The sequence below is a fragment of the Haliotis rubra genome, unplaced genomic scaffold, assembly GCF_003918875.1.
Source record: "Haliotis rubra isolate DU_JTF1 unplaced genomic scaffold, ASM391887v1 Scf171, whole genome shotgun sequence".
Lineage (NCBI taxonomy): Eukaryota > Metazoa > Mollusca > Gastropoda > Lepetellida > Haliotidae > Haliotis > Haliotis rubra.
In genome coordinates, this window is record NW_025765681.1 from 1,507,385 (window position 1) to 1,651,563 (window position 144,179).

Genomic DNA, 144,179 nt, shown 5'->3' on the forward strand with positions numbered 1-144,179 from the left:
TGCAGAGAAGATAAAACGAAAGCATGGGTATTCTATTCAAACTGTATCTGGACCAGATGAATATTTTTTGTCTTTGTTGCTTAAAGCCACCATCAGTATTCCAGTAAACGATCGACCGCGATTGATATCGTGAGCAACGAGTCATCCGTGTACCATGATACGCTGTCGACAAAAGTCGCCGAGCCTCATTATCAAATACATTTGACTGCCTCACACCACTACCATACGGTGCTGCATGTTGACCAGTTCAACGCGGATGCACACTGAGGAGATACTCCAGTCAAATACCGTTGTGTCGAACTTCCGGTTATGGTTGATATCAGAATATTCATTATGCATTTGTGTCCATAGCACGAGTGAGTGAGTGAGTGTAGTTTTACGCCGCACTCAGCAATATTCCAGCTATATGGCGGTGGTCTGTAGATAATCGAGTCTGGACCAGACAATCCAATGATCAACAGCATGAGTATCGATCTGCGCAATTGGGATACGATAACATGTGTCAAGCAAGTCAGCGTACCTGACCACCCGACCCCGTCGATAGCTCGCTAATGATCAATCTGTATGGTGTGTGAGTGAGTTAGTTTAGTTTTATGCCGCTATTAGCAATATTCCAGCAATATCACGGCAGGGAACACCAGAAATGGGCTTCACACATTGTGTGCATGTGAGAAATCAAACCCTAGCCTAATGTTTCAAACTTTCGTTCATCACGACAAAAAAACAGATTCGATTCCTCACACGGGTACCATGTGTGAGACCCAGATAGTGATATTGCTGTAATGTTGCCAAAGCAGCGTAAAACACTATACACTCGTTCACTCTTTTCGATGTACCTGGTTGAACACAGAAACAATGTCTATGATGATTCATCTAATGCAGTGAATCACAACAGGTCAGACCCATTCTATTATTGATGCACGATGCAGGATCTACCAAGCCACATGTGACTCACTGAAAAACAATGTCATATATATTTCCAGTTTGTGAGTCATCTGCCTTCCTCATAAAATATTTTGGCTGCAGTACTTTCAATGTGGTTTCTCTTCCTTGTTCCTAAAATCCGATACGTGAAATCTGTTTCCTTTTCTGATTTGATGCCTTGTTTCGACAGATTATGTTCCAAAGATAATGTTTTCCTACAACTGATAACAAAGTGCTTTAAAATTAAAGGGAACTAAAAGAAAACACAAAATTTCAAGAATGTGGGTCTTTTCATACCTGATGACACATATGTCAGTCACGTGTCAAAACTGCAGTCGAGATTATACAGATATGTTCCATATTAAACTGGGGGTGACAGATGCTTGCCCTGGATGCATGTTGTGTTAAGATGTTTTAGTTATGTTGAGACTTGTGACGTACTAGTGTAAGTTAATTGACAGGTTATGCATGGGGAAGATCAAGAGACGCTCTTGAGGCTCTAGGGCACAATATAGATTGTGACTGAGTGAGTATGGTTTTACGCCGCTTTTAGCAATATTCCAGCAATATCACGGCGGGGGACACCAGAAATGGTCATCGCACACTGTAGCTATGTGGGTATCGAACCCGGGTCTAAGACGTGAGGCGCAAACAGCCCAATTGTTAAAGCGTTTGCTCGTCAATATATACTCTCCCAAAAAAGAAACGCATCATGAAAATAGCAATTTCATGTAGCAATGAATTAAAACGTGATTCATTTTACAAAAGGTTTTGCTCTGTTTATGAGTCCTATGGTGTTTATGTTTGAAACATCACAACAAAACGCACCATCCGTAAAATACCCGTATGTAACAGCATGATTTTCAATTTCGGCGTGTAGTGTCACAGAATACACAATTCACATGCAATGCACGTGAAAGTTGGAAATCAGATAGTCTCAATGATGGGTATAAAAGGTTGATCGCTGTCTGTCGAGTATTCACTGTATTTGGAATATTGTTGACGAACGCAAAATGCCACGTCTAAGTGAAGCCAACCGTCATATCGCCACTGGTTTGCTTGAAGCTGGCCAGTCTCAACGTGCAGTTGCCCGACGCATGAATGTTCACCAAAGCACCATTTCACGGCTCTGGGAGAGATATCGCCGGCAGAATGCGGTAGCAGATGCCCCTCGTAGTGGGCGACCTCGAACGACCACTGCGGCGCAGGATCGCTACATCCGGGTACATCACCTGCGTCATCGAACAGCTACGGCGACCAGTACCGCTCGACAAATACCCGGATTGAGGAGGCTTTCTGCACAGACCGTCAGGAACAGGTTGAGAGAGGCTGGTTTACGTGCCAGAAGACCTTATTTTGGCCCTGTGCTTCGACAACAACACCGTCGACATCGAGTTCAGTGGTGCACCAACGTTCAGGCCTCAAACCTACCGAATTGGCGTAGAATCTGGTTCAGTGATGAATCACGATTTCTATTGGAACGACGCGATGGAAGAATGCGGGTGTACAGACGTCGACGTGAACATTTCGCCGACGCTTGCGTTCCCCAGGTGGGCAGATTCTGCTGGGGAAGTGTTAGGATGTGGGGAGCGATCACCTGCCGTAGGAGAAGTGATTTGGTGATGATCCAGGGCAATCTGACAGCTCAACGGTACTGTGACGAAATCCTACGCCCACACCTCCTTCCAATCATTGATCGCCAGAGGGAGTTGTTTCAACAGGACAATGCCAGGCCCCACACAGCACGTCACACTAGAGACATCCTCCAGAACAACAACATCAATGTGCTCCCCTGGCCCTCAAGATCACCGGATTTTAACCCGATCGAACATCTGTGGGGTGCCCTGGACAGACGGGTGCGACGCTGTAACCCTCAGCCCCAGACATTTCAGCAACTCGCACAGGCACTACAGGCAGTGGGCTGCGATTGGGCAACACGAGATTCTGAGACTTATTCGTTCGATGCCGAGACGATGCCGTGCAGTTCTGGATGCCCACCGTGGTCACACGAGGTATTGACTTCAGCGCCACCACACGTCTCCATGTGACACTCAAACTGACTTTCCTCGAGTTGGTGCCAAATACGGATAAGTCTGCATTCCCAGTGTGCAATTTCGCTATATTTCATTGACTCATAAAGCCTACAAGATGTCTCAAAATAAACATAAAAATACAGTTGAAATTCCTATCTGCGTTTCTTTTTTGGAGAGTATATATTGTGAGGGTAAGACACTAAATACTAATTCAACAGACGTAGACAAAATTGTGGATTTTCTCGTCAACATTTTTCTTTATCTCACCACTTGACCTAAGTGGCGTTGAGTGAGTGGATGTATAGGGAGTATTTGGTGACTGAGTGAGCAAAATAATATTTTTGAGAGCAATCTATATATTCCTTTCACAGCTGTAACCAACCAATATATTTGAACAATATCAAACAATCTATTCATCTTTACCTTCATTATTTAATTATATTTACGTTTGTGTATTGTCCATAAACCAAATTCTTCATTTCTTTTTAAACCACTGCCGTCAAACTATTCGTTTGGGGCATATCTCGAACAAAATATTCTCCAACCCTCAACCCGAGAAATCAAGATGGAAACACTCCAAACATGCTTAAGGATAACCATTGCAGTTCCCCGTGTCTCTACTGTATGAACATCTGCTAAAGGAGATAGTCTAGTAATGCATTATCCTTCAGAAGCCGTCAGGTTGTGTTGAATAATTAGTTATACACGCCAATCAGCCATGTTATTCTCGTAAAATATACCAAAGACCCTGTGTAATGCCGATATCCGGTAATTCCAGCCGTTTTGAATTGGTGGAAAAGCACCTAAGCACATCGATCGCAACACGGCAACTAACGTCTCTTATTTTTTGTGGTTTACGTGACTAAACATGCTGGTATGCATCATATTTACCTAGAAATATAAGTTTCATTGACGACTATAAGATTCTAACGTTGCATTATGCCATACGGTTGACCTTACCGGCGTTCTGACGACTTCGCTTGTTGTCCGGTAATTCTGCGCAGCAACTGATGCGCATAACATCCAGCTGGAGATCCGAAGTATGGAAGCGTATTAGGGCCAGATTATTTTCAAAAATCACTTCATCAATGTAAGGAAGAGTGTTTCATATTAAATCCAATTATGAATAATGAAGAAAAAGGTTTAAAAGTCTGAAGAAAACGAATTTTCATAAAACTGTCAATTTATCTGTCAGTTACTGTTACATTGTATTTACTTACCTTTAGTGATTAAAAGCCAGTCCCTTGTAGAAATGTCCCGATTTCAAGCGTAAATGTGGTAGCAGACAATTTTACCTTCGATACGGAAGTACGCTATTGCAGCTGCGCAGAATTACCGGAACCTGATATCGCTGGATGATAGTGATTAAGTTTCTTTTGCAATATTTATCTTCAAGGTGCACAACCGAGTAAAACACAGTGTTCAGTATCTTAAAATCGTTATGATTGTTTTGATAGTTGAAACATTGACCTCTTGCGTTTTTCTTCATATTCCGGAGGGTTCCGATTGACAAGTGCGACGCCATGTGTTTGTTTGTTAACAGGGAGGCATAATACACTGTACTGTAATAGACTCTGTTTATATTGCTATACATGTACCAGTAGTTGAAGATGAATACCATTTAAATTGTCAATGTTTAAAAAATGCATCAGATAGAATGTTTTCCACCTAACCTATATATTGGTAACCCGTGTAAAGATAGTCTCGTTAGTCTTGTGTCATCTAAGGATGATGTTTTGATAAGTGTTGCTACTTTTTCCTTAGTAGGGTATATTATGGCTGTACATTGTACACAAATGTTTTCACAGCTTTCAGAGGCAATAATGTATGACCATTACTGGTTTTACCAGCATCAAACCAAAATGTAAAAATATTCTGTAATGTGGGCCATGGCCTTGTATACTGAAAATAAATCTGTCTGTCTGTCTGTCTGTCTGTTTGTTTGTAAACACTGAAAAAGTACCTACCTGTCCTTTCACATTTGCATTCTTATGTGACCACAACAAGTACCGTTCTATTTTTTGACGATATTCTGCCGAGAATTCCCATTATATGATAGCATGTATTTTAATCTAAAGATTTATTGTGTATATCAATAAAACCGTATTTTGTCCTAGTTACATTGAGTCATTGACACAATGTTTCAGTTCAGCACTAACTACAAAAACTAAACAAAGGCTGTGAATGTTGTCTAGTCCTCGTAGCTTCCCTTTAAGTATCATCCGGAACATCAATAACGCCAATCACCGTTTCTTGACACGGTGAGTCACTGTTGCTGGTAGTGCTATACACATTTAAAGTACACCTTGGAATGTCTCCTGACTCTTCCCGAAGAGGTTAATTTGTTTAGAATGCAGGATCGACTTACCTGAAATCACCGCTACTCTGGTGCGGTATCGTCCTGCGTAGTGTTCCTTGGCCAGGACATAGGACACTGTGAGGCCTGAATAAACAGGCACTCCAATATGACTTCCTTTTGCTGAAAGTGAATATTATTTTACGTGGCTTAAGCAATGGTCCAGCAACATCACGGCCGGTGACGCCAGAAATGGCTTCAAACATTCACACTGCCAAAATGTGTTTTGAATATGTATATACATACAAGACATGTTTAGATATACACGTGTTTAGGAATGTGCTTAAGTCTCAACGGAAAACACATTTGGTGTGTTCACGTAAACACGATTTGGGTCAAAACACATGGAATGGGCTGCCGTCTCACAGCATAAAACACCACCTAAACACATCACCGTTATCTAGGTTAACATTACCCGAAAACACAATCATAAGCATGCTTAGACCTCTAAACGTGTTCAAATTATGAGACAAGTAACGTGCTTAAGTTTGTGTGTAGGATGTAAACACATTTTAACATTGTACCCATGTGTGAATCGAACCTATGTTCGGTGTGGTGTGCGAACGCCTGTAACAATTAGGGTACACGACCACCAACTTGTTTAAGACCTGCATGTTCCAGCAAACAGCAAAGAATAGAAATATATAAATGTAACTTTCTTAGATATGACCTGGGTGTTTACAAGGGATTTATTCTACTGGTTTTATGGGGGCGGTGGGGTAGCCTAGTGTTTGCTCGTAATACTGAGGGCCCGGGTTCCATTCCCCACATGGGTACAATGTGTAAAACCCATTTCTGGTGTCCCCCGCCGTGATATGGCTGGAATATTGCTCAAAGCGGTGTAAAATCATACTCACTCACTACTGGTCCTGTAAAATATCCCGTGTATAGGAATAAATAGGAATAAATTCTGTCAAACATACTCATATCTTCATTTATCCAGTGTGTTACATCCCCGTTACATTATAGTAATAAATATAGAACTACGATGATCTGGATAATCGAGGATGACAACCGTAAGGAAAATGTGCGCTCAGCTGTTAACATTAAGTGGAACTAAATATGAAAGCAGCTTCGTTTTACCATCTTTGAGTATCATCTGCTCATCCCTGAATCCCGAAAACTACTTGACACAAATCTCAACTGCACGTGTGAGAATCCAATCAAGAAACGCAGAACAAAATCCCGTAGAACCTAGGTCGTTAAAAGGAGTGGTTTGACGTTAAATCATTGAATTTTTAAAATAAATTAAAAATGTCATTTAAACTTTCAATCAAAGTGCATGTATCATATTTGCCTATATAAATACCCTATAAAGAGACCTCAAATAGTACCAGTTGAAAAACAGGAAAGTTATATGGCGTAAATGTGCTGGGGAATGACATGAACTGAGATTGTCTGTTTGTTGTTTAACGCCGCACTGGGCAATATTCCAGCTATATGACGGCGGTCTGTAGATAATCGAGTCTGGAGCAGACAAGCCAGTGATCAACAGCATGTGGATCGATCTACGAAAGTGGGATACGATGACATGTGTCAACCAAGTTATCGAGTCTGATCACCGATATCGCGTTCAATATGAGAGTTGAACGTGGATTTGGCTCTAACACTTGGGGCGCTCCCGTGTCCACGTGCCCATAAATGAAGCGGGCATCACCATTCCCAATTGAAATAACAATTATATATTACTCAAATGTAAAATAGTTTTACTCATGCTTTCTAAAACAACTACTGAACTACTAAACTACATTACGACATTATTGAACAGACATAAAAAAGACCTGTATCTTTGCGTCCTCTTGAACATTGTTCTTATCACGAACATTATTATTTGAACAAACTAACAGTGCTTTACGACACAAAAGGGCCCGTTAGCATATTAAATATACATTTTTCGAGAAGTGTTCAACCAATAAATATACATTATCTACCAGTCGCAGTAAAGGAACATTTAACTAAAGCTTAGTCTCCGAAGATCTATAATTTTGATAGAAACAACCAACTAGATTAACTTGAAACGAAATCAATGAGAGATGGGAAATGTAAAATTGCTTCATTTAGGACTATAGTATTGCAGATTTGACAGGGCGGAAAGGAAAATAAAATTGTTGAGGGACTGTGTCACAGATCAATGGCGGCCGTGATATATCAGGAATTCCGGATTCTATCTGACAGTTTTTTACAAGTTTCCTACCGACGTTGAACAAACATATGATTTCCAAGTTTCCGGACCCACTGCAATAATTCTATTTCCACATGGGTTTTACTGGGTGCGCGAGTAGTTCCACTTAATCGTACAGCTTAGTTTCCTGCACGATGAAGTCATTGGGAAACCACTTCAGTCGAACAGTCTCCCCACATACGGGAATTATAACACGGCGATTATTTACTTTAAGTCATGAATAAGGACCTCTGACTGGCAAAGGAAGGAGCTCAATATCAAGCCTTCCGTCTGTTTGCCCTCACTATAGTCAATGAGGTTTACTTTCACATATCCTTTCCCTTAAGAAAACAGAACCTGGTCATACCATACTCTGAACCGTATGGCACGGGGGAATCTCCGCCTTCTAATTGGCGAATCTACATAAGCATATACTACAATGAAGCCAGGTGTAGAAGGACAATGTTTCTTCATCTCGAGGCTTGATTTGTATCAATGGAATTTCTTGCTCAAACAGGACATAAGTACGCGGACGTATGTGTTCAGGTACATATTGGGTGGTCTGCCGTGTTAAAGTATCCTTGAATCTTCGACTGTCTGGTTTGGTTGTGTTCTGGAGAGTCTCCCCCAAAGGTCAAACTGCGTACAATCTGTGAGCTGGCATAAAATTGAGCCCATTGCCTGGTTTGTCGACAGTGAACATAGTTTACTTATTATTGAAGCTGATTAGACACATCTGTCTTGGACGCTCCGACAATGGCGCATTGTGACCTTCTTGGGATTCGACCTGTTACAACACTCCACAATCATCGACGTTCTGTTCGAACATTTTCGTAATATGCTCCGTATAATAATGAAAAGACTTGCACAAGTCTCTAAGGTAATAATTAATAGTTTAAATGATAATTTCTCAAAAATATTAATATCCCTCTAACAGAATGGCGTCCTTGGATGTACTGTTCCCTTATCTAGACTTGTCTCTAGGATCGAGACTTGTCTCTAGGATAGAATTACTATACATCCGTAGGCTCAGCACTCAGTACAGCCTTGGAGCAAGGCTAAATTATGATTAGTTAGAATCTGAATATACATGGGTATAAAGAAGCTATTTGAATGTGTGAGCGACTGTGTTTTTACGCCGTTTTAGCAATATCACGGCGGGGGTGGAGGGGGTGATTTCTTACCGTCATGTTTTTCAAATACCTACATCATGTTACATTTTCAAGGTAGCCTATCGACCCGTGAAGATCCGGATTAGAATTGATCTTCAGTAACCCATGCTTGTAAGAGGCGACTAACGGAATCGGGTGGTCAGCCTCGCTGACATGGTTGACACATGTCATCGTATCCCAGTTGTGTATATCGATGCTCCTGTTGTTGATCACTGGATTGTCTGGTCCAGACTCGATTATTTACAGACCGCCGCCATATAGCGGGACTATTGCTGAGTGCGGCGTAAAACTAAACACACTCACTCAAGGTAGCCTATCACTGGACATAGGATACTGAGAGGTTGTTCTGTTTATCGATCAACCTTGCCGTTAAATGTCACATATGTTATGTGAAACAAGCCCCTCCGACAATGTTATAGTCTGTCATACAGAAGCTGTAACGAATATATCCAAGGAAGCCCTTGCGAGTCTAGAATATGTGGCAAGTCTAGATTACCAAAGTTCTGAAAATGAAGAAAGTCTCTAGGCTCCTTTTCATTACATTTTATGATTATTATTCAGGAACCGTTTTTTCTGTATACTGTACCAGGTTCATTTCGGAGACAAGATGTTATTCTAATAATGTCCCTGCATACCACGGCATGGAGCATCTCACAGATAACATCCTTGCCTTTTCAGCATGGAATAACCTATGTGAGCATTGAGTCAAGGCCTTTCGCCCTACAATATGAAAGCACGTGGTTCAAATCCCGTCTCGGGACTCACAAATGTTATAGCTCCTACAAAACCACGAAGAAATAACTCGTGAGATCGAAAAATTTGCACACTCACGCACAGGCGCACCCCCCATTTGTCCTGAAAGTTTATTAAATGACCCTTGAAAACGGGTGAAAATGAAGTGTGCACCTTCCCTTTCTCAAGAGTGTGCACCCACCCTTTCTCAAAAAAGCTGTATCCACCCTTGTCACTCCCCTCCCTTCATCCTCAAACACGCACAGGCGCACGGACTCACACACGCACGCCTTTTTCTTGCTTATCGGCGCAGACACAGATTATTGAAAAACCGATACAACGTGACAACGTGACTCTTCTCTTGTTTATGAAAGATACAATCCTTCCCATCCTCTTATCAAATTTGTATGTTTGAGAGAACAATTAAAAGTCGTGGTTGGTGGACAAAGGGAGATAACCCGTGAAGACTCATGGATTTGCTACCTGGTCCGAGCCAAGCCTTATCTTTCAACAAAAGATATACATACCAACATGGACAATTATGAGTAGTTCATATATATATATCAGGGAGTTGATCAAAATGTCAAAGCTTACCTGCTATTTTGTTTTGCAAGGTTATGATTTAATTATACATATGAGCTCCCTGAAGAAACGAAACGTAGAACAAATGTGTCCAGTGATTATTTTGAGAACTTTTTAGTATATTTGCCACTGTACACACGTGAATTTCGCTTTTCATATATATTGATATGTTGCATGCGCATTTATGAAAATTTATTCGGTGGTAGTCTATATATGTAATCTTTCCGACTCTTTGATTCTTCTTTGGGTGACCATCCCCTAATGCGTGCCTTTTAAATCTTGGCCCTTCCTGTAATTGTCTTTCCTTTTTCCAATATCACATGGTATTTAAATATTTTGCGTTCAAATTGCATCTCCCATCCCGAACACATTATAGGCCGATATATGTATTTCTCTTGATAATCCTCCTTTCTCTCAGTTTGCAACATTGAATCACTGGAGTCATTGATGTCAGAGCTAACCAATATCATGCCATGAATGTCAGATAATAATTATTTAAATAGCAAATCGAAAGTGGTGAATTATTAAGATTTAATATCAGGGGTGATTTTACGTGCGTTTTAAGTAACTCATCCTTCGCATTACATTATGGCTGTGTTTTCTTTCTGTCAAATATACGCCATTGCCATTAGCCTTGTTTTATTAAGAAGAATATTATCGTGCATAAGAAGAATATATTGATACAAACAGGTTTCAGACTAAAACAATATATTTGAAGCTATGATTCAGTTGAGAAGACTGGGTTACTACCCACAACACCATTCTACCAGTTTGTGGAAAAATGAGAGTTACTCCCCTTTGATATTTTGAAAATATGACCAATCACAGTTAAGCTTTCACAGGCATTTTGGTTATGGTTGACTCATCTGATTGGCTGCTTCGAAATAGTCACAAAATTCGAACAAGGCGATAGCTCCAAAGAAAACAAACCACTGGCAAAATGCCTCTTTACAAGAAACCCGAAAAAGAAAAGAATCAAAACATTCAAGTTGCAGTTCGATGTCGGTATGTAAATCAACAAAATTGGTTTAGTTGTAACATTTCATCGTTTGTCTTGAGACGTTTTAGTTGTGTTTTTTTCGGACGTGTCAATGATCCGATGAGATGACAAAAGGCCGTGGAACTGCTGAAAAGCTTATATTTTGGCTTCTTATCATGCTTATTTCAACAAGAGCGTGCTATTGAAGACTCTTGCATGTGGGTTAAAGGCGTGTGAACGTACAGAATTATTTTGAGTCGAGTTGAGTATACAAGTCAACAGTAAAGTGTTTTTTCTCCTATGAACATGGAGATTGGAGGCTGGTGGGGGCCTATTAACGGTAATTTTACTTCCCTAATCTCGCATATGATGCGTGTATGACATGATGTATTGATTTCGTATGCTTCAAAAGTCAAGATTACTTTCATATCCATAGGCTATCGACACATATGATATGCCCTATAACTGTATAGTAATAGTATAGTGGCATATCGTATGTGTCGATAGCCAGTGTTCATATCCTAGGCTATAGGAATAAAACATTTAAAATTATTTTCCATAATATTTTGTCCCCCATGATTTTTAGAAATGTTGTCATTGCCCATAATATGATACTGCTTGTGTGCTGAACTTTCAATTATTAACCATTTATGACAACTTACAAATAATATTCATTATCTCAACTGAGGCCAACAGCATGACTTTTATCCTGTTTCAGACCAATCAATGGCATAGAGAAGAAACAGGGATCGTATGCAGTAGTAGATACAAATGGAGATAAGAAAGAAGTGACAGTCAAAGAAAGACTAGGAGTCAGCACACACACAAAGACCTTCACCTTCGACCATGTGTTTCCCCCACATTGCAAGCAGCTGGATGTCTACCACAGCATTGTCACGCCCATTGTTGACGAGGTCCTCCAGGGATACAACTGTACAGTCTTCGCGTCAGTATATCTTAGTCTTTTGAAGATTTATTAGGATTTTAAAATTGCATATTATAATGCATATCAACCTCATTATTATATATCAGGTCTTTATCTCTGACAGGACCCACGAAAGTCCGGGTTAGAATGAGCCTTCAGTAACCCATGCTTGTTTTAAGAGAAGACTAACAGGATCGGGTGGTCAGGCTCGCTGACTTGGTTGACACATGTCTATTGTCATCGGTTCCCAATTGCGCAGATCGATGCTCATGCTGTTGATCACTGGATTATCTGGTCCAGACTCGATTATTTACAGACTGCCGCCATATAGCTGGAATATTGCTGAGTGCGGCGTAAAACTAAGCTCATTCACTCAGTTATCTCTGACAGATTATTCTTTGTGGCAATATGTGTTATCACCTCCATAGAAGGCTGTGTCTCGTGAATCCTTCACAAACTTTGTCAACCCCGTCTAAATGAAGGATGTGTAGATTCCAGAGGCAATTCGTGGTCAGCTTTCCAAAAGCTTAGGCTTCATTTGTTTGCTGCCTCAATTTTGGGAAAATCTTCCCGAAAGAAAAAACGCCACAGGAATAAATATACCATTGATGATCATGACAGTAGTGAGTGAGGTTAACTACATCGTGGCATCAGCAGTATTGCAACCATATCGCCAGTTGCCCTGGATAGAAGACACATTTGAGTAGATGCCATGACTGTCATAAATACATACAGATGTAAAACATTCAACGCATTTGTATCATGTGATAATATTTCAACAGGTGTTTCTTCACATCTCCTGTCTCTAGAATATTATCAATGTCATCTATGTCTGAAAAGGTCTGTCTGTTAAAATGTATCCTATTTGCAGATATGGCCAAACAGGCACAGGTAAGACCTTTACAATGGAAGGTGATCGCAGCGATGACCCCAACATCTCCTGGGAAGATGACCCACTGGCTGGAATCATCCCAAGAACCATGTACCATATATTTGAGAAGCTGCAGAATCAGGTAGGCAGCCCTCTGTGAAGATTCTGTTCAAGTAATGATGATATAATACACTGTGGGTGTGTTGAGCTAAAATATAAGCACCATATTTGAGATTTCACATTAACCTTATGTCATATCCATGCAGTTGTATGCTTGAATTGTGATGAGTTAGATCCTGAGACTATTGGCAAACATGCCCTGCTCTTGGAAAAAACACCGCAAGACTCACACTGATACAATACTGACTCAAATCAAACAGATTGAAGAACAAAATCAGTATGTTCAAATTGTGAAGCATTTTGTATTTGTCAACCACAATGACCATGTGCTTCATCCCTGTTTTCTAGGAGGTCGAGTTCTCAGTGAGAGTGTCCTTCCTAGAACTGTACAATGAGGAGCTGTTTGACCTGTTGGGATCATCAGAAGATCCTCTCCGCCTCCGCATCTATGAGGACAGCACAAAGAAGGTATGTAGACATAGATGCCCTTGATACACAAGAATCAGTTTGATACCCAGTTGCTTTGTAGTGATCTGGATCAGTAATGCTTGTACATATTTCTAACCCGAGTTAAAGTAAGTGTTTAAACTGTACTCTCTAATCTATTATATAATCACTTTTGAGTATAGACAACATTAGTGTTTTGAAGCACTAGGTATTATTCATTATCAGGGTGCCGTTGTACAAAACCTTTGTGCTAAGGCTACCTTAAGTCCATGTTAAGGTATGGGAGTTCACGGTCACCTTAAGCTTAAGATCGCGTTTTGTACAACGGCACTCAGGTCTAATACCATAGATTATTGAGATAGTCTTGTGTGTGATCCATTGTCATGATCATTGTTTCTTGCATCCAGGGTTCTGTGATTATCTCAGGCCTAGAGGATGTGGTTGTTCGCAATAAAGATGAGGTGTATGCCATCTTGGAGCGTGGAGCTTCCCGACGTCAGACTGCCGCCACACTGATGAATGCTACATCCAGGTAGGTTGTGGTGTTTCATACAACACTCAACTTGATGGGATTCTGGGGTAGGATGGTTAAGCTGGTCGTAAGTGGTGGCCAAATAGATTGGGTGGTCAAGCTTGGTGATTCTTTGATGGCGTGTCATTGCACCCTGGCTACATGGATCAATGCTCATATTATCAGTCAGAACGTTTTCTGGTTCAGTCTCAGGGGTGGAAATAACCCATTGCCCGACGCCCGAGTCCAGTGTTTTTTTCTGTTGGACAAGCAAATTTGTATATCACACTGTACCGGTGTCCAGTTGACTTTCCAATATTAATTATGTTGTTTATTTAAAAAATCAACAAGAAAACGTACGGTATAGTGGAAAAATTATCAGGGCAAGTGATTTTACATGTGCCACTGTACCGGAGTACACTAGCAATTTTAACGTTATTTCCCCCCCCTGAGTCTTAATGATTTATAAGCCTTCATTAGGTAGCTATGACAACCTCTAGTCTGTGAGGACAAGAATCACTATGTGATTATGATCACATTGAGAATTTGCAGTTGTTTTGAAGGTGGAAATTCTCTTGTGCAGACTCTGATTGAATTGGGTCCTATCTGTCCTCGTCTCTTTACTCGATTAACTTAATGAACAAATTACTTCATGAATTCCTGGTTGTAATACAAGGCGTATCTGACATGTTCTGTCTAGTCGCTCCCACTCAGTCTTCTCTGTGACGATCCACATCAAGGAGAACACGGTAGAGGGGGAAGAACTCCTCAAGACAGGCAAGCTGTACCTGGTAAGTGCTTGTGTTGATGTCATTGTAGTCTCCAGATCGGAAGCTGTTTGCCAACATTGTTTTGAGTGAAGTCTAAGTGACACGACTCCAAAATGGATGCCAAAAGACTGTCATGATGATAATGAATATAAAGTATATGTTGCAACCAGTGGTGTAGGATTGAGAATCAAGTGCAACACTAACTGTGAAAAGATAATGGACTCCTGATGTTCTGCACCTCCAATGTGTTATGATTTGTGGGGGTTTGGTGTGTTGCCATGGTAACACCTCTGAAGAACATTGTTAACTATGCGACAGGTTGACTTGGCCGGGAGTGAGAACATTGGCAGATCGGGAGCAGTTGACAAGCGTGCTCGGGAAGCTGGTAAGTAAATAATTCATTGATCCTCAGGGAAAGTACCAAGTCCTGCTTGAATAAGAAAAATATTTAGTATGTTGACATTTGCTGTCTATTTTATTCAGTTCTAATATGTAGCAAAATTCAAGTATTGAGAACTCTTTTAGAACTATAGCAATCAACGATTCACCACTACTTGTCAATGAAGACCCCCGTCCTCAAATTTTTAGTTATTCATGCTGAGGGACTAGTAGAAGTTTTCAAAGCTGTAGAGATGTGAGAAGTGTCAGGGTTGTAATGTATTTCATGTGTTTGACAGGTAACATCAACCAGAGTCTGCTGACACTAGGCCGTGTTATCACCGCACTGGTGGAACATGCCCCCCATGTACCTTACAGGTTTGTGCTGCAGGATCAACCAGCTGTTTGTCTGTGCCAGGTTTAGATACCAACACACAGTAAAACTCTTATATTGCAATGTCGTTAACAACAGATCTTATTCTCATCCAATATCTCTGTGTAAAGATCTGTAGACAACCCTAGAGCCAACTTTAACCACCCAGTCTAAATGGATTATTTTATTTATAGCCAACCGCATGTCAGTTTCTAAACTGATTCAGATTCATTTCTTTTCATCATTGGCTGGAAAAGTTAGATCTTAGTTAAAAGACCCTATATCATGGGAGGATTATGGTAGAACTAGTTTTCAACAGAAAAATAATATGCACTGAATATTTTGTTTCAAAACGTGATAAGTAAATCTTTAAAAATAATTGTAAACAACTGTTTGAAATTAGCTTAGATCAATTGTTGAAAGGGGCTTTTTGTTTGCAGAGAGAGTAAGCTGACTCGCCTCCTACAAGATTCTCTCGGAGGTCGAACCAAGACATCTATCATTGCCACCATTTCCCCAGCCTCTTGTAACCTTGAGGTACACAGCAGTCTTAGTTACAGTATTGTAAGATGTAACGCAGCGGAGTGGGCAATTGTAAGGGCTACATTCATATCTGGTGGGCAATTGTAAGGACTGGTCAGCGACATTCATATCTGTCAAGACTAATTTCATACTAAAACAAAACCCCATTGAGGATCTTGGTGAGGATTGGTCTTCAGCAGCACATCCTTGTAAGATGGCATTAACAAGTTCAGCTGATGGTTGATGCATGTCTTCATATCCTAAGTGTAAACACTGGTGATCTATAAGAGGCCGTTTACAGACTACTTGAGAGTCCTAAGTGCTCAGAGACCGCTTTACAACCAGATAGTGCTCAGTGAGGCAACAGATAAACCGAATGTACAAGGCAGGAATTTTATGATGCAGCAAAGAGATAATTTATCAGTGTTCATGATAAGGGTTTCAGATTATTCAAACAAGGACAAGGGTGGTCAGGTAGTCAAGTGTTTAAATCATTTGCTTGTCAAACTGAACACCCAGGTTTGATTCACCTCATGGGTACAATGTGTGAAGTCCATTTCTGGTGTCCCCTGTGATGATATGGCTGGAATATTGATAAAAGTGGCGTAAATCCATACACAATCTATCAAGAACCGAACTGATGCTCATACTATTGACCATGTGTTTGCCTGGTAAATGCTTGATTACATTTGGTTGAGGGACGGTGGGGTAGCCTGGTGGTTAGAGCGTTCGCTCGTCACGCCGAAAATCCGGGTTCGATTCCCTACATGGGTACAATGAGTGAAGCCCATTTCTTGCGTCCTCCGCCGTGATATTGCTGGAGTATTGCTAAAAGCGGTGTAAAACCCAACTAACTCACTCACATTTGGTTGATTCTTGCCAGAACTGGTATTTTTATGATGATGTCACATAAGATGTAGCAGTACATGTGCTTTGTTTAGTTTGTTTGTGTTTCATTTGCAGGAAACGTTGAGCACCTTGGACTACGCTCATCGTGCCAAGAACATCACTAACAGACCAGAGGTCAACCAGAAACTGACCAAGAAGGCTCTTCTCAAGGAGTATAATGAGGAGATAGAACGTCTACGTCGTGATCTGCAGGCAGTGAGAGAGAAGAATGGAATCTACCTGGCCGAAGAGAACTATGTGTGAGTTGAAGCTTTAGCAGTGTGACAGGCCACACAGCAGTTTTGCAGCAGTCACAAACTGTCAGTATATTACTAGTGGTTTATTCTGTTGTATTTAAATTGAATAGTAATTGTTCAACAGTGGCACAATCCACATGCTCCCATCGTTGGAGACTTTGATGAAGAATGTTTCCAGGTAGCATTATGATGAACCTTTTTCTTTTTAAAACTTTGCGATTGATGGCTGAAAATTTGTATGTTTCAGTGCTATGCAGAATAAAATCAGTCAGCAGGAAGACTCTATCCAGGAGTTTGAGGAGAAAATCACAGCCCTCACAGAAGAGATGACTTCGGTATGTGTAGGCTCAGGGTGTATGTTATGCCAATAGTCACTTTGTATTGCACTTTTCTGGGCTGGATATAGGCACAAAGCACAGCATTATCATGCCTGTCGATAGATCAGTTTGTAATCAAACTTCAAATAAAGCATACAACAGTTGGTGCTAGAGGGTCACATTACCACATTACCAAACATTTACATCATAGGTGGATGTGTGCAATAAAATGCTTAATGTTTTAGTCAGATCACAGCACCATTAATGACTTCATATAATTGATGTAGTTGTCGGAGCTGTTCACGGACACGAAGAAGGAGTTGGAGGAGACATCGGAGCAGCTGACTGTGACCACCAAGAACCTGGAGGAGACGACAGTAACACTGCAGGAGACCCAGGTGAACCTGAAACACACGACCCAGGACCGCGACGAGCAACAGTTCCTGGTGGGGGAACATGTGAAGACAGAGGACCTGCTGTACACCGAGGCCACTGAGGTAAGCCTGTCACTCAGCTTGCTGTCGGGGGGGGGACTGGTGACGGGGTAGGGATCACATTGGAAAATCTTTAGAGGGATAGAGGTTGAAATTATTGTCAAATTTGGGGAAAAGTTGACACTATTTGAAACAAACTGGTATGATGTATGCATTTTGCACTTAAAATGTATTTTGCTGGATTCATTGTTATTATCGATGTGCATACTTAGTTGAAGGCTTCAATAGCAGATCTGTTTAGTTCTGTGCTTTGAGTATAGTTCCTACAATTGTAGAAGGTGACTTAGTGAAAGATATATGGATTTTGAGAATAAATAAATTTCTTTAGTGACAAAGTTTCATTATTTTCATGAAATACAGCAGAAACCTGTACTCAAATGCATACATTTATTGAAATGTTTTTAAATTTAATGTCATAAATATTTCTGCATTAGTTTACATATATTTTTCCTTATCCTGACTCATGCTTAATTGCTTGTCTCCTTCTTGAATGATAGTGGAAAAGGTAGTGGAACACTTAAAAATGGTACTTTTGGAAGCCCTTCAAAAGGACGGATGTAAAATCACTCACCCAGTGTTATCTCCCTTTAGCTGCAAGTTTTTGGTGGAAACTCCATCACACATGACCCCACATGTTTTCACTCTCCTTCTTCGCCCTAGAGGACGCTTTATGAGAGAGCCTGGGTCCCCTATATGCCTGGGCTATATCCTTTTTATATTTAGGCCTTTACTACTAAATTAGCTTTATACGGCATTTACGATTGATATACCAGCAATATGGTTTGAAATTTTTGTCTAAATTATCTGTTTATTCACGTTGTTGACAGTTTTTTTTTTTATCTTGTTTACAACTGATGAAAACTTGCATTCGTTGCAGATACCGTTTGTCGGTTGCTGATTCGCATTTATTATGTCCTAATTGTACTTCAATTGTTCTTCCAGGTTTCGCTGTTAACTTTGTCAGCATTTATCTGAATTTGAATTTAATAATAATTTGTATTCCATTCTTAGACATGCCAAGGACAGGTCTAGACGACTTTTACAAGTCATGTCTAAACCGAGTGATTGCGCTGATAACTGTTTATTGCTGTCTGCTGACATTCACTATTCCAGTGTTTTACCGGTTGCTTCTACGGAGCATGTCGCTGTGACTGATTGCAGCTCAGCATGGACAACGATGAATCTGCAATAGATGTTCCAGAGGAGCCTTTGCGCAGGAGCAGAACCAGACGTTCACTGGAGCATAGCAGATCCTCCTCCTCAGATACGGACAGCCATCAGGAGCCTGCGCGCAGGCACCCTACATACTGTAGAAGAGAATCTACACCTTCACGAAGGCACAGAGACACGTCTCAAGGCTCCAGGGAAGATCCTTATCTGAATCAGTCGCCTGCATGCAGGTCTCCGTGCAGGTCTCCACGAAGATCTCCACGCAAGTCTCCATGCAGGAAGGAGACACAATGGCAACCATCTCCAGAACAAGAAGCCTCTAAATCTGAAGATGATGGTGGAATCATATTTTCCGATACTGAGATCAAATCTTGGATGGCAAATGGATTAGAACTTGCATCACCTTCTGAAGAGGATAATGAAGCATTCACGTATATGATGTCTAACGAGGACTTTGATACACTTACCCTTCCACCCATCGATCCTGTCTTGGATGTATCGGAGAACCTCAGCACAGCCTTCTGGAAGGCAACGAAGTTCCAGAGTCAAAGTGTCCCACCATTCAACGCCAAGAAGTTCTCTCTTCACCGCATGGAACCCTTCATGAAGGCCCCATAGATAGATGAGAACTACAAGATCATCAACGACTCCTGATCTAGGACTTATAAAATGGAGGATAAAAAGTTGGTACAAATAGACACAACTACCAAACGTACAGGTCAAGAGCCATTGGTCTAGCCAGGTCAAGAGCCATCAATGAAACCCCTCAGAAGCGTGAAGTTTAGAAACTTGACCTCTGAAGAAGATAGAATGATCTACTCGTCATTGCCGACAAGGATTGCTGTCTTCCTGTAGTTGGAGTGAGCGCTTCACCAAGTCACTATACAGAGCTCCGTGGTCAGCATCATCTATCTTCGCAGGGGAAATTGAGGACGTGGCCAAGGAAGTAACGAAAGAGTCAAGGGAGGTAATGATGATCAAGTCCATCGATACACTAGCCAGTGTTATCCGTCAGACGTCGCAACCCTACTCCCGCAAGTCAAGTTTACGGCATACAGAGAGCCATTGAAAAGAAATCACGGCAGCTCCAGAGGAGGCAAGGATTCTTTTTTTCGTAAGCCCAACCGGAGCTCCCAGAGGTAACCCCGAAGAGGCAGGGCAACCAAGAGGTGCCAGGAACTTAGACGCTGAAGGACGGGTTCGAACGACTGGAGTCTTCCACCCCAGCCATTCCCATACAACCTTCAACAGTGGGTGGACGTCTAACGCTACTGGAAGAATTGGGGAATTCTTCAGGGCGACTCACGATCCCAGATCCTACACAGAGGATACAAGATACAACTACAAGCAGTACCACCGTTGACAAGCAACTCTCTGGCCCACAACTATTCTGCCGACCAGATGGAGAACCTCACCAACGCCATCACAACTCTACCGAGAAGGAGTGATCGAAGAAATAAAACAGGAGCTCGTCACGCTCGGTTTTTACTCCCCAATCTTCTTAGTACCAAAGAAAATTCCAGGGAAAAGTTCCGACTTATATACAACATGAGGAAATTCAACCAAGATTATCTACGCAGTCCCGCAAAGTTCAGAATGATACATCTTCCTCAACTGCGACAACTCGTACGTCCGTTAGACTACCTCGCCAGCATAGATCTACAGGATGCGTATCTTCACATCCCGATACATCCGGACTCAAGGAAATACCTACGATTCCTCTTCAACATCACTTCCAATGGAAGGTGCTACCATTTGGAATATCGTCAGCCCCTGGTTGTTTACTCGAGTGACAAAGCCAATCATCACATATCTACATCATCGAGGTCTACGCAGTGCATTTTACCTGGACGACAGGATTCAAGCTCATCAAGATCCCAGTCAACTCAGACTGCAGCTAGACTTCACAATCAGGCTACTCACTCAACTAGGATGGCTAGTAAATCTCCTCAAGTCGGAACTAGAACCCACACAGGATCTGCAATTCCTAGGAATACGGCTCATCACATCGCAGAATCGTATAGTCGTCCCAGAGGAGCGTTGGGTCAAGATACAACAAATGATATCTCAAGCACTACTCTCCCAGTTACCACTACGAAGTTGGCAGAGCCTACTTGGTCTTCTCACGTCAGCACAAGACATGACACGCAGAGGAAGGCTACAACTGCGCCCACTACAAGTGTTTGTGAACGCTCATCTAGACAGTCTGGACTCCTTCGGACTACTCGGACGGACTGAAACCATATCTCCTATGGTGGACTCGGAAGTCTACAATGTTCAACAAACAAATACCAACATTTGTCTCTCCGGTTCCGGATCCACAAGCATGGGCAACAGATGTTCTAAGCATCTCCTGGGATTGAGTGGGAAGCACTAAACGCTTACGCGTTTCCACCTCCAGCTCTAATACCGCAGGTGTTGCAGAAAATCAAGCAGGCGAAGAACCTGCAACTGATTTTGGTCGCGCAAGGGTGTGGTTTCCCATCCTCATACAAGAACTTTGAAGTTCAACCCTGCAACTCCCAGAGTGGCCGAACCTACTAATTCATCCGCACACCAAGCAAGTACACGGAAGTCCACCAGTATTCCAACTACACGTATGGAACGTATCAAAACTTGCTTGAAGAAAAGAAGATATTCCGCCAGAGCAGCGAACGCAGTCACACTAGCCCTACGTAGATCAACCCGCAGCTTGTACGACGACAAGTGGCAGAGTTTTGAGAAATATGCATTGAGGAAGGGCTTCACGGCGATGAAAGCAACACATCCTCAAGTGGCGGAATACCTTTGTCATCTAAGACAAACATGGCGGTTAAAAGGTTCAACACTCTCTACATACCTAGCCGCCCTCAGCTCAGTTATCACCATGAAGACGGGTCTGTAAACTGACCAAAGTACCAGAGATACTGGCTCTACTACGCTCCTTTAAGTTGGAAGACCAACAAAAGAAATTTAAAGCGCCTGCTTGGGATCTCAACGTAGTCTTGCAGCATCTCACCAGTGACGCTTACGAACCACTAGAAAGGACATCCTATGAGTTTCTAACACATAAAACTCTGTTCCTGGTTGCCTTGGCAACAGCAGCTCGGATGTCAGAAATACATGCTCTGGACTTTGAACGAATACGATTTGATGCACATCGCAACATCATACATCTGGGATTGAGTTGGGATTTCATAGCAAAGAACCAACTGCCCGGTCAGCCAGACAGAAAATTCCACATCCCCAGCACTCTTGTCAGTCCTTGGGCCACAGGATACTCAGGATCTATCCATATGTCCAGTCAGAGCATTGAAAGTCTACCTACAAAGGTCTAAGACGAGGAGACTAAAATTCAAGCACCTTTTCATCCCTCTATCTACGGAGACACCTACAGAGATCCCACGTACAACAATATCAATATGGATGAGAGCCATCATCTTAAGGGCCTACAAAGCAGCAGGAACTTGAGCCTCCACGAGCCTCAATCCTCGTGAAGTCAGAGCACTGGCATCGACACTTCGCTCTACATGGAAACTGCTCCATCTCGACAATAATGGAGGGCTGCTATTGGAAGTCAGAGACGGTGTTTGCCAACCACTACCTCAGAGACATGGCTACCAAGGACGTCTCCGGCATTCACCAGTTTGGGCCTTTTGTTGTAGCACAACAATTGACGGTTCCTCAAAGGCGCTGAGATGAATCTCACCCTTTTATCACGTGACTTGTAAAAGCCAACACTCAGAAGAGTTAGAGCTTAGAGTCCATGCGCATGTCTGGGATAGGCCAGCATGAGTGACAGACCCTATACTTGTAAGGACATACTCGTATATGATGAAGGGTCGCTTCTCCACACTGATCACGAGCATCAAGACATGGAGTCGTATAAATCCACACTTAATGTCAGGAGAAGCGGTTCCAGAGAAATCTGACAAGTTGTGGTCCCCCCAAACTCATCAGAGGAAGCTGGAAGAAAGGATCAGCATAGTACTATAAGAAGTTCCCTCAGGGGGGTATGCAGGACGTAAATCAGCATTGAATCCAGAGTGGCTTGACCCACCACCGGTTCCGTTAGATTCTACAAGCAATTAAGCATGAGTCAGGATAAGGAAAAATATGTAATTTTTTTATTAAAATTGATATTTTATACTTATCCTGACTCATGAGGTAAGCCCTCCCAACCTCCTCTCATGGCACTCTGGATTCCCTGAAATCCAGGTGTCGGGCGCATAATTCGGAGAGAGTGAAAACATGTGGGGTCATGTGAGTTTCTCGCCAAAACAGCTAAAGGGAGATAACACTGGGTGAGTGATTTTACGTCCGCCTTTTTTAAGGGAGCTTCAAAAGGGGATTCAAGTGTTCCACTATCATTCGCAAGAAGAAGGAGACAAGCAATTAAGCATGAGTCAGGATAAGTATAAAATATCAATTTTAATAAAAAAATTACATATTCGTATAAAATACTTAAGTAGCGGATTGACAGAGCAATTAAGTTTTGTGAAATCAAAGTCTTCTTCACTTGATGTTTTTGTGTGTTTAGCTGTTGAGCACAGCTGAGTCATCAACATCCGATGTGAGTGGTCTCCATGCCAAGTTGGACAGGAAGCGGGCAGTAGAGGCCCACAATGAGGAGAGCCAGGTGACCTTCCAGGAACGGTTCCGAAATGACATCAGCAACATGCGCAACTCAGTCAACACCTACCTCTCCCAACAGGACTCCTTCAAGACCAATGCACTCGGCAACATAGGTTTGTACACGACCATTACCTAAACAGTGATAGGTTTCCTTGTCATAGGGCAAAGCTGTCATACGTACGAGCTGGTTCCCGTCTCCCTTTGTGTGCGCCAACTTGCGATATCCAAGACGGGGCCCAGCATACTTCTGGTACCAGATTTCCAGTGACAAGCGTATATTCAAGAACCAGTTCTGGTTCCAAATTGCGTGACCGCCAATTATAACTTTACTAGACCCGACCAGGTGTATAACCATGTTTGGCTGTCACAGCTGTTGACAGCCTTAATAGCTGGCTAATTTGGGGATGGTTAGGTCAGAAATTTGTTATTCCTGCAAGGATTATCTGTTTCTTACAACCATGAGACCATTCAAAAATGTATGAAACGTTTGTCACCAGAAGTACTAAGGTCTCGCAAAGTGCTTAGTGTGTCCCATGGGGACCTGGGCCAATGCACAAAGCAGTCTTAGCCCTACAAGGTTTGTAACTCCAGTTGTCTTGAGACATAGCCTTAAGATGGTCTTATTGCTGAAGTCGTTTTGTGCATATGGGCCCAGGTAGAATGTGTTCTTTGCACTACATAGTTAGTTTAAGAGGAAAGTCATTTGGGATCATGAGGAGATTTCCAGGTCAGGCAAACTTTTCTGGTAGTTAAAGGTGATTAAATGGATGACTGACTTGGCTGATAGCATGTCACAGTAACCTGATGGCATGTCACAGTGACCTGATGACGTGTCACAGTGACCTGATGGCATGTCACAGTGACCTGATGGCGTGTCACAGTGACCTGATGGCGTGTCACAGTGACCTGATGGCGTGTCACAGTGACCTGATGGCATGTCACAGTAACCTGATGACATGGATTGTTGTTCATTATATCAACCACTGGACTATTCAGCAGGTCATACAGCTGGAGAATTGTCAGTTGCAGTGTTAATACAACACAAGTGCTGATTTTAGTGTATTATGCTTTCAGTAAATACCCTGTTGTTACATTTTTGTAATCATTATATCTCCATTACCCAATGACTTCTTGTATGTAATGGCAATTTATATCATCAAAATTCTTACGCAACAATTTCCCTCCAGAAACAATGTTGAGCCGTGGCAAATCACAGGCAGACAGTTTGACATCGCAGATGACCGGTCTGGTGTCCCTACTTGGTACCCATGTAAAGACAGTTGACGCCCATACACAGCAGGGACACGAGGACAGTCTCAGCACCCTCTCCCACATCCAGGAGGCCGTACAGTCCACCAAGGTAGGTAGTCAGTTCCAGGTGTGGAGATCATCCCTTAACACATAGTAGCACACTGTATGTGTCACCAGTATATGTATTCCCTTTTTCAGAAGAAGTCATCCTTGGGGTACATATATAAGCATTAAAATGTCCATTTTAAATACATATGACAGTTGTAACAATATTTCAATAAAATATTTTACAAAATGGAAAACTCGTTTTTGTCTTGTGAGACCACCCCACAGGGCCCCACAGGGCCCTCTACAGCCAACAGCGGGTAACTCTGGCTGCTTACCTCAAACCTCACTTTTCATGCTGTCGTTTGTATAAATCTTATGATCTACTGGGGTTATTGAAAGAGTTCCACCTTGATTGCATTGGGCATTTTATTTGGAGATACACCTTTGCTGAAACACTGTGAGTTTGAGTATATAAGCAGGGCTCCTTATAAATTCTTGAGGCATCGAGTATTTACTCACAAGTTATTCACATTTAGCAGTATTCTTTAGGTATTCATGATAACTTTACTCCCTTGGGTCCAATCAGTTGGGTATTTTTGCACCCATACTTTTGTTTCAATAATTTTGCCTAAAATGGTGTCTCAAATGATTTCCTTGGAGACACCAGAAACCCATGATTCTGGGATTGAATCCTGATTTGCCCCCAATTGTTCTGAGCACCATTCCCAAGCTTGTGTTTCATGCAGTAATAATAGTACATGTCTTCAACCTGTGTCACCTCAAACTCATTAAGCTAACAGAACATGATATAACTGGAATATTGTTAAAGCACAACAGTTTACCTAACAATAAGCAAGATGTCAAGCCTATTAAAGCATTTTCTCTGCTGTAGAGTTCATGTACGTGGACTGTGGCCATATAATCAGTAAATACAGTTCCGTTAGTATAGTTATCTGAAGAGAAAAAATTGGGCAATGTTGTACTTCAAGGGTGTTGAAATCTATCCTTCATATATTTACACAAAGAAATCAAAATAAATTGGGTAATGTTGAACTATTTTGTGTCTTTTAAGCAAATACTCACCTGATCTGGAGCTCTGATGTAAGACAGTTTATCTATATCCAGCAGGCACATATTACAAAAGACACATAGTACAAGAGATTCACAAACATACTACTATTGTGTTGTTAATGTCTCTACCCTCTTTCTCCTGACAGAGTTCGGAGGTGTCAGCTCTGGACTCCCTGACTCAGACTGTGGTTGTTTCCTCGCTCACCGAGCTGCAGAACAACATGAAGCAACTCAGCTCATCTCTCAGCTCTTTGGCGGAGTATGTGCAGCAGCAGGTTAGTGAAATCATTATTACCTACGAGGGCGAACATATCAGGGTTCATATTTTTCATACGATGCCCTAGGGCTAAATATCACTTTGTCATGGTGACGTTTCTTCTGTGACGTTGCATTCAACATGCGGCGATGGCGGGTAGACAGCCTATGTTTGAAAGTAGATTGGGGTTATTTTCCTCAATTTGATGACTTCGGCAATTAACAGAATATTATATTCGTGCCCATATCATACTATGTTTACGACACTCGTGCCTAAATATCGGTATATCCCTCGCTCTCACTCGGGAAATACCAACATTAAGGCACTTGTGTTGTAAATATAGTATGACATGGGCACTCATATAATATCCTCTATATGTGTCATGCCAATATAAAAAAGTACTGGAATATTTGAAAGAGTGTAAGAATATTATACCGGTAAGTTAGTGAGCAATTAATGAGAATCTAAACAAGTTTAATGCTTTTCTGTAAGCAATGTTAAGAGGATTAGTAAACTATGGCCACACTGCTGCCTTGTGACAGGCACAAATCATTGTTCAAAACAGCTGCTTGTGATATTGTTATCCCCCGCAACGCGTTTTACGGGGGGTATTAAAATGGACTCCGTCCGTGCGTCCGTCCGTGCACTTTTGTCTTTTCCGGAACAGAACTCTAAAACCGTTCACTATTTCTTCACCAAACTTGGCACATAGATAGATCTGGCGGTGTACTGGTGCCTTTTGGTACTTATGGATTTCTGAATAATATATTTTGGGCATTTCCATGGCAACAAGCTTGACTAATACTGAAATTAGTGGTAGTGTTCTTTTCCGGAGCAGAACTCTAAAACCGTTCAATGTTTCAAACTTGGCACATACATATATCTGGTGGTGTACTGGTGCCTTTTGGTTGTTTTGGAATTCTGAATAAAATATTTTGGCGTTTCCATGGCAACAAGTTATACTAGTACTTTGACTGAAATTGGTGATAGTGCTATTTTCTGGAGCAGAACTTTCAAAACCTTTCAATACTCTCCTTCCACTTTTCTATATACACACATAAATATTTGACATAATTATAACTCGTAGACATAATCATGAAAAGTATTTTGCCATTGCAGAGGATATTGATGACTTTGTTCTCTTGTTACCCTGATTTTTCAAACTGTTGAGACATTTCCCCTTGACTTTCATGGTTTGTTATTTTCACAACAGTGCAAAACAACCCTCGTATTTGAGATTATATTGTTTTCTTACCATAAATCCCACCTACTGTGCTTTGTTTTTCCAAATATTGCGCTGTTTCCTATTTATGGTAAATTGTTTTAACAGCGAGAGAGTCAGACTGCCCTAATCAAGGCTCACACACAGAAGCTCCACACAGACTTGAGTGCTATCACAGACACTGTGAGGAGTTATGAGAAAAGCCAGCATGAGAAGATTGTGACACTACAAACACAATCCCAGGAGAATGTGGCCACTCATGGCACTCTACAGAAGAGCATAGAGGAGAAACTGAAGGAACTGACTGACCTGATACACAACAAACACTCACATGTTGCCCAGTACAATACACAGGTAAGACCAACAGGGACAGTGGTAGTTATGTGATGCAACATACGCTTGTTTGGTCAACACTGAAGGTACTTGGTCTGTTCTTGCTTGTCCTGTCAATAAACAGGGTAGACGACATGGCCTTGTTTGTCCTGTCAGTAAACAGGGTACAGGACATGACCTTGTTTGTCCTGTCAATAAACAGGGTAGATGACATGGCCTTGTTTGTCCTGTCAATAAACAGGGTACTTGACAGGCCTTGTTTGTCCTGTCAATAAACAGGGTACTTGACATGGCCTTGTCTGTCCTGTCAATAAACAGGGTACTTGATATGGCCTTGTCTGTCCTGTCAATAAACAGGGTACTTGACATGGCCTTGTTTGTCCTGTCAGTAAACAGGGTACTTGACATGGCCTTGCTTGTCCTGTCAATAAACAGGGTACTTGACATGGCCTTGTTTGTCCTGTCAGTAAACAGGGTACAGGACATGACCTTGTTTGTCCTGTCAATAAACAGGGTACTTGACATGGCCTTGTGTGTCCCATCAGTAAACAGGGTACAATCGACATGGCCTTGCTTGTGAGGTCAATATATAGGGTAGATGACATGGTCTTGCTTGTCCTTTCCATAAAGAGGGTATATGACATGGTCTTGCTTGTCAGACTGAAAAACCACTCTACATGGAGCTAGTAAGACTTCTAGTTCCTGTGCACAGCTATTGAGTGCTACCATATATCATAATTAAGAGCTTATAAAATCGTTTTCTGATGATAGTACAGGGTTTAAAGGCCAACAGTGTTGTAATGCTGTCTCTCATCTTCAGGTGACGGAAGCACTGGGAAACAGACAGGAAGATGTGACACAGCTGTCCTCTAGCATACAGAGGTATGTCCATGTTGTTACTTGTCATTTTCACCTTTTCAAAACAAAAACGTCTTCTGTTGTGGTATAGTGTGTGTTTCAGATGTTCAGTCGTATGTGACATCTTTTTATTAAAAGATTAATGAGGAACATTGTCAGCTATGTCTCTTTGCACAGCTGAGGTTAACTTTCAGTATCGTCTCCTTTGTTTTGCCATCATTAGGCATGCTTGTAATCTTCTTCCTTGCATGTATGCCTATATCACATTGCAAGTGTCCTTTACAATAATTTTGAAATTTTACCTTTAACCCTTCAATTTCGTGACATTTATATTTAATGTGCTTATTTTTGTCAATATTTGAGAAATTAGGAAGTTTTTTGTTCAAATTTGGATTTTTTTGCTGTAATTTCCGGCCGATTTAGGGCCAAATATAGGCCTTTCGAGCAAATGTAGAAAAATCCTTGGAAGATTAAAAACATTTATCCATTAATGTCATGTATGTTACATGCATGTGTGTATTGCAGTGCTGTAGACAGTGCTACCACTGACTCCTCCACCAGTTCAGACAACCTACAGAGTCAGCTGCTCAGCTGTGAGAAGTCAACATGGGAACAGATCGACAAGGTCAGTCTTTACAGTTAGATAATCAAGATTCTGTAGAATGCTTCTATTGTGGAAGTCAGTGCTTCTTGTTGCAGAGATACTCACATGAAGGTCCGGGTTAGAATTGATCTTCAGCAACCCATGCTTGTCATAAGAGGCGACTAACGCGATCGGGTGGTCAGGCTCGCTGACTTGGTTGACACATATCATCATATCCCAGTTGAGTGGATTGAAGCTCATGCTGTTGATCACTGGTCCAGACTTGATTATTTACAAACTGTTTTTGTTCTTTTACAAAACACTCATGCCTTTATTTGGAAATTGAAGCTGACTGAATTTGGTGTGTTTTAGCTTAAATAATATATTTTACGTGTTATCAAGTGTGTGCATAATAAATCTATGACCCATCTGACTAAATCATGTTTGCAGATGTGTTCTAATCTTGAAGACAATGAGAAGAAAGTGGGGAAACTTCAGACAGACATCACAGACAACCTGAAGCAGAGATGTCAGGTCAGTCCACGGGACACCTTCTCACTCTAATCCCGAGAGTTTGCAGCTGTCCTGCTTGAACGAATCAGAAATGTCCACTTTGTTTCCTTTTCCTATCACTTTTAGTTGGTTGAAATTTGTTGCAGAACTAAAGTACTGAGGACCGGTTTGAAATTAGGACCATCAATGTTACTTGTCAGTGAGGACTTACATCGTCAGACTTCACTTGTAAATCCTGTACAGTTTATTAGGCTTGGCCAAGTGTGAATGTCATAAGCAGTATAGCAACATTTGGGGATAGAGGGTTATAATATTTTCAAACCCTCACTAGGATTATTCAGCAATTTCTTAGATTGGTATTTTTAGATTGTAAATGATCCAGAATGACTGCCCAAAGTACAAAGAGTGGGTTCATGATGAATTCTGTTCTAGTTCCAAATTCTCACTTTCAATATGTCACTCAATTTTGAACTTTAGCTGTGAGGAAAACTGCCATAAGCATAGGAAGGCAAAAGCAAAATGGAACCTGTTATAAAATTTATTCAGTATTTAAATAAAAAAAATTAATTAATTTACATCCCTGTCAAGTCTGAAATGTGAAACTAAAATATATGTAAAATATGAATCAGTTGATGTCATACAAGCATCATTACAGTCCATCCTATTAGCAGCTTTATTAGTGGATGGAAACCAAATGAAACAAGAAAGAAAATACAACAATAGATATTCATTGTGAAGTGAATTGTGAGGATACTGAACTAGGGTGACGCTGTTTGCTGTTGTGTTTAGGCCTGGGAAGACCACAGCCGTGAGACAACAACAACATTAGACAAGCACAGAACAACACTGCAGGACAACCTGAAACAACATCTCAACAACACACAGGTAAGGTGTCCCCACAATGTGCAGTCTGTGTAAAGATTTGGCTTAAAGTTATTCTTGAGGAACTGTTGCTTGTTGTAAGAGGCAACTAATAGGATTGGGTGGTCAGGCTCGCTGACTAGGTTGATGCATGTCATCTTGTCCTAATCTTGTAGACTTATGCTCTTGATGCAAATCACAGGATTGTTTGGTTGATACTCAAATATTTACAGGCTGTTGTCATATCTCTATTGCTGAGTGTGGTTTTAGACAGCAAGCAAACAAAACACATGTGAGTGAAAGCTGTAGGGCTTCCTGGTGAGCATATATGTCTCCAGCAACTCAAGGTTGTCATCTGAGCTTGGCTGGTCAGACCACCTCTGTGGTGTAGTGGTTAGAGCGTCCGCCCGGAGAGCGGAAGGTCGCGGGTTCCATCCCCGACCGAGTCATACCAAAAGACGTTAAAATATGGTACTTGTTGGTCCCTGCCTGGCGCTCGGCATTAATGGGTACAACAAGGACTGGTCTGGTCGGCTCGGAGTCAGTATACTGTGTCTGAGTGGGGTATTCATGCTTACTGCGGCGTGGTATCTCAGTGGGCTAGCACTATAAAACCAGCTTAAGTCTGGGCTAGTACATACACATACACATACACACGCATGCACGTCGTCATATGAGCGAAATATTCTCAAGCACAACGTGAAACCCAATTTCACATCATCTCACCTTGGCTGGTCAGGTTTGGTGACGTAATTCATTTCATGTCATCTACCTAAATTGCATGGATCAGTGACCATGATGTCAAATGTGTTACTGCTGGAATATTACAGAGTGGTTTTAAACAACGAACAGAAAGTGTAGCATGTGATAGAATTGGTAGTGAATGAAATTAGCACTAACCTGAAGACATTTGTGTTAAAGGGTGATCATGGTTTTACCTAGGTATATATAGTCACGAGGCTGGTAGACCTTCAATGTTAATTCCTATACCTGCATGGAAGTATTTCTAACTACTAATCAGAAACACTACCTGCTTTTTGGTGTTGTAAGTCCATATAATTAACTGATTCAATTTAATACAGGTATACTTTGTAGATATTTAGAAGGAAGAGCTATCTTGGTATTTTCTGACGGCCATGTGTCTGCTTCAGTCCCTGGCTGCATCAGTGTCGGAGGTGTCAAGTCAGGTGTCTACATGTGTCGGGGAGAATCTAGAGATGGAGGTGTCCGAGCTGGGTCAGCAGAGGAAGTGTGTGGATGAGCAGCATGCAGGGACCACGACGTTCAGTCAGACCCACACAGAGGAGCTGCAGGCTAGGCTGGGTGACGTGGACAAGTTCATGGCAGAGGAACTCCACAAAGACATTCCTACAGGTGGGTGGCTCCTGGTTGATCCACAGCCTAACTGGTTTGGTTGATTATATGGATAGACTTTGTGACTTGGTTGAATGTGTTGTATATTCTACTCCAATGGCAAGATCATTTCTTGCAATATTGGCCACTGGATTGTCTAGACTAGAATCAGTTATGTATATGCTGCTGTCAGATATGAATGAAATTATGTACATATACTGGATTGAATAACCTAACATTCATACCAACGAAAATGATTTGGGAAAATTGAAAGGTTTAAAGTTGGATGATCTTAATGTTATTGGTGGACATTATTTGAAAATTAGAGACTGTGTAATAGCTTGTTTGGTAAATATAATTCATTATCATAATTCATTTCCATCAACTTATTGAGAGACATCATATTGTCCCCATTGACCAGTAACTTAATTTAAAATCGGCCATGTAACAGTAGAGTGAGTGAGTATGGTTTTACACCGCTTTTAGCAATATTCCAGCAATATCACGGCGGGGGACACCAGAAATGAGCTTCTCTCACATTGAATCATGTAATGGTAGAATTTAACCTTATCATCCTAAAACATCGAATGTACAGATATTTTTAAGTACTGCCGTTCCAGTGAACAAGTAAATTTATAACTGAATCGAAATGCTACATATTACATTCTAGTGTTTCCTGAAATGCAAACATGTGGAAGTTGTCTCCCTTAGATCAGTTGACTTGACACTTAGGTTCCCCATTTTCTGAACAGTCACACACTCTAACTACATTGTGTTATTGTTCTGGCAGGTCAAACCCCCCAGAGGCGAGACTTCAGCTACCCCCGGGCCCTCAGTAAGACTGACCCCCACGATGCCTTGCTGAAAGAGTTCCGGGACCATCAACAGGCTGACCCCCTTGCAGTCAGTCTGTCAGATGCCCTTGAAGCTGCAGAGGTGGACGACAAGATGGTCAGTTCACCAGAACCTGAGGTACGTGGTCAGCAGTTTCCTATTGCCAGACATTTAGAATCAACCTGTCAATATTGTCAAAGTTTATGTAAGTTTCGATCCCATAAAATCAGATGTGTTACCCCATCGCGATACCTGTTGACTGCCTCCTTGGCCCAGTTAACAGATTGTCTGTCCAGACCGTAAAATATCATTGGTTCATTCTCCATACAAAATGATCTTGTTGCTCAAACACATCACAAGTTGCTACTTGTTTGACTGTCTTGTGCCTGACATTTATGGGATAACACAAGAAATCGTCAGCTTGGGGGTCAATGTAATGTGTCTGTCTGGAGCGTTAGGGTAGCCTGGTGGTTAAAGCGGTCGCTCATCACACCGAAGACCCGGGTTTGATTCCCCTCATGGGTACAATGTGTAAAACCCATTTCTGGTTTTGCCTGCCACAATATTGCTGGAATATTGCTAAAAGCAGCGTAAAACTTAACTCACTCTCTCACTCACTGTAATGTGTCTGAGTGGGGCATCCATATTAATCTGCGGCATGGTATCTCCATGGACTATAACTATAAAAACCAGTGTTAGTCTGGGCTAGTATTAATAGCCACACTCTCTGATCAAAATATTTTTGAAAAAAACATTTCACAGTGAAAGCTTCCTATTGAATCATAGAGATGTAGAAATGATTAAATCAAAAATTGTTTGAAAAGGAAATCTTTTGTCATTTGGATCCGTGTTACCTGATTGAATGTGTTGTATAACAAGCAGCTGTCTTTCAGGATGTGAAGGACATATCTGACAGCCTCAGTGACGCCGGCAGTGACGTCTCCACCAACTCCAACACATCCGGCATCTCCACACTCAGTGACAAGAGTCGGGTATGTACACACGAGGCTGCGGTATGATGTACTTGAAGGACAGGGTATCTCACTAGCTTCATTGAGATGAATTATTATGAATTTACTGTCATATTACAGGAAGCATGGGATTCTGATATTTCATGACTCTCTGGATTATTTTGTGAATGTTTCATGCTATTTGATGAAATGTTTATGTGTAGTCTAAAGTATGGCCCATAATTATTATTGTGGTACCACTGTATACAAATGAAATCAAATGATATGCAGGTCAGGAATTCACCAAATATATATTAAACATACTGTTTGCGTAATGAAATACAATTTAATGACTGTTTGAACAAAAAAAATAAATTTTCTTTGTCCTTTTAAAATATCTTCAGTTTGTTTTTTTCCTGTGACATTGGACATTATTCCTCAAATCACATTTATGTTTTCAAATTGAAATGTGGAATTATATTTATGACCTATAATTTTCTAAATACATTTATGTTTCCAGGTTTCCAACAAGGAAAACAAGCAACGGATGAAGCCACCAAGTTCATCCAGAGTGAAGAAGAACATAACGACACGGACCCCAAATAAAACTCTCACCCCCCAGAACAAGACCAAACTGCCCCTGCGGCAGGGCAACACTCCTCTCTCATAAATACAAAACACATTCTATAATCATAATATTTAAAACCTTCATATAATCTTTGTTGGACTTGACTGCATATAGTCTAATCCGCAAGTGATGTGCACACAGTGTAGCTGTGACCTTAAACTACAGCTCTAGCTATTACCCTGAACTAAATCATACACAGCACAGTGGTTAAAGCGTTCGCTCGTCACGCTGAAGATCCGGGTTCGAATCCCCACATGGGTACAATGTGTGAAACCCATTTCTAGTGTCCCCCGCCGTGATGTTGCTGGAATATTGCTTAAAGCGGTGTAAAAACCAAACTCACTCACTCATACACAGCACAGTGGTTAAAGTTTAAGCTCGCCAAAACTAAACTCACTCACTCATACACAGCACCAGCGATTTCTAGCTTGAATCCAGAGCCCAAAGGTTTGAGGATTTCTGGCCTGAATTCATATGCACAGAAGATTATGACTGCCCAAAGTTGCACAATACAAAATTATGTGGCCTGTTGCACAAAAATTGTGGCTTTAACTTTAATATAGACATATGACAATCATAGACCTTATAACTGTATTATGAAATCCTGGACCCAGGGCCCGCTTCTGGAGCAACAATTGCCTTTGAAATGGGCTCATAGTCCTATTCCAATACAAACAGTCTCAATAAACATCAGTCATATCTCATACCTTATAAGACCTGTAACTGTAGCCTGGTTAAAGCGTTGGCTCGTCGCTTCTGGAGACCTACAAATGCCCCCACATTGGTACAATGTGTGAAGCCCATTTCTGGTGTCCCCCGTCGTGATGTTGCTGGAATATTGCTAAAAGTGGCGTAAAACCAAACTCACTCAGTCAGTCAGTCATACCTTACAAGGACAAATCTCTTTGTAAAACTGTAAACAACAAAACTTCATCAATATTCCAATGGTTTGTATACAGTATTATCCTCCTGAATCATTGGAAAATGTAGTGTACACAAGCCTGTGAGGTATTATCAAGGCTTTATCCTATCCTATCTGTTCATCTTCAGTGCTCCTATCCTTCCTACTCAAGCTCTGTATATTACTGTGTATCATATTGTATAAAAGCATATTATGCATGCATTGCCATTATTTATGTCAAGGATAATGTCCTGTAAATATCATTGCTCATCATAGTCTGCTGAAAGCAGGAATAGTGAAAATTAGTGTTTCAGTTCTAAATCTATTAATGTATAGAATTGTTGAAAAAGTGTTAAAATATGTTATGTGGACAGCTTGAATGAGGCTATGCTGAATATTCAAGCTGACATTACTGTCAACTTTGTGTGCAGTTCTAGGTCTGGTTCTGTCGATTAATTTGCTCATCATCAAATATTATTGATTTTGTTTACAATTTTTAGATGAAAGTTCAGTTTAATCTTTTTATTGAATTTATTTGTATGAAAACTGTTTTATATCAAGCTTGAATTTTTATGCTATCATGTAGAATTTTAAGTAAATGATTGGTGTCTGTTGTCATTAATGTGGACTAGTTGTATAAACAAGTTGAAGTCACAAGGATTTCATTTGTATGAGACAGATTGATGTGAAGTGTATATACACAACATGAAATGTAAGGCTGAAACAAAAGTGATAGAACTACAGTGTTATCCCGTCTTTATTAATCCTCTACCCGACAGAGTTGTGTCCCTTTAACAATACTTGCTGGCGAGCATCTCTTACATCTTTGGTGGAGCAATATATCTAAACTTTAATGTAGTGTGTGAGGATGTTTGTATAAAACCGAATTCTGGCATACAGAAAATATATGATCCCGACAAGAAACATTCACGGAAATGCTTGATCCTGATAGCGATGGTACTACATTGAAACAGAAACTATCATTCCCTTCAAGCATGGCTATGTATTGTTATTACACTCTGTACTGAAGCTGTAAGCAGTCACTACATTCATATTGTTTACTTTGTTCCACTAAAGAGCAGTTAAAACCTGACTGGATCATTTTCAATATGTAATTTAACTGTCAATGTGAGCTTGTTTTTGGTAAATCTTATTAAACAACATATATACTCTATTTGGTTCTTCTTGTTTTGTTACCTGAGTCATAATGATGTTGAAGGCACCAGACATATGTTCACGGCTATTAATATGGTAATATTTCAGAAAAGCAGACTCGGCATACGTTAAGAGGGGCTTCTTCCCCACATTGGGAATGTTATGAATGGTGTTTACTGTTTTGAAGTTGAAAAATTATTTTACCAGAAGTTGTGATGTTGCTGAAAGCAGGGGAATCTCACACAAACTCACAAAGTGGCAGCAGGATTTCACCGTATGGTGCCCATTTGCATTGAAACTGTATGCCACCCCAGAAGGTCCCGATAGATCAGGGGCTCCTTTCACAAAGCAACCTTTACTAAGGTTAACCTTAACTCCCATTCTTTAACATTGCCCTGGGCCTCCTTTCACAAAGCAGTAAGGTGATCGTAAGTCACAAAGGTAACCTTAGTGCAATGTTAAAGAATGGGAGTTAAGGTTAACCTTAGTAAAGGTCGCTTCGTGAAAGGAGCCTCGTCTTCAGAAATCCATGCCTGTCGTAACAGGTGACCAAAGATAGGGTGGTCAGGCTCTCTGACTTTGTTGACGAATGCCTTCAAATTTAAATTGCGTTGATAAATGCTCATAATGTCAGTCACTAGATTGTCTGGTCCAGACACGGTTATTTACAAACAACCAACATTGCTGGATGCAATTCATACCGCGGAATGAGAACCATTACTTTTTTTTGGAACTAGCATATTCATTTTCACACAACCAAAGCGGGTGACTCTAATGTGTCACTGTTTTATTCCCGTATTGCTGTTACTATAGATATTTCCCACGAAGCCGGACCCAACTGTTCGCTTGGAGATCCTGTCTATAATTAGCTCAGCCTACGTATAATTATACCACAATAAAAACAGATGTGTCGTGGAGGCTTCCGGGCAACTTAAGCAATTAGAACGGAATTCATATGTCTATATTTCAAAATAAAAATATCCAACTATTCGCTTGCAGATCTTGTAATCCTAAAATATGCCCAGCACATTACGTATATTTATTTGGAGTGAAAAAAACATAAATAAATTGCCAAACATTTACCAGAAATACATGTAGATTATTTAAGTACTCGCAGAAATAGAAATAATTTTTTTTTGGCGTTTATTGGTTTATTACTCCATTAAAATGGGTAGTTTTAACAAATATTTAATTACCTATGTCTTTTTTCCAACTAGACCATATTTTGACACTTGTCATTTCCTTTCATTCGTGAAAATGTGTTTGCTTATTAAACCTTGGATATTCTTTATACTTAAATCGTTTGGTAGATCCTACTAGAAGTAACGTTAACAAGAAGACAAAGTCACCAATATCCCCCGCAATGGCAAAATACTCTTCATGATTAAGTCTACGAGTTATGATTATGTCAAATATTTAGGTGTGTATATAGAAAAGTGGAAGGAGAGTATTGAAAGGTTTTGAAAGTTCTGCTCCAGAAAGGAGCACTATCACCAATTTCAGTCTATGTCACACTTGTTGCCATGGAAATGCCAAAAATATTTTATTCAGAATACCAAAACTACCAAAAGGCACCAGTACACCACCAGATCTATCTATGTGCCAAGTTTGGTGAAGAAATATTGAACGGTTTTAGAGTTCTGCTCCGGAAAAGAGCGCTACCACCAATTTCCGTCAAAGTCGAACTTGTTGCCATGGAAACGCCAAAATATTTTATTCAGACTTCCAAAACTACCAAAAGGCACCAGTACACCACCAGATCCATGTATGTGCCAAGTTTGGTGAAGAAATATTGAACGGTTCTGCTCCGGAAAAGACAAATGTGCACGGACGGACGGACGGAGTCCATTTTAATACCCCCCCACAAAACGCGTTGCGGGGGGATAAATACCGGGGTGCCGTTCCACTAACCGATCTTATCTAAGATCAATCTTAGCAAGTTACGCCAATTTTACAATCGCCTTAGCTAAAAGTTACACCCGTTCCACTAACCGATCTTAGGCCGATTGTAGCCGGTCCCGATCTTACGATCCGATCCAAGCTTAGATCGAGACTCTTTCGTGCGAGAGATAGAGGAATGCGAGGCACGCGTTATCTCCCTTTGCATAGTCTAGCAAATCATAGAAAGTAGTTTACGAACCAACTGAGTGAGTGAGTGAGTTTAGATTTACGCCGCACTCAGCAATAGTCCAGCTATATGGCGGCGGTCTGTAAATAATCTAGCTAAGATGCATAGCGTTCACTAACATAAGCGTTCATGTTAGTGAACGCATTGTATCTTAGCTATAAATAATCGAGTCTGGACCAAACAATCCAGTGATCAACAGCATGCGCATCGATCTGCGCAGTTGGGAACCGATGACATGTGTCAACCAAGTCAGCGAGCCTGACCACCCGATCCCGTTAGTGGCCTCTTACGACAGGCATGGGTTATTGAAGTTCAATATTCTAACACGGTCCTTCATGGGTATTTTTCCAACCAAGTGTAAACGTGGAGAAAAAACCTAGAGCAAAATATTAGGGTACTGAGCACCTTGGTTTCAGGTGCAAGTGCGTGAGAACGCTGGGTATCAAGCATAATGTAATAATAATAATTGCATATTTATAGTGCGCCTATTCCACATCAGTGGGCATGCTCAAAGAGCTGTGTACAGATCTATAATTTACACGAGAATATTTACAGCCGAGATTATAAGTAATATACTGAGAACAGGTTTTAAGTCTGTCAATTGTGTCAGAGCTTTTAATATGGTGACCTCCCATTACGCAGACAGCCAGTTCGCAGACACCTTAAAACAACAACATTTACGGTTCAGTGAACAGATTATCTACTACCTGATACCTACACATTATAATGGAATATTCCAAATAAAAAACACAGGAACAAACTGAAGCTATATTATTTAATTTGAAAGATGGACGAAAAGATTTGTATTGCTGCAATATAAAAACAGTTTATTTTTATAAACATTCCGGTTTAACCTTCTAGTCTAACGGGAATCGGCATCATCATATTGAAAACATAAGCTTAGCTATTAGAAATTGCGACACTGTTCTATCATATAAATGAAATAAAGACAAATGTGAACCTAAATATTATTCATATGGACTAAAGAAGTTATATGTTTTGCACACAATATTAATATATATATATATGAGACGAGTGCACTTAATTACGATTTATTTAGAATTGATATTTAAAATATGACGCATCATGTTAATGTGGCCATGGATGTGAAAATATTTTCAAATACTTACTTGAATGTCCATTGTATACTACTCAAAGACATAAACTGTTACAATCTTTAGAAAGTATTGTTAAAATTAGAACAATGATTGGTATTAATTGTATCTTACATGGCAATGCAGGTGTCTCATTTACTGCAAATCAGAATGTTTTCAAATATGTACAGATCTATATCTCTCCAACAAAACGTTTTCTCAGTTAACTTCTGTTGTACATATGCTATTATTGGGAGGGGTCTTTTCTATCAATAAACACAATCAAACCTCTCAGTGACAAACCTGTTTTTATATTCGATAGTAATTGATAGTAAAATCAATTTTGAGAAGAGAAATCATTTATCATTTAATCACAACAAAGTTCTATTTACAATCAAACTTCTCAGTAACGAGCCTGTTTCAGGCTCACCGTGCTCTACTCACTAGACAGTGGACTGTTCCATTATACCCGTAGGTGTTACCCTAATTAACCTTCTAGTTCAGTGTCTGTCAATTGGGTGTCTGTCAAATGGGTGTCTGTCAATTGGGAGATAACCTTCTCCACATATTTGTATCTTTGCTTCAGAACATTGTTCACTTCACGGCTGTCCCTATTCTTAACCATGACGTTGCAATATTGTTGTACAAATGTGTTACACCGACTCGCTCGGTTGTGTTCCCATGACGACAGTGGTCAGACTGGCCTGACATTTGTAAGGCTTGTTCAGCGCAGTGTTTGTTTACATCACAGAAATATACAAATTCATTTCATGGGGACTTTAGGGGACGCTCACGGTGAAATGCTCGCTCTTATTTTTCACATAGAATAGGAAAGCCACCATTTTGGTTTCTCTACGATTGATTTTAGCTATCCTAAGTTGGTCATGAGCAGCTTAGACTTTGAATCTTAACTTTACGATTGACTTAGGTAAGATTGGTTAGTGGAACGGTATGCCGATCGTAACGTCACACTAAGATTGGGATTTTAGGGGTTTACGATTGGCATAGGGCTAAGATCGGTTAGTGGAACGGCACCCCGGCGGGACTGCAAGTTTTTAGCCCTGGGTGCCGTTCCACTAACCGATCTTAGCCCAACGCCAATCGTAAACCCATAAAATCCCAATCTTAGCGTGACGTTACGATCGGCATACCGTTCCACTAACCAATCTTACCTAAGTCAATCGTAAAGTTAAGATTCAAAGTCTAAGTTGCTCATGACCAACTTAGGATAGCTAAAATCAATCGTAGAGAAACCAAAATGGTGGCTTTCCTATTCTATGTGAAAAATAAGAGCGAGCATTTCACCGTGAGCGTCCCCTAAAATCCCCCATGAAATGAATTTGTATATTTCTGTGATGTAAACAAACACTGCACTGAAGCCTTACAAATGTCAGGCCAGTCTGACCACTGTCGTCATGGGAACACAACCGAGCGAGTCGGTGTAACACATTTGTATTGTACAACAATATTGCAACGTCATGGTTAAGAGTAGGGACAGCCGTGAAGTGAACAATGTTCTGAAACAAAAAGATACAAATATGTTTGATTTCACTGCGCATATTTGGTGGGGATTCTAAAGGCAGACCGCGTGTTATTCAGGCACATATTAAAAGCTCTGACACAATTGACATTTTTAAAGTCCAGACTTAAAACCTGTTATCAGTTTATTACTTACAATCTCGGCTGTAAATGCTCTCGTGTAAATTATCTGTACATGGCGCTTTGAGCATGCCCCAGGATGTGGAATAGGCGCACTATAAATATGCATTTATTATTATTATATTATGCCTGATACCCAGCGTTCACACGCACTTGCACCTGAAACCAAGGTGCTCACTACCCTAATATTTTGCTCCAGCCTTTTTCTCCACGTTTACACTTGGTTGGAAAAATACCAATGAAGGCCCGGGTTAGAATATTGAACTTCAGTAACCCATGCTTGTCGTAAGAGGCCACTAACGGGATCGGGTGGTCAGGCTCGCTGACTTGGTTGACACATGTCATCGGTTCCCAACTGCGCAGATCGATGCTCATGCTGTTGATCACTGGATTGTCTGGTCCAGACTCGATTATTTATAGCTAAGATACATAGCGTTAACTAACATGAACGCTCATGTTAGTGAACGCTATGCATCTTAGTTAGATTATTTACAGACCGCCGCCATATAGCTGGACTATTGCTGAGTGCGGCGTAAATCTAAACTCACTCACTCACTCAGTTGGTTCGTAAACTACTTTTCTATGATTTGCTAGACTATGCAAAGGGAGAAAACTCGTGCCTCGCATTCCTCTATCTCTCGCACGAAAGAGTCTCGATCTAAGCTTGGATCGGATCGTAAGATCGGGACCGGCTACAATCGGCCTAAAATCGGTTAGTGGAACGGGTGTAACTTTTAGCTAAGACGATTGTAAAATTGGCGTAACTTGCTAAGATTGATCTTAGATAAGATCGGTTAGTGGAACGGCACCCTGGGCTTACATTTCAGGTCAAATGCTACCCAGTCAAAACCCGTAATTAAGCCCTAGGCTTAAATACTTGCAGTCCCGGTATTTAACTAGTAGGATCTCCCGATTCTTAGAATGGTGTCTGGGGATGCTATTTGTGGTATAAATATCATCAGAGCTGGAAATACGTGCAGTCACGGTATATACCTTCATTGTCAGGAAAGAACGTGAGCATAGCGACAACAATGACACAAGACTGAAATTATCTCCCTTTGACCGTTCTGGTGGCCTGCAACATGCATTCTAAATGTATTGCTCGATTTCATGTATTTGCCGCTTTCTAACTTTAATGCATGTCGTTATTCCTATGACACCATTCTGTATATTACATATTCTGTATATAAGCGTAGTTCCACCTTTTTGAGGAGATGGGTTTATTATCTGTAGGGATACAATCGATCTTTTTTAAAGGGCCACTGATCCAGAGCGATTAATGTTTCCAGCCAGCAGTCTAATTACGAAACCTAGCTCCAAACTGGTCAGCCAGCAACAACCAGTCCACGGAAATTGCTCTGGATCAGTGACCCTTTAACATATATAGGTGACTGGTAAATTATCCGGGTTTCAATTCTGGGCTGTGAGAACATAGCATTGGGTTAACGCTTTTTGGAACAATATTCAGCTATATTTAGGTTAAGGCCACGCGATATCGCCATGATGTATGATCTGATTATAATTCTGGGTTTTGTCATTGCCATCCCCCGTGTCCTCCGGTAGTCGGCGGCTCCTGGAGAACAGATTAATATCACGGATGTTCGTATTAGCCCACGGGTGTCATATATTATATCCGTGTTTGAAAAGTCAATTGTTAAAGTCCGTGATCATTTTCAGGAAGCATGTGCTGTGGCAATATTTCTGACGTGGGACTGAAATATCATTTAGTTCCGTTTGAATTCAGCTGATATGTTCGATTCAGGTTTACTTGTTGTTCTTTGTTAGTTTGTTTATTGGTTGTATGACGCCGCACTAAGGAAAAGTCCATCTACCAGACAATTGTTTGTGAGGTGAGGTGAAAAGGGTTTAACGTCGTGCTTGAGAATATTGCGCTCATATGACGACGTGCATGCGTGTGTATGTGTAGGTGCGGCTGCTTGTACTAGCCAAGACTGAAGCTGGTTTTATAGTGCTAGCCCACTGAGATACCATGCCGCAGTCAAGCATATATACCCCACTCAGACACATTATACTGACTCCGAGCCGACCAGTCCTTGTTGTACCCATTAATGCCGAGCGCCAGGCAGGGACGAACAAGTACCATATTTTAACGTATTTTGGTATGACGTGGTCGGGGATCGAACCCCGCGACCTTCCGCTCTCCGGGCGGACGCTCTAACCACTACACCACGGAGGCGGTCCTGATTGTTTGTAAATAATCTATTCTGGACTACACTATCCAGTGAGTGACACTATGAGCATCGATTTATGCTTTGGGATACGATGACGTGCATTAACAAGTCAGCGAATCTGAGCATCCAGTCCCGTTAGTCGCTTCGAACGACAACAATAGAGGCGGTGGGATAGCCTAGTGGTTAAAGCGTTCGCTCGTCACGCCGAAGGCCTGGGTTCGATGCCCTCACATATTCCAGCAATATCGCGGCTGGAGACACCAGAAATGGGCTTCACACATTGTACCCATGTGGGGAATCGAACACGGGTCTTCTGCGTGACCAACGAACGCTTTAACCACTAGGCTACCCCACCGCCATACTATTGAGCGAAGCATTCACATCAGCATTATGTATCTGATTTCTAAAACGATCTTTTCCGAATCAATATAATGAAGGCCCAGCATTAATCTGTTGCGGTCGAAGTATCTGAATCAAGGTGCATGGTGGAGAAATTATGCCAAATATTTTCAGCACTACCACTTATCGGTTAACATGTTGATTGAAATGTACATGTCATGATCACTCAGACGTGGAACGATGCTGTTTTTGGTAAATGTTGGCCAACATCCCATTTTAGTTAAGATTGGTTGGTTATTGTTTTACGCCGCACTCAGCAATACTCCAGGTATATGGCGGCGGTCTGTAAATAATCAGGTCTGGACCAGATAATCCAGTGATCAACAGCATGCGTATCGATCTACGCAATTAGGATACGATATCATGTGTCACCAAGTCAGCGAATCTGACCACCCGATAACGTTAGTCACCTCTTACGACAAGCATGGGTTACAGATAGCGCTGGACGGGTCAATTTTTTACCCGGGTACCCCACTCTGATATATACCCGTTATGTAAGGGCCTATTCGATTATGCTAAACCGGTTTTGGTTTCGGGAAAATCATGCACTCGATTATGTCGAAACCTAAAACTGGGTTCTGAAACTTCGAAACCATCTCCGAGGCAGGTTTCGCAGTTTCAGTTTCGCGTTCTCTCACAACAAACATGGCGGAAACGAAAGCGCCAGGTTCAGCTGATCTTGGTGGCAAAATAGAGCAGCAGTTTTGGAACCAAAATAATGATAAAAATCAACTGAGAACTAGGAAAATATTATTTAAAACCCCAGTCTATTGAACATGACTATTTTATGTAACTTGTATATATATAATATTTACCTCCAAAAGCATCTCATCTCTTTATTATTTGGTTATTCACTGATAAAATGAAAAACATATGCTGTCATCCAATTCGTTCCACATATACAGTAGCTGAGACATGTTTTTGGTATCCATTTTGAAACCGGATGGTGAAACCATCCACTCGTTTATAAAACAAGAAACTAGTTTCACTTTGAAACCATGTATCCGAAACTAGACGCTCGTTTATAACAGGAGAAACCAGTTTCAAAAACCAACACGAGTTTCGCAATAATCGAACAGGCCCTTAATTACTGACAGCAAATTTGTAAGAAATGGCAATATATTCTTCAGCTCGGAGGCTACAATTTCGAGTTTTTCAATATCTTAACCATGTATTATATTCAAAACAGGTAAATTATGTCTAAATCTTCAAAGACAATACAACCTTTTAATCATGAAATAATAACATATTACGTTGTTTAATCTATTAGTCACATGATCATAACGGGTCCGGGTATTGAGACGGGTCCGGGTCCAACTCATTACCCACCCGTCCGGGTATCCGGGTTACCCGTCCCAGCCCTAGTTAAAGACGAATTCTAATCCGGATCTTCACGGGTCATTTCTTACTTAAGAAAATCAGTTTGCTCTACCCCCATGGGTAGTGTATAAAGTATAGTATTTCACTGAACTAATACAGTTAAAGCACGTAGACGCTTGCCCATTGTGAGGCAACTATAAAGTGTACTTTATCGCAGTGTCTGATAAAGTACTATCGGCGACTTTGATATGACAAGTTTTACTGATTTACGTTGGAATATGGCACAAAAAAGTACATAGCAGGATTTTGAATATATGTGCTATGCCGCCATTAAAAGATACAATATATTCTTAAGATGAAGTCACGTTTCATGCACATGTGTTGTTTAAAACTGTAGGAGGTATTATTCAGTCTCAGCGTTTTCTTTGCCTTCACGAAGCCACCGGTCGGTCGGTTTAGAATTTAAAAAACCAGAATTGAATAGTCTTGGTCTGTACGTATCTACATCGGAAAAGAAGATAAAAACATGTGTAACTTTTATTCTGCTTTATTTTGCTTGTTTAGGAGTGGCTATGGGAAATCTGTCTAAGGAAAAAACTAAGTTATAGTTTTCTGGGCATACAGATTTGAACCCATAACGCAGACAGCACTGCAAGCAGAAGCAGCAGAGAACAAAGAACAAAGAAGAGCTACAGAGAACATCAAAATAGAATTAAGCAGGTGTTACTGTAAACAAATTTGACACCTCCGTCTATAAAATATTTCTTTACACTACATAATAGTGTATGAATAAATTAGAAAGAAAACAACCCCCAAGAATGTTGACACCTGGAACTTTGCCTTCCTGTGAAGTTTCACCTGTCCTCTACCTGCAGCCTTCAGCCCAGCACTGACACAGGAAGAAGTGAGTGAGTGAGTTTAGTTTAACGCCGCACTCAGCAATATTCCAGCAATATGGCGGCGGTCTGTAAATAATCGAGTCTGGACCAGACAATCCAGTGATCAACATCATGAGCATCGATCTGCGCAATTGGGAACCGATGACATGTGTCAACCAAGCCAGCGAGCCTGACCACCCGATCCTGTTAGCGCCTCTTACGACAAGCATGGGTTACTGAAGGTTCATTCTAACCCGGACCTTCACAGGAAGGAAGATATTGAATGGGCAGTCGGTAGGTCTTGAGTTCAAGTCGGGGGAAATTAAAAACAACAAAAACTTTCTTATTTTTTGGTCGGCGACCAAGTAACATTCAGTCGGGCAATGAGAAACATAGAAATAGAACATGTTGTCCTAACAATACTTAGGCCATATATATGTTTCTCATTACCACTCGGACTAAAACTTTCAACCCAACCCTAAGATTTTATATATATATTTTACCCAAGAGAAAATGCAACTTGGACTCCCCAAAATGTGCATGTTTTTTTTACATTTCTAAGTTTTGATGTTCTAGGTGAAACAGAAATCAAGGGGTTTTGGACAAACATAAAATAAAACGTAAAAATAAAATCCGGCCGCCCGACCCATATTTTTAAAAAAAGTTATGAGTGATGAATATTATTTGTGTGGCCTTACAATGGTTACATAATCGATCCTTTGAAGGTATAATGGCGTGGGACAAAAGTCAAACGTTTTCCAGTTATCGATTTCGTGGGTACTCACACAATTTACAGAATAAATAAGTTACAAGTACTCTGCCAAAAATGTGTTTTAAAATAAAGACTGACTGAGTATGGTTTTAAGCCGTTTTCAGAACTATTCCAGCAATATCACGGCGGGGGACACCAGAAATGGGCTTCACACATTGTACCCATGTGGAGAATCGAACCCGGGTCTTCGGCGTGACAAGCGAACGCTTTAACCACTAGGCTACCACACCGCCCCTTTAAAATAAAGAAATGTTTGCATTTAGGTAGAGTTGTAACTGTTACTCAATATATTCATGCAGCGATTAACTCGGAGGTGTAATTTCACATATCCCCTGCATCCAGTAACGGCATGTTGTAGCACCTTTCTTATCCTGTCTCACAGTCCCTGATCTGTCCCTTTCCAAAATCTCAAAATGAGGGGACAGCGGATTTTAATAAGGTTCATGTGTAAACCCTTTCCCCCGACTGTTACAGAATATTTCTGAGTGGTTAACAATAGATACGATAAAGCAAGTCGTTTAATTGTAGCTACCAAGGCGAGCAACTTTACACATGTACACATGGACAGATTCCCTTCAGCCAATGCCTAAACTTGTTCTGCATCCATGACGTGTGTCAACCAAGTCAGCGAGCCTGACCACCCGATCCCATTAGTCGCCTCTTACGACAAGCACGGGTTACTGAAGATCAATATTCTAACCCGGACCTCACGGGTCATGCTTGTCTTAAGCAGCGTTAAACAAACAAACAAACAAACAAGGTTGTTCTGCATGCGAAATATTTAATTAAATGACATATAACGTCCCGCCGTGCTTGCACTGTCGTATGTAAACCCCACATGGAGAAGTACAGCCTGGTTCCCGGGGTCTGCTGCTGGGCCGTCAGTCGAAGCGTTAGTGTGGCAGACTCCGAGCTGTTAGAAACGCTGAATTCATCGATTCTGGTGCCAGAAGACATGTGGTGCCTGCTGATGTCGGTTTTCTGATTATTTTTGAATATTACGATAACATATTACAGACATCAGCTTCTGAAATATACGTCTCATATAATACCCCCATTTGTTTACATGTACTCTTACAGATCTCGGTTAACGCGCAGCTATATCTATTTATAGCCAAGGTGTGTTGGTTCTACGTTGTGTCAACTCAACCAGTGAATTAAATGTATTTGATTTCTTCGTCAGTTCCAAAGATAAATAGCCACTCTCAAGTCCACATCAATGGAAACTGCGCTTCGCCAACCTGATGGAAAACCAAGCTGATGACTGGGATATTTAAATCACATCATCGTATTACCCACTTGTATGCTTGTCATTATGATGATGATGATAATAATAATGATGATAATGATGGTGATGACGACGACGATGATAATAATAATGGTGGTGGTGGTAATGATGATGATGATGTTTTACATATTTACATAGATTAATGCAGCAAGGTTCGGGTGATCATGGCACATCCATGCCGGATAGGCTCATCATCAGTTCAGGTACCTCCCCTATCACACACAGCCCAAACAGTAGTCTGTCATACAGACCCTGAAACAAATATACCCAAGAAAGCCCATGCAAGTCTAGATTATGTGGCAAGTCTAGATTTCCACAGCTTCTGAAAATAAGAAAGTCTCAGGGCTGCTTTTCATTATATTTTATTGTTATTTTTTTTTTATGAACTGTGCTTTTCGTTAAATTTGTTCATTTCAGAGACTAGTTGTAGCCTACCCTGACAGCGAATGGGACTTCTCCCAAGAAGCGCACACGCCCTCGTGTCTTTGCGAGGATTAAAGATTTAAAAGAAAAATATATGAATTTGAGATGACTCCCGACACGAAATGCTTCACAGTACAATACATGTATTTGTACTGTGAAGCTTTTTGAGTCGGGGTCATCTCAAAAACAATAATTCTTAATGTTTAATTCACGAGACACGAGGGCCCGTGAGGAAGCCCTGTACATCCGAACCCAACTTTCCGGAGAATATGTAGAATCCTCAACACTAAAGCCTTCTGCATTAAGCATAATGTCAGAAGGGCTCCCGGTGGAAAACACTGAAATGTTTGGGTGGTTGTGTGTCTGCATACGAGCCTGTTCCAAAGAATTGTGTAATGACCATTTTCCCATTGCCTTAACAAAGAAGCGTACCCGCTCACCGCCCTTTAACACATCCTCGATAATCTCCAGGGTATGCGTTACGATAACTCTCCACTAAACCCTGGATGCATCTACGGTTCGGCCCGATGATTTTATTACTTCCCTTTGTTAGGTTTCCCATTCAGGTGTCTACGCTAGGAAGTTGAGCGTACCAATCACAACTCACTTTCGCTTCTTAAATTATCTAAGCGATTAAACTTGTCAAAACAATAATATATTGTTGCAGATACTCTGAAAGAAGGAGTTCTTGCATATATTTTGTTAAGGTTTCGGACCTGTCAATTTGTCTGTATGTTTTCCCCCCAAATCTGTGTCGCACTGCGAACAAACTGTGGCGGCTGCGACCGCTATTTTGTTGACACTGGCAAGCTCGGTTGTAACGGCGGCTTATCTGATTGGCTACTTGAGAATGCGGAGCCAGCAAAGGGAGCTGTAGATGCATCCAGGGCATAGTGGGGAGTTATCGTAACGTATGCCTTTAACATAGCGCTACACATACATGCATGTTGCGGGACACTTTCAAAACAAGCGGCGGTGGGGTAGCCTAGTGGTTAAAGCGTTCCCTCGTCACGCCTGTGACACGGGTTCGAATTCCCACATTGGTACAATCTGTGAAGCCCATTTCTGGTCTCCACATCCGTGATATTGCTGGAATATTGCTAAAAGCGGCGTAAAACTAAACTCACAAACTTCCAAAACGATACATTGGCAACGTATCTAACTGTACTACAATGCAGCACGAATCAACGACCTTGACAGTACCAACAAAAGCAATAACCTATACATATAATAATAATAATGGAAATTTATATAGCGCTCAATCCAACCACTAAGTGGGTGCTCAAAATGCAACGTATAGACAACTCATCACATGTAAATTCAACTGAAGACTTGTGTGGCGTTATTTTTTTTATATTTAGCAACACAACAAAGAACTGTTTTCATCTATGTACGTGATAAGGGTTTCTGTATTCAGATTACTCAAACAAGGACAGGGGTTAAAACGTTCGCTCGCACGTCGAAGACCCGGGTTCGATTCCCCACATGGGCACAATGGGTGAAGCCCATTCCTGGTGTCCCCCTCTGTGATATTGCTGGATTATTGCTGAAAGCGGCGTAAACCTAAACTCACTCACTATCCTTTTCATATAGTTTTATTTTTCATATTTCATTATCTAAGAACGCAGCGTCGCGTGCTGGGTTGATGCCTGACGCCAGCTGATACTGAAGCCTGACACCAGTTGATACCGATAACAGTATCTATGTCACTCAAATGCATGAACAGGACTTACTGACATATTATTTCAGAATATATACAGTGGTGAATAGTACGATAACCAGTGGAAACACACCTGTACAAAAGAAGTGGGAAGGTGAAGTACACCCCCGTAACTGTATATCACCGTCAACTGACAACCATAACACCCTGGGAGGTGGATTTTTTCATTATAAAAAACTCAATGCCCTTGACCAGACAGTCATCACTATATATAGACTTAAAGCTTCGTGCATGGAGGAGGTGGTATTTGATTAAAGCTGCTATACATCATGATGTGAATAATCAGCGAATAATCCATATACTTCTGTATATCTAAACTACAAACTACACCGCACACGTAGGGAGCTGAGCAAGGTCAAGCTTGACAACAATGTCTATGACAAAAGCAAAGCAACGGTCGATCGCACTCTTCCCTCCTCCCCCCAAAATCTACTTAGAAATCAGACCTGCAGCTTCCATGAACATCCCTTTAACAGAGACAACATTCCTAACTTATTACAATGCTCATAGAACGATTATATTTTTCTACTGGATATATTTAGGGATATTTCAACTTCAGACAATGAAACCTAGTCGATGCGAAAATAATGTTTGATTAAAAACCGGTTTCCATTAAAATACACCGTTACTTAATTAAGTGTACGTAACAGACCTTTACTACCTCTACATAAAACGGATGCCTTTAGTTCAGTGCAAATACTTGACATACTTTAGTATCATTGCTATCAGAATATGTACAAATATTTACTAATATAGTAATGTTTCCCATATTCACTTTTTGAACATGTACAATATTATGTCAGACCTTTAACTGCATCTACAGAAAATGGATGCCTTTAGTGTACATACTTGACACACTCTAGTATTATTGCTATCTGAATAATTATGTACAACTATTACCAACATATTAACGTGTACCATATTCACCCTCTGTACATGTAAATACCAGACTTTTAACAGTGTTCTGCTTCAACAGAAAATGGACGCCTTTAGAGCACATGCTTGGCACACCTTAGCAATATTGCTATCCGGATATGTAGTATTATGTACAACTAATACCATATATTAAAGTGTACTATATTCATATTCACCTTTTGTACATGTGTATGCCAAGGGATGAATAAAAAGATTTGAAAAAAGTGTACGTGCGTGCGTTTTATCTAGTCCCCCTTTACTCGTTACTTACAGTGAGTGAGTTTAGTTATACGCCGCACTCAGCAATATTCCAGCTATATGGCGGCGGTCTGTAAATAACCGAGTCTGGATCAGACAATCCAGTGATCAACAGCATGAGCATCGATCTGCGCAAGTGGGAACCGATGACATGTGTCACATGTGTCAACCAAGTCAGTGAGCCTGACCACCCGATCCCGTTAGTCGCCTCTTACGACAAGCATGGTTACTGAAGGTCAATTCTAACCCGGACCTTCACGGGTTGTTACTTACAGACTCATGATAAACAGTGAAAACTTCATCTTGAGTAACACCTGGCTTGCCGATGATCCCTCATACCTGTACATACATAGGTATTGATGTTTTTTGGATGCATGTTCACATAAACTGCTGGGCAACAGATATACATCCTTGAACAGAGTTTAGATAAATGAGCGAGTGAGTTAAAGTTTTACGTCGCAGCGGCATTTCTTAAGCCATAAAGCGACGAGGCCAAGTTTGCATGCATACCCATTGTAATTACAAATAATAATAATAAAATTATTTATAAAGTTTAAATGAGTTTCTTAAATAATACAAGCGTTCCCACAACGTTAGCAGGATGAAAGTAGTCACCGACTAATGCACTTAGAAGTACCAACATGCTGGCATGTATATTCGAGAAGCAATTTGTATTTGATGGCAAAACCATAGTCAATAAATTATTGTTTTTGTTGATTAGATCCCAAAATGATATAGTCGTGTTTTTTACACATGCATTAACATGTCTCTTAAGCTTAAATAACAAGATATATACGAATAATTCAAATTTGCATTTTGCCTCTAAAACATAGTTCAGTTTTTGTTGGTTGAAAATAGGAATGGGGAGCTGTATTATATATATCTTGTCATTATATTGTAATATTTGCATTCTGCAGGATAAGATAGGTATGAAAATTTTATTATTTTAGTGATCGGTATCAGTTGTATATGCGTTATATGCAGTGCTGACAAAAGCATGTTAACGCACTGAACGTTTATATCATTTTAATAGACTTAGGCCAAGGTAGCAATATTGTGTGCAGGCCAACTTAACCGCACTGATAGCATCATGATGTGTGTGTGTGTGAACCTAAAAATGAATCCAACGCAAGTCACATGTAATCACGTGAACAGCTGTTGTGCATTTTGACCCCATGATCCGTGAAATTAATAAATATGAGTTGTACGTTAACATGCTTTATGAACATCGATTTACGGTGAAGACCAAAAGAAACTGATTGTTATGACGTGTGGTTTTACTCAGTAGACTTAACTAAGGTAATATTTGAAAAGTTTTAGCTAAGTGACATATCCCGTTAAGAGATCCGCATGCTTATGTCAAGAGACACGTACTACGATCCGTGAAATGTAAAGTGCTCTCAGCATTGTTCATACCGGATAGTTGCGTTGTGACTGATAGAGTTCCAAGTAATGCCACGTCATGGCTTGATTAGAGCAACAGTATATTATCATTTCAATTAACTTTAATGGTTTTGAGAAATACTACAATGAGGTCATGTCACATGTAAGGTGTGAAAGCTTGACAGGGTAACCAAACTGTGAAGCCGTTTGACCGTCATACCGTCGACTTGGGTTTGATCTCACAATTGGTATGCCCATTTTCGACGTTATATAGCTCATATATAACTAAAAATGCTTTCTCACTTTGAAATAACTTGCCTGAAAATTCACCCAGCAATGAATGGGTACCCGGTGGGTTAAGGTCAATTAACTGAGAGAGAGAGAGAGAGAGAGAGAGAGAGAGAGAGAGAGAGAGAGAGAGAGAGAGAGAGAGGTAGGTGTGTGTGTGTGTGTAGGTTTGTAGGTGTGTGTGTGTGTGTGTGTGTGTGTGTGTGTGTGTGTGTGAACCTGAAAATGAATCCAACGCAAGTCACATGTAATCACGTGAACAGCTGTTGCGCATTTTCACCCCACGATCCGTGAAATTCATAAATATGAGTGGTACGTTACCATGCTTTATCAACATCGATTTCGAGGGGACATGCAAAAAAAAGATATGTAGATAAGCACTGCTTCAGTCACAACTTGTCTTTCCGACTAATATAGGAGCTTTCATAAAAAAATGTCTGCTTATCACAGGTTGTTTATGTTTTACAGTTATTTAAATTGTTATTTACTGTAGTATATATTTAATGACCGATTTCAAATTCTGCCTCAGAGTTGCTGTCAGTTACTTTATATGGACAATGTCAAACAGGAATATTTCTTTTGCTATTTGATAAATAGTTGGGAACTCTGTTTAATCACTAAACGGACTTTCTCGCATGGGGCTCTCCCAATAGAATTATACATGTAATACAAACAACGGATTTCCTGTCTTATAATATTGTAAAGCTCGGAGTTGCAACCCAATCGAAATGAAAGCACTGGTCATAGGTATAAGTTTGTGTATTTATATTCATGACTGAAATTTATGCAAATATACAGCCTGGCTTACGGCAGAGAGTCAGACGCAGTATAAGCTATGATATGAAAGTATAAGTATAAGTATTTATTACGTTGCGCGTGCTTTTGATAACAGGATTCAGGATTTTTTTTTTATTCTCATAAATCATACAAAATGATATAGAGAACATACATATATTTTGAAAAATACAAAGTGCCATTATGGCTTATATGCATATAAATATAATATAAATGTATAACTAAAACAGGAATAATACAAGTTTCGTTAAACTTGACAGTTTCTGTACCAAAGGATGATAGTGAGATTTCATAAGGGAAATAAATTTATCAATATGGGGGTTATTACAAAATAGCTAGGGAGTGTACTTTTTATTACATCATCTAGAGCTCTGCATGATAAGATAATATGAAATTCGTCACATATAACATGGTGGTTACAAATTGTACACATTCTATTTTCTGTATATATAATACCATCTGCCTGTATACACATATCATCAGTGCATATCACATTAATGTGCAGGGATTTTCTCGAAAACAGTAAACAGTCCACTGTAGGGGTGAAGCGGTACACCGCGGTATTAGTAGAACCGCGGTATTTTGCCTTCAGTTCGGTATATCATAATGCAATCCAAAGATTCGGTATTTTCGGTTTTCGTACCGTCAGTTCTATTTAGTCATAAAATGACAGTTTTGTTCATTCAAATTTACAAAGATTATGGTTATTTTGTTTCCATGTTAATAAACAATGTACGGTTTGGTTCGTGTTGTCACTTTTCTGCTTTATGATCATATCCCATATACCGAACCCAACCGATGACCTTGTACCGCAATACGTACCGTACCGTGGTAAGAGCGTACCGTTTCACCCTAATGTCCAAGAAAATGCTGGCAAAAAGAAATATGCCTCAGACTGATGTAAAAAGTTGTCTTCGGCAAAGGTAAATAGCCCAATTTGCTTAAAAAACATTTGCACTCGTAGTTTTGATAAACAGCATGTAGATTTTGCAGAATCAGTTCTGTGATCAAATGAACGGTCGCTGGACCGCGTTCCACAAAGCGATGGTAGCGGTAAGTTGATGTAACTCTATTACTTTAAAAATTACACAGAGCAACATCAACACAGACCTAGTCTGTCATACAGACCCTGAAGCAAATATATCCAAGAAAGCCTATGCAAGTCCAGAATATGTGGCAGGTCTAGAGAGTCTCAGGGATCATTTTCAGTATATATATATATTTTTTTTCACTATGAACTGTTTTCTTCTGTTAAATATGTTCATTTCAGACAATAGTTGTTAGTGTAACACAACCCTTGCTAGAGTCCAAGCTAAATTTAGACGGTGTCGTCTCACGACGCCGACCTTTCGATTTTCCACTAGTCTCAGGACGCCGACCTGCGGTTTTCTTTGAAGTTTAGGTTCTGATTAGGCTTAGGGTAATCTACTCTAGATGTTTTGATAAGGTGAACTCGTCGCACATGCACGGGTCACTTGAGGGTGAACTCATGTCACTTGAAAAGTTTACAATAACACTTAGCAGAGTGCCAATATTGAACACTGTTCATATCTTTGGTATAAATATCTATGGAATGGCCAAATGATTCACATTCGATTTCGAAATGGCAAATGCACAGCTAGATCAGAGATTCATCCCTACAGCCCGCGGCGGTCGTTACTTGGTTGTTGGCGGGTTCATGTACAGAGTCAGCAAGAGAAAACGAGACTGGATATCTTGGATATGTACTGCAAAAGGCTGCAAATCCACAGCATCAACAACGAATGACATCGTCACCATGGTGAACGATGAACACAATCATCAAACTGTCACGCGTGATATTAAGGTAAGAGTTTAAATTCTTATATATGTATAAATTTTGTTATTGCCACAGATGTTTATAACAGATGCTTAATAAATGGAAAAGTTTGGAATTTTATAACAGATGCTTAATAAATGGAACCAAATGGTTAATAATTCTTTGCTTTTTGTAGGCGAAGGAGACGCTAGAAAAGCTGAGGAGGTAGAGGACCTGTGGCTGGATACCTTGGCGACGATGCCAGATGATGACCGGTGCCGACAACTCGGGGACTACATGACCAACTTCTAGGTGGAGGGAGATCTGCACATGACGCAATGGAACCACCACAACTCAGATGGGCCAAGAACAAACAACCACCTAGAAGGATGGCATTCCCGCCTGAAGAAATACATCGGCAAGGCTCATCCAAACATTTTCGAGATTGTGTCCTTCTTGTCACGAGAACAGACAAACACCGAAAACAAGCTAGTCCAGTATGCTGCTGGCCAGAAGCGTCCCTCCAAAAAGAGGAAATACAGGGATTTGGAGCGACGACTGGATCACATCTGTCACCAGCTTGAACAAGGAACACTGTCCGTGAGGCAGTTTGCTGATTCAGCATCCCACCTATTGCATTTAGGTTAAAATCTTTGAAAAAAATGTATGCTATATGAATTTACGATGTATTTATTAAAAATGCTAAAATCTGTCAACTAATAAAAATCTGTCATCTGTTGTCATCTTCTCATTAGGTGCGCTCTCATCCGCATAATCCGGATTATCCTCCTCTAACAACACTTTGATCCTGCATTGTCCTCGTAATCCATTATTAAGTGGCAAAGTGAAACTAGTCTCAGGACGTCGACCTTCAGATTGCACCCAACCGTAAAGTTGGGTCGAAAGGTCGGCGTCGTGAGCCTGAACCATTTAGACACGACCGGTTTTCCTAGCCAGGCTATTAATATAACAACCCGTGAGCAGTCTCTGGATGAGGGATAAATTGCTTGATGTCTGAACATAGTGCAGCATTCAGTATATTGCAGAAGGTAAATACAAATGTTTGGTATACAAAACTGCATACTTTTACACAGGGCATACATATTGGCATTTTGTACTCACAAGTTTTGAAACTGTCCAATTCCCTTGTGATCCAATAAAATTAGAAAAAAAACCCCAATATTTAGACATTGCTTGCCAATTACCGTGGAAACAACACTATTTCCCAAACGAGAAAAAGCAAGAAATATACGTTTATAAATGCGGTTCAATAATTACCCTTCGGCGGAACACGGCTTTGCACAATTGTACATTTTCAATTTATCATATTATATAATTTAACTGAGAGTTTTACTCCATCTCATTTCCAAAAAGAAACATTGTAACGATATACACCCTGAGTTCAATATTAAAACACATAGATGAATAGGTGATGGTGTACTTTGGTTTCAGATCAGCATTTTTGTTTAATGTTTAAAGCTATAATGTTTTCAACATCCAAAGGTACTTACTTAAATAAGCAAATGTTTGCAAGACAAATTACAATTTGATTTTCACTACCGTGGTCCGCGAGTCTATTGTTTTCTTCAGTCAGTAAAATAAAGGTTTGATAAGGTATTTAGACCCTGTGTGCCGTTGTATTTTTAAAAGATAACTAAGCTCTAAAGTTAAACTAAATTATGACCTTTCACTAAAACTGACCGCATATTGACACTTTAGGATTATCACACGTCGAGAAAATGGCTCAAAAACACATGCATGGAAATAGAATAATAATATATTGACATACCACTAAAATTCCAGTTATCACGACGTGGTTTTCAATTTTCCAAAATGCTGTTCACGGTGACCATTGGTTTACCATCAGTATCTGTACAATTATTTGTACCTTGAACATTGAAACCGCCTTATAACAGAGACATCCCCAGAAAGTAAAACGATGGGATTTACATCGGTAAAATATATAGCGCTGCTTTACTTACAAGAATACTCGATGGCCGGATGCACATGTGTATATACACACACGATGTGAAATAACACTATCTATAAATAAATCTCTCAGGGTGCTTCCCCCTTCTATTAGAAGACCATTCTGGGTTTCCCCGTGTCTAAATCAGTAAATGGCGCGCCTGCGCATGATTTGCGCAGACACAAGGACATAAATACGTTCACGACATCGCACTAGGAGTTAGACCGATAGAGCTCGCTATAAAGCGTAGTGTAACGTGGTGATTTGGTATGGGTGATTTGCGGGACGTGGTAGAGGCCGATGGGGCACAAGTTGTTCAACCTCCCATTACCCAGACAGCTCGATATGAACCGACAACTGAACCCCAAAACGACGCCGACAAGCTCAGGCAGAGACTGAACACATATGCAAGATGGTCGAGCAAGAAGAGCGCGCTGCAGTTAGCAACGGCAGGATTTATCTTCACAGGTATTTTGCTTCTGACAGATTTGATTAATGTCAAACATAAGTTGACTCTGCTGGACTGATATATTTTTGGGGTTTTCTTGCAGTTAGTTATATAGGGTGTATGTCTGTGTAGATCAGGTCGGGGAGAACCGCAAAACGACCTATAATAGTTAGATGGAGCTATAGTAGTTCAAACGAGCTTTATGCCTATAGGTCGATCGAGCTATAAGAGCACATAAATGGAAGAGGCCCTTTAAGAACAACTTTCCGCACTGCGGTCATGGCATTGCTACACACGACTGGAATCGTCTTACCCATATTTGAAGCGACGTGCACCACAAACCCGAGCGTTTGTGATATATGAGCTGCTAAACTACCTAACCCTATGGACAGTTACACTTGGGAGACAATATAACACACCTGAAAACTGAAAATATACCCCAAAACTTGGAGTCCCACTTCGCGAACAGCTGAACTTGACGATTGCATGACTTCCGGTTTGGAAATAGTACTCGTTACACGTGTATTTTTTGTTTTCCACTACCGTTAGACGAATAAACAAAAAAACTATACAAGCCCAGTGTGGGACACATTTATCCGTCGCGCGAATTCTGAATCTGTTGCGTATTGATCACTAAATAAGGTCTATCCTTGTTTTGTATCGCATCTGGATGTGTTGTCGTGAAATTGTTTGTGTATTTAGTCGTATGGTCATTGCAACTCTTCGGAAGTACTTGTCATTTGGTCACATTCACTCATTCCATGCAATATGTTATCACCATAATGTGTAATTGTTGTAACTAGGCTTCTTGAGGACTAAATCGTCCATTTTGAATTTATAATGAGACACCTGGCCCCTGATTTCTCGAAACAAACTTAAGTTTTTACTCAAATATCAAACTGAGTTTGACAATTTGAAACAGCTGAATTCTTAACTCAACTGCATTTTATAAAATAAAAAGCCCCAAACAACTTAAGTAATCCATCCACCAAACTCAAATTGTCTACTATGTTTGAGTTTAATATCGATTTCAGTTCATTCTGCTGAAATGCGTTTTCTCAAATTTGAGTAGAAACTTTAACTTAAGTCAAAACTCAGACTTTAAGTTTGTTTCGAGAAATTGGGGCCTGGACACCTGGTGTGTCTATTTTAGATGATGTGTCTTTGTCTCAGGTCTATAGTGAGATCTATGGTGTGAACACCTGGTGTGTCTATTTTTAGATGATGAGTCACTGCTCTCTATTGTATATTGAGATGGTGTGAACACCTGGTGTGTCTATTTTTAGATGATGAGTCACTGTTCTCTATTGTATATTGAGATGGTGTGAACACCTGGTGTGTCTATTTTTAGAATAATATAAAGTCCCCCTGAACAGCCCTCATTCACAGCTCAGTCACTACACCTAGTGATTACACATTGTGGATATACCAGTGTATTTCTTATGGGATTACTAATCAACCTTGGATTATACTGTGTGATTCACTGGGTTTATATTTTCAATAGCTCAACCTCTCAACTACACATCTCTGGAGTGATTAAACATTCTGGATATTTCTCACTGGATTACATAACATCTTTGGATTAATGGAGTCACTACACATTATGCTACCAGTGTATTTCTCTTTTATCTCAAAGCGAGCGCCCATTATCGCAGTATCAATTCCCGTCTGACTAACTATAACTATTAAAAATGTGAAATTCAAATGTATACAACGTCCTACCTTCAGTCCATACATTGTAACACACAGAATACATCGTAACACAGATTAAGATTTACACGTCATCATCAGATTGAACGAGTGTTGGGGATAAAGACTAGTGTACATGAAGTCAACTTACCTCGGTTCATCATATCCATTATTGAGGCAAACAGTGGTGGTAAATCTAGATGTTTAGAGGGGTTGGAACAAGTAACCCATTCATGTGAAGAAACAGATTGATTCATACTGTACTCCAACAATGAATGACTCATTTGCCCACCCGTAAGTCCGACCTACAGCCATTCAAAGCTATGTTTACGGGAAGGGAATCCCCTCTCCCACCCAAGCATGAAGATTAAGAAAACAAGCGTATAATGGAGTGAAAAATAAAATAACTTCAAATACATGTTACCGAGTGTCAATGTTAATACTTTCTTTTAATTTTCCACAGCCTCCAAGTGAGGTGTGCCATGTTCATTCTGCCATAACATTGCCTCTCCCTACGTTCAATGAACCGAGAAGCACCATACGGCCTTCACGCCCATTGAAGAAACCAGGTCATAGACCGCGTCCCCCGCCGCCATTTCGAAAAAAAATGATAAATAAATAGATTTAAACAAATAACAAAGTCCTAGCCATGCCCGCGGATGAAAAAAAATGAGTAAAATGTTGAAACTCATAGCGAAATCACTCACAGCATGCTTCTCACCAAAATATCCCATGTAGAACGAGTCACCATGAACTTACTTTAAAATCCCACATAATCATATGAATAAATACAGCCGATACACACACAGAATACAACCTATAGATAGTTGATTACACATGACTCACATATGCCATGAGCCTACTTTAAAACTCACACACAATCACATGAATAAACACAGCCCGATACACACACACACAGGATACGATCGATAGAAAGTTGACATGACTCCCGTTTGCCACGAATCATTAAATCCCAACACAATAAACACAGTCCAATCATAATCAGAACCTTTCCCTAGATTCATCGTTTTTTTCTAAACTATAGCTTGCATAAAACCAATTTTAGTGCGTAGATGTACTCGCATTGTTAACATGTGTACTCACGATACTGTCGTCAACAACATTATTCACACAATACGTTCATACGCAAAATACTCACAAATTAGAATAGAGAATGATCCATCACATAAATTCCACACCTACTGTGCTGTTTTAAACGGTCATGAAACCGCCAGAATACCTAAACACGCACAGCACAACATACGGCGGCGGTGAACAAAGAGCATTCAAGCTTGGCGCCAACAGCCCCTGCCTAAAACCGGTTCTGTCAAACTGGATCGCAAAAGGGTCTATCAAACCGGTTCGCAAACGGTTCTGACTCAAAATGGCTACATGTCCAAACCGGCTACATGTCCAAACCGGCTTTGTAGACCAAAAATAGCTTTACAACACTAGTGTAATAGCTTATGTATTTATAAACCGTTTATTATATATATATATATATATATATATATATATATATATATATATATATATATATATATATATATGTATATAAATATATTCATTACAGATCATTAAAATTGTTGTTGTATTCAATACAATGAACTGTAACAGTTGTTATCTTCAATACCATGAACTGAAACAGTTGTTATCTTGTATTCAATCAACAGGAATGACGATTAAACTGAAACTTGTATGTCTGATAATAGTATGAGGAGGTTAAACATTTTCGTGGATTCAGTGAAATAGGGTTGAAATTGGTATTATAAAAACCAAGAATTGTACAACAGTCGTTTTATGTCAATCCTACAGCAATACATTCAGTGAGTTTAGTACACTCTCAGCAGCTCTATGGCGGTGGTCTATACATAATTGCCTAGACAATCCAGTGATCAACAGCATGAGCGTCATTCTACACCATGTGCCATGTGTCAGCCAGCGAGCCTGACCACTCGATCCCCTTAGTCGCCTCTTATGACAAGCATGGGTTACTGAAGGGTAACCCAGACCTTGGAACTGTATGATCCAGAGTGGAAGAAAGACAAACAAAAACCAGAAACCACAGAGCAACCTAAGATTAATTTCGTTACCCCTACTCAACAAGTGGTCGAACAGGCCAAGGCTCTTATTCAGATGCAGAAGAAAGGGGAATCTAAAGCTGGAAGTTCCTCCCAGTTTCCCATGAAGAAACGGAAGACGACTGTTTAGATAAAAGCAGTCAGTAGACATGGTTCCCTGCCATTTAGACTCGGACCACCATGCAGTCAACAACGTGTCCCGTGTGCTATATGACTTTTTCCAGGACAGACAATATGTTGAGACATAGAAGACAGAAACATCAACAACCCTCTCCTCCTCCTCCTCCTCCTCCTCCTCCACAACCACAGCAGCAGCAGCAGCAGCAGCAACCACATTCATCAGAAAGTATTACCCAGGCATTGGAAGAATGTAGGTTGCGACATCCATTCACCATGATTGTCTCAGGGCCCACCTCCTGTGGGAAAACCTACTTAGTGAAACAGATTCTAGAAAGGATGAACATTAAACCTTATCCTGAACGTATTATATGGCTCTACAAACGATGGCAGCCCTTGTATAATGCCATTCAAACCAATGTTTATCCCTATGTGGAATTTCATCAAGGCATTCCTTCTGATCTCGAAAAGGATGCATTTCTAGACCCCCATGTGGTGAACGTGGTTATCCTCGATGACTTAATGTCTACTGCCAGCAAAGATCCACGCATTACAGATCTGTTTACGGAAGGAAGTCATCATCGTAATCTCTCAGTGATCGCCTTGAACCAGAATTTGTATTTCAGTAAGGATCCCACACAACGAAGAAACTGTCATTATCTGCTTCTGTTCAACAACCCTATCGATCAACAACCCATCATGACTTTGGCGAGGCAAATGTATCCAGGTAACACAGACCATTTCATGGAGCCGTTTCAAAGGGCTACCCAGAAGCCTTATGGCTACTTGTTGGTTGATCTAAAAACCCAAACACCTCCCCATAGGCGACTTTGTCCCAATGCATTCAGTTTAAAAGGACACCTCCAAGCCAGGACAATTCAGTCCGAGTTAGATGTTCAGCGTGAGCAGACGTGTGAAGACAACCTCTCAACCATGCCATCTTGTGATGCCTGTGGACTCGTGTTTCAAGATGTGCAAGATTTTGCAAAAACACAGAAGAAACTGGTGTCCCGAAAAGTCTTCAGTGGGTCCTCCTGGAATACCCCAAGTGAAAAAGGCAGGGGGAGGAAGACAACAACTTCTCACCTGTAAAGAGACCACGTCCCTCTGTCGGATTGTGACTATTGTGGTCAAGTGTTTAGCACTAACCATAATTTACAAAGACATTTACACGATAAACAATGTCCTGAAATGGAAAATGAGGACGATGATGTTGAATCATTAAGCGATGTCACACGTGGCAACAGGAAAAATAAGATGGCTGATCTCGAAGAGCAAGGTATAAGACAAATGTATTCACGTACGCTGGCGTGAGCTGAATAAAGACTTTTGGATGAGAAACGACAGCTGTACATAAAAAGAGGTTTAAACGAAGACATGATTCAAGCCAAACTGAACAAATTGATGTGGAGCACATTTAAAGAGACGTATGCCCGATTTATTACTTATCTGTACCATATGCAGTATGGTCCAAAGACAGAAGGAATACTGAAACAAGTAAAAGACACAAATAATATGTATCATGAAGTGATTTCAAAATTGTACCAATATAAGTCTTGGGTCGAAGGCATGACTGAAGATGAAGACATAACATCTGATGAAGAGAGTGAAGGACAGGTGGATGATGATGAAGGGTAATAAGACAACAGATGTAAAGTAGGCATTTGGGAGAGCTCCTATCCTAATGTCTACTCATTCGAAAGCAGCTAATAAACAATGAAATCTGTATATCTCTTGTTTCTTAATGTATTGTACCTCTGGGGTTACCCTTCAGTAACCCATGCACCAGGTGTTCACACCATCTCAATATACAATAGAGAGCAGTGACTCATCATCTAAAAATAGACACACCAGGTGTTCACACCATAGATCTCACTATAGACCTGAGACAAAGACACATCATCTAAAAATAGACACACCAGGTGTCCAGGTGTCTCATTATAAATTCAAAATGGACGATTTAGTCCTCAAGAAGCCTGGTTACAACGTCAATTCTTGCATTTTACCCATTCCCAAGGAGGTAGTGTTCAACAAATTGAGTGCAGATAGTACTTATTGAAAGAATACACATTCAATACATTTATGAACATGTTGTGAATGTGTTGTTCTGCAATATAAGTACTATCTGAACTCAATTTGTTGAACACTATTGCCATGGCTTCGGATTCCATTGTGAATGGGTAAATTGCACGAATTTAGCCTTCTGTAAGTGCATTACACATTATGGTGATTACCAATCCAGGGTAACATATATATAAACTGACGGGCAAAAGTTAGTATAACGTTTTCAATTTGGTTTGGGGAAATTGAGCATGTCTAAATTCGAATGAAACATCCAAAGCAAACATTGTCAAAGTCACGAGAATATTGCAGAATGGTAGTGATGTCAGTAGATGTAGTCACGTGACCCCTAGCACGAGAAAAAGGTATAACATGTAATCTTTGAAAATCACGAACATGCACGTGCACCAGTCGGGTAGAAATGGGATGGATACACGCTGGCATATCACAGTAACTGAAAGCACATGCAAAATGCTGAAGCTGACACAAATTCAGCGAGAGCGAGCCATTGAATGCGCGATATGGGAGCTACCCAAGCTCATCTTGCCAGAACGTTCGGCTGTACCCCAGCAACAATCCTCCAGGCTGTTCACACGTTACCGGAATACTGGTAGCACTCAAGACAGGCCGAGAAGTGGACGGCCACGGGTCACTACACCCATAGAAGACCGCTACATCCGGACTATCCATCTCCGGAACAGGTTCGTGACGGCAACGTCGACGGCGGCTACGGCACTCGGGCATCGTATCAGTCGTCGCACAGTGACCCCGAAGATTGAGATTAGCTGGTATAAGGGCTTACCGGCCTTTCCGCGGAATGGTCCTGACCCTCAGACATCGCCAAAACAGACAGCGGTGGGCAAGGCAGAGTATACAGGTGGCAAGTCCGAGATTGGCGACGTGTTCTCTTTTCCGATGAAAGCCGTTTCACCCCCTTTACAAGTGTGATGGCAAAGAACGGGTATATCGTCGACGAGGGGAACGTTTAGCAAGGCCATGCATCAGAGAAGATTTCATCCATTCGGCGGGGGTGGAGTCATGGTTTGGGGCGGTATCTGTGGAGACCAGAAGACCCGTCTGGTTGTAGTGCAGGGCAATCTCAATGCACGGGGTACATCGGACAGATCCTACAGCCAGTTGTGGTACCCTTCCTACAGAATCAACCCTGGGTGTACTCCTACAACATGACAACGCGAGACCTCACACTGCCAGAGAGACTCGCTACTTTCTGCAACAAGAACAATGTTGACGTCCTGCCCTGGCCAGCGTGCTCACCGGATATGAACCCGATCGAGCACCTCTGGGATCATCTGGACAGGAAGATCAGAGGTCGGCAACAAGTTCCACAGAACAGGCAACAGCTAGAGCAAGCACTCAGAGAGGAATGGAACCGCATCTCTAATGACGTCATTCGACGTTTGACGACGTCAATGAGGGGAGACGTGTGAGGGCATGCATTGACGCAGCAGGGGTCACACGATACTGATGTGCACAAGATCCTGTATTCAAGGAATGCCCCTGCTACTGACTCATAAACTCAGATTGTGATAATCGATTTATGCAAAATTCCACCCCTTGCGTGTTTACTTGACAGCGGCTCACAAACTCTTTGAATGAAATTGTTGATTTTTTGTGATTTACAGCTCAAGTGTTTTTTTATTATGATGCATTAAATATTTTTGGGAAATTTCGGTGTATGTCTTTGTTACAGGACGTTCAAAACGTCATATACTAACTTTTGCCCGTCAGTTTATATTGCATGGAATGAGTGAATGTGACCAAATGACAAGTACTTCCGAAGAGTGCTATTATAGCTCGATCGACCTATAGGCATATAGCTTGTTTGAACTACTATAGCTCCATCTAACTATTATAGGTCGTTTTGCGGTTCTCCCCGACCTGTAGATCAGTATTCCACCGTTTGAAGATATGACATTGTGTTTAATGTGTAGGAGTTCGGATAATTTAGAAATGGGATGTTGGGTGGTATAGAATAGTGTTATAGTGTTATGAGTTGTTTATATTTATTTATCGGCAGATTGGGTGGTTTTTATATACGTGGTTTGCTAATGTAAACAAATAGGTTGGGTGGCTTATAATTACGTTACTGCCTATTTTGCAAGTACTGTATTGACGTCGTTATCTTGTAGTCATTTATTCTACTTATTACTCACGTTTGGCAGTAAACTTCCGTTGGAATTTCCTTCGTCGGTCATGTAAGGTAGCTGGGTATCTGTCGTATCCCTTCGCTGTCCGCCATGTTGGGAGCGGAAGCGGAAGGTGCGCAGTGCCGCGGTGAAGTTGTTTACTGTTGCGTAGCCAATCATAACACTTCGTCGTGACCTTTCGGAGGTTAGCTCACGGGGTATATAAGAGCCTGATGCGACCCCCTTTCCCCCTCCAACATAACTCCTTTTATTTATTCATTCCTTATATAGCCCCTTATATAACTTATGCAGCTTAACTGCATCTAATATCTGCCCCCTATGCTATACATCCTTAGTACTCACCGCCCCCGCATTCCCCACCCCTAGGCCCCTTTTATTTCACCCATCGTTTATTTCAACTCTATTTCTTACTTATTAACAATCACTATTCCTATTTATTACTTCTTTCTCCTTTTTTTAACTTGGCTTTTTATTATTTTTATCTCTATTTATGTTTATAAACGTTTTTTATTCCAAATTCAACTTAGGTTTAACGCCCCAGCATTTATATTTTTTGGGTAAGGTGGTTTATCCCTTATTAACATTTATTATTTATTTATTAGCTCCCACCTACCCCGTCGGCGAAATTGGCTTATGCCAGAAGCCGACGTTAAACATCCAATTTCGTCGTCGCTATCGTTGTCTTGCGTATCGGTGTTCCGAGCAAGTAAGTCCACTGCCTATACGAGGGATGTTCCCTACGGCTCGTTAGGTTTGATTTAGTTTTTTTTTGTAAGACTCTTATTGTAGAAGTAGTTTCATACTGTAGTCGGGTGAGGTAAGAACATAGATTATGACATAGTTTATTTTCTCGGGTTTAACAGGTAGGTAGTGTGGGTTGGGGGAGAAACTAGTGTTAGGAATTAAGTAGGTCATGTAGAACTTAGGAATTAGTGTAGGGGATAGGTTTCTTTAAGCGAGTGAAAGAGAGATATTTTGTTCAGTTTTTGTTATCATTTGTTTTGCTTGTTTTCCTTATTTTTATTTAACAGAATAAATTAGTATTATTTGCTGCAAGAGGTGACTACTGCCACTGAACCGAAGAAGACTGTACACTGTTCCGCTGGTTTTTAAAGCTTTCCATCATTTAATAAAAGTACACGACGCAAAGTCTATAATAAAACTATGAACAGGGAAACACTGAGGTACATTCTACATTGAACTCCTGTCACTGGGTTGCCTACTAGAGGGCGCCTATTACAAATGTTTGAAATATATTGAACAGGTATCACAGACAAGGTGGAATGCCAGTCGTGTGGTATTCGACTCTACAACTGGCAAGACGACGAGGAGCCTCTCCAAGCACACAAGAAATATGCTCCGGATTGTGAATTCATGATAAAAGAGTTTCCCCAGATCAAAGCCCCGCCTAAACCCAAGAACATCCTCAGTGTGAAATACCCTCAATACTCTGATTATGAATCCCGCTTGAGGAGTTTTGACTCCTGGCCAGTGAAGTGTGTCGCCCAGAAACCCGAAATGATGGCCCGGTCAGGCTTTTTCTACATAGGCTCGGCTGACCGGGCAAGGTGTTTCCACTGCGGTGTGACGCTGAGAGACTGGGACACCGACGACTACCCACCATGTGCACACCGACAATGGTCAGAAAACTGCCCGTACGTTCAACAGCTCGATGTGGATGGAATGAAAAGAGAAATTGAAGAATGGGAAAGGAATGAGAAATTAAGAATACAGTATGAAAATTCGACTTTTATCGACTGTTCAAGCAAACGTAACAATGTGAATGTTAGTTTCTACGGTGCCGGGGATATCACAGTTGATTGTGCTACAAGTGGTGCAGCGGCCAATCCCCAAGTCCACTCCCAAGTTTCGGATCCTTCTAATGACGATTTCGGAAATAGCCCCACGATACAAGCTGTCGTTGAAATGGGCTACTCCCATGATATGATCAAGCAAGCCATAGCCATTAGAAGGAAGAATGGAAATGGAGATTTTCCCGATGCGGTCACTCTCTTTCAAGCAATCATGGATATCGAAGACGGAAGATGAAATCTACATGAAACCAACGCCACGGTAAGCACCAATGAGAGTAGGGCTGGTGTCCACGTGACTAAGTACATATCAGCGTTTGTCACCACTATCAACTTGTATCACAAGTGTGTCGGCTCATAGATTATTCGTTTTGACACGCATATTAATACTCTTGATGTCCTAAGTCGAAAACGGCAGATAATGAAATTTAGATTGCTTGTGTTGTATAAAAAGTGTCACATTCCTACAGAATGTTATGAGTCCAATATGATTATCGGGGAAATAGAAATATATTTGCGTATTATTAATATATATGATCTTAAATTTTGATATTCTGAAATAGATCTATTTACCTTTCGCAGATATATTTTTAGTGTAGGCTATACAGTAACTTTTTGTGTTGGTTTGAACAAATGACTATTTCCTAAGATATATTTTATTTTGGACAATGACATTATTATTAAAAACTAATATAATAATGTCATTCTAATTTTGTTTGTTTCAGTTGCATGTACCATTGCATGTACCACACCCAAGTGGTAGAGCGCGAGCTGGTCACGAGAGAAGAGGATCAGATGAGGGATGACACAAGTTCCGGCAACCGAATTTAAACTTGAACTTCGTTTAATAATTAAGAATTATTGTATTAGATTCAAGTTCACATTTGGAATCGATCTTAGGTCTGAACATTCCACTGAGCGTTTTTGTACACACCGTATTCGACTCAATTGGCACATGTTCGATGTGTTTTAATAAGATCTTAATAAGTAATATATTATAACTCCTGAGTCCACTTTTGTCCGAGAGTATATGATGACCCAATATTTAACATATTTCAATCTGATTCAGTAACTTATGGATAGTGATCGTTTTCTAGTTATCTTCTAACATGGTGTTCACTGCTGTGATAGCTGCTTAAACCATACTATACTAACTCCAACTCCAACCAACTGCTTTGTGGGCCAGTTGAGTCGAATAGGGAATGTTTTATTCACCTGATTTGTCCTTTATTGACCACAACACTTCTGTGGATTGTCAACATTCTCACATAATCAAACATTGAATAGCTTATTGGAGGAGGATAGAAAAAAACTTGAGAGTTTAAAATACCAAATGTGTTCTATTACCAATGCAGTGTTGGTTTGTTCACATTTCAAGCTATTCATATGGATCAGCTAGTTGTTTACTGACGAGGGGTTGTCATGGAAACAGCTTGGTCGATCTCGCAAAGCAAGATCAGACTGACAAATTTAAATATAAATTACGTGGAACGACCACGTTCGTAATACTTCATCTGACGATTATAAGACGTCATAACATCACTTCGTCAAGACAATAAATTGACCACAAGTAAATTCAAGCATTTTGGGCCCTTATCAGAAAAAAACCCAACTGTTCATTTAATAAATCCTACCGCTCCACAGATATTAAATGGATACCCCCTAACCGTATCAGTCTTGTTACAAATGGTGCTTTCAAACTGTGAATGCAGTTCATGTATCGGCATTGTACATATGTATAAAGTAGAATTGACGCAGTGAAACCCGTCAGTCAGGGCCGTTAATCGCCCGGATCTAAGAAGCATATGTTGCAGAAATAAATTCTCACAGAGTAACGTGTTTCCAGGTTGACGGGTCTGATCTAGCCAGGTTTCACTGCACCATATAACCACATTATAACTGGATCACAAAGTAGTACCCAAGAGGGAAATGATGTTTGTGTGCACATGGTCTCGATGTGTTTATTGCAACGAATAGCTGCAAAATTGCTGATGCGGTGTTAAACAATATTAAGTCATAATGTGTCGATTGGGGAGTAGTATCCGGGAAAACAGTCGGACATTCCGCGTTGACTCTCATTTCCGTTCTTTCTATTTGTGGGAATTTGGTCTAAAATATTTAAGATAAATTTGCAATAAGTTTTAATGATAGTGTGTGTGATGTTTATGCCTCCTGATGATGTGTAGTGTGTCTGTTAATCTCTAACTTACTTTTCTACTCAGTACTGCATACTTTTCCTTATTTCAGTAGGGCATTGGTGAAGTCTATGATATTATCATGGTGGAAAACAGTATGAAGGAAGTTATATAAGCTTTCTAGCAATACTGTTGTGAAGAGCGCCTTAATATTTTACATTATAGGAAATATACACCTACTTTCAACGTTAAGGGGCCTATGATTCGTTATTGGATGAAACCTAATCGATGCGAAAAAATGTTTGATTACAGACCGGTTTCCATTAAAATATACGGTTACTTCAGTAAGTGTACATAACAGACCTTTAACTACCTCTACAGAAAACGGATGCCTTTAGTTCAATGCACATATATATGACACCTTAGTATCATTGCTATCAGAATATGCACAAATATACATCTAAACGTTAATTAAGCACCACCCACTTTTTGCAGAAAAGTTCAACATTCAAATCATGAAAAGTGCTATTTCCTGTCTGACTCAATGTAAAGAGGATTGATTGTGCTAAAGGGATGTCCTGCACTATCACTACACAGAAAACGAAGCCGATGATTATCTTTGATACCAATTTATTGGGGTTATGCGAATAAGCGTCAAAACGACCATTTCATTAGACCTGAAAAGTATCACTGTCCAGTCCATACTGGTATCTGCAATGTCAAACGTTCAACTTAAATATGCTTGTTGTCATCATGGCTATCTCAAGAAACTGTTTAGTCAGTATCGGGAGTATCCACCTCTAACACGAATCACATTTTCAAGACGCCTTCTCATGCTTGAAATGAGACGTCTGATTCTAAGCATCGGGATTCTCTGCCACTCCTCGTGAAGAGCCTGTTGCAGTTCATCCATATTCTGCACAGGAGGATCTCTGGTTCTCACTTGGCGCCCAAGATAATCCCATAAATGCTCTATGGGATTAAGATCCGGGCTTCTGGCTGGCCATGGAATAGTGTCAATAGCATTGTTCCTCAAATGATCGACTACTGCTCTGGCACGATGAGGCCTGGCGTTATCATCCATGAACAGGGGACGACTGGCAAGTGTGTGATTGTCAAAATGGGGTATTACGGCAACATCCAAGATGGCACGTTGATAACGTTGTCCGTTTAACGTTCCCGGTACTGTGATTAGGTCCAGCTTGCAGTCGTAGGACACACAACCCCACACCATCACTGAGCCACCGCCAAAGGGGACCGTTGGTTCAATCATTTCCCGGGTTATAAGCTTCATTGCGGCGGCGCCAGACACGGCTGCGGCCGTCAGTGACGTGCAACAGGTAACGACTTTCGTCCGACCAGTGGACTCTGCGCCAGTATCGGAGATTGTGGTTTTGCCTTAACCTGCACCACGCCAGGCGTTCTCGCATGTGTCTGTCAGTGAGAAATGGACGTCTGACTGGTCTACGTGCACGCAATCCTGCAGCTCTTAACCTCTTTCGGACGGTATTCGTGGACAGTCTGACGCCCACTCGCCATTGTCTACGGAGGTCTTCAGCATGGGTCATTGGATTGCGTCTGGCTAAGCGAATTAAGGCCCTGTCGTCACGAGCACTAGTTTTTCTTGGACGTCCAGGTCTGGGTCGGTCTTTGACGTCTCCAGTTTGCACGTGCTTTCGTACCAGTCGGCTAACAATGGTGTGTGATTGAGATTCAAATTGATACCAATTTGACGGCATGATAAACCGGTTTCATGCATGCCAATGATTCTCCATCGTAGGTTCTCGGATAGCCTACGTCTCCTTTAGAGCATATACATACTTGACACACTCTAGTATTATTGCTATCTGAATAATTATGTACAACTATTACCAAGATATTAATGTGCATATTCACCCTCTGTACATGTAAATACCAGACTTTTAACAGTTTTCTGCTTCAACAGAAAATGGATGTCTTTAGAGCACATACTTGGCACACCTTAGCAATATTGCTATCTGTATATGTAGTATTATGTACAACTAATACCATATATTAAAGTGTACTATATTCATATTCACCTTTTGTACATGTATATGCCAAAAGGATGAATATAAAGTTTTGAAAAAAGGGTATGTGCGTGCGTTTTATGTAGACCCCTTAATTTGTTATTTACAAACTGATGTTTTGGGATGCATGTTCACATAAACTGCTGGGCAACAGATATTAAACATCTTTGAACACAGTTTAGATAAATCAGTGAGTGAGTGAGTGAGTTAAAGTTTTACGTCGAATCGGCATTTTTCAGCCATAAAGCGACGAGACCAAATTTGTATGCATACACATTGTAATTACAAATAATAAAGATATGAATTTATTTATAAAATATAAATGAGTTTGTCAACACACAAGCGTTCCCACAACGTTAGCAGGATGAAAGTAGTCACTCACTAATGCACTTAGAAATACCAACATGCTGGCATGTATATTCGAGAAGCAATTTGTATTTGTTTGATTAAAGATGTTTTTATAGTTAACATTTAATATGTACATTCAGTTGTTTCTATCTTGAGATGATTTCATCTTCTCAAGGCAGGATTAACTATTTAGTAGAGTTAACTCAACTATATTGAGAAAATACATCATTTACTATAAATGGCTGGGGATGACCCTTGCACATTTTATATGTTTATCATTATTCACCTAATAAATATGTAGTAGAGTATGTCACATCGCAGCGAGGCAGATCACAGGTTCTTTTTGGTGGATTCCTCTACAACAAGTATACAACACGACAGACATGTCGATATATTGTTAGGACCTGCAAGGGCAAATGCACAACAGTTGGAGATCTTGTCAGGAATGTTTCTGACCACAGTCATCCACCAGAAAATGTCACTCGGGCTAAGTTTATCGGCAGTCTTAGGAAAAGAGGTAGAGAAGAGACAATCCACATGCATGACATCTACAACCAGGTGATCGCTGAACACGATGCAGCAGAAGTCCCATTTGATTAAACTTGGTTGAGACTCTTGTTATGTGAAATCTATGTGCTGAGTTGAATCAGTGGTTTAGAAATAAATGATAAAAGACATGGAAGAATGATGAACTTCATATACATGGACTTGCAAACAAATGCACATCAAATGCAATAAAATGATATGTAGTGCTAATCAATTGTGTTGCGTTTTTCTTCCTATGTCTGTAACGAGTATGGACTATCCCATTCTTCACTATAGGTAATAGGTGTGTGCAGTGGTCTGTGACCTTATGTATATTGGGGGTGTAACAACTGGCATGTGTAACAAATGGGAGGATACCGATTTGTCATGTTTTTTTCCCACACACATCGCAACATGACTCTTATGCTTAATTAACAAAACATGTATAAGGGTTCTTAAAATACGAAATATAATTCTGGAATTTGCATTTGACTCATAATCAAAACATAATCAGTTTTCGATGGCTTCAAAAATAGGAGATCTAGTTATAATGTCTGCACACTGCAGGATAACATAGATATGCAAATGTAAATAGTTTAGTGATGGATTTAAATTGTATAATTGACGTTATATACAGTGCTAACAACATGTTTACGAACTCATTTTCTATATCTCATTGTTGATAAAACTAGGCCAAGGCTGCAATTGTATGCAGGCCAGCCATGATAACACAATGGAGTGGTATACACTATATAGTTTCTACGTAAATAAACCAGGTCACTCTGACATTTGGAAATCGTTTCGTACATCTTCCAGACGGTTGTTTGTATATAATTGATTCTGGACCAGACAATTCAGTGATTGACATCATGAGCATTTATGTATGCAATTGGGATACGATGGCATGCATTAACAAGTCAGCGAGCCTTATATTTACCACGTTGTCTTCGGTTCCTCGAACACTGGGGTTCGATTCCCAATATTGCTCCAATGTGTTAAGCACATTTCTTGTGTCCTCCGCAAGAATATTGCTAAAGGCGTCGTAAAACCTCACTCACTCATTCACTCACTCACTCGGGTCACGGAAGCGCCATATCTGTAACAGGAAGCAAGTAGTCCATCCGATACTGTTCCTCTTTGCCAACGTGTGCAGTAGAGCAGACGCGAGCAATTGACTAGTGGAGAGTGACCTTCAATGGCTTCATTTACACCACAGCTAATATCCCCAGGAAAATATATCAAACTCACGAGGAGCTACCTGAAACAACGCTGAACATATCTTCATTTTCAGAGTGAGTGAGTTAGTGAGTGAGTGAGTATGGTCTTACTCAGTGACTGCTTCTAGCATGCAAATAGAAACTAAATGATATAAAGTATATGATATGGCAGGATATTACATTTATGTGTTATCATAGAATAAAACATGCAAATAGAAACAAAAATATATAAAGTATATGATATGGCAGGATATTACGTTTATGTGTTATTATAGAATATAACATGCAAATAGAAACAAAATGATATAAAGTATATAACATTTGTGTGTTATAGAATAAAACATGCAAATAGAAACAAAATGATATAACGTGTATGATATGGTAGGATATAACATGTATTTGTTATTATAGAATATAACATGCAAATAGAAACAAAATGATATAAAGTATATAACATTTGTGTGTTATAGAATAAAACATGCAAATAGAAACAAAATGATATAACGTGTATGATATGGTAGGATATAACATGTATGTGTTATTATAGAATATAACATGCAAATAGAAACAAAATGATATAAAGTATATGATATGGCAGGATAGTGCAAGTATGCGTTATTATAGAATATAACATGCAAATAGAAACAAAATGATATAAAGTATATGATATGGCAGGATAGACATATATGTGTTATTATAGAATATTAACATGACAAAATAGAAACAAAATGATATAAAGTATATGATATGGCAGGATATTACAACGTATGTGTTTTATACAGAATATAACATGCAAATAGAAACAAAATGATATAAAGTATATGATATGGCAGGATATTACATGTATGTGTTATTATAGAATATAACATGCAAATAGAAACAAAATGATATAAAGTATATGATATGGCAGGATATTACATGTATGTGTTATTATAGAATATAACATGCAAATAGAAACAAAATGTTATATAAAGTATATGATATGGCAGGATATTACAGGATATTACAATTATGTGTTTTTACAGAATAAATAGAAACAAAATGATAAAAAGTATATGATATGGCAGGATATTACATCATGTGTTATTATAGAATATAACATGCAAATAGAAACCAAATGATATAAAGTATATGATATGGCCGGATAGTGCACGTATGCGTTAATATAGAATTTAACATGCAAATAGAAACAAAATGATATAAAGTATATGATATGGCAGGATATTACATGTATGTGTTATTATAGAATATAACATGCAAATAGAAACAAAATGATATAAGTATATGATACGGCAGGATAGTGCGCGTATGCGTTATCATAGAATATAACATGCAAATAGAAACAAAATGATATAAAGTATATGATAAGGCAGGATATTACATGTATGTGTTTTTATAGAATATAACATGCAAATAGAAACAAAATGATATAAGTATATGATATGGCAGGATCTTACATGTACATGTTATCATAGAATATAACATGTAAATTGAGACAAAATCTTATAAAGTATATGATATGGCAGGATATTACATTTATGTCTTTTTACAGAATATAACCTGCAAAATGATAAAAAGTATATGATATGGCAGGATATTACATGTATGTGTTATTATAGAATATAACTTGCAAATAGAAACAAAATGATATAAAGTATATGATATGGTAGGATATTACATGTATGTGTTATTATAGAATATAATATGCAAATAGAAACAAAATGATATAAAGTATATGATATGGCAGGATAGTGCACGTTATGTGTTATATAGAATATAACATGCAAATAGAAACAAAATGATATAAAGTATATGATATGGCAGGATATTACATGTATGTGTTATTATAGAATATAACATGCAAATAGAAACAAAATGATATAAGTATATGATATGGCAGGATATTACATGTATGTGTTATTATAGAATATAACATGCAAATAGAAACAAAATGATATAAAGTATATGATATGGCAGGATATTACATGTATGTTATTATAGAATATAACATGCAAATAGAAACAAAATGATATAAAGTATATGATATGGCAGGATATTACATGTATGTGTTATTATAGAATATAACATGCAAATAGAAACAAAATGATATAATATGATATGGCAGTATATGATATGGCATAGAATATAACATGTATGATGTTATATAGAATATAACATGTTAATAGAGAATATAACATGCAAATAGAAACAAAATGATATAAGTATATGATATGGCAGGATATTACATGTATGTGTTATCATAGAATATAACATGTAAATTGAGACAAAATGTTATAAAGTATATGATATGGCAGGATATTACATGTATGTGTTATTACAGAATATAACATGCAAATAGAAACAAAATGATATAAAGTATATGATATGGCAGGATATTACATGTATGTGTTATATAGAATATAACATGCAAATAGAAACAAAATGATATAAAGTATATGATATGGCAGGATATTACATGTATGTGTTATTATAGAATATAACATGCAAATAGAAACAAAATGATATAAAGTATATATGATATGGCAGGATATTACATGTATGTGTTATTATAGAATATAACATGCAAATAGAAACAAAATGATATAAAGTATATGATATGGCAGGATATAACATGTATGTTATAGAATATAACATGTAAATTGAGACAAATGTTATAAATATCATGTATATGATATAAAGATATATTACATGTACATGTGTATTATAGAATATAACATGTAAATTGAGACAAATGATATCACGTATATGATATAGAGAATATTACATGTACATGTTATTACAGAATATAACATGTAAATAGAGACAAAATGATATAAAGTATATGATATGGCAGGATATTACATGCTTATATAGAATATAACATGCAAATTGAAACAAAATGATATCTTGTATATGATATGGCAGGATAATACATGTATGTGTTATTATAGAATATAACATGCAAATTGAGAACAAAATGATATCAAGTATATGATATGGCAGGATATATGTACATGTTATTATAGAATATAACATGCAAATTGAAACAAAATGATATCACATATATGATATGGCAGAGATATTACATGCTAATATAGAATATAACATGTAAATTGAGACAAATGATATCTTGTGTATGAGGTAAAGAATATTATATGTACATGTTATTATACAATATAGTGTGTAAATTCAGACAAATCATATCACGTATATGATATAAAGAAAATTACATGTACATGTTATTAAAGAATATCACATGTAAATTGAGACAAATGATATCACGTATATGATATAAAGAATACTAGTATTACATGCACATGTTATTTTAGAATATAACACACAAATGATAAATATACCATTTATTTATATGTTAGACGATGCTATACAAGGCATGATGAACTATGCAGTAACATGCAATAGGTTTCCTTCTGGTCACCGCCAGAGTCATTGTCAACCCGTGACCTTCCATTGTCAACCGTCATTATTCAGCCAACATTAGTTCATGGCTGAGAGCACAGGTCATCTGTAGTTTCACCTCCTCATCTCGCCCACAAAAGTCCTTGGGCTTTAGACTCTTAAACATGCTGGCGATAAAAATACATTGACATGTATTTCCCGGGAACGATATTTTCTGATATTGACGTAAAATCAGTACTACGAGGAAGTGCTAATATTGTGGGCGGTCGTTTCTGGTTAAAAACACCATGAGCAGAATATGCTCTTAATAAGTCTGAATTTTGAGAGAGATGTCAAAATAGAAGTCACATGATTATAACAGTGTGCATCCCAAGCAGTATATGTATGTCATCTCACGTTTAATGCTACTCTAAATCTACCACGGCAGTACGTCTTCTTGTCTCACGCATTTACGGTTGTATTTTCATTGTCACCCAGTCGGAGAAAGACACTTAATGCACAGTTATGTTTTAGTTAAGAGTGCAGTATTATGATCGATGCGTAGTGTCTAGTCAGATATTGTTGTGTGAGATGGTATCAGTAGTAGTAGTAGTAGTAGTAGTAGTAGTAGTAGTAGTAGTAGTAGTAGCAGTAGACGTACTGGTAGCAGCACAATCTGTACCAGTAATAGTAGTAGTGGTTGTAGAAGTAGTTGTGGTAGTATGAAAGTTAACATTCTGATTGAAAAATCTAAACTGTCTCACATCAAAGACCAGCATCAACAGAAAACAGCGGGACCCAAAACAACTTTTGCAATATCCCTGAAAAGTTGAGTGGCAGGTGAAGGATGAGTCAATGCTCCTTATGTAACTATGGTCATTCAAGCTGCACCGTCCAAATCATGTCCTCTTGATCCGATACCAACGTGGTTACTGCGACACTGTCTGCCCATGTTGGGAACAGCAGCGTCTTCTGTCATCAACTCATCCCTTGATACAGGTGTAGTGCCACTTTGTTTCAAACAGGCGCTGGTTACACCATTGCTCAAGAACCAACCTTAGACCTGAACTGAAAAAACACAGACCAGTATTGAACTTGCCTTTCCTATCAAAAGTCATGGAGAAGGTTGTCTTGGCCCAGCTGAGTAAGCACATCACAGACCATAACCTTTCCGAGCCTTTCCAGTCGGCTTACAGGAAGTCACACTCAACAGAGACTGCGCTACTGAGAGTCAAGAATGACATTCTCCTCTCCCCGGACAAACAGAGAGTGGTACTCTTGGTGATGCTTGATCTGTCGGCTGCGTTTGACTCTGTGAATCACAGCATCCTGCTATCTCGTCTGCGTCACACTTGACGAGTCACAGGAACAGCTTTAGCCTGGTTTGAGTCCTATTTAGCGGAAAGATCGATGTGTGTTCGGGTTGCTAGTGTTCATTCTCACTCTGCTGACTTGACGTGTGGTGTTCCACAGGGATCGGTCCTTGGCCCTGTCCTATTCTCTATTTACACACAACCACTCGGAATCCTGATACGAAAACATTCTCTTCTCTTCCACAGTTATGCAGATGACCAACAGCTGTACATCAGCATTGAACCTCTTTCTCAATATTCAGAATGCTATCTCCCAACTTGAACTGTGAATCAAAAGCATTCAATCGTGGATGTCATCAAACTAAACAATGACAAGACTGATCCTTGGTTCCCCTCATCAACTTTCGAAAGTAGGAAGCTCAACGCTTTCGACGGGAACGTCAACTATTACACCAACGAGCACTGTCAGAAATTTTGGGATTGAGATGGGCAGTCAACTATCTGACCGAGTGCAGGCCAGCAAAACAGCTAGATCAGCAAATTTCAAACTCTACACAATTGGAAAGATAAGAAAGTATCTCGACATTCATACATGCAAAAGACTCGTGCGTGCTTATGTCACCTCTCATCTCGACTATTGCAACTCTCTCATATCTGGATCTGGTTCTGTTTCTCTTCTTCAACGAGTACAAAACAAATCAGCTCGTATCATCACTCGTACCAGACAGCGTGAACACATCACCCCAGTCCCGAGACAGCTCCAATGGCTTCCTATCAAACAGCGCATCACCTTCAAGATCATCAGTCTGACCTACTCTGCACTCCATTCCGACTCAGCTCCTGTTTATCTCAAAGAACTTCTGACTCCATATCTCCCGACACGCAATCTTCGCTCATCTCAACAACAACAACAACTTTCACTTCCTTTTACAAGAACTAAACTGGCTAGCAAAGCTTTTTCTGTAGCTTCACCAATTCTGTGGAACAGGTTACCACAGGAGATCAGATCCTCTGAAACCTTTGACATCTTCCGCCAGAAATTAAAAACTTTTCTATTCATTCAGTAGCTATCCTCCTCTCTCCAATATGTAAAGCACCATTGAGCAGCTTATGCTGGATAATAGGTGCTATACAAATGCATTATATTTTACAGATTAAAGATGAAAATGCAGCAGAGAGGGTTCCTGGCACAGTCAGGCTGGTAAGGCTCATCATCAGCTCAGGACCCTCGCCCCCTCTGCACGCAGCCCAGACAGCGAATGGGACTTCTCCCAGGAAACACTGCCTAGTCGAACCCACCAAGAACTTTCCGGAGAATATGAAGGCTCCCCAACACTGCAGCCTTCTGCATTACCCAGAGTGTCAGAAGGGCTGCGCTCCCGGTGGAGAACCCGGGCACTCTCCTCATCTGCGCCAAGAGATCAAGAGGTACCAAACCAAGGGCACCGAGAACAATGGGGAGCCTGACGACAGTGTACTTGGGATGCAAGCGAGACATTTCAAAGGCGAGGTCCGCATATTTATCATGCTTTTCCTGAATCTTGCCAATCACATTGCTGTCAAAAGGGACAGAAAATTCACTGATATAAATAAATTCATTGGCTTTATCAAAAATGACAAGATACGGTTTGTTGGCAAGAATTCGTCTGAGGCTGTATATGGGCCTATTCCACAGAAGTTTGAAAGCATAATTTTCCATGACGCCCTGGACATGTTCAGGGTCGTACCATGGATGGACCTCAGAGTCAAAGCCACAGGCATGGCGAAGACGATAGTAGAAACAACGAGCCATGCCATCATGTCGTTTAAGGTATACTGTTTGTGCCAAGGAAGGGCATCCACTGACAAGGTGTTGGACAGTCCCTGTAAATTCATTACACAGTCAACATTTCATATTGATATTATTTTTTGGAATCACATTTTGGCGATTACGAGTGGGAAGTGACTGGTCCTGAGCAGCGAAAAGGAAGCCCTCAGTTTCACATTTGAGACCAGCCGACTTCATCCAGGCGAAGGAGTCGGTGGGATTGCTATTCTGTTCAACACACTGCATGTACACACGATGCAAAGGCTTCTCAGAAAGCCTCTCCACAAAAGACCGACTCTGTGCAGACTTGGTGAAGGACTTCACTTGGTTTACTCCCATCGCTGTACCGTCCAGCAGTACATCACCATCAACAAAATCAACCTCAAATTTGAGATTCTGTCCAACAACTTTGGCACACTTAAAATAGCTGTGGAATTCCTTGCTTTCATCATGAGTCTTGACATGCATCACAAGAGGATCATCCGATAAATAAATATGTGCAAAAGTACACAATAAAATTTTATCATGAAGAGCCTCCATATTAATCAAGCCCCGACCTCCAGAATTGATTGGCATATTTAAACGATTAAGAGAGGAACGAGGGTGGTGGTCTCTGTTATCTGACATGATCCTTCTGGTCAGGCGGTCAAGACTCTGGATGTCTTGTTTTGTCCAATCAACTACTCCAAAGGAATAGGAGAGGACTGGCACAGCAAATGTATTGGTGACTTTGACCTTGTTTCGAGCATTTAGCTCTGAGCACCAGATTTTCTTTAAGCGAGATTTGTACTCGGCCCGAAGTTTGTCTTGAATTTGGGCATTCTGGAGCTTGTCTCGAACTTGCATTCCAAGATAGGTGTAGACCTGATTTTCAACAAGATGCTCAATAACTCCGATCCACCATTAACTACCTTGCCACGTTTCAAATTGATAGTATTACATTTGTCAAGTCTAAATGTCATGCCAATATCTTTAGAAAAGGGCTCGACAAGGAGTACCTGTTCTTTCAAATTGGTATCTCCTTTGGCAAGGAGCTCGATGTCATCCATGTAAAGGAGATGAGTAAGTGGTGTTGGGGATCTGTGCTGAGGAGGTCCGGGATGGTAACCCTCCTCTCTGTTGGGCAAAAAGCTCAAAGGATTTAGACAAACAAAAAAAGCGAAGGACTGAAGGAGTATTATTATTATTATTATTATTATTATTATTATTATTATTATTATGATGATGATGATGAAAGCCATTTCTATTCTCGCGGTACTTACGGTTATCGGCTGAAAAAATAAGACAAACAATTCTTATCGTATGAATGCTTGTTGTCTTCTCCTACATCATCTGCATCTATCAGCTGCTAAATCCATCAGGTGAATTACCACTCGTGAGCCCGGTGATAAACAATGCCATCCGCCATTGACGAAATGGGGCTTCTCCCATTCTCGTGGTATAAAGAGAAAGTAACGATGTAGGGTGCATGGAAGAACAATCCTGTCGGAAAGGGCGGGGGAAAGTTATGATATGTCCAAGTTGGTATATACTCAGCAATATTCGTGACATTGGTGGTGGTAGTAGTAGTAGTAGTAGTAGTACAATGTAGTAGTAGTGGCAGTAGTAGTGGTAGTAGTAGTAGCAGTAGTAGTAGTGGCAGTAGTAGTGGTAGAAGTGTAAGTAGTAGTAGCAGTAGTAGTAGCTGTAGTAGCAGTAGTAGTAGTAGTAGCAGCAGCAGCAGTAGTAGTAGAAATAGCAGTAGCAGCAGAAGTAGTAGCAGTTGTAGTAGTAGCAGTAGTAGAAGTAGTAGCAGTTGTAGCAGTAGCAGTAGTAGTAGTAGTACGTAGTAGTAGTAGTAGCAGTAGTAGTAGCAGTAGTTGTAGTAGCAGTAGTAGTAGTTGCAATAGCAGTAGTAGTAGTAGTAGTAGTAGCAGCAGCAGTAGCAGTAGTAGTGGTAGTAGTAGTAATAGTGGCAGTAGTAGTAGTAGTGGTGGTGGTGGTGGTGGTGGTAGTAGTAGTAGTAGTAGTGGTAGTAGTAGTAGTGGTAGTAGTAGTAGTGGTTATAGTAGTAGTAGTAGTGGTAGTAGTAGTAGTAGTGGTAGTAGTAGTGGTAGTAGTAGTAGTGGTAGTAGTAGTAGTAGTGGTAGTAGTAGTAATAGTGGCAGTAGTAGTAGTAGTGGTAGTAGTAGTAGTGGTAGTAGTAGTAGTAGTAGTAGTAGTGGTAGTAGTAGTAGTGGTAGTAGTAGTAGTAGTAGTAGTAGTGGTGGTAGTAGTAGTAGTAGTAGTAGTGGTAGTAGTAGTAGTAGTAGTAGTAGTAGTGGTAGTAGTAGTAGTAGTAGTAGTAGTAGTGGTAGTAGTGGTGGTAGTAGTGGTAGTAGTAGTAGTGGGAGGAGTTCTGTACATTCGTGCCTTCCCTCTCCACCCAACCCGCTTTGAATGCAAAGGAATATCAACAGTTGCCTCAGGGCAGGTTGGAGGGGGTTTGATAGATGACTGGTTGTCCTCGACACTTATATTTCTAGATTCTAAAACTGGTCTAGTAAAATAGGCAGTATTAGTTTTAAAAACATTTCGTTAATTTGCGATTTAGTACCCGCCATCTTCGGATTAAGTGTGCAATCAGGTATGGAAGAGTACCCTTGGATTTAGACCCCTGACTGGGGCATTGGACAATGTGGCGATAGGTATTTGTGAATCCGTTGGCCATTCAACACATAACTATGACGGAACCTATAGGAATGAAGTATCATAAAACCCCTAGCAAATCCAAATAGACATACTGCATACCTTTATAGGGCAACAAAGATCAAACATAGCACATACTGAGGTAACCAGTAGGTTTGTTCGTGTCCAAAAAATAATATCATCACGGCGGGGGACACCGTTAGGGATTTGGCATGTGGTACCACTGAGGGGGATTTGAACCAAGAGTTAGGCTTGATAATCAAATGTTTAAGCACAAGGCTATTCCATCACATTAACATTCGCCTATCCATTCACATGAAGAAGCAGAAGAAAACACGCTCCAAAACTAACCAGGTGACTTTCTCCGCGTGTCATGTAATACAAAGCTCTTATACACACGTGGTTTCCTGTGACATATGAGCTGGATGCAAGAATAGATTCAGTTCAGGATAACTAATACCACGTGATGGACAAAAATAGATAATACAATTAACCTGATATTCATCCTCAGTACAGGTCGTGGTGCACTTTCATTTGATCGTATTTATTCTAGGCGTTTGTGCAATACGTAAGTCGCAAAAGATGAGCATTTTCAAACACAATGAATGGTGTTCCCCAGACCAGTGAAGATACGGGTTAAATTGATCTTCAGCAACCCAACTACTGAGTGCGGCGTAAAACTAAACTCACTCACTCACTAGTTAGGTCCCATTTACAAATGCCCTACATCTGATAAGGTATGTAAGTGAGTGAGTTTAGTTTTACGCCGCACTCAGCAATATTCCAGCTATATGGCGGCGGTCTGTAAATAATCGAGTCTGGACCAGACAATCCAGTGATCAACAGCATGAGCATCGATCTACGCAATTGGGATACGATGTCATGTGTCAACCAAGTCAGCGAGCCTGACCACCCGTCCCTGTTTGTAACCTCTTAGATAAGGTAATGAAGGTAGGTCAGGCCACTTATAAAAATATTGCACGTGTACACACTGCCTTCGATATAGATCCACGTCACAGGAAGATAGTGAAACTAGTGTCAGTCAGGACGTTTGCTTTCAGTACTGACCTGTTGTAATTGTATAGCATCGTGACAAAATTACCGGTTATGCGTCAGCACTTAATAAACTCAATTACTCTGACAGGGGAAGGGGAGGTAGCCTAGTGGTTAAAAACGTTGGCTCGTCACGCCGAAGACCCGGGTTCGATGGGTACAATGTGTGAAGCCCATTTCTGGTGTCCCCCGCCGTGATATTGCTGGATTATTGCTAAAAACGGTGGTCAGTCACTTACTGTTGTGACCGTTTCAGACACCTTAAAAAACAGATAACAAGATGAAGGAAACATGCATCTTTCATGGTGTCAATCATCATTATTAAACGGGTAAACCGATATGAACCTATTGCCACTTTTGACTATGTCTTGTAGGAAACATATTAGTGGTAGTTGTTACAAGTGAGACATGCCAAGAGGTAATATTTTCGAGGTGTAACTAAGTTTTACGGCTGAAGTTTATAAATAGTCTGTGATTTGCATCTTATGTTGATTTCTAACTTGCTCAAAATTCCTATTTTGTTTACATGAAAACTCCATGATGTGAATCAAAACTCCATGATGTGAATCAAAACTCCATGATGTGAATCAAAACTCCATGATGTGAATCAAAACTTCATGATGTGAATCAAGACTCCATGATGTGAATCAAGACTCCATGATGTGAATCAAAACTTCATAATGTGAATCAAAACTCCATGATGTGAATCAAAACTCCATGATGTGAATCAAGACTCCATGATGTGAATCAACTCTTTATGATGTGAATCAAAACTTCAAGATGTGAATAAAACCAGTATGATGTGATATCGTGTTAAGTGTTGTACACGTTTTTGTGATCAAATCTTTGTCCCTAGATTGCTGTTTGGTGACAAGGAAGAAACCAAACAGCGTCTTATAGACATTTGAAAAGGCAGGATAATATTATAGCTCTCATAATCGTGGTGTTCATTTTCCGACCTTATTTTTCCCAAGTTTGCATTCATAGTCTCGGCAAGCTGTGTCGCCTAGTGGTTAAACGCATTCGTTCGTCACTCTGAAGACCTGGGTTCGATTCACCACATGGGTATCCCCGCCGTGATGTTGCTAAAAGCGGAATAAAACTAAACTCACTCACTCACTCTAGAAAGGTCCTGCTTTGGCCAGTGTATTGTGAAATATTTTAATAAGGAACAAAATATGTTAGTTAAACATTGGTGTAAGGGTGATAACTCCGTTTTCTTTAGCGGTATGCAAGGAGAGCATGCCGCCAGAAAAGGGGAATAACTCTCAAGGGTTGGTGTGAAGGACGTTTGAAGGTTGTAATGGTTTCTGGAATAAAAGGCTCAACTGGGCACAACTGCACAGTATGATAACATGGATAACTAGTCTAATACGTCCAACTATTATAGTATGTTAGTTCTTATGTTATAAAATAACAACTCTTCAAACCATTGGCCCATTATGATTAGATCTGGAGCGGTCACGTGATATCATTACATGCAGAACTAGGTGAGACATATAATTTTATTTCACAGATATGCGTTTCCAAACTTAAATGATGTTAAATGTTGACGGTGTCTCGAATCTTAAGAAAATCATATTTTCCCTAGTCATGCAAATCTACATGACCCTTGACCTTTTGGATTTGGATTGGATATAAGCGGAAATGCCATCTTCCCTAAATATACAGCGGACTCTGTATAATCCGACAATCTGTGAATTCCGACATATTTTTGGGGTCCCGGCAGCGTTCTTCTCTATTATCATCATTTAAACATTGAATTATCCGACATCTGTACATTCCAAATTCCGACACCATTTTCTGGTCCCAATGACACTATCATTCTGTACAATCCGACATCCTCTCACTATATTAGATTAAAATAGCCAACCAACCTGTCAATGGCCAGCTAGACAACTAACATCCTGTTACTGGTAATCTCTTGGTCCCAGCACTTGCTAACTGAGAGGTAATTAGCAGTGTGAGAACGCCTGTACCTTTGTTTTTACAAGCTGAGCGACCAATGTGAGGACCTAGGTATGTTTTGTCAAGCAAAGGAAGAATTGGCTGAGAAAAGGGATCAATTAATTTGGTGAGATCAATTACCAATGAGTCAGTGGTGTCAACTTGAATTGTCACTGTCAGCAATAAATAGCTAGGCACACTGTTTAATAAATCCAATGATATACATGTACATGTAAATACAGAATTTGTTTTCCCCCTTTTATTTGCCAAGAAAATGGCTATTAAGCATAAATTTCATTTCATTTCACAAATTTCAATGCATGGTACTGTTTGAAAAGTATTCAAGCAAGGAGACATTGAATTATCCGACACTCTGTATAATACGACATATTTCCCCGGTCCCAGTGAGTGTCGGATTATACAAAGTCCACTGTATTTGGAAACGCGACAAATCCATTTCCATAAGCCTATTAATGTTTTGCTGCAGTGTCAATTTAATATTCCGACACTATCATATGCATGCGTGTATGAATCACTGTCTGATAGCGACAGACTCCGGCTGATGAAAAAACGTGAAAGCCAATACGCCCTGACCAATAGAATAAACTTGCTTCCTCATATCCAGATTACACAGGTATTGATAGGGTACAAAATACATTCTATATTAGTACACAGTCATCCGCTGTTGTTCCTGACCTAGATGTGGCGGTGGGGTAGCCTAGTGGTTAAAGCGTTGGCTCGTCACGCTGAAGACCCGGTTTCGATTCCCCACATCGGCACATTGTGTTAAGCCCATTTCTGGTGTCCCCCGCCGTGATATTGCTGGAATATTGCTAAAAGCGGCGTAAAACTAAACTCAGTCAGTCAGTCCTGACCTAGATAATAACAGAAAGTACATCAACGCATCGAAGCTATACATATAACAGATTTATCTATGGTAATACATTACACAAAGGTTAAGTGAGTGAGTGAATTGGGTACAATGGCACATAAACCAACGTATCAGTGTTATATCACAGAGAATACCCAATTTGAAACACGCTAATTGTAAAAGATTACAGACAGTATTTCGGTCACTTGCTGCTTTTTTATTGAAGAACAAAAATCAGAAATTGTAGCACTCTCTATACGGTGTGTCAGACTTATGAAGGTCAAAAATAGCCAAATATCTTAATAGATGATGTCTTTCCACTGGCTTACCCACTTGAACGAGAAATTAAAGAGGCCAATAAAACTGCCTCGTGTGTTTCATACTTAGATGTAAGCATAAAATACATGGCAAGAGGGATGATTTCAACGCTTTATATTAGCAACATCCTCTGCCTTTTAATGACTTTAGGCGTAAGGTCAAGGATTGTGCTTGAACGAAGATTTAGAAGAGCATCACATGACTCGTTGACAACACTCAAGGCCGTCAAGTTTCAAAGGTCAAGCTTTCCCAAACGTTTTCTGACAGACGCGTGGAAAACATTTGGAAAATGATATCTGGATCATTTATAACTGTGTATTAATTAGGTATAAGTTTGATTTGCTTTTGTATGTGTTTCACATTTTCGCGAACACATGGTGCATCTCACTATTAGATGGTGATTCATAAACACATGCTTATGATACTGCCTCAATCCTACATTCAGGGCTCGATTTAAGAGATTTTAACCTACTTGCACCAGGTGCAACCTAAGATAAGAAGCTAGTTGCACTAGTCAAATTCCAGTTGCACTGTTTTTATTGTAATATGTAATATCAGAAATATGCTATTGAATTATTTAGATGTTTTATTCAGAAGTTCATCCACTCAAAAAATGACTTGCGCCTGGTGCAAGTTAGACTTATTACTAGGTTGCACTTTGTAATGTTGGGTTGCACCGGTGCAAGTAGCAAAGCACAAAATCGAGCCCTGACATTGGACTCTGCTTTTAGCAGAAACCCCTTAACGCTTATTGAAAGGCCTTTGTTATACACGTTATATGCGCAATACAAACTACTAGTAGTTCTTTGCCAAATGTGTTTACTATCGACTGATTGTGAATATCTATGTACAACACACAAATGTCTATAAGCAGTGTGACGAATAATACTGAGCCTAAGTTTACTTAGACTGGAGAGAAAGAGGCACTTGTGTTGATAATTACAGTTTACCTTAAGGACCCTTTGGCTAGATCGGTGGTTAAATAATTCACTCGTCTCATCAAAGCAGTCTTAGAGCTAAGGTGATCGTAACTCCCATACTTTAACATAGACTTACGACTGTCGTAGCCCTACGGTCGCTTTGAGGAACGGGACCCAGGGCCTAGATTTTCGAAGCTCTCTTAGCGCTAAGGTAGTCGTAAGTTAATGTTAATGTATGGCACTTACGACTCTCTTAGCGCTAAGAGAGCTTCGAAAATCTAGACCCAGGGCCCTGGGCCTCCTTTCATAAAGCACTAAGGTGATCGTAAGTCACTAAGGTAACCTTAGGCAATGTTAACGAACGGGATTTAAGGTTAAACTTAGTAAAGGTTGCTTCGTGAAAAGAGCCCACGACTACACAGTGTGAGTGAGTTTAGTTTTTCGCTGCTTTAAGCAACATTCCAGCAATATCACTACGGGAGATATCAGAAACGGGTTTCACACATTGTAACCATGTGGGGAATCGAACCCGGGACTTTGGAGTGACGAGTGAACGGTTTAACCACTCGGCTACCCCACCTCCCCTCCTGGAGTACATACACAACAATACATGTCTATAACTCTATTATAGCTGTTCACCTTCATTTACGGGTGAAACGTTGCTTAATGCCAAGTAATACCATGCTAAATCAATCATCATTAATGGATTTGGACGTTCCCTTTAAAACAGTATATTGTCTGCAGCATATCTTTAATATTACAGCCATGGTACTGGCAAACTTTCGGTTTGGAAATTCTAATTGGTTTTCGTTCACATGGGACATCACTGCTGATATTGTCATAATTTTCGCATTAATGCGGGATATGACGACGACGATATATATATAAACATAACGAAAACCTATTAACGTGGTAATTTCATACTAACATACATATAGTGGTACAATAGCAGTATTGAGAAATATGTTTACCACATGTAAATACAGTTGCATAAGACGTATATTGGGAGAGGACGTGGTGCCGTATTTAGAACGAATTTCGGTTAGTGTGCCAAAGTCAGTTCAACCGATATCATTATGCTCCACCTCGAAAATGTCTACGTTGGCATGCACAGAAGGGTTGATTCTTCGATAATTTTCCATAAAGATTTGGTCAAACATGAACCCAAACGTGGTATTAATAATAACGTTTCGTGTTTCGAGCTTATAGACCCACATTTCATACGTTATCAATGCCGTATGGGATTGGTATATATTACTGAAAATCCTAAGCATAAATAGAATATTTAATGTATGTTGAAAGGAATAATGGCTGAATTATAACAGATCGAAATGACTTCATAGCAACACCTTTTTCAAGATGGCTGGTACAATTTTTTAATGTTAGAAGTGTATTGGCATATGAAATACAAAATGTAGAGCTTTTAAATAATCTCAAGTTGGAGACCGCTATACTTAAGAATTGACTTTGCACTCACCTAATACATTCATCAACATATTGACGTCAGTTCTTATAAATAGATACAACAATAACAGTAACAACTTCACAGACTGCTTATTTCGTTCCAGACGCACAAGACTGTTGAAAACAAATACGAAATAAAAAACATGACCCAGCGCAATCATTCAACTCAAGCCTTGTCCTTTCAATACCAAATAAGGAGAAAGTAGTCCGTTGGTGGGTGTGTCTTAACGTGTTTAATGTTCATAATCATTCAACTCAAGCCATCTCCTTTCTATACCAAATGAGGAGAAAGTAGTCCGTTGGTGTGTGTGTCCTAACGTGTTTAATATTCATAATCATTCAACTCAAGCCTTGTCCTTTCAATACCAAATAAGGAGAAAGTAGTCCATTGGTGGGTGTGTCCTAACGTGTTTAATGTTCATAATCATTCAACTCAAGCCTTGTCCTTTCAATACCAAATAAGGAGAAAGTAGTCCGTTGCTGGGTGTGTCCTAACGTGTTTAATGTTCATAATCATTCAACTCAAACCTTGTCCTTTCAATACCAAATAAGGAGAAAGTAGTCCGTTGGTGTGTGTGTCCTAACGTGTTTAATGTTCATAATCATTCAACTCAAGCCTTGTCCTTTCAATACCAAATAAGGAAATAAGGAGAAAGTAGTCCGTTGCTGGGTGTGTCCTAACGTGTTTAATGTTCATAATCATTCAACTCAAGCCTTGTCCTTTCAATACCAAATAAGGAGAAAGTCCGTGTCCGTTGGTGTGTGTGTCCTAACGTGTTTAATGTTCATAATCATTCAACTCAAACCTTGTCCTTTCTATACCAAATGAGGAGAAAGTAGTCCGTTGGTGGGTGTGTCCTAACGTGTTTAATGTTCATAATCATTCAACTCAAGCCTTGTCCTTTCAATACCAAATAAGGAGAAAGTAGTCCGTTGGTGTGTGTGTCCTAACGTGTTTAATGTTCATAATCATTCAACTCAAACCTTGTCCTTTCTATACCAAATGAGGAGAAAGTAGTCCGTTGGTGTGTGTGTCCTAACGTGTTTAATGTTCATAATCATTCAACTCCAACCTTGTCCTTTCTATACCAAATGAGGAGAAAGTAGTCCGTTGGTGGGTGTGTCCTAACGTGTTTAATGTTCATAATCATTCAACTCAAACCTTGTCCTTTCAATACCAAATAAGGAGAAAGTAGTCCGTTGGTGTGTGTGTCCTAACGTGTTTAATGTTCATAATCATTCAACTCAAGCCTTGTCCTTTCAATACCAAATAAGGAGAAAGTAGTCCGTTGGTGTGTGTGTCCTAACGTGTTTAATGTTCATAATCATTCAACTCAAACCTTGTCCTTTCTATACCAAATGAGGAGAAAGTAGTCCGTTGGTGTGTGTGTCCCAACGTGTTTAATGTTCATAATCATTCAACTCAAACCTTGTCCTTTCTATACCAAATGAGGAGAAAGTACTCCGTTGGTGTGTGTGTCCTAACGTTTTTAATATTCATAATCATTCAACTCAAGCCTTGTCCTTTCAATACCAAATAAGGAGAAAGTAGTCCGTTGGTGTGTGTGTCCTAACGTGTTTAATGTTCATAATCATTCAACTCAAGCCTTGTCCTTTCAATACCAAATAAGGAGAAAGTAGTCCGTTGGTGGGTGTGTCCTAACGTGTTTAATGTTCATAATCATTCAACTCAAGCCTTGTCCTTTCAATACCAAATAAGGAGAAAGTAGTCCGTTGGTGGGTGTGTCCTGACGTGTTTAATGTTCATAATCATTCAACTCAAGCCTTGTCCTTTCAATACCAAATAAGGAGAAAGTAGTCCGTTGGTGGGTGTGTCCTAACGTGTTTAATGTTCATAATCATTCAACTCAAGCCTTGTCCTTTCAATACCAAATAAGGAGAAAGTAGTCCGTTGGTGGGTGTGTCCTAACGTTTTTAATGTTCATAATCATTCAACACAAGCCTTGTCCTTTCAATACCAAATGAGGAGAAAGTAGTCCGTTGGTGTGTGTGTCCTAACGTTTTTAATGTTCATAATCATTCAACACAAGCCTTGTCCTTTCAATACCAAATGAGGAGAAAGTAGTCCGTTGGTGGGTGTGTCCTAACGTTTTTAATGTTCATAATCATTCAACACAAGCCTTGTCCTTTCAATACCAAATAAGGAGAAAGTAGTCCGTTGGTGGGTGTGTCCTGACGTGTTTAATGTTCATAATCATTCAACACAAGCCAATACAATATATAGATATACTAACACACATTGTTTCAAACGGTCACATGTCTTTAGGAAGTTCTCCTTTATCTCCATTGGATTGATAAATATAAGCGACAAAAACATAGTCCATAATTATAAGTAGAGCTTCCTAGTAACACGTTTCAACAGTGCATCCGCATCATACTGAACTCTGTACAAAACTACTGGGTACACAACGGTTACTATACTGGACAAAAATAGTTTGGGATATATATAAATTTTGAAATTATGAACAATGATCTATTTATTCATTGACACACTGATAAAATATAAATCATAAAAATACCAATATCCTGACATATTTTGCCCAGAATATTAATAAACAGTGCTTTCCACACTAATAATAACTCTTGCATACACTTCACAGAACTTGGAAGATGGTCCAGTAAGTTCCACAGCATTTTCCACATTCCCTTCTTCCACAGCTCTTTCTCACTTTCCGCCCAGTGGAATGTGTTATGTTAGATAATCCACAGCTCTTTCTCACTTTCCGCCCAGTGGAATGTGTTATGTTAGATTATCCACAGCTCTTTTTCACTTTCCGCCCAGTGGAATGTGTTATGTTAGATAATCCAGTCAGGTTAGTCTTGCATTTTTTATCATATAGTGATTATATTAGGAGTTTCAGGTGATAAGGTGTCGACAATGACTCATTCGATGAAATATTAATTTCAATAAGGCCAACTTATGAATACATGATGAAAGTTAAGCACAAATTGAATTGACTCTGAGAGTCAGGCACCTAATCACCAGCACACGAATTGTCTGACAATTGGTAGTCTTGATCACGTACTTTTAATACCCGTCTGACAAGTGCCTCCCATTGCCACACAATGACTTGACTTATGAAAGTGGTCAAATGTAACATATGTTATATTTTGGATTACACTCTCTCAGTAGGTGGTTGACTCGAATCCCGAAAGGGACTCAGTCAAAATAGTACCAGAATATGTGGATTTCTAAGAGCATTCTCTTGCCTAGAAGTTATCCGATGAAGGTTATAGCATACAAGGCCTCAGGCAAGCTTTCAAAAAGATTTATGGTAGACATGTAGAGGGCATTTTAATATTCGACGCATCAGTGGCAAAAAATCATGTCCAAGGCATTTTCCTATTTGGTTTAAACATACTTTTATTTCGAAGAAATCTGGATTGGTAACAAAGCAAATCAGGCTTATTTAAATACCTCTCCAGGTAAAAAGTTAACACAGCTGGTTAGTACATGTATACGTTTTACAAGATAGTGCTAAACATAATATATAGTTGCACAAACGGAGTATATAAAGTCAGTATTTTGAGTTATAGTTTCCTATTGTGACTCGCACCATTCGTGCAACTGCCGAGAATAGGCATGTTTTCAGGATATACTCACCTTTTCGCGAACACCTGATATCATCACTGTTTGACAATGATTTATAAAGACATGCTCAGCTTCTTGCAGAGATCTCTTAAGATGTGGATGGTGCTCTTAGCTTTCATTTGGTGACTGTGGGGTTTCTGGTTTAACAGAGTTCATCCCAATTACTAAGATGGATTGAGTCAAGGCCATGAATGACGATGGTGTTGTTCACGAATTCAAGGCTTCGTAAGAGTTACTAACAAAGAAATCAGAATCAGATGTTAGGCATGATGACCAAAGTAGAAGTGTTCAACAAACTGAAGACATCCCTTAGATATAATCAAACAAGTTGTACGGTAGGTAAATCCAGAAACAAACCCTGTTGTTGCTTTTGATCAGTACGGGTATTCGTCCAGAGAATTGGAGTCTACTCTAAGATGGCGTGAGTGAGTGGGGAAGGTTTTCCACCGCTTGTAGTAATATTAAAGGCAATATCACAGCTGGGGACACCGGAAATGGGCTTCACACATTGTACCCTGGTGGGGAATCGAACATGGAGGGGCCTATCTTAAACGTGGTGAAAGTTTTAACCAGCAGGCCATAACAGACCTGCAAAGATCCGGAACAAGCATGGAAGATTTTGAAGATTATTTAAAAGATGATTCCAATTCATTTGTTAAACATCAGCTTCTCCTCATATTTGTTTGGGATAACTACATCCCCGATAGTCTCAAATCAACAGCAAGAATAACTAGAGGAAAAAGGAGTCGAAATTCTGAACAGACCGCTATCATTGCATTTGGTCCGTACAAACGTTCAACCAAACAACACATCTATTCACAAATAGAAGGATTTCTGAATTACCGCAAACAATAGAAAAACGTTAACATCTTCGCCGAACAACATACTTCTTTAGAACGATGTGTCTTACCTTTGGACAGCTTTTCGAGCTGACAAACACTAAGGATATTTGGTTGTTCGTGTTCTTGCAGGACATGGGAAACACTGATAACTTCCTACATCTTATCCATGGAAACAAAAGAAAAAGGAAACCACGTGTACAATGTCAATGTATTAGTTACCATGATAACTTTCACTTGCCAACCAAACATTTAGTTTTGAACAGTTAATGTCAATAAATACAAAAGTTATTTAAAATGTCTGTTTTGACCATATGAGTACAACACATTGGTACAGTTGATTGGCTTTAATGAACTAAGTCGTGAAAATATCCCGAAGACACATATGAATATTTTTTTCACAATTTGATTGCATACATCAAGATAGATAGTGTGTTATGATGCAGTTATGTACCTTTCAGATATGCTTTTATCCCAACCGGCACAAAACCTGTTTCGAAACGGATGAAATCAGCTGATTTTATCACTTAATGTACCACTTATCGGTCCTGAATGTGCACTTTTTCTGTCAAAAGCAAAACGTCACCGTCCATTATACGTCACGCCAAGAAACGAAAAGATGTCGGTATATATTCGTTGATGTTATGCTGTTTTCGTCGACTCGTTTGATCTACGGTATCAAGTGAATGCATGCCTGCTTTTTTGTCTTCGTAAATAATAAAACTAGACTCTGTAGAAGAAAATGAAAACTTGAATAAAACTGGACAGTAAACATCAGTTTGATAAACATCAAACAGGAAATGAAAGACTGGTTCAGATATGAAAATGTTTACAAGTTGGCCGATGACTGAAGGTGAGGAGTGTGACATTTGGAGTGAGTGAGTGAGTATAGTTTTACGCCGCTTTTAGCAATATTCCAGCAATATCACAGAGGGGGACACCAGAAACGGGCTACACACATTGTACCCATGTGGGGAATCGAACCCGGGTCTTCGGCGGACATTTGGGAAATCGACGGCTAAACGTTTCATCTACATAAGGATCGAAATCTATGACAGTTTGGCTAGTATTCAGTGATCAAAATGGTGGCCCTTGTTTTCCAGCGGCCTTTATCAGATATGGGTGTTGCAAGGTGTTGAAGATTTTGAAAACTGAGGTTGATAGTCTCCAGTCTCCACTTGTCATATGTTTGATATTTAATCTAGCTCATTCGAGCTAGATAAGTATATCCGCTAAATGAGCCATACTGGCTTATGGAAACTTATCAGTCTAAATATGTTAGATGATATTTTCATCAACGTAAATGATACTTATATACGAAAATAGTACTTTCCTCCATGTAGGCGATGATTACCTTTCCGTAGAAGATACCTGGGTCTACGTAAACAATACGTCCACGCGGAAGATACTTTCATCGCCGTATTTAGACTCTGGTACTGAAACTGATACAGAATTATAGTGAAGTATTTATGATACAAATAAGACGTCTTCGTTGGAGCCTACAGTGTGCCCGTATCATTTCTCACCCTGTGCTGTTCTTATTTGTGTGGCTCTGTTGGTTACCATCTGTGTAAACAGAAATCAAACGTTTAGTACCATTTTGCCTATATCCCAATTTGTCAACGGTGAAAGTGAAGGGAATGTGGGACACTCCTTTTGCATAAATGAATATGTCCCAAGTATAATTACCTGTGCCTGTATACTACTCTGCTCCAAGTTCTTAGTGACTGACAAAGTGACTGTTTGATCTTGATCTTACCATACTCACATACTTTGGTCATGAGAGAACAGGCTTCTCCATAAGTGAAATATACTGATCATGGAACCTTACCATGCTTACTGTTTCTACATATCGTTAATAGTACGGATTATGTGTGTACACAGATGATGATTATCTCCCAAACATTGTTGTTACAATTAAACCTTGATCATGAGAGATGTTGTTCAAGGATGTAAGGGCCGCTGTAGTACCACTGGCGATCATGTCACTTCCAACAGTGATCCGCTCACCCCCCTGTTGAAAACGCAGAGCATGGTCGTCTCCGCCAACGTGTTCAAGAAGACATCTCCCCAGTCCAGCAGGTGCACAATGAAGAGCTCCATGGTGGATTGAAGAAGCAGGTCAAGAAGGCCCGCCCTAACCTGTATGAATTCATACAAGCAATTAGAAGAAAGAAACGACAGACCATGGTGCAACTTCCCGATCAAGAACACGTGGATAGAGAGACATTGACCAGCGTATGAAGCAGCAGTTTGTGACCGGGAGAAGGAAAGCCATTCACAGGACCACGTGGATAGAGAGACATTGACCAGCGTAAGAAGCAGCAGTTTGTGACCGGGAGAAGGAAAGCCATTCACAGGACCACGTGGATAGAGAGACATTGACCAGCGTAAGAAGCAGCAGTTTGTGACCGGGAGAAGGAAAGCCATTCACAGGACCACGTGGATAGAGAGACATTGACCAGCGTAAGAAGCAGCAGTTTGTGACCGGGAGAAGGAAAGCCATTCACAGGACCACGTGGATAGAGAGACATTGACCAGCGTAAGAAGCAGCAGTTTGTGACCGGGAGAAGGAAAGCCATTCACAGGACCACGTGGATAGAGAGACATTGACCAGCGTAAGAAGCAGCAGTTTGTGACCGGGAGAAGGAAAGCCATTCACAGGACCACGTGGATAGAGAGACATTGACCAGCGTAAGAAGCAGCAGTTTGTGACCGGGAGAAGGAAAACCATTCACAGGACCACGTGGATAGAGAGACATTGACCAGCGTAAGAAGCAGCAGTTTGTGACCGGGAGAAGGAAAGCCATTAAGTTCCTTGACGCAGCAGGATACTTGATTCAGCTTCATTAAGTTCCTGAATACAATTACCCGAGACAGTATCATCATAATATGATAGTAATTAATATAGACATTAGAACTGACTTGGATTAGTCCATTGTATATAGTAGATAGTTACGTGTTTAACCTTGCATAGCCTCTATAGTGGAAATTTGTTTTGATAAGAGTGTAGGCAAAATGGGATGTGGGCAAAATTGGAACATGCCAAATCAAACCATTAAAGTAATGTGTTTTCCATCGATATAAAATATAGACCAAAATGGTTATAGATATTCATAAAACGGTCTACTCTGGATATCTCCATTCACACTAATGACCAATGATAAATGTTATATATTTGTAAGGTGTAAGTACTAATTCATCAAATTACTTGCTTTAATAATACTTTTAAATAACACTACTAATGCGTCCGTGAGTATGTGTTACTTTTATGTGGACAAGCCTCCTCCTCCTTCAGCTATATTATTTCAGGGCAAAACCGTGCTTTGTAAAATTATTCATAGGGTTAGAGCGAACTTTATTTCTTTTCTAAGATGCCAGATTCAATATTTACCAACGATTAATCTAAGGCAGAAAATAAAACAGAAAAACGATGTGGTCGGTGATTTAATTAACAATCAGGCTAACCTTCGTGCTGTTTTATTGACGTGTCTGTCCCCTTCGTTAAGAAGCACGTTGCCAATAAAATACATGATAAAAAGTTTCAATACGGTTTACGTTCAGGTTAGATATGTTCTTTTTAGTATTTGAATTATATTTGCGATTATTGTAAACCACATAGGGCTATATGAACATCGTATTTCTACTTTCAATATAGACAGATCTGTACGCCCAAATGAAGCTGACAAGTCACGCCACATACCATGGATGCATTGTGGGACTGTGGACACAGGCCTAACATTGCCGTGTCGCTGTTTAACCCCTCCTATTCAACCTTCAATTTGAAGTCAAATTAAATTAAAAATATATCACACACGCTTCAAAGCAGAATTGCTGAAAATGACCTCTAAAATTATGAACATCTTAAAACTCGCCATTTTACACACTACATAATCGCCATTCATGGCGTTATATTTTGTATGTTTTATTATGCAAATATCGGATATTTACTCAATTAAATGAAATTAAAAAGCATTTTAGTGATCGGTGGAATAGTGGGTCACAGATGGAGATGGGGCAGATGCTTCTGGACGAGAAGTAGGGAGGAGAAGTGAGAAGCAGAGAGGAATAATGAGACAGAGAGGGAGAAGATGTTGTGGACTTGAATCAGGATCTAATATTAAGGGACAGAGGTGGTTTACATGCTCCTGAACTGGAATCAGAACGAAATATTAGAGATGGGATGCCGAGATTCGTGAATCAGGGAGGAACAGTGACACCTTAAGGGTGTTTTTTGCACTTATAGATCGAGACGTTTTGTGAGAGGAAGATATATAGGAAGACTTTGATATGTAATCATCAAGGATTAGTGACAGATGGAGTTGGGTTAGATGTTTGTAGACAGTAAGCAGGACATATATCTTCAGAGGTATGGTATAAAAAAGACGTAAAAAAAAGTCGCGCAACTTCGTGATTCAAGTTTGTGACTCTAGGTTATTCATGAGCAAATAGAGGGTGAATTAGACTAACATTTAGTCTCTGAAATGAACATATTTTACAGAAATAAAACAGTTCCTAAATAATAATCATAAAATATGATAAAAAAGAACCAGAGACTTTCATCATTTCCAGAAAATTTTCATGAAATTATATTCTAGACTTGCACGGGTTTTCTTGGATGAATTTGTCTCAGACTTGTCACACATTCTAGACTTGCAAGCGTTTTCTTGGATAAATGTGTTTCAGGGTATGTATGACAGCCAAGGAGTCAATATTCATGAGGTTTAAAAGCAATCAATATTCGAGCGCTGAGTCATACGACAGAATGAAAGTTGAAGTGAAAGTTGGTATTCCAGCACACCTCATATTCATATTTGTACTGCATTGTGATTTATAGCAATGGCAACATTGTTCATTGCCAATACTGCCAGTTACTCTGTTTTCATGGTACAAACCCGAACCTCAATAGAGCAACAGTCATATTAATAAGATAACCGAGAAAAAGGCATAGGAAAGAAAGTCTTGGAAAATAAAGTCATCAGAAAAATAACTATTATGAAACATCCTGTACTTGAAACATCTCCCACAATTGTAATATAGCATCCTGTTCTCCGGTTATTTTCTTTGTAATACTGAATTTTAAAAACATAGTAGATGTAGTGATATTGCAGATGATAGTTGTTGTGATCTGTTGTGATGCCATGTATTAAACTTGAATAAATACATTAATTCTATAAGTTAGGTTCAAATGTGGTTCAGAGAAATTTATGTAGTGAAATTGATCCTAATATTGTTATGACTTGTTGAATAAACACATTATCAATACTTAACTTTTTTAGTTTATGACATTTTTACGGATAACTTATTTTCCTACTCAAATCTATACTTTTTTCCGATGACTTTCTTTCCTACAAACATTAATAACACTAGTCTGCTAATAACTATATTTGTCTCACAGGACATTCGATATTCTGCGAGGGGTGGGGCGGGTTGGCGGGTTGGCGGTGCAGAGATCTTGAACGAAGAATAGATATTTGTCTGCACCTTATTCCTGCAAAAACTGCAAACCAAGATATCTTTTCGATTAATCTAGTGTGCCTTACCTTGCTAAAGCGAGTGTTACGCAATAACGACTACAGTCATGACAAACTAGATCTTCATCTATTGTATACTCCACACGTTTACAGCCTTAACATTGGGAAACTGTCATGCTGACACGCCCCCATGTAACACCATGTGGTTCACTCCCATTATGACTACTCCCAGTTTGACTACCCGTCCAATACACAACCTCTTCCAGTTGAGTGGTTTTTAATAATGTTCCACCAATACTTATAAACAATTATAGCTGTACCAGGTTCATAAATGTCACATGTGCTTGGATGGTTGTGTGGGCGAAGTGGGTTTTCCATTACATATTCTATAAGCATACTGAAATAGAGCTGAATAAACTTGGTGGTTCATAGCAATTTGGGGGCTTGACGAAGGGTCATTTGCTATTAACAAACATCAATCATGCTATTTATCAACCATAAAAATATACAAAAATAAATGCCAGATAATCATTGCAGCGTACAAAACTAATATTCTATTTATTAAATCAATAAATAGTAATAACAAAACAATTTTTTTTAAAATCAGTCAATAGAAAATATTCAATTAAAGAATTAATTTTACCTAACGATATACAAATGTATTGTGTTAACATTTGTCTCAGTATTTGAATAAAAGTGAATGATTGACGTTTTCGCCTCAGGTTAGATATTTGACGGCGGTATAAGTAATATAAGTCAATCAATACACTGATATTATGACCAATTACACACGGATAATGATGACACACAATCTCGAAAAGAGAAAAAACAACCAAGTCATGTATCGCCTTAATGAAAAGTTAACTGAACGTCAAGGCCCGTCCAAACTAGACTGTTTTCATTTATTAGTATGAATAACTGAATTACATGCTTCTATTAGTGACAAAACAGGTCGGACGCAAATACAAATGACTAGCTCAAGTCTATAAAGGTATGTATTGGAATATGCCATTGGGAAATATGGTGCCTAAAGAGGCTATTTTTCGTTGTAACCGGACTTCTTTATACGCATTTCGGCTAGAACCTACGCCACCCACCCTATAAGCACATACATTCCCATGCTCAAATGTATATATTCCATAACTGCATAACATTTACATAAAACTATGTTTCCCAATAACTACTCCTCTTGCCCTTTCAATCATCATAGTTGTACACTAAATTGTTGTATCTGTTTTAGGAGAGTCCCTACTTTATTGTGATAACTTGTACGAAATCAATTTCATCATTCCACATTCCACATAGAAAAACGTATGAAACGATTGATGACGGGACGTGGAGAATATTGAATATGTCATAGTTATTACAGTAAATATGATCGTGACTATAATATTAAAACGTCAGTCATTTATATAGCTGAAATACTTAAATCTTAAATTTGGCATTTAGAAGTTGGTGTTTTGAACAACGAAGAGAGTTATATGGATACACAACTTCTTAATTCTTATGAGCAAATTATTATGCTCATAATAATTAAGAAGTTGTATATCCATAGAACTCTCCTCGTTGTTCAAAACTATATACGTAATATCAGTAAATTTCGGATAAAAACGATAGTGACGCAGATTTCTATATAGATAAAAATACATATGAAATTCAGACACTTAAATATCCCTCATAACTATAAATTCATCATAACCATGAATTACCGTAACGCAACAGTTCAAAGTACAGCTGACGTCGAAGTCAAAAATAACATTTGCATCTGGGAATAGATGGCTTTTCCAGGTCTATTTTTAGCCAAACTGCAAACTATATTGATAATATATCACATACAAGATCATTTGTAAACAGATATTAATATAGGAATTGACATTTTACGGTAGTATATGCAGTTAGAGTCTAATGAATGACGTGTAAATATAAATATATAAAAGAGACCATTACATACTCAAAATCTATATCTTTTTACTTACTACTAAAAAAGACATCTTATTGCTACGCGTTTTGAGCATGCACTATGCATGGATATATGCATCATATAAATGGATTGTTATTTTTTGCATACTTAGGAAAACATTGCACCGACATGTAAGTGCAGTTAATTAGTGCATGCATGGAATGTTATCAGTTTAAAGACTTTGGAAATTGTTCCGTTGTTGCGTTTAATGTTTGACAAATTGACAAATAACCAGCGGAAATAGGTTACATTTGCAGAAAATAATTAATCATTACAATATTGTAGATTAGAGAAACGTGAATCAGTCTTAGTAAACCAGAGAAGAGAGACCTACCTGTGAAACGAAGGAAGAGGGTGGATGTTCCCAGAGTCTGGTGAGAAACGGGACCTGTCCCGCAAGGCAGAATATTCCACGAAAAGCACAAGAATGAAAAAAACTGAATTCAGATGTCAGGTATAGAAAGTCTTCCGTTGAGTGTTATCTGATCCTTTGTGTATCGAAGACTAATTGGGGAAAAGACAGGTAATAATTCGTTTGACCCTGTTTGGGCAAAACCCACACATTCATTAATAGCTATTGATATACTTGAATCAATTGGACTTCTTATACATTATACATTGACAAAAATGGTTGTTATACGTCTTATGGGTAACTTGTAGCTATAACATGGATTCTATAAAATAACTAACATGGACTACCTGATAAATATTACATATTAGAGAAAACTAAAAAATACAAAACACAACCAGTATGCTATTTTAAAGTGCCTTTTCCCATGCGTTGAGCGGTATGTCCCATCTATATCGACAAAATTCTTTGTAAAAAGCACACTATATCATTAAAATTACTAAAATGAAGTACCTGTACTCTGACTGAAACGGAAACACAACCTGCTAAAGAGCTGGTACCCTATTTAACGCCATCATAGTGGTAGTCGGGGAAACACCGACCCATAAATAGCAAGTTTGGGTTTTCCCCGTTGTGCTCGATTTGCGCATGCGTCAGTCTGACAGGATAAATACGAGTTGATAGGGAGCGGAGAGGAGCGTCATCTGCATATTGTTGAATTCCGTGACGAAAGACGTACATACGTCTTTGCCAAGCCACTGAACATGGATTCTGGTGGTATTGTCGTGGCTGATGGAGACGGAGGGCCGTGTGTTCCATCTCGAATAGCCACACACAGTCCGCAACAAACAGCTCGTTTTGTGTCTCCTGATGTGGAAGAAACAGAGGCGGATAAACTCAGAAAACGGCTGAACACATATGCTCACTGGTCGAGCAGAAAGAGTGCTTTGCAACTTGCAACTGCAGGTTTCATCTACACTGGTATGAGTCTGTTGATTGAATTAATCTGAATAATATACTTATAGCTTTCTGATACCGTTGGCAACATATGATGGCGGACGTACTTGTAGATGTGATATCGTGCTGGGAGTAAATTCTTCACGAAACTTATAGTTGTATTCTTTGCACATATTTGAAATAATGCAACATTATATGATGATAATAATAATAAAATTATTATTATCATCATAATATTATTTGATAAATAAGTGATAATGTTTTCATTGTTAGGCATCACAGACAAGGTGGAATGCCAGTCGTGTGGTATTCGACTCTACAACTGGCAAGACGACGAGGAGCCTCTCCAAGCACACAAGAAATATGCTCCGGATTGTGAATTCATGATAAAACATTTTCCCCAGATCAAAGCGCCACCTAAACCCAAGAAAATCCTTAGTGTGAAATACCCTCAATACTCTGATTATGAATCCCGCTTGAGGAGTTTTGACTCCTGGCCTCTGAAGTGTGTAGCCCAGAAACCCGAAATGATGGCCCGGTCAGGCTTTTTCTACATAGGCTCGGCTGACCGGGCAAGGTGTTTCCACTGCGGTGTGACGCTGAGAGACTGGGACACCGACGACTATCCACCATGTGCACACCGACAATGGTCAGAAAACTGCCCCTACGTTCAACAGTTAGATGTTGATGGAATGAAAAAGGAGATCGAAGGATGGGAAAGGGAGGAAAAATTGAGGATACAGTTCCAAAATTCAACATTTATTGACTGTAGTGCAAGTAGAGGTTTCATTGATACAAGGTGTGATATTGTCGTCGACGGGCCGCCACAGCCGGAAGCCTCATATGCCACGAACCCTACCCCTGTCATTTCTCAAGCGTCAGAGGTTTCCGACGAGTTCGAAACAAACCCGGCAATCATGGCGGTTGTCGAATGGGGCGTTTCGAGGGATCAAATAAAAAAGGCTATTGATACAAGAAAACAGTCTGGACTGCCACATTTCCTAGCGCATCTGCATTGTTTGAAGCAATCCTTGACATGGAAGATGGCGTCTGAAAGCTTTCAACAAGCCATGATTACACTCCCTGGTAAGTTTAACCAATCATTATTCACAATCATCACGTGACTTAGCATGTCGCGTTGCAGGTTTGGCGTACACACGGAACTAAAGATAGCTTGGCTGTGTGCGGACAAGCTATGTCGACAGTCACACTGAGTGACACAATTATCCAACTATATGTATGTATGTGCCTGTCCGAGGGTCATGCACCACGTGGTAGTGGAAAATAAGTATTACTCCACTGACACAAACCAGTAATGATATTTAAGATTTCTGAATAGTGGTAATTTAGTATAACTAGTAAGGCTGGGGTGGTGCAGTGAGTGAGATTAACAGATGTTGGGGCTTTACATATCTTTGAAATATATATATATATTATTATTCTAAATTATATCAATCAATTATTTGCCCAAGCCAACCGTTAAATGTCATATTCACCTCTTTAATATTTAGAAAAATATTTTAACAATTTATTATATGGATTTTTTTGTCATTTTCAGAAAGTTCACTGCTACCTTCAGCCCCAAAAGGAAGCCTTGGAATAATCTTCCATGAAGCTGGCCTGAGCTCTTCCAGGAAATCAACCAGACCGGGTGACGCAATGTTGCAACGTAATAATTTTTCAGCATCACAACAACTTTAATGTCATATATGTTGTGTCAGTCTTTCTTTCATTTCGTAAATTTAAAGCATTTGATAGGTGACCTGATTTTTTAACATAATCATGTAATATTGCTTTTAAAAACCATCCTGTTGCCGCCTTAAAATAATAGGCTGATATGAAAGATCCTGCTTAGTTCCTCTTGGGCTTTCTGTACTGTCAGCATTGTCATATTCACATCGCTGAAGAGAGATAAAACGATGCCCTGTTACTGACAACCTGGGCAGAGGGGTAGCCTAGTGGCTGAAGCGTTCGCTCATCATGCCGAAAAGCGGCATAAAACCAAACCCACTCACTCACTAGTGACCATCCAAGGAGTGACATGGCTGCAATAGTTTTTGTGGCGAACATCGGGGCTCAAAATGAGTGATAATTTGGATGAAATATTCCACAAGAACTTGGAAGAAGGGAAAGGACACCCACTGAAACACAGATTAAGTTTGGTCATTTGAAAAAGAATAGGTTAGCGTCATTTATGAAATTATTATTTTTGTTAATGGGCAAAAAATAAAGAAAAACCATGTAGTTCTTTGGTGTTTTTGGAAATTGCACAAAATGCATTTGCAAATTTAATATCTTTAAAGGATGACTAGCATGTTAGGAACATTAATTTCTTGGAGTCTTTAAGATGAATTCAATCATGACTTGGAACCAGCTTGTAGTGGTCATGAAATGTAACAGAGGAAACCAACCTTGTAAAGAATATTGTTAATGCAAACAAGTGCTCCAGAATTGTTTGTGTTCAATTATGAGAAAGCATGATCGATTGCTTAGTCGTTTAGTGACTGCGACTGATCTTCGATTATTTCAATTAATCGGACCACCACTACCGATACCTTGCATCATAATATAAAAAGAAGTTATTATCCATAAAATATAGTACCTTTCAGTTTCTTATTATTCATCAATTTCTAACATACCAATCAAACAGATAAAAAAAACAATGACTGTAAAAATAACTTAAATAGCGATTAGCACCAACATAAATGGGGCACAGACACAATGTATGTTTAACAACACCTTAAACGTCGCTAATCAATCCAAAAGCAAACCAGCAGAGAGCTATCAATTTGGGAATGTAAAATAGAAATGAAAAGAAGATAGTCCTTATGCTGAAAAAACAAAATCTCAAAAAATGTCAAAATTTTAAAAAAAGCGGACTAATATCAATATTATATCTTGTTATAACATTACAACACTGCATATGATCTCATGTTATAAGGCATCCAACGAGCATAATGGTTTATAACTTAACCAAATAAATTGTGATATGTGCATTTAACTGTGATATTTCTAATCAGTATTATAGTATTTGTATGTAATGTGAGAGGGCGGTGGGGTAGTCTAGTGGTTAAAGCGTTGGGTTCGAAGACCCTGGTTCGAATCCCCACATGGGTACAATGAGTGAAGCCCATTTCTGGTGTCCCCCGCCGTGATATTGCTGGAATATTGCTAAAATCGGCGTAAAACCAAACTCAGCCAGTCAGTCAGTCAGTCAGTAATGTAATGTGAGTGAGTTTTACACCACACTCAGCAATATTCCAGCTATATGGTGGCTGTCTGTAAATAATCGAGTCTGGACCAGACAGTCTGGTGATCAACATCATGAGCATTGATCAGCGTATATCATGTAAAATTAACACACAATGATACCTAGACTTATGATTATGAAGTAATGTATAATTACTACCTGACAACATACTGTAAATCTAATATTACTGCAGCCACCTTTGTTGTGATATGTTTGAATGATGGTATTGAAAGTATCAGAAAGTTTCAGTATGTCTGCGCAGATCTTAATATCCAAGTTTACTGTGTTGAACGTGGCTGAATGCAGAGAATTGTAATGTCCTATTAACTGTATTTGTGTACAAGAAATAAAAATATGTATGTTTTCTTAAGGATGTTGTAAATGCGTTTTGTCTGAAAATTGAAAGATTATGCATGAACGATGATGGAAAATAGTGTTCTTTTCCAGAATTAAACTTGTTTTGAAGTTTAGCCGCTTTGTAACAGGACAAGTCTTGAACATATTGAATTCCCATCGTGATAAAAATGAGTTAACATTGCTTGACATTTTTCTGAAGCAATTTGAGAATCAGGACAAACATTGAAAAAACCTATTAGATAACATGGTGGTAGTGTAGCAAACCAAGAAATTGAAAATCATATGTCAAGTTTCATTTCATTTTGATTTTAGCAGCTCTTCAAGAATCCCATTGATCTGTATTTGCCTTTGTGATAGAAAACTCATGTTGACTTGTCAGAAACATTTTGGGTGATGTTCCCTGGAACAGAACACTATGACCATCATCTTCCAGAATTTTCATGTCTTCGCAAACTTTGATAGAAATATCATCTAATTCATGTCTTAGCAAACTTTGATAGAAATATCATCTAATTCCATTCTTAGTATCTAATACAATGGCACCTACAACCTGCTAAATGAGCCTTTGTAAAGAATTGGAAGATGTGTCATATGGATACTTTGACTGACAGAGTTTGGGTTTTATGCCGCTTTTAGCAATATTCCAGCAACATCACGGCGGGGGACACCAGAAATGGGCTTCAGGATACTTGGAAGAAGGAAAGATTGTTGATATTGGGAAATGTGTGATAAGGAATGGGTGATATCTGTAAATGTTTGAGGAGTAGGTGATATCTGTAAATGTGTGAGAAGCAGTGGGTGATATCTGTAAATGTTTGAGGAGTGGGTGATATATGGAAATGTTTGAGCAGTGGGTGGGTGATATATGTAAATGTTTGAGAAGTGGGTGATACCTGTAAATGTGTGAGAAGCAGTGGGTGATATATGTAAATGTTTGAGCAGTGGGTGATATCTGTAAATGTGTGAAAAGGAGTGGGTGATATCTGTAAATGTGTGAAAAGGAGTGGGTGATATCTGTAAATGTGTGAAAAGGAGGGTGATATCGAGTGGGTGATATATGTAAATGTTTGGGGAGTGGGTGACATGTATAATGTTTATTGAACTGTGTCAGAATTTCTAAACAGTAAAACAAACCCAGATAATACTGAAGTTAATATTAGTATAGTCTGTGATAATGTAATGTAACATTAACATGTTTAGTAATACTAAATAACTAAAGCTACAAGTAGTGAGCTAAGTTAAGGAGGAACAGCATTGTAGATAGGTGTGTAAATAGATGGGTAAAACAATGTCAGTTTTATAAAGAACTTCCCAAAGAGATGTTTAGATTTCCTTAACATTTTATTGTACAACCGACCTAAAGAGAAAAGAAATAAAAAGTCTCACATTTATGTACAACAATAACTTAACAATCTTTTAATGGATTGTTTAGGGGAAAGTGCAGTTCAAAGTTTGATACAGATCTCGTATTTTGTTGAGAATAATCATTATTAATGATTGTTCAGGTGAAGTTTGGGAATCAACTTCAGGGACATTGGTGAGCCATGCTCACATTTTTTGGCTTGTTATTTGAGTTAGATGACCAGTTACAATACTTAATTACTGTAATTAGCTTGTAAAGGATCAATGGTGTACTGGGGTAGAAGGGAGCAAACATAAATCAACAACCAATTCATATTTGCGAATGTTCTTAATAGATGTATGTATAATATTATCCACAATCCTCTTACTTGGGGTACTGTAAATAGCCTAAATGTTTTATTGGTGAATTTTGAAAATAAAAATTTAATTAATTACATTTGAAGTTTGTTGCATCTTCATGTTGTTTAGCAGATGGATAAACTGCACTTTGCTTGTATTGTTGCAAATGCGCTCAAGCAGTTGGATAAAACTGCACTTTGCTGGTATTGTTACAAGTGCAATCGAGCAGATGGGTAAAGCTGCACTTTGCTGGTATTGTTACAAGTGCAATCGAGCAGATGGGTAAAGCTGCACTTTGCTGGTATTGTTACAAGTGCAATCGAGCAGATGGGTAAAGCTGCACTTTGCTGGTATTGTTACAAGTGCAATCGAGCAGATGGGTAAAGCTGCACTTTGCTTGTATTGTTGCAAATCTTCATACAAACAGTTTGGTAAAGCTGCAGTTTGGTTGTATTACTGAGTTGGCGGTCGATGACAGGAATGTGGAAGGTTGGAAGTTCAACCATGACACACCTAGGAGACACTTACAGTTGGCTCTCCTTACCCTGGCTGGTGCTGAGCGTAATGGGATGAAACAAGGACTAGCCGGATCCCAGTTCGTGTAATGTATAGAGTGGGTTGTTCATGTTAAACGGCTACATATCCCAGTGAGCCAGCACTATAAACATGCCAATGTCTGGAGAGATACATTAGTTGGTTGGTTAGTTGTTAAACGCCGCACTCAGCAATATTCCAGCTATATGGCGGTGGTTTGTAAATTATCGAGTCTGGACCAGACAATCCAGTGATCCACATCATGAGCATCCATCTAAGCAATTGGGATACATTGACATGTGTCAACCAAGCCAGCGAGCCTGACCACCCGATTCCGTTAGTTGCCTCTTACGACAAGCATGGGTTACTGAAGACCAGTTCTAACCCGGAGCTACAAGCAGTTGCACATGACGTTAAACTCCATTTCGACTCGTTGTCCGGACGTGTAGTTCGTTATGGCCCAAATGGTCTTGTATTGCTCTGTTGTCTGGTTTAACGAGGTTCCGGTGGAGTATTGACCATACGAAGCCGGTTCAGAATAATTGTATCGCTACCGTTGTTTCACTTGGGACCCTAGAGATTCGATCACTTCAGAGACTTGTCAAAGGTTATTGTATTACACGATAAAAATAAATAACACACACACAAACAAAAACATATCAAACAAACGACGTGATTAATGACAGTTTGAAGCCGCACGAGGTGTATTCCATCCGTTGGTAACCTTGATCTTATCACAGGTTCAAAGAGCAAAGTGTGACTTGTTCACGTTGAGCGCCTCCCCTCAGCATGGGTAGCCATATTAGGTGACTCAGGTACAGCAAGATAGCCAGTCAGGACCGTTGGAGTGTTTATTTGAATGAGGCTGCCGAAACCAAACCTCTAGCTGTAACTTGGGGTCTGTGTGGAGGAGACAGCATTCCTACTGACCTATTTACGAGTCAAATCAATACTGAAAAATAATGAAGATTTTATTTGTAAACATTTACAATATTGTAATGAAATACCGCCCGGACACTTATTTTTTCAACGGATTTCCAGACCCGTCGCTTATTAGAGGAAATGCGGTATTCGGTGTTGTGTATGTTAGGGAGCGGGGATATGAGACATGCATGTCATGTATTACGTCAGGTGGCGGTTACATTTGTTTAGAGTCGGAAAACTGACCTCATACAATCGAAATCACGGAAGTAATTTTGAATTCCAATATCATTTCCTCGTGTCGGTTGCAGTTTATAATTCCCACAGTTACTACATTCTGTTCCCAAAGTCAGCATTTAAATTCTGGAAATTTTCCTTATGGAGTCAAGTGGCAAAAAAAAATAACTGAAAGACGTACTCACTTCAACGGTAATAAGGGTGAAAGAGTTATGTCCCCTGAACCAAATGTTATAATGGTGAAAAAAGTTTGAGAGACGACGGGCGATATTCACCGGGCTTTCATTCATTAAAATGATATAAATATGAACTTCCTATCAAAATGAAACAGTACATAGACAATCTTTGGAAAGACCGTCTTTTTTAATGCACAATCATGGGCTGCTAACGATTATTACGGTATGTTATAAAAATAATCTAAGAACTGTATGTTGCATTGAAGATTTTTCAGTTTCTAAGTCTCTTTATAATTTTGGAAATAACCGAATCTTGGTTAATCATCGTCATCTGCCTACCCTCCAGTTTCAGTTGTCTGGGTATGGCATTTTTATATATTTTAAGCTAAAATCATGTCGCCACTTGTTATTTTATATATATGGCTCGACTGACGCATGCTAAAATGCAGTTACAAAGGTTGTATGACAACAGATCTATCTAATGCAGAAACCTCAGTGTATTTTCATGATAATACACTGTTCAACACAATAGGCCACGATAAGTGTGCTTAATTAAACAGGGAAAAAACCACACTTTAAAAATAAGAGAATGCAATTGAACAAATACCACAGGCAATGAATATCTTGGTGATTCATGTTGGAAGGGGAAAGTGGTTTGTTTATATTTAAATAGCACAGATATATCTATAATGCCATGTTAATAATTCTTTTCCTTTAAAAAATTAACAGCGAGGCATAGATGAAACATTGTCGAGTGTATTACTTGCAGAATGTAACCAGAAGACATGATTCATTCTGCATTCATTCTGTGTTGTCAGGCTAGGCTTGGCCTCGCACCCATTCGACCTCGTCCTGAAGATATTAATAGCACTCTGGGGAAACTGATGTGGAGCTATATTTATACCTAGTGCGGCGCACATGCCAGGATTTTCCACTGGTAAACAAGGTGAAGGTCGAGAGTACGTCTCCCCCTTTGTTCGCATATAGGAAGACTGGTCATTTTCTCTTTGCTGCGCAACCCTATTTGCGCAACAGTTTGTTCAGATATAGTCATCCTGGTTCCCGGGCCTCTCATTGGTTTGTACAATGAGAGGCCTGGGAACCAGATGAGATATAGTCTGCCATTATAAAGTTATATAAAGGTTTTAAATAAACTATTGACGGCTTGTTATTCAAACACACAGGATTAGCGATATCAATTCAAATGTCAGAGGTGTTTCGTCAATTGATTATCAATTGGGTTTCTCATGGCAACCAACCCAAACACCAACACTGAGTGTTTGCAACAACTGTCAACAACTTGCACGTCATGAAGAAGTTTATTCGTATGCATGGCCTCGTGGCCCAAAGTACGAAAGTGTATACACAATTTCAGTGCGCGTGGACATTGAAGTGATTATTTACATATAATACTAATTAGTTTGATAGATTTCGCTTAAAAAAATTGCAAGATTTTTTAAGCATTCTAAATTTTGCGAAGATATTACAAGTTAAACTTTTATGAACTTGTGTGGGATAGGTATAACAATAACTTGGTAACAACAGTTTTCCGCTTTCATCATGAAATTCATCATGGATGACAGTATAATTACATTTAGTAATTCAGTATTTACATTTTTATCATATCGGTATTGCACATCATTGCAACATACTGTTGCATAATCTTAATGTATACACAAGAGCATTAATTAAGCACAATCCCTTTTTCAATATAAGTCCACAGACTGCCGTCACATAGCTGGAATATTGCTGAGTGCGGCGTAAAACTCAACCCACTCACTATATAAGTACGAGAACACAACAAGTATGTGCATGAAAACTAAATTCAACACATTAAAATGGTAACTGTAACGCAATCTACACTGATTAAAACAAAATTATAAGAAAACAATAATTAAAAATTGGTAACAATTTACTTGCCAAAATATTGAATATCAACAATGCCGTAAAGAATTCACATCGTGTCTACCTAACCATCCCAATTGTCACACAGTTCTAAACAAATATCACATCGGTATCAGGTGTAGCCACCAAAAAAAACCGAACATGGCGTTCAAGATAGTCGTAAAGATGTTCGATGGGGTTTCATGTCGATGCTCCTAGCCTTGCTCCAAGGATAAACTGAATGCTGGGCCCATGGATGTATAGTAATTCTATCTTTTAAAGAGGCAAGTCTAGAAAGGGGGAACAGTACAATTTATATTTTTTAGACATTATCATTTAAATTATTAATTATAATCTCAGAGACTTATGGAAGTCTAAGGACGCCAGTTTATTATTTATATTTTTAGAAATCATATAAACTATCAATTATTACCTTAGAGACTTGTGCAAGTCTGAGGACGCCAGTCTGTTATTTATAAAAAATTTAAATATCATTTACACAATTGATTATAACCTAAGAGACTGGTACAAGACTAAGGACGCCGGTCTACTATTTATATTTTTTTAGAAATTAAAGTATTAATTATCACCTCACAAACTTATGCATGTTTACGGCGCTCCTTGATTTCCATGGTTATGTTTCGATGCAAATGGTCGATGGTGGTTCAAGAAGGCTTAGATCAAGCATTGTCATTCATGAATGTCGGACGATTGGCAGGGGAATGGTTATCAAAATGTGGTACGACAGCGGAAACCAGTACTTCCTGTTGATAACGCTGACCATTGACTGTTCCAGGTACTGTAATGCGATCCAGTTCCACACCATCACTGAGTCACCACCAAAGGGTTAAGCTGTATGGACCTTCTAGTCATATGTCTCGTGGCGACGCCTCCATGCGTGGAGAAGATAGTGACATTCATCAGACCAACGCCATGTTCTCAAATTGCTGTTTTCTCGGATCTTGCACCACTCCAGATGTTACTACCTGTGCCTATCTGTGAGGAAAGTACGTCTGATCGGACGACTTCCCCTATGACCAGAAGTCCGAAGCCTCCTTCTAATGGTACTGGTGGAGAGCCAGACACCCGATCATCACCATTGCCGGCGCAGTTCTTCTTGCAAGACGAATTAGGACTCATACATCACTGCAAATTGGTCATCTTCGGTATTCCAGGCACTGGTCGATCTTTTACTTAACCGATTGTTTCTCTAAATAACTAGAGCGGTAGGGTAGCCTGGTGGCTAAAGCGTTCGCTCCTCACGTCGAACACCCTGGTTTGATTCCCACATTACAATGTGTGAAGCCCATTTCTGGTGTCCCCCGCCGTGATATTGCTGGAATATTGCTAAAAGCGGCGTAAAACCATACTCACTCAGTCTAAATAACCGTGTCATGGTCATGATGTTGATCAGTGAATTGGATATTTACAGACCGTCGTCATCTAGCTGAAATATTCCTTAGTGCAGCGTTAACGAACAACAACAATAAAAAAATAAAAAATAAATACTCAGAACTGATCAGGTTTCCACGTTTCTTATCAACTTTATCAATGTTAATCAATAAAGCGTGTCATGTGGCAGCTACGCTGGTGCTTGACTGATAACATTATGTTAACTTTGTCATTGAGTTGACAAGCTATTTTAAGCGCCAAGTCAGAAAGTACGATAAGTATTACCGTAAACGGTAACTTGTTTAAACAAATTTGAAAATAATAAGCCTTCATATGCACCAAGGGATGTGAAGTATAGGGCAGTGGTTAAAGCGTTCATGTTCAGGCTTCGATTCTCCGCATGGGTAGAATGCGTGAATTCCATTTTCGGTTTCCGCAGCACTAATGTATTGTAGAATATTTCTGATAGCTGCGTAAAACCATACTCCTCACTCCATTAGATGTACAAGCAAGAATAATGATGGTTTGATTGGTGTCAAACATACGCTGACAGTCTCAGTCCTTTGAGTAGGGGAGACCGGGGTCAATTGTAACACGGGGCAATTGTAACAAGGGCGATTACTCTAAAAGTTTTCGCTCAAGCATAGTGTAGGTGAGTAGAGTTATTTCCCTTTACTTTCCTGCGGTACACATCCAGGCGTTTTTCAGCTGCTCGCTCATGGCGAGATACAGTTGACGAAACATCGTTTTTCACATAGGTAAGTAAATTTTTCACAAAACGTAATAAAACGTTCTTAATGCAGTAAATGTTGCTTGGTATGAAATTAACTTTTCAAGTGTAAAATTGAGGTATTACGACATATTTTGAAGTAGAAATGTTTGAGAAGCCCAAAGTTGTTAACATGTGACGTGGCATGAAACATGGCTACTACCATCTGGGGCAATTGTAACACTGTCTTACAATTGCCCCCATGTAAGTTTTCCTTGTGCTATAACTATGAAGAAAACTATGATGATGGTTTTATGTTAGTTCTTTACTAGTTTTATCATAGTATAACCTTTTCAGTGTTATGTTGATAGTATTAGCCCTCGGGTGACAGTTTTGGTGTTGGTTACTCTTTGTAATTACATTTTAGGCATACGAAAAGAAGAATTATAAACCAAACACATTTTAAATGTCGATGTGACAAAGGTTTGATGTTAATCCATTTCCACCTCAATTGATCAAGATAACATCTTTCCACATTTTATTTTGATTTTATTTGGAAAATAAACAGATCGTTACATTAGTACCTTCTTTGTTACAACTACCCCATCCACCTGTTACAATTGCCCCGTGCTTGGTGTCAGTTCTAACACTTGCAGCCATTGCATTTGATACGTAATAACTTTGTAACGACATGATAGTAAAACGACACAGGTATAAAGCCAAGATGCCAATGTACTAGTTAGTACCGATTAACTTTGTGAACGGTCGAGTAATATCGAATTACAAGACGTTAAGTAAAAAGTGTTACAATTGACCCCGGTCTCCCCTACTGAAATCTGAACGATAAAGTAAAATAAAATGTGGAAGAATGTTATCTTGATCAATTGAGTGGAAAAGGACCCAACGTGTGCTTATCACCATCGACATTACTAAAATGTTTTTGGTGTAGAATTCTTGTAGTAGGTATTGCCCAAAATATAATAAAGACTAACACCAGTATGCCCGAGGGCTGATACTATCAACGCTAACACTGAACATATTCTACTATGACAAAACTATTAAAGAACCCAACATAAAACTTTCATCATAATTTGCTTCATTATCCTTTACGGAGAAATTACATGGGGCAATTGTAGCACAGTGTTACAGTTGCCTTCGATGGTAGTAGCCATGTTTCGTGCCACGTCACACGTTAACAACTTTGAATCTCAAATATTTCTACTTCAAAATATGTCGTAATGCCTCAATTTTACACTTGTTAATTAGTTTCATACCAAGCAGCATTTACTGCATTAAGAACCTTTTATTACGTTTTGTGAAAAATTGCACTTTCCCATGTGAAAAACAATTCTTCGTGAACTGTATCTCGCCATGAGCGAGCAGCTGAAAAACGCGTCGGATGTGTACCGTAGGAAGTAAGGGAAATAACCTACTCACCTACATGTTTGGGCGAAAACTTTAAATTAATCATACTTGTTACGAATGCCCATTATTTACAATTGGCCCCGGTCTCCTACAAGGACTGGGGCTGTCAGCGTATGTTTGACACCAATCAAACCATCATTATTCTTGCTTGTACATCTAATGGGTGGGGTATGGTTTACGCAGCTATCAAGTATTCTACAATGCGTGTAGTGCTGCCGGAAACCGAAATGGAATTCACGTTCTACCCATGCGGAGAATCAGAGCCTGAACACATGAACTGCTCGCTGCTACTCGCTACATCCCCTTGGTGCATATGAGGCTTATTATTTTCAAATTTGTTTAAAACAAGTTACCGTTTACGGTAATGCTATCATGCTCTGACTTGGCGCTTAAAATAGCTTGTCAACTCAATGACAAAGTTAACATAATGTTATCAGTCAAAGCACCAGCGTAGCTGCCATATTACGCTTTATTGATTAACATTAGTAAAGTTGATAAACGTGGAAACCTGATCAGTTCTGGTATTTATTATTTTATTTTTATTGTTGTTGTTGCCGCTGCACTAAGGAATGTTCAGCTGGTGACGGCGGTCACCATACATCATCATTCCGCTGATCAACATCATGACCATGACACGGTTATTTAGACTGGTGAGCATGGTTTTACGCCGCTTTAGCAATGTTCCAGCAATATCACGGCGGGACACCGAAATGGGCTTCACACATTGTAATGTGGGGAATCAAACCAGGGTGTTCGACGTGAGGAGCGAGCAGCACATACCGGGCTACCCTGCCGCTCTGGTTATTTGAAAGCTCAATCGGTTAAACTAAAAGATCGACCAGTGCGGAATACCGAAGATGACCAATTTGCGGTGATGATGTATGAGTCCTAATTCGTCTTACCGAAGCCGCCGGCAATGGGTGATGATCGGGTGTCTGGCTCTCCACCAGTACCATTAAGAAGGGAGGCTTGGGATGACTTCTGGTCATAGGGGAGATCGTCCGATCAGACGTACTTTCCTCACAGATAGAGCTGGGTAGTAACATCTGGGTGGTTGCAAGATCCGAAGAAACAGCAATTTCCCGAAACCATGGCGTTGGTCTGATGAATGTCACTATCTTTCTTTCCACGCATGGAGGCGTCGCCACGAGACATATGACTAGAAGGTCCACAGCTATTAACCCTTTGGTGGTGACTCAGTGATGGGTGTGGAACTGGATCGCATTACCTGGAACAGTCAATGGTCGGCGTTATCAACCAGGAAGTACTGGTTTCCTTTGTCGTACGGCGATAACCATTCCCCTGCCGATCGATACGTCATGAATGACAATGCTTGATCTAAGCCTTCTTGAACCACCATCGACCATTTGCATCGAAACGCCAACCATGGAAATCAAAGGAGCGCCGTAGACATGCATGGAAGTCTCTGAGTGATAATTATTAACTTCATTTCTAAAACAATATAAAAGTAGACGAAGATGTAACGATATTTTCAGTCTTTCTAAGGTTATAATCAATTGTGTAAATGATATTTAAAAATTATAAATAACAGACTGGCGTCCTCAGACTTGCACAAAGTCTCTAAAGGTAATAATTGATATGGTTTATATGATTTCACAAAAATATAAATAATATACTGGCGTCCCTTAGACTTCCATAAGTTTCTGAGATTATAATTAATAGTTTAAATGATAATGTCTAAAGAAGAAATATAAATTATCCCCTTTCTAGACTTGCCTCTTTAAAGATAAGAATTACTATACATCCATGCCGCCCAGCATTCAGTTTAATCGCTTAGACAAGGCTAGGAGACATCGACATGAAACCCCATCGAACATCTTTACGACTATCTTGAACGCCATGTTCGGGGACTTTGGTGGCTACCCACCGATACCGATGTGATATTTGTTTAGAACTGTGTGACAATTGGGATGGTTAGGTAGACACGATGAATTCTTTACGGCATTGTTGATATTCAATATTTTGGCCGTCATTGGTACTTAAATTTTGAAAATTGTGCTGCTTATAATTTTGTTTTTAATCAGTGTAGGTGCGTTACAGTTACCATTTTAATGTGTTGGGCACGGTTTTCATGCACATACTTGTTGTGTTCTCGTATACTCTATGGTGGGTTGAGTTTGCCACTTACTCAACAATATTCCAACTATGTGACGGCAGTCTGTGGACTTATATTGAAAAAGGGGATTGTGCTTAATTAATGCTCTTGTGTATACAGTGGAATTATCACAGCAATATGTTTTGATCATGTCTAATACCGATGGTAAAATGAAATACTGATTACTAAATGTAATTATACTGTCATCCATGATGTGATGAAAAGCGGAAAACTGTTACCAAGTTGTTGTTATACTATCCCACACAGTTTATAAAGTTTGCTTGCCAATATCTTCCATAAAATTTAGAATGCTTAAAAAAATCAATTTTTAGCAGAAATCTATCAAACTAATTAGTATTATATGTAAATAAACCTTAATGTCCACGCGCACTGAAATTGTATGCACTTTCATACTTTGAGCCCGCGAGGCCATGCATACGAATAAACTAACATGACGTGCAGTTGTTGACAGTTGTTTACCAAACACTCTGATATTTGTAGTGTTTAGGTTGGTTGCCATAGAAACCCAATTGATAATCAATTGACAGAAACACCTCTGACATTTGAATTGTATCTTCATTCACCTGTGTGTTTTTGAATAACAAGCCGTCAATAATTTGTTTAATAACTATATAGCTTTATAATAGCAGACTATATCTCATCCTGGTTCGGGCCTCTCATTGGTTTTGTACAAATGATAAAATATTCTGAATAAACTGTTATAAATAAGTTTGCGCAGCAAGAAAATGACCAGTCCCTATATGCAGACAAAGGGAGACGTGCTCTCGACCTTCACCTTGTTTTACCAGTGGAAAATCCTACCATGTGTTAGCGCCGCTACTAGGTATAAATATAGCTCACATCAGTTTCCCAGAGTGCTATTAATATCTTCAGGACGAGTCGAATGGGTTGCGAAATCCCAAACCTAGCCTGACAACACAGTAGATACAGAATGAATCATGTGCTTCTGGTTACATTCTGCCAAGTAATACACTCGACAATGTTTCGTCTATGCCTCGCTGTTAATTTTTTAAAGGAAAAGAATTATTAACATGGCATTATAGATATATCACCATTAACTGTTAAATATAAATAAACCACTTTCCCCTTCCAACATGAATCACCGAGTTTAAATTGCCATTGATGTTTGTTCAATTGCATTATTTTAAAGTGTGGTTTTCCCTGTTTAATTAAGCACACTTATCAGTGACTATTGTTGAACAGTGTATTATCATGAAAATACACTGGGGTTTCATTAGATAGATCTGTTGTCATACAACCTTTGTAACTACACCCCAGCATGCGTCCAGTCGAGCCATATATATAAAATAACAAGTGGCGACATGGTTTAAACTAAAATATATAAAAATGCCGCCAGACAACTGAAACTGGAGGGTAGGCCAGATGACCAACCAGAGATTCAGTTGTTCCAAGGTATAAGGGCTTAGAAACCAGAAAAATCTTCAATGCAACATACAGTTCTTAGATTATTTTTATAACATGCCGTAATAATCGTTAGCAGCCCATGATTGTGCATTAAAAGACGGTCTTTCCAAAGATTGTCTATGTACTGTTTTCATTTTGATAGGAAGTTCATATTTATATCATTTAATGAATGAAAGCCAGGATATCGCCCGTCGTCTCTCAAACTTTTTCCTGCTATAACGTTCCGGGGACATAATAACCTTTATATTGCGTTGAAGTGAGGTACGTCTTTCCAGTTATTTTTGCCATGCCGGACTCCATAAGGAAAATTTCCAGAATTTAGAAACGACTTTGGGAGACAGAATGTAGTAACTGTCAGAATTATAAATGCAACCGACACGAGAAATGATGTTAGATTCAAAATTGCTTCCGTGATTTCGATTGTATGAGGTCGGTTTTTTCCGACTCTAAACAAATGTAACCGCCACCTGACGTACGACATGCATGTCTCATATCCCCGCTCCCTAACATACACAACACCGAATACCGCATTTCGCACTCTAATAAAGCGGCGGGTCTGGAAATCCGTTGAAAAATAAGTGTCGGGCGGTGTTCATTGCAACCATGTAAATGTGCACAAGCCGTCGCTGGAAATTATTTTCAGTGATGATTTGACTCGTAAATAGGTCAGTAGGAATGCTGTCTCCTCCACCTAGACCCAAGTTACAGCTAGAGGTTTGGTTTCGGCAGCCTCATTCGATAAACCGCTCAACGGTCCTGACGGCTATCGCGCTGTACCTGGAGTCACCTAATATGGCTATGCTGAGGCGCTCATCGAACAAGTCACACTTTGCTCTTTGAACCTGTGATAAAGATCAGGTTACCAACGGATGGAATACCTCGATGCGGCTTCAAACTGTCATTAATCCGCGTCGTTTGTTTGATATGTTTTGTTTTGTATTTTATCACGGTAAATAATACAATAAGCCTGACCAGTCCTCGAAATTGATCGAATCTCCTAGGGTCCCAAGTGAAACAACGGTGATACAATTATTCTGAACCGGCTTCGTATGGTCAATACTCCACCGGAACCTCCGTTAAAACCAGACAACAGAGCAATACGAATGCAGGCCATAACGAACTACACGTCGGACAACAGGTCGAAATGGGTTAACGTCATGTGCAACTGCTTGTAGCTCAGGTTAGAACTGGTCTTCAGTAACCCAGCCAAACTTGTCGTAAGGAGGCAACTAACGGAATCGAATTGGTCAGGCTCTAGCTGGCTTGGTTGACACATGTCGAAAATGTAATCCCAGTAGCGATGGATGCTGCGATCAATGGATCACTGGATTGTCTGGTCCAGACTCGATGAACACAAACCACCGCCATATAATGGAATATTGCTGGGTGCGGCGTTTAACAACTAACCAAGCCAATAATGTATCTCTCCAGGTGGCATGTTTATAGTGCTGGCTCACTGGGATATAGCCAGCCGTTTAACGTGAACAACCCACTCGCCACATTACGAACTGGGATCCGGCTAGTCCTTGTTTCATCCCATTACGCTCAACAGCCAGGTAAGGAGAACCAACTGTAAGAAGTGTCTCCTGGGTGTGTCATGGTTGAACTTCCAACCTTCCACGTTACATCGTAGACCGCCAACTCGATAATACAACCAGAGCTACCCGGCTTTGCAAACTGTTTGGTATGAAGATTTGCAACAATACCGGCAAAGTGCGAAACTTTGCCCATCTGCTCCGATTGCACTTGTAACAATGCCAGCAAAGTGCGAAGCACTGCCATCAACGTTAAGCGCTTAGCAATACCAGCAAAGTTAAAACTGCCCATCCTGCTCCGGGTGCGCTGGCAAACAAATGCACCAAGCCGAGTCGCAGCTTTCCCCATCATATAGAGTTGCACTTGTAGCAAATGCCAATGAAGTGCGGTTTTATCCCAACACAGCACAGGCGCGGTACAAACAATGAAGCAAAGTGCAGTTTATCCATCTGCTAAACAACATGAAGTTTGCAACAGGCTTCAAATGTAATCAATTAAATTTTTATTTTCAAAATTCACCAATAAAACATTTGGGTATTTACGGTACCCCAAACCGGGGATTGTGGATAATATTATACATGCATCTATTAAGAACGTTAGCAAAATATGAATTGGTTGTTGATTTATGTTTGCTCCCTTCTACCAGTACACCATTGATCCTTTGCAAAATGATTACGGTAATTAAGTATTGTAAACTTCGGTCATGCTCAGTAACAAGCCAAAATGTGGGCATAGGCTCCTTAGTAATACAGAGTTGATTTTCCCAAACTTCACTATGAATGATATTAATAATGATTATTCTCAACAAAATCTGAGGATCTGTATCATTTGAACTGCGCACTTTCTAAACAATCCATTAAAGATTGTTAAGTTGATGTTGGCATGTGAGACTTTTATTTCTTTTCTCTTAGATTCGGTTGTACAATAAAATGTTAGAGTCTAAACATCTCTTTGGGAAGTTCTTTATAAAAACTGACATTGTTTTACCCATCTATTACACCTATCTACAATGCTTTGTTTCACTCATAACTTAGCTCACTGCTTGTAGCTTTAGTTATTTAATTATTACTAAACATGTTAATGTTACATTACATTATCACAGACTATACTAATATTAACTTCGGTATTATCACCGGTTTTGTTTTACTGTTTAGAAATTCTGAAGGCCCTGAAGTTCCAATAAAACATTATACATCATCACCCACTCCCCAAAACATTTACATATATCCACCCCACTCTTTTCACCATTTACAGATATCTTACTCCCTTTTTCACACATTTACAGATATCACTCCTTTCTGTTTCACCAGAATTGTCACCCACTGCTCAAACATTTACATATATCGCCCACTGCTTCTCACACATTTACAAGGTATCACCCACTTCTCAAAACATTTACATATATCACCCACCACTGCAAACATTTCCATATATATCTTGCTCCTCAAAACATTTACAGATATCACCCACTGCTTCTCAACACATTACAGATCATCACCTACTCCTCAAAGCAATTTACTGGAATCTCCACCCACTCCATATCACACATTTCCCATCTATCAACAAATCTTTCCCTTCATTTAAATGTCTAAGAGCCCATTTCTGGTGATGATCCCCATGCGTGATGTTGCTGGAATATTGCTTCACTTGGGCACTCCAAAACCCAAAACTCCTGTCGAGTCAAAGTATCCATATGAGCCACATCTGGAGTTAACAAAGGCTCATTTAGCGGGTTGTGGGGTGCCATTGTATTAGCAGATACTAAGAATGGCGGTAGGTTTAGTTTCTGTAGCACCAGCAATATTCAACAATATATATTGTGCTCGCTATGTGGGGTGAACCGGACCTTCGGCATTAAGGCGGAGTAGCAGGCATGACCACTAGGCTACGCCCCACTAAGAATGGAATTTAGATGATATTTCATCAAAGTTTCGCGAAGACATGAAAATTCTGGAAGATGATGGTCATAGTGTTCTGTTCCAGGGAACATCACCCGAAATGTTTCCCAGCCATTCAACGAGTTTTCTATCACAAAATACAAGATCAATGGGATTCTTGAAGAGCTGCTAAAGTCAGGCAGTAAACTTGACATATGATTTTCAATTTCTTGGTTTGCTACTACCACCATGTTATCTAATGGTTTTCAATGTTTGTCCTTATTCTCAAATTGCTTCAGAAATGTCAACTTAATGTTATCACATTTTATCAGGTGGAGATTCAATATGTTCGGGCTTGTCCTGTTATTTACAAAGCGGCTAAACACAAAACAAGTTTAATTCTGGAAAAGAACACTATTTTCCATCATGGTTCCATATACTATAATCTTTCAATTTTCAGACAAAGCATTTACAACATCCTTAAGAAAACATACATATTTTTGTTTCTTGTTTTGCAAATGCAGTTAATGGGACGTACAATTCTCTGCATTCAGCCACGTTCAACTGGTAAGCTTGGATATTAAGATCTCGCGCAGACATACTGAAACTTTCTGATACTTTCAATACCATCATTCAAACATATCACAACAAAGGAGGCTACCGTATGTTAGGTTACGATGTTGTCAGGTAATGATGCCACATTACTTCATAATCATAGAGATCTAGGTATCATTGGCTGGTGGTGAATTTTGCATGATATGAATCAATGCTCATGATGTGATCGCAGTTGTCTGATTCCACGCCGATTGTTACAGACGAGCACCATATGGCGGAACAATTGCTGGAATTCAATAGAAGTTGTAGAAACCTCCACTCCACTCCACACATGCATACTGATACAGGCCCAGGCTGGCTGGGTTTCGGTTTTGCGCTTTTGGCAATATTCCAGCCAATCTGATGACACCAGAAATGGGCTTCACTCATTGTACCCATGTGGGGATTGAACCAGGGTCTTCAGCGTGGCGAATAGCCTTTAACCACTAGACTACCCACACGCCCTCTCACATTACATACAAATACTATAATACTGATTAGAAATATCACAGTTAAAATGCACATATCACAATTTATTTGGTTGTACTTATAAACCATTATGCTCGTTGGATGCCTTATAACCTTGAGATCATGTACGTGTTGTAAATAGTATAAAGATGTAATATTGATATTAGTCGCTTTTTTTAAAATTTGACATTTTTTGAGATTTTGTTTTCAGCATAAGGACTATCTTCTTTTCATTTCTATTTTACATTCCCAGTGAGTAAGCTCTCTGCGTTGCTTTTTGGATTGATTAAGCGACGTTTGGGTGTTGTTAAACATACATTGTGTCTGTGCCCCATTTATGTTTGGTGCTAATAAAATATTTTTAGAACATTATTTTACAGTCATTTTTTTTTATCTGTTTGAGTTGGGTATATTTAAAGAAATTAGTGAATAATAAAGAAACTAGAAAGGTACTATATTTTTATGGATAAATAACTAGCATAATATGGTGCAAGGTGCTCGATTTAGTGGTGGTCCATTAGTCTGAAATAATAGAATCAGTGCAGTCACTAAGCGACAATCGATCATGCTTTCTCATAATAGAGACACAAACAATTCTGGAGCACTTGTTTGCATTAACAAAATATTCTTTTCTAGGGGTTGGAACTTTACTCTGTTACATTTCATGACCACTACAAGCTGGTTCCAAGTCATGATTGAATTCATCTTAAAGACTCAAGAGGAAATTAATGTTCCTAACATGCTAGTACATCCTTTAAAAGATATTAAATTTGCAATGCATTTTGTGCAATTTCAAAACAAGAACTACTGCATGGCTTTTCTTTATTTTTTTGCCCAGCTAAGCAAAATAAATAAATTTCATAATAAGCTAACCTATTCTTTTCAATGAAGTAAACTTAATCTGTGTTTCAGTGGTGTCCTTTCCCCTTCTTCAAGTTCTTGTGAATATTTCATCTTAAATTATCACTCATTTGAGCCCGATGTTGCTTGCAAAACTATTGCAGCCATGTCACTCCTTGGATGGTCACTAGTGAGTGAGAGTGGGTTTGGTTTTCTACGCCCGGCACCGACATGATGGCCGGCAGCTTCAGCCACTAGGCTACCCTCTGCCCGGGTTGTCAGTAACAGGGGCATCGTTTTATCTCTCTTCAAAGCGATGTGAATATGACAATGCTGACGGTACCAGAAAGCCCAAGAGAGGAACTAAGCAGGATCTTTCATATCAAGCTGTATTTTAAAGCGTGGGATGGTTTTAAAAGCAATATTACATGATTATGTTAAAAATCAGGTCACCTATCAAATGCTTTAAATTCACGAAATGAAAAGATGACACAACATATATGACATTAAAGTTGTTGTGATGCTGAAAAATTATTACGTTGCAACATTAAATACTTGGTCTGGTTGATTTTCCTGGAAGAGCTCAGGCCAGCTTCATGAAGATTATTCCAAGGCTTCCTTTTGGGGCTGAAGGTAGCAGTGAACTTTCTAGTAAACAAAAATCCATATAATAAGAATTAAAATATTTTTGCAAATATTAAAGAGATTGAATATGACGTTACTTGGGCAAATAATTGATTGATATAATTTAGAATAATAATATATATATATATATTTCAAAGATATGTAAGCCCCAACATCTGTTAATCTCACTGCACCACCCCAGCCTTACTAGTTATACTAAATTACCACTATTGAAATCTTAAATATCATTACTGGTTTGTGTCGGTGGGTAATACTTGTCTTTTCCACTACCACGTGGTGCATGACCCTCGGACGAGCACAGCATACATATAGATGGATAATTGTGTCACTCAAATTAGCGACTGTCGACATAGCTTGTCCGCACACAGCCAAACTATCTTTGGTTCCGTGTGTAAAACGCAGCGTGCTAAGTCACGTGATGATTGTGAATAATGAGATTGGGTTAAAACTTACCAGGGAGTGTAATCATGGCTTGTTGAAAGCTTTCGAACGCCATCTTCCATGTCGGGGATTGCTTTAAACTGACGCAGATGCGCTAGGAAATGTGGCAGTCCAGACTGTTTTCTTGTATCAATAGCCTTTTTATTTCAGTCCTCGAAACGCGTTCGACAACCGCCGCCCGATTGCCGGGTTTGTTTCCGAACTCGTCGGAAACCTCTGACGCTTGAGAAATGTTGGGGTGAGGGTTCGTGGCATGTAGAGCTTCCGGCGGCCCGTCGACGACAATATCACCTTGTATCAATGAAACCTCTACTTGCACTACAGTCAATAAAATGTTGAATTTTTGGAACTGTATCCTCAATTTTCCTCCCCATCCTTCGATCTCCTTTTCATTCCATCAATAACTGTTGAACGTAGGGGCAGTTTTTCTGACCTTCGTGGTGTGCGTGGTGGATGTGTTCGTCGGTGTCCCAGTCTCTGGCGTCACCGCCGGTGGAAGCTGCTGCTGCGGTCAGCGAGCCTGTAGAAAAAAGCCACAATAAGATGCATCATTTCGGGTTTTCTGGGCTACACCTTCCAGGAGGCCAGAGTCAAAACTCTCCTCGAAGCGGGATTCATAATCCAAGAGTGATGAGGGTATTTATTTCACGCTAAGGATTTCTTGGGTTTTGGGTGGCGGCAAGTCTGGGGAAAATGTTTTATCATGAATTCACAATCCGGAGCATATTTCTTGTGTTAGCGGAGGCTCCTCGTCTTGCCGGTTATGTAGAGTCGAATGCCACGGTGGCATTCCGCATTTCTTTATTGAAAAGCAGTATCACTTGTTGTCAAAATAAATATTATGATGATAATAATTTTTATTATTAATATCATCATATAATGCATTATTTCAAATATGTGCAAAGAATACCAACTATAAAGTTTCGTGAAGAATTGCTCAGCACGATAAGTACGTCCGCCATCATATGTTGCCAGCAATTATCAAGAAAGCTATAAATTATATTATTCAGATTAATTCAATCAACAGACTCATACCAGTGTAGATGAAAGCTTTACGGTTGCAATTTGCAAAGCACTCTTCTGCTCGACCAGTGAGCATATGTGTTCCAGCCACGTTTTCTGAGTTTATCCGCCTCTGTTTCTTCCACATCAGGAGACACAAAACAGGCTGTTTGTTGCCGGACTGTGTGTGGCTATTCGAGATGAACACACGGCCCTCCGTCTCCATCAGCCGACAATACCACCAGAATCCATGTTCAGTGGCTTGGCAAAGACGTATGTACGTCTTTCGTCACGGAATTCAACAATATGCAGATGACATCTCCGCTCCCTATCAACTCGTATTTATCCTGTCAGACTGACGCATGCGCAAAATCGAAATACAACGGGAAAACCCAAACTTGCTATTTATGGGTCCGGTGTTTCCCATTACCTATGATGGCGTTAAAGTAAAGCTACCAGCACTTTGGCGGTTGTGTTTCCGTTTCAGTCAGAATCTGGGTACTTCATTTTGGTAATTTTAATGATATAGTGTGCACACAAAGAATTTACTGTCGATATAGATGGACTTCCTCAACATGGAAAAAGGCACTAAAAATATACTGGTTGTCATTTTGTATTTTTAGTTTTTCTCTAATATGCCATATTTATCAAGGTAGTCCATGTTAGTTATTTTATAGAATCCATGTTATAGCTACAAGTTACCCATAAGGGCAATCAACGGCAATTCTTTAGTAAATGTATAATGTAGCAAGAATTGGTGATTCAAGTATATCCAATAGCTATTAATGAATGTGTGGGTTTTGCCCAAACAAGGGTCAAACAGGTATTACCTGTCTTTCCTGATGGTCTTCGATGCAAGGATCAGATAACACTTCAACGGAAGACTTTCTATACCCTGACGTAAATTCGGTTTTTTTCATTCTTGTGCTTTTCGTGGAATATTCTGCTTGCCTTGCGGGACGGGTCCGTTTCTCACCAGACTCTGGAACATCACCCTCTTGTAGTTTCACAGGTAGGTCTCTCTTCTCTGGTTTACTAAGACTGATTCACGTTTCTCTAATCTACAATATTGTAATGATTAGTATTTTCTGCCGTCTGCGCTATTTCGCTGGTTATTTGTCAATTTGTCAAACATTAAACGCAACAACGGAACAATTTCAAAGTCTTTAAAAACGATAACATTTAAAGCATGCTAATTAACTGCGCTTACATGTCGGTGCAATGTTTTCCTAACATGCAAAAAATAACAATCCATTTATGGTCATATATCAAAATACGTAGTGCATGCTCAAAAACGCGTAGCAATAAGATGTCTTTTTGGTAGTAAGTAAAAGATATAGATTTTTGGTATGTAATGGTCTCTTTATATATTTATATTTACGTCATTCGTGGAGCTCGCTGCATATACTACCGTAAAATGTCAATTCCTATAGTAATATCACATTTGAAACATTCGCGTAGTATATTATCAATATAGTTTGCAGTTTGGCTAAAATAGACCTGGAAAGCCATCTATTCCCAATTGAAATCATTATTTTTGACTTCGACGTCAGCTGTGCTTTGAACTGTTGCGTTACGGTAATTCGAGGATTTATGATGAATTTATGGTTATGAGGGATATTTGGTGTCTGAATTTCATATGTATTTTTTATCTATATAGAAATCGCGTGCCTATCGTTTTATCCGAGTACTGATATTACGTATATAGTTTTGAACAACGAAGGGAGAGTTCTATGGATATACAACTTCTTAATTATTATGACATAATAATTTTGCTCGCAAAATTAAGAAGTTGTGTATCCTCTCTTCGTTAATTCAAATAAATGCCAAATTTAAGATTTAAGTATTTCAGCTATATAAATGACTGACGTTTTTAATATTATAGTCACGATCATATTTACTGTAATAACTATGACATATTCAATATTCTCCACGTCCCGTCATTAATCGTTTCATACGGGTGCATGTGAATGTGCAATGATGAAATTGATTTCATTACAAGTTATCACAATAAAGTAGGGACTCCTCCTAAAACAGGTCACAACAATTTGAGTGTACCAACTATGATGATTGAAAGGGGAAGAGAACGTTTGTTGGTACGTTTGTAGCCAAATGTTATGCAGTTATGGAATATATACATTTGAGCATGGGAATGTATGTGCTTATGGGGTGGGTGGCGTAGGTTCTAGCCGAAATGCGTATAAAGAAGTCCGGTTACAACGAAAAATAGCCTCTTTGGTACCATATTTCCCAATGGCATACAGCACCTTTATAGACAGAGCTAGTCATTTGTATTTGCGTCCATTGTTTTATCACTAATAGAAGCATGTAATTCAGTTATTCATACTAATAAATGAAAACAGTCTAGTTTGGACCGGGCCCTTGACGTTCAGTTAACTTTTTCATTAAGGCGATACATGACTTGGTTGTTTTCTTTTCGAGATTGGTAATGTCATCATTATCCGTGTGTAATTGGTCACATAATATCAGTGTATTGATTGACTTATATTACTTATACCCAAAATCCAAATATCTAACCTGAAGGCGAAAACGTCAATCATTCACTTTATTCCAATACTGAATGTTAACACAATACATTTGTATATCGTTAGGTAAAATTAATTCTTTAATTGAATATTTTTCTATTGACTGATTTTAAAAAAATTGTTTTGTTATTACTATTTATTGATTTAATAAATAGAATATTAGTTTTTGTACGCTGCAATGATTATCTGGCATTTATTTTTGTATATTTTTATGGTTGATAAATAGCATGATTGATGTTTGTTAATAGCAAATGACCCTTCGTCAAGCCCCAAATTGCTATAGACCACCAAGTTTATTCAGCTCCTATTTCAGTATCTTATAGAATATGTAATGGAAAAGCCCTTCGCCCACACAACCATCCAAGCACATGTGACATTTATGAACCTGGTACAGCTATAATTGTTTATAAGTATTGGTGAACGTATTAAAAACACTCAACTGGAAGAGGTTGTGTATTGGACAGGTAGTCAAACTGGGAGTAGTCATAATGGGGAGTGAACCCTTAGGAAAATTGTTCACATGGGGCGTGTCAATATAATAGTTTCCCATCTTAAAGAGCTATAAAGCAGTGTGCAAATTATACCAATAAAATGCAGTTGCGTTTTGTCATGACTGTAGTCGTTATTGCGTAACACTCATTTGTAATTAAGGCACACTAGATTAATCGAAAAGATATCTTGGTTTGCAGTTTTGCAGGAATAGGGTGCAGACAAATATCTATTCTTTCGTTCGAGATCTCTGCCATAACCCGCCAACCCGCCCACCCCTCGCAGAGATATCGAATGTCCATCAATGAGACAAATATAGTTATTAGCAGACTAGTGTTATTAATGTTTGTAGGAAGAAGTCATCAGGAAAAAAGTATATGGTTGAGTAGGAAAATAAGTTATCCGTAAAAATAATATAGAGAAAAACTAAAAAGTTAAGTATTGATAATGTGTTTTATTCAACAAGTCATAACAATAATGTAGGATCGAATTTCACACATAAATTTCTCTGAACCACACATTTGAACCTAAAGATAATGTATTTTATTCAAGTTTAATACATGACATCACAACCAGATCATGACAACTATCATCTGCAATATCACTACACCTACTATGTTTTAAAATTCAGTATTACAAAAGAAATAACCGGAGAACAGGATGCTATATTACAGGTGGTGTTTCCGTTACCAGGATGTTTCATAATAGTTATTTTTCTGATGACTTTTTATTTTCAAGACTTTCTTTCCTATGCCTTTTCTCCGGTTATCTTATTAATATGACTGTTGCTCTATTAGAGGGTTCCAGGTTTTATCCCATGAAAACATGAAGTAACTGGCAGTATTGTAATGAACAATGTTGCCATTGCTATAAATCACAATGCAGTACAAATATGAATATGAGGTGTGCTGGAATGCCAACTTTCACTTCAACTTTCATTCTGTCATTGTAGTAAGCGCTCGAATATTGATTGCTTTTAAACCTCATGAATTTGACTCCTTGGCTGTCATACATGCCCTGAAACATTTATCCAAGAAAACGCACCAGGGTCGGAATGTGGCGGCAAATTTAGACAAATTCATCCGAAATTCCGATGCAAGTCTAGAATATAATTTCATGAAAATTTTTCTGGAAATGATGAAAGTCTCTGGTTCTTTTTATCATGTTTATGATTATTATTTAGGAACTGTTTTTATTTCTGTAAAATATGTTATTTCAGAGACTAAATGTTGATCTAGTTCACCCTCGCCCAGATAGCCTAGAGTCACAAACTTGAATCACGAAGTTGCTGACTTTTTTACGTCTTTTTACATACCACTGTACCTCTGAAGATATGTAATCATGCTTACTGTCTGCAAACATCTAACCCAACTCCATCTGTCACTTCAATCTTGATGATTACATATCAAAGGTCTTCCATATATCTTCCTCTCTAAAACGTCTCTCAGTCTATAAGTGCAAAAAGTACCCTTAAAGGTGTCATGTTCCTCCCTGGATTCAAGATCTCGGCATCCCATCTCTAATATTTCGTTTCTGATTCCGGTTCAGGAGCATGTAAACCACCTCCTGTCCCCTTAATATTAGATCCTGATTCAAGTCCACAACATCTTCTCCCTCTCTGTCTCATTATTCTCTCATAGCTTCTCACTTCTCCTCCTACTTCTACTCGTCCAGAAGCATCTGCCCCATCTCCATCTGTGTCCCTATTCACCGATCACTAAAATGCTTTTAATTTCATTTGGTAATTAAATATCCGATATTTGCATAATAAAACATACAAATATAACGCCATGAATGGCGATTATGTAGTGTGTAAAATGGCGAGAGCTTTAAAGATGTTCTTGTTGCGAAGTCATTTTCCAGCAATTCTGCTTTGGAAGCGTGTGTGATATATTTTTAATTTAATTTGACTTCAAACTGGAGTTGAATAGGAGAGGGTTAAACAACGGCTACGGCAATGTTAGGCCTGTGTCCACAGATCCCTAATGCATCCATGGTATGTGAAGAGCAATCCAGCTTCATTTGGGCATACAGATCTGTCTATATTGAAAGTAGAAATACGATGTTCCATATAGCCCTATGTGGTTTACAATAATCATAAAATATAATTCAAATACTAAAGAACATATCTAACCTGAACGTAAAAACCGTATTGAAACTTTTTATCATCGTATTTTATTGGCAACGTGCTTCTTAACGAAGGGACAGACACATTAATAAAACAGCACAAAGTTAGCCTGATTGCATTAATTAAAATCACCGACCACATCGTTTTCTGTTTTGTTGCCTTAGATTAATCGTTGGTAAATATTGAATCTGGCATCTTAGAAAAGAAATAAAGTTCGCTCTAACCCTATGAATAATTTTACAAAAGCACGGTTTGCCCTTTCGAAATAATATAGCTGAAGGAGGAGGAGGCTTGTCCATAAGTAACACACTCCACGGACGCATTAGTAGTGTTATTTAAAAAGTATTAATAAAGCAAAGTAATTTGATGAATTAGTACTTACACACCTTACAAATATATAACATTTATCATTGGTCATTAGTGTGAATAGGAGATATCAAGTGGTGCATTTTATGAATATCTATAACCATTTTGGTCTATATTTTATATCGATGGAAAACACATTACTTTAATGGTTTGATTTGGCATGTTCCAATTTTGCCCACGTACATTTTGCCTACATATCAAGCAGAATTTCCACTATAGAGGCTATGCAAGGTTAAACACGTAACTATCTACTATATACAATGGACTAATCAAGTCAGTTCTAATGTCTGTATTAATTTTACTATCATATTATGATGATACTGTCTCAGTGGTGTATTCAGGAACTTAATGAAGCTGAATCAGAGTATCACTAACGAATCAAGGAGGAACTTAATGGCTTTCCTTCTCCCGGTCCCTGGCCTACTGGCTGCACGCTGGTCAATGTCTCTCTATCCACGTGATTCCTGTGAATGGGACACCATCCCGGTCACAAGCTTCTGCTGCTTCTTACGCTGGTCAATGTCTCTCTATCCACGTGGTCCTGTGAATGGCTTTCTCGGTCACAAACTGCCCTTCTTACGCTGGTCAATGTCTCTCCTATCCCGTGAACCTGTGAATGGCTTTCTTCTCCGGATGCAAACTGCTGCTTCTTACGCTGGTCAATGTCTCTCTATCACGTGTGGTCCTGTGGGCGGCTTCCTTCTCCGGTCTGAAACTCTGCTGCTTCTTACGCTGGTCAATGTCTCTCTATCCACGTGTGGTCCTGTGAATGGCTTTCCTTCTCCCGGTCACAAACTGCTGCTGCCTTTCGGTCAATGTCTCTCTATCCACGTGGTCCCGTGAATGGCTTCCTTCTCCCGGTCACAAACTGCTGCTTCTTACGCTTGTCCAATGTCTCTCTATCCCACGTGATTCCTGTGAATGGCTTTCCTTCTCCCGGTCTGGCTTCTGCTGCTTCATACGCTGGTCAATGTCTCCTATCCACGTGTTCTTGGTCAGGGAAGTTGCACCATGGTCTGTCGTTTCTTTCTTCCCTGGTGCTTGTATGAATTCATACAGGTTAGGGCGGGCCTTCTTGACCTGCTTCTTCAATCCACCATGGAGCTCTTCATTTATTGCACCTGCTGGACTGGGGAGATGTCTTCTTGGAACACACGTTGGCGGGAGACGATATGCTCTGCCTTTTCAGCAGGGGGTGAGCGGATCACTGTTGGAAGTGACATGATCGCCAGTGGTACTTTCTGCTTGGCCCTTACATCCCTTGAACAACTTGTCTCTCATGATCAAGGTTTAATTGCAACAACAATGTTTGGAGATAATCATCATCTGTGTACACACACATAATCCGTACTATTAACGATATGTGAGAGTGATGATGAAAATAGTGAGTTCCATGATCAGTATGTTACTTATGGGAGAAACTTTGTTTCTCTCATGACCAAAAGTATGGTATGGTAAGATCAAGATCAAGCAGTCACTTTGTCCAGTCACTAAGAACTTGGAGCAGAAGTGAGTATACAGTACAGATTAATTATACTTAGGACATGTATTTATACCAAAAGGAGTGTCCATTCCCTTCACTTTCTGTTGAAAATAAATTGGGATATAGGCAAAATGGTACTAAACGTTTGATTTCTGTTTACACAGATGTGGTAACCAACAAACCACACAAATAAAGAACAGCACAGGAGTGAGATAATGCAGGCTTTTGTAAAATCTCCAACGAACCCGTCTTATTTGTATCATAATACTTCACTATAATTCTGTATCAGTTTCAGTACCAAGAGTCTAAATACGGCGATGAAAGTATCTTCCGCGTGGACGTATTGTTTACGTAGACCCAGTTATCTTCTACGGAAGAGTATCATCGCCTACATGGAGGAAAGTACTATTTTCGTATATAAGTATCATTTACGTTGATGAAAATATCATCTAACATATTTAGGCTGATAAGTTTCCATAAATAGTATGGCTCATTTAGCGGATATACTTATCTGGCTCGAATGAGCTAGATTAAATATCAAACTATATGACAAGTGGAGACTGGAGACTATCAACCTCAGTTTCAAAATCTTCAACACCTTGCAACACCCATATCTGATAAAGGCCGCTGGAAAACAAAGGGCCACCATTTTGATCACTGAATACTAGCCAAACTGTCATAGATTTCGATCCTTATGTAGATGAAAACGTTTAGCCGTCCCGATTTCCCAAATGTCCGCCGAAGGCCGGGTTCGATTCCCCATGGGTACAATGTGTTAATAGCCCGTTTCTGGTATTGATATTGCTGGAATATTGCTAAAAGCGGCGTAAAGCTATACTCCCTCACTCCAAATGTCACCTCCTCACCTTCAGTCATCCAGCCAACTTGTAAACATTTTCATATCTGAACCAGTCTTTCATTTCCTGTTTGATGTTTATCAAACTGATGTTTACTGTCAGTTTTATTCATTTTCAACAGCTGCGAGGAAGTCCTAAGTTTTAATTATTTACAGGAATAAAAACGGGCAGCCATTCATGTTCTGCGTAGATCAAACGAGTCGACGAAAACAGCATAACATCAACGAATATATACCGACATCTTTCGTTTGGCGTTGCATTATAATGGACGGTGACGTTTTGCTTTTGACGAAAAAAGAAGTGCACATTCAGGACCGATAGGTGACATTAGAATGATAAAATCAGCTGATTTCATCCGCGTTTCAAGAAACAGGTTTTGTGCCGGTTGGGATAAAAGCATATCTGAAAGGTACATAACTGCATCATAACACACTATCTATCTTGATGTATGCAATCAAATTGTGAAAAATGTTCATATGTGTCTTCGGGATCCTTTCACGGCCGGATTCATTAAAGCCAATCAGCACAATACCAATGTGTTGTACTCATATGGTCAAACAGACATTTTAAATAGCTTTTGTATTTATTGGCATTAACTGTTTCCAAAACTAAATGTTTGGTTGGCAAGTGAAAGTTATCATGGTAACTAATACATTGACATTGTACGTGGTTTTCCTTTTTCTTTTTGTTTCCATGGATAAGATGTAGGAAGTTATCAGTGTTTCCCTTGTCCTGCAAAACACGAACATGCAATATCCTTAGTGTTTGTCAGCTCAGCTTTGTCCAAGGTAGGAACACATCGTTCATAAAGAAGTATGTTGTTCGGCGAGATGTTAACGTTTTTCTGTGTGTTGCGGTAATTCAGAAATCCTTCTATTTGTGAATAGATGTTGTTGTTTGGTTGAACGTTTGTACGGACAAATGCAATGATAGCGGTCTGTTCATTCGACTCCTTTTCCCTCTAAGTTATTCTTGCTGTTGATTTGAGACTATCGGGGATGTAGTTGTAACAAATATGAGGAGAAGCTGATGTTTTCCAACAAATGGTGGAATCATCTTTTAAATAATCTTCAAAATCTTCCATGCTTGTTCCGGATCTTTGCAGGTCTGTTGTGGCCTGCTGGTTAAACTTTCACCACGTTTTAAGATAGGCCCCTCATGTTCGATTCCCCACCAGGGTACCAATGTGTGAAGCCCATTTCCGGTGTCCCCAGCTGTGATATTGCCTTTTAATGTTACTACCAGCGGTGGAAAACGCCCCATATCACGCCATCTTAAGAGCGAACCAATTCTCTGGACGAAGACCCGTACTGATCAAAAGCAACAACGAGGTTTGTTTCTGGATTTACCTACCGTACCTTGTTTGATTATATCCTAAGGGATGTCTTCCGGTTTGTTGAACACTTCTACTTTGGTCATCATGCCTAACATCTGATTCACCGGTTTCTTTGTTGTTAGTAACTCTTACAAAACCTTGAATTCGTGAACAACACCATCGTCATTCATGGCCTTGACTCAATCCATCAGTAGTGGGATGACTCTGTTAAACCAGAAACCCACAGTCACCAAATGAAAGCTAAAGAGCACCATCCACATCTTAGATCTCTACCAGGAAGCTGAGCATGTCTTTATAAATCGATATCAGTGATGATGATATCAGGTGTTCGCGAAAGGGTGAGTATATCCTGAAAAGCATACTGTTATAAGCAGTTGCACAAGATAGTGCAGTCACCAATAAGAAACTATACTTTCAAATACTGACTATATCACTCCGTTTGTGCCTTCTGCCATATATTTGTACTATCTTGTAAAACGTATGCTACTAACCAGCTGTGTTAACTTTGCGGAGAATTATTTAAATAAGCCCTGATTCCAGCACTGGCTACCAATCCGATTTCTTCAAAATAAAGTATAATTTTTAAACCAATAGAGAAAATCACCTTGGGCCTGGAGTTTTTGCCACTGATCGTCGAATATTGGCCCTCTACATGTCTACCATAAAATCTTTTGAAAGCTTATGGGGCCTTGTATGCTATAAACCTTCATCATGGATAACTAGGCAGAATGCTCTTGAAATCCTATATTCTGGTACTATTTTGAGGCTAAGGTCCCGCTGGGATCAACCACCTACTGAGGTGCAATCCAAATGCAACATGTAATTTACATTTTGACACTTTCATACGTCAGTCATTGTAATGGGAGGCACTTGTCAGACGGGTGATAGAAATTACGATCAAGACTACCAATTGTCAGACAAATTCATTCTTGTGATTAGAGTTGCCTGACTCTCGGAATCAATTCAGGTGGCAACATCATGTATTCATAAGTTGACTTATTGAAATTAATATTTCATGAATGAGTCCTTCGTCAGCCACCATAATATCACATAAGAAACTCCTAATATAAATCCTCATATGATAAAAATGCAAGGGAATGCTGACTGGATTGTCAGCATTCCTGGTGGAAAGTAGAAAGAGCTTGGATGTCTTATAACCTTACATTCCACTGGAGCTGGAAGAGAAAGAGCTGGTGGTTATCCCAACATGGCATTCCACTGGGCGGAAAGTGAGAAAAGGCTGTGGAAGAAGGGTGGGGAAAATCTGGACACTGGACCATCTTCAGGTTTCTGTGAAGTGTATGCAAGGTTGTGTGGTAGGCTTTCATTTATTGGTAATATTCTGATTTAAAATATGTCCCGGGATATTGGTATTTTTATGATTTATATTGTTGCCTCGTTATTAGTGAATGAAATGAGTCATTGTTTCATAATTTCAAGGCTATATATATATCCCAAACTATTTGCGTCCAGTGGCAAGTAACCGTTTGTAGTACCCAGTGGTTTTGTACAGAGCTTTTCCGTTATGATGCGGATGCACCTGTTGAAACGATGTTGCTAGGAAGCTCCACTTATAATTATGGTTTTTTGCGTGGCATGTTTATATCAATCCAATAGAAGATAAGGAGAACTTTACAAAGACAGGCCGGTTTGTGTGTGTGTTGAGTATATCTATATATTGTATTGAGCGTAGATGATTATGAACATTAACCACGTCAGGACCAATACCCAACGGACTACTTTCTCCTTATTTGGTATTGAAAGGACAAGGCTTGTTGAATGATTATGAACATTATTCAGAAACGTTGGACACCCACCAACCTACTTTCTCACCTCATTTATTGAAAGGGTGAGCTTGTGTTGAATGATTGTGGTGATAAAAACGTTAGGACACACACACCAACGGACTACTTTCTCCTCATTGGTATGCAGAAAGGACAAGGCTTGTATTTTGATAGTTATGAACATTAAAACGTTAGGATACACCAACGATTTCTCTCCCTTATTTGGTATTGAAAGGACCAAGAGCAGGTTGAATGATTGCCAGACATTAAGCTTACGTTGGGACGCACAACGGACTACTTTCTGTATTTGGTATTGAAGAAGGGACAAGGCTTGAGTTTGAATAGGTGCGACATTAAACACGTCAGGATACACCCACCAACAGGACTGCTGGCTGGTAGAAAGGACGGGTTTGAGTTGAATGATTATAGACATTGACACGTTCTGGGACTTTTCCACCAGCAGACGACATAGCATTTGGTGAAAGGACAGGCTTGAGTTTGAATGATTATAGGGCATTCGGCACGTTGGACACACACCAACGGACTACTTTCTCCTTATTTGGTATTAGGGATGAGCAGGTTGAATAATTATGGAATGTTGGCAGTTAGGACTAACACACACCAAGCAGGTGCTTTCCTCATTTGGGTATGGACAGGGTTGAGTTCTGAATCAATTCAGAACATAAACACATTTGGGACTACACACCAACGGACTACTCTCACTATTTGTTATAGAAAGGACAAGGGTTTGATTGAATGATTATAGCCGCTAGGACACACACAACGGACTACTTTCTCACTTGGCGTGAAAAGGACAAGGCTTAGGCAGAATAGATTATAAGACATTAAACCCACGTTCAAGACCCCACCAACGGACTCTTTCTCACTTATTTGATGGAAGGACGTTGTGAACTTATTAAACCCTTCAGGACCTTTTACCGCAACGGACTACTTTCTCCTCATTTGACGCCTAGAAAGGACAAAGAGTTGGAGTTGAATGATTAGAACATTAAACTTACGTTAGGACACACACCAGCAGCGCACTTTCTCCTCATTTGGTACCGAAGGACAAGTTTTGAGTTGAATGATTATGAACATTATTAAGCCACCGTTAGAACTTTACAATAAGACTACTTTCCGCTATTTGGTATTGAAAGGACAAGAAGCAGGTTGAATGATTATAGACATTAAACACGTTAAAGAACCGCACCACAATGGACTACTGCTCTCCTCATTTGGTATACGAGGACGGGAGTTTGAGTTGAATGATTATGAACATTAAGCTTACGTTGGAACCACCTGGCAGGACCAACTTTCTCAACTTATTTAGTGTGTGAAAGGATGAGGCTTGGGAGTTGAATGATTATAGACATTAAACACGTTAAGGACCACACCAACAACGGACTACTTCCTTATTTGAGTATTAGAAGGACTGAGAGCTTGATTTGAATGATTGCTGGTGTGTGCATTAGGACACACACCCTGCAACGGACTGCCTCTCCTTATTTGAGTATTGAAAAGGACAAGTTTAGGAATTTGAATGATTATAGACATTAAATACATGGGATCTTTTACTGTAACTGGACTGCTTTCTCCTTATTTGGCCATTATGAAAAAGGACAAGAGCAGAGACAGATAGTTATGAACGTATTGCATTAGAGCACACCCACCAATGGACTACTTTCTCCTTATTTGGTATTAGAGAAAGGATGGTAGATTGAATGAAGTTATGAATATTAAATACGTTGGGACACATAGCGGACTACTTTCTCCTGTTTGAATTGCTATGCAAGAAAGGAGATGGCTTGAGTTGGAGAAAGTTATGAACATTTAAGCACATTAAGACACACCCACCAACAGTTCTTTCTCCTTATTTGGTATTGAAAGGACAAGGCGAGTTGAATGATTTACCGCTGGGTCATGTTTTTTTTTATTTCGTATTTGTTTTCAACAGTCTTGTGCGTCTGGAACAGAAATAAGCAGTCTTGAAGTTGGTACTTTATTATTGTTTAGTATCTGTTTGCAGGAGCTTAATCAATATGTTGAGTAAGATATTAGGTCAGTGCAAGAATTAGTCTAAGGAAGTATATGGCGGTCCTCAACTTGGATTATTTAAAGCTCTACATTTTTACATGTTATACATACCAATACACTTCTAGCATTAAAAAAAAATTGGCCTTGACATCTTGAAAAAGATTGTTGCTATGCAGTCATTTCGATCTGGTACCAAATTTGAGCCATTGTTCTTTCAACATACATTAAATACTCTGTTTGCATGGCGGGATTTTCTTGATGTATATACCAGTACATACAGGCATTTGATAGCATTGTGAAATGTGGTCCTATAAGCTCGAAACCTATGACGTTATTATTAATACCACGTTTGGGTTCATGTTTGACCAAATCTTTATGGAAAATTATCGAAGAATCAACCCTGTGCATACCAGCAGAGCGTTTCGGTTGGAATAATGATCGTTGAACTGACTTTGTACTAAGCAGAAATTCCGGTTCCGTAGAAACGTCCTCCTCCCATTATGCATTAACGCGGCTGTGTATTTACATGTGGTAGAAGCAATGCTGCTATTGTACCACTATGATGCGTTACGTTAATAGGTTTTCGTTCATGTTTATATATATCGTCGTCGTCATATCCCGCGTTAATGCGAAGAATGGCAGGTAATAATGATGATGTGGCGAACGAAGCCAATTAGAATTTCCAAGCCAGAAGTTTGCCGTGCCTGTTTGCCAAATATTAAAGAATGCTGCAGACAATATGCTGGTACACAAAGGGAACGTCCGATGATTGATTGATTTGGCATGATGGCCTTTGGCATTAAGCAACGTTTCACCCATCGTGGAGGTGAACAGCTATAATAGAGTTATGGGCAATAACATTGTTGATAGCCATGTTATCTCCGGGTGGAAGGACCGAATTAATGGTCACTCGGTCACTCCAAAGTCCCGGGGTTCGGTCCCATGGTTGTCATGTGAGCCGTTTCGTCATCTCCAATGATGTAACGGAATGTTGCTTAAAAGCAAGCGAAAACTAAAACTCACTCACTGTGGCCAGTGGGCTCTTTGAAGCAACCTTTGCCTAGGGATTTAAAGCGGCGAACCAGTTTCGTTAACAACATTGCCTAAGGTTGCCTTGGTGACTTACGTTCCCTTAGTGCTTTGTAAGGAAAGGCCAGGGCCCTGGGTCGGTGCAAGCTAAAGCGCTAAAGAGAGTCGTAAAGTGCCATACGGTGGCATTAACTGACTACCTTAGCGCTAAAGAGGGCTTCGAAATCCTAGGCCCACAGATTCGTTCCTCAAAGCGGCAATGGGGCTACGACGATCATCAAAGTCTATGTTAAAAAGTGGAGTTACGATCGCGCCAAGCTCTAAGACTGCTTCAATTAGAGACAGGTGGGCCATTTAACCTGGTCAGCCAAAGGGTCCCTTAAAGGTGAAGCTATGGTGTTATCAACACAAAGTCACCTCTTTCTCTCCAGTCACGTAAACTGAGCAAATTATTAATCGTCCACTGCTTATAAGCATTTGAAATGGTGACCATTGCGGTTTTACCTTGGACAAAACAGATGAGGTTAAATAATTCATCATCGGCAATTCATGACTGGTCATAACTCTTATGCTAACATAGACTTTGTGACTGTCGTAGCCCTACTGGTGCTTAGGAACAGGACCCAGGGCCTAAATTTTCAGAAAGCTCTCTGGCGTAAGGGTAGTCACGTAAGTTAAATGTTAATGTATGGCACTTACGATCCTCTTGGCATAAAAATGGTCTTTCATAAAAACTAAGGTGATCGTAAGTCACCTAAGGGTAGCATGACGTGTTAACGAACGGGATTTAAGGTTAAGCTTGGCCGAGTTTAGCGTGACACGACTTCACGGTGGCGGTGAGTTTGTTTTGTTGCTTTGACGCATTCCGGCAATATCCTACGGAATATCAAAACAGACAGGGGAATCCAGGACTGGAGTGACAGTGAACGGTTTAACCACTCGGCTGCCTCCTCCTGGGAATTACCGCGCAACAATACATAACTCCTAATAGCTGTTCACGGGTGAAACGACTTGTACCCCGTGATACCATGCTAAATCAATGGGTTTGGACCGTTCACTTTAAAACGATATTGTACAGCATATCTTAGCCATAATTGCTAGCAGTTTCATTCTAATTACGCGCGTCAATATCATATTTTGCATTAATGCAGGTGGCGAGCGGCAGATATAACCTAAGCAAAGAAAAACCCTATTAAACGTGGTGAGCTCATAACGCATATGGTACCAATAGCGATCATTGAAATAACACCCGCATTGTAAAAATGTGATATGTTGGGAGGGACGTGGTGTATTTGAGAACGTTTTCGGTTGGTGAAGTCAGAAAGTTCAATGAATATGTTGTAATACCACTCGAAAATGTCTACGTTGAAAAAATGCACAGAGGTTGATTCTTCGATGTTTTCCGCCAAAGATTTCGTTAGTAAGCGTGATGCTGAGTGAACGACTTCATGCGTTATCGCCGTGCAGGTTGATATATGTACTGAAAATCCCTAAAAGCATAAATCGTCAATTTAATGTATGAAAGATAATGAGATTAACAGATCGAGAGGCGACTTCTTCGCCCATACCTTTTCAAAATTAGGCTGGTACAATTTTTGTCGTCCGTATTGGCGCATATCTCCAGAGTTGGAACCTATACTTCAGAATTGACTTTTGATACATTCATCAACGTTGAGCGTCAGTTCTTATAATGGAATATAGTAGCGGTAACAGCTTGCGGTTATTTCCGTTGGTAGACTGGTGTTGAAATAAAGCGGTAGCGCAATCGCAAGCCTTGTCGCTCGCTGATACCAAATGCGTTGGTTGGGTGTGTCTGGCAATGTTCATAATCATTCGGCTCAAACCGTCTCCTTTCTATATGAATGAGGAGTCCGGGACTGGTATTCAGTCGCTGTCGTTTAATATTCGTCCATTTAATCAAAGCCTTGTCCTTTCAATGCAAAATAAGGAAAGTGATCCATTGGTGTATGCAATTCGTAATCGTCCTTTCAATGCCATCATTCATCAAACCCGATACCAAATGGAATGGTGGGTGTGATCACAACGATGTTTAATGTTCATATTGATGATAGTCCGTTGCTGGGTGTGTCCTAACGTGTTTAATGTTCCTCAACTCCGGCATGGCAATGCCAAATGAGGAGGTTGTCCCGTTGGTGGGTGTGATCTGGTAATTTTAATGTTCATGATAAACCTTGATATTTCTATGATGAGGAAAGTAGTCAGTTGATGATCTTAACGTGTTTTAATGTTTCGCCAATCATTCAAGCTCAAACTGTATTTCAATGCAAATCAGTCCGGTAGTTGATGTCCCTGTTCATAATCATTCAACTCAATTGTCCTTTCACCAAATGAAGTGGTGAATTATTGATGATGATACAACGTGTTTTAATGTTTCATGTCGACAAACAGCCTTACGCTTTCGCCAAATGAGGAAAGTGGTCGTTGGTGGATTCTCGTGTTTAATGTTCATGAAATCATTCGACGTAGCTGTTTTAATGGAGAGAAACAGTCCGTTGGTGTGTGTCCTAACGTGAACGTGGTTTCCGCGATAAATAAAGCTCAAGCCTTGTCCTTTCAGTACTGATAGGAGAAATGGGCCAGTTGATTACCGGCGTGTTTAGTAGTTCGCAATCATTCGCTCAAACCTTGTCCTTTCTGCGCAAATGAAGTTGGTTATTATTGTCCCCAGCGTGTTTTAATGTTCATATTCGTCTATACCAAAAATGGGGAAAGAATGCACCAAATTTAAATTAGCGTATAACGTTTTAATATTAATTATTCCATATCCTTTACAAGTACACCAAAATAGAGATTCGTTAATTATTATTAATGATATAACATTGTTTTAATGTTCATAATCATTGTCCTTCATGCCAAATAAGGAAAAGGACATCGTTAGTGCAGTTAGTAAATCCTAAACATGTTTTCGTTATAAATCATTCAAAGCTCAAAACCTTGTCCGCGCAAAATGCAAAACTAAGGGAGAAGAAATGGTCAAGACGGGTCCTGATGATGGGCTTTAATGTTCATAATCATTCCTTTCAATACCAAATAGGAGAAAGTGGTCCGTTGGTTGGGTGTCCTAGCGGTTTAATGTTCATAATCGTTGAAACCTTGTCGCTCAATGCCAAATAGGGAGAAAGTAGTCGTTGGTGGGTTAGTGTCCTAGCGTTTTAATGTTCATGAAAATCATTCGGCACAGCCTTGTCACCGTACCTGGGAAAAGTGAGGTCCGTTGGTGTGACCGTCATCATTCAACTGTTGCCCTTTCAAATACGAAATAGAGGAAAGATGAGTCCCGTTGGTGGG

The 144,179-nt window shown here is 39.5% G+C and overlaps 3 protein-coding genes and 2 long non-coding RNA genes across 6 annotated transcripts; 3 read left to right on the forward strand and 2 right to left on the reverse strand.

Moving 5' to 3' along the window:
* The first annotated feature begins 10,821 nt into the window (after window positions 1-10,821).
* On the forward strand, window positions 10,822-34,643 carry LOC124272637 (kinesin-like protein KIF11-B). Its single transcript, XM_046707834.1, has 24 exons — window positions 10,822-10,965; window positions 11,658-11,885; window positions 12,736-12,877; window positions 13,204-13,323; window positions 13,710-13,834; window positions 14,514-14,604; window positions 14,902-14,968; window positions 15,261-15,339; window positions 15,775-15,871; window positions 16,820-17,004; window positions 17,249-17,336; window positions 17,606-17,815; window positions 23,502-23,709; window positions 24,784-24,956; window positions 26,113-26,241; window positions 27,553-27,798; window positions 28,598-28,659; window positions 29,161-29,260; window positions 29,669-29,752; window positions 30,521-30,616; window positions 31,744-31,966; window positions 32,736-32,917; window positions 33,673-33,771; window positions 34,250-34,643. Exons 1-24 carry the CDS (start codon window positions 10,901-10,903, stop codon window positions 34,397-34,399), a joined length of 3,249 nt encoding a protein of 1,082 aa, XP_046563790.1. The 5' UTR covers window positions 10,822-10,900; the 3' UTR covers window positions 34,400-34,643.
* A 23,208-nt stretch (window positions 34,644-57,851) lies between these two features.
* Window positions 57,852-69,796, forward strand: LOC124272638 (death-associated inhibitor of apoptosis 1-like). The gene is made up of 3 exons (XM_046707835.1): window positions 57,852-58,139; window positions 67,500-68,308; window positions 68,772-69,796. The coding sequence occupies exons 1-2, from the start codon at window positions 57,941-57,943 to the stop codon at window positions 68,282-68,284; spliced, it is 984 nt and encodes a 327-aa protein (XP_046563791.1). The 5' UTR covers window positions 57,852-57,940; the 3' UTR covers window positions 68,285-68,308; window positions 68,772-69,796.
* A 22,462-nt stretch (window positions 69,797-92,258) lies between these two features.
* Window positions 92,259-95,452, reverse strand: LOC124272641. Its single transcript, XR_006897379.1, has 2 exons — window positions 94,599-95,452; window positions 92,259-94,276 (listed from the first exon to the last, which is right to left on the reverse strand). It is a non-coding gene; the product is annotated as an uncharacterized LOC124272641 (long non-coding RNA).
* A 616-nt stretch (window positions 95,453-96,068) lies between these two features.
* On the reverse strand, window positions 96,069-102,860 carry LOC124272642. 2 transcript variants are annotated; one of them, XR_006897381.1, is made up of 3 exons: window positions 102,824-102,860; window positions 102,296-102,349; window positions 96,069-96,669 (listed from the first exon to the last, which is right to left on the reverse strand). It is a non-coding gene; the product is annotated as an uncharacterized LOC124272642 (long non-coding RNA). The 2 variants fall into 2 exon arrangements; XR_006897380.1 differs by lacking the exon at window positions 102,824-102,860 and having other exon boundaries at window positions 102,296-102,804.
* Window positions 102,861-102,980: 120 nt separating this feature from the next.
* LOC124272640 (E3 ubiquitin-protein ligase XIAP-like) lies at window positions 102,981-106,133 on the forward strand. Its single transcript, XM_046707836.1, has 3 exons — window positions 102,981-103,291; window positions 103,541-104,353; window positions 104,826-106,133. Exons 1-3 carry the CDS (start codon window positions 103,075-103,077, stop codon window positions 104,966-104,968), a joined length of 1,173 nt encoding a protein of 390 aa, XP_046563792.1. The 5' UTR covers window positions 102,981-103,074; the 3' UTR covers window positions 104,969-106,133.
* The last annotated feature ends 38,046 nt before the right edge of the window (window positions 106,134-144,179 follow it).

Coding starts and splice junctions, on each gene's coding strand:
- LOC124272637 (XM_046707834.1), top strand. CDS start 10,901: ATGCCTCTTTACAAGAAACCCGAAAAAGAAAAGAATCAAAACATTCAA. Junction 13,835..14,513: donor CTGATGAATGCTACATCCAG/GTAGGTTGTGGT, acceptor TGTTCTGTCTAG/TCGCTCCCACTCAGTCTTCT. Junction 17,005..17,248: donor CTGGCCGAAGAGAACTATGT/GTGAGTTGAAGC, acceptor TGTATGTTTCAG/TGCTATGCAGAATAAAATCA.
- LOC124272640 (XM_046707836.1), top strand. CDS start 103,075: ATGGATTCTGGTGGTATTGTCGTGGCTGATGGAGACGGAGGGCCGTGT. Junction 103,292..103,540: donor TGCAGGTTTCATCTACACTG/GTATGAGTCTGT, acceptor TTTCATTGTTAG/GCATCACAGACAAGGTGGAA. Junction 104,354..104,825: donor AGCCATGATTACACTCCCTG/GTAAGTTTAACC, acceptor TGTCATTTTCAG/AAAGTTCACTGCTACCTTCA.
- LOC124272638 (XM_046707835.1), top strand. CDS start 57,941: ATGGGTGATTTGCGGGACGTGGTAGAGGCCGATGGGGCACAAGTTGTT. Junction 58,140..67,499: donor GGCAGGATTTATCTTCACAG/GTATTTTGCTTC, acceptor TATATTGAACAG/GTATCACAGACAAGGTGGAA.